General features: G+C 44.3%; 2 protein-coding genes across 4 annotated transcripts; both read left to right on the top strand.

The window, feature by feature from the left end:
* Positions 1-30300: 30300 nt before the first annotated feature.
* Positions 30301-59349, top strand: SLC49A3 (solute carrier family 49 member 3). 3 transcript variants are annotated; one of them, XM_074855089.1, is made up of 10 exons: positions 30301-30434; positions 40233-40391; positions 41263-41482; positions 47465-47541; positions 47659-47796; positions 48364-48480; positions 50079-50231; positions 52031-52188; positions 53258-53370; positions 54825-59349. In XM_074855089.1, exons 1-10 carry the CDS (start codon positions 30306-30308, stop codon positions 54977-54979), a joined length of 1419 nt encoding a protein of 472 aa, XP_074711190.1. In that variant the 5' UTR covers positions 30301-30305; the 3' UTR covers positions 54980-59349. The 3 variants fall into 3 exon arrangements, with proteins under 3 accessions (XP_074711190.1, XP_074711191.1, XP_074711192.1); XM_074855090.1 differs by lacking the exon at positions 50079-50231; XM_074855091.1 differs by lacking the exon at positions 53258-53370 and having other exon boundaries at positions 54825-55036.
* A 5267-nt stretch (positions 59350-64616) lies between these two features.
* On the top strand, positions 64617-119469 carry LOC141937449 (neuronal acetylcholine receptor subunit alpha-7-like). Its single transcript, XM_074855092.1, has 10 exons — positions 64617-65049; positions 66056-66213; positions 66613-66716; positions 66809-69084; positions 98828-98995; positions 101021-101206; positions 101693-101749; positions 102478-102559; positions 116974-117077; positions 119374-119469. Exons 4-9 carry the CDS (start codon positions 68868-68870, stop codon positions 116987-116989), a joined length of 726 nt encoding a protein of 241 aa, XP_074711193.1. The 5' UTR covers positions 64617-65049; positions 66056-66213; positions 66613-66716; positions 66809-68867; the 3' UTR covers positions 116990-117077; positions 119374-119469.
* Positions 119470-144179: the final 24710 nt, after the last annotated feature.

Here is a 144179-nt window from a genome sequence, read left to right on the forward strand (position 1 = left end):
CATTAGCAGCACAAAATGATCACTTCAGAACACATGCTATACATACATTTATATACATATAGATATATATGTAAAATCCTATGTTTTGACATCTCCTTTTTTACACTTTTTCCTTTTACACTACCAGTTTTCTTTTCTGGATATCCACACACACATGTGTACCACATTCCCTTAATATGCATGTATGTTACAGGCCTGCATTGTATTACATTAGTCTGCACTTGAACCTTTGCATCAAGAGTATAAAACAGTCCTCATCACCAACTTCTGCAAAGTTAGCACACATTTAATTTAAAGTTTCAGTTCCTGAAGATGCAAGATGCAAGTTCTTGTTCATTCAAGAATATTCAGATTTATTTTACAAACTTGTAGATCATGTAGATTTACAGAAATGCTTAGACAATGTAACTATGCTTCAAGTTTTTAATAACAACAGAATTAGATACAAGTGATGTTCTAGCATTAAGTCAGTCATAATATTTTGGAAATAGAATAGGTTTTAAAGTCTTGGGGAGACACCACTGACATTTCTGGCTGAGTTTGTGGTTTTTCCAGCCCCATAAGCCTCCATTCTCCTGCTAATGACCAGAGAAGACTCTTAACGATTGAGAGATGGTGCACAGCACTTTATGAGAGTATTGTAGAATAGATGACGTTGGAAGGGACCTTTAGAGATTGCCCACGACAGTCTCCCTGCTCAAAGGAGGGTCAGGTAGAGCAGTCTGTCTTGCTTCTGCTATTTATCACAAGATCAAACACTGCCATTCTTACAATGTAGATTCTGTGTGAACATCCTGATGACTGAATCATAACTTCATTCTTGTTCAGGAACTACTGGGAGCCAATCTTCTGAATGTCACTTTTACCACAAGTAAATTCTGACTTCAGAGGTGTAGTCTGTTAATCCTCCTATACAGGAAAAGATATGATTTAGCATCCCCTGTGGACACAGCTGCATAGACAACAGGCCAATCAACTGGAGAAACTGACTAAAGAACATCTGTTGCTTCAGCAATGAAACAGCTGAAGCAGATGAAAGGTGTGTTTTGTGTAGCCAGTGCATGCTGTATCATGCAGCTCCAGATGGCTCAGTGTGAAGAACTGTTTGCGAAGTGGTCCTACCATTAAGTCCCCTTCATGTGCTTTGCCAGTAATGCTAGCCTTAGAAGCTCACTTCCTCCCCCTTTCCCCAGCCGTTTGCTAGGAAGATGAGGTAGGGTCGTGAAAGGTTATTTGATCTACCAAGGGATACGATCAGTGGTATCTCTACTGTGTAAGCTTCTGATAGGTGAGTCATGAAGAATTACAGTGTCCATTCTCTGAGTCTTTCAAATAGATTTGACAACCTAGCCTTGCTTTGTTGGTCTGATTGTTAGAAAGTATTTCCCAGTTTCTAACCTTGCTCTTCCTGCTATGATTTTAGTAGACAAAGCAGTTCATACCCTTTGTCTTTGCAAAGGCTTGTGACATATCTGACATAACCTCCAGTCAGTCCTCTCTTGACTAAGTAACTACTTTTTCCCTCATTTTGCATCCTAGGTTTTGGGCTTGCAAAGTTTGTGTTTCTTTGTCACAATTTTCCCAGTTAGCTGCCCCAATAGACCTTTCTTCCTCTTCACAAGACTAGCTATTTCTTTTCAAGACACACAGATACCTTGCCTTCCCTCAGGAAAGCAACTTTAAGAAGATCTGCTTTCACCATCCAGATGCTTTGCTCTAATATGTAGAAACCCAGAGATGCAGTTTGTTGACACAAACCAGACTTGGAATCCACACTCTCCCAGAAACACTATGACAAATGGAGAAGTATGGTCTGTCATACAAATCTTATGCTGGGGAGTTGTAAATCAGAGGCAGCTTGGAGGTTCACTGCCCCACAAATTCAGGAACATTCTGAAGTATTTATCAATGTTTTGTTATAGATTTACTTTAGTTTAAGTGTAATCCATAACAGTTTTTAGCTCTGTAGCTGTTATGCAACTTCCTTCACCTGTAAAGCAGTAAGATACTTCTATTTCTTTCAATAATCTTTAATCTTTAGGTTTTGGGGAGTTGATATCTTTCTCCTTGTTGTCCCTGCTATAGAATTGACAAGGCATGCTGTCTTGGCCTCTAGCTAAACAGTTTTATCCCTATTCTGATCTGCAGCATTTTTTTATGACTGAAGGATACCATAAAACCCGAAGAGATTTAAACCCAAGAGGCAAGTATTTAACTATATCCTCAGTCATTCCAACCCACCTAAGCTCTTCAATCCTCACTGTTACTTGGCTTTCAAATTCCTCCATTTCCCATATCAAAAAAATCCCTGGTTTTCTCTCTAGTGTCAAACTCAAATAAATCAGGTTCATTAAGCCGTCTAGCCAAATCCTCTCACTGTACAAGACAAGCTGATTCAGCAGTCATTTGGAAAAGATGAAATACACTATTTTAGCAAATACTAACCACTTAATGTAACTCTAGGCTTACAAATATTCCCACTGGTAAGTGAAAGATTAAGGCTTTTCGCAGAGCATGTCAGCAACTGTTAACTAGCAATTAGAAACTTCTGGTTACATATTCTTCCTCACCAGAGACCTCTTCACGCTTCAAAGATGAGCATTAGATAGAAAAGTGGAAATAGGCAGGTGACTCAAGAAATAAGTACGTTTGTTACCACTAACTACTTACATAAACACATCTTAGATCCATTCAGGGATTGGTTTTATAAACACAAAAAGCCTCAGCCATATCCTTACTGTTAAATGATGAGATTTACACTGGGAGCAGGGGGCATCAGGGAGAAGCAAAACCAAAACCCACACTCAGTTCCCAGGAATTCTGCATCTGGGATGTTCCATTCTCAGAACTTGGAGCTTGCTCTAGTAAGAGGAAACCTACTGCATTGTGCAAGTCAGTGTGTTGACCCTTTGACTCTGGGCTGTAGTTACTGCATTAAACCTGAGGAGGAAGTTACCTTCCTGACTGGTGCAGTTCTTATGACCATAAGTTATCATTTGGCTGCTAACATACCAGATTACATGTATACAGAACATTGGTGAGATTTTTGATTGCCTACATATGTAGAAACCACTAACATCACCACTTAAATTTCAGCAATTCAGTTTCAGATACACTCCCAGACAACATGTACAAAATCAAAAGAGGAGCAGGCTACAGGAGGAAGTGATGGCCACTTGGAAGAAGAACTCAAAAAATTTGTTCTTGAATTACCAGCATGTGCTACTAAATTGCAGAGGTAGGGTTTTTTTAAGCAAATAGGCTTCCGGCTATTGCTATTAGAATGCAGTACATGATGTCCTTTCCCTTGGGGATTTTTTCCTTTTAATCTGAGTTGATATGAAACTGAGGTGCAAGATGCAATCATACTACAATGAAACCTGGTAGAATGCTACCTATTCATTGTGATGAGCCAAAGCACACTTTGTATAAGCTGTGCTTGGCTCACATCTCTTCAGGTTCATGACTTCTTTTTCCAGCAGGTAGCTGCAAGACCAGTGCATGAACCTGACAGCTTTAGAAACCATGTTAACCAAGTGGATGCAGCTGTATGTATCCAACCTGCTCACATTTATCTGCTGCTGGGTTGTCCCATACATACCTTCAACCCTCAATGTTTTGCAAGTCACAATACTGGTTATAGGACAGTGTGTAATTCATGGTCCACTTGCTACTCCAAGTAGTTTTCTGTATATGATCAGCTCTGGCTCTGGTTCCTCCAAGCAGGGAGAAAGTAGCCACTCTGACTTGGATATTGACCATCCACTGCTGACCAAAACCAAACTAGAGCCTTGCTGATTTCCAGTATTGTCGTTTTTCTCTCTCTTTTTTTGGGGGGGGGGAGGGTGGGAGTGCGGTGGGGGGGTGTAATATCAGCAGACAGACTTTATTTCTTAAGATTATCCAGGAAAATAAGGAGGTTCATTTGTCTTCCAACTCAAGCACATCACCTTCATATATATTTAAGATTTGGATTTTTTTCTACCATATACATATTGTGATAGACAAATACTCCTCTACACAAACTGTGCCGTGTACACTATATATGTATACAGCATGATACAGTTACCAGTCACTTCTCATTTACTGATCACTAACATTTCTATGGATCCTGACTGAAATTTCAGGTGTTGGTTGTTAGGGTTGCATTATCTAAGAAGGGTATGAGTTAAGAGATAAGAACTCTCAACAGAGGCTTATTCAAATACTTAGTTCTCCCCTTTAAAACAATTGTTTCACAGAACAAAATACCAGGAATCCTGATCAGATCTCCCTTGAGAGAGCAGGTGGAGTGCAAAACAGTCATACAGTGTATAGTATGTTTCACCAGGGTCATGTAGACAAGAGGACACCTCACACAGCACTTCTGAGCTGGAATGAACAGTTACAAATGAAGGAGCAGGCAGATCATCAACCGTAATGTCATCTGGGAATCTCCTGATTGACTGAATATGTATCTTTTTTGGTCAACAAAGTTCCTTCTATTACATCAGACAACAAAAGAGGGAGGGAGGGAAGGAAGGAGGAACAACAGGTCCACACAAGTGACTAAAATGGGAGTGTTGATCCTGCCTGTTTGCATTTCAGGCTAGGCCTCCTCTCAGGAACTGTCTGTAAAGCAAATGAATGTCTTGACTGCATGCAGTGAAGGAAGTGAGTACCAGTGAAGTACCTCAGTCAGTGAGAAGAGCCCATAGTCCTGAAAGTGGAACTGATGCAGTGGAGTCAACAGCAGGGTCTTATGGGGCCCAGGAAAGACACACTCAGAGACTACAGCTACAGATAAGCATTTTATCTTGGGATTGGAGATACCATATTATGCTGATGCAAAAAAAAAAAAAAAAGTAAGCCTAACTTCACAGTGTGTAAATAGTGTATGACTTGTATGTCAGTGATCCAGGTTTTCTGTATTGTTGGTACTACTCGTCAGGTATCATACTCAAAGAAATAAATTAGAGAAGGGGCATAAGGATAAACACATATAGAAAATGTGGCCTAAGAGGAAAGACTAGTGGAGCATGTGTTTAGTCTAAATGCATTTGAGGGAAACACATCAAAGATAGCTGAAAGTTTTGAGGTATTTTGGGGAAAATTTTTCTAGCATCCAACTGTGAAGATGCAGGGAAGGTGTGTAGTTTCTATCCTAGGAAGCTAAACAAGCATCTGCCAGGCTGACAACAAACATGCCTGTAAATCTAGTTGATCTTACCTTGGGGTGGGGGGCTTATTTTTTACTTCTGGGAATCTAGCTTCCAGCATATCCTCCAGGAAACTGTCCTGTTGCAAAACGTTCTGCATCAGGATTTCACCTTGAGTGAAGTTAGCATAATCACCAGTTGCTTCTATGTAGGTTTCCAAGACAGGAATGGTTTAGCAATCATATGGAACTGTATTTTGTAGGGTGACAATAGCCCTCACTTCTAGGATTAAAGTAATTTCAGTGAACAATTCAAACTTGTTAGCCCACAGAGATAGTCTCTGAGAGTTCCAAATCAAGTTTTCCCTCTCTTTCTGCATATACAGAAGCTAGATTTGATTCTTGCATCCTTATTTGCTTTTGCAGACATCTAATTTTAGCTTCATATTTACTGTGATCAGGTCTTACTGGAATTTCCTTTGCTGTAGGGTGAATCACTGCACTGTAGAGGGATTAATGTGTACAGTGCACCTCTACTTTTCTTCTACATCTATTGTTTCTTTCTTTCTGAATTCCCCTGATTATATAATTCCAGATATATCTTCTCAGTACATTTTTTACCTGCTAGGTAGTTCTCCATTTCTAAAGACAAATTTGCTGCAGGTGCTTAATAGTGTCTTTTAAAACACAACTTTAAAATCAAAACAGCCAATTTTCTTTTGTTACACTTGCTCAACCAGCACAAATTATTTTTGCTGCTTACTGTAATAGTCTCACTGATACAGGAGCTTTATCCCCAAGTTTCAATTAATATTCTCTACAATAACTAGAGATCTATATCACCTATTGTCTTGTGGGCTGAAGTGGCACATCCTTCCTTTCATGGAAAGACACATAGCCCATGCTGTGATCTCCAGCATGGCTGGGGATTCCTGTGGCCTTTGATAGACTCCTTTTTAGTCTTTTTCTGATCGTCCTTGGACATTCATGCCTAAGCTTTCCATTTCTCTGCAAGGTTCCCCTATAGCATTTTGCACAATGGTATTACAAGAGATTTATAAATTGTCGTGGATGTATCTGGATGATGTCCAGTATACTATCAAAAAGCATTCTCCCTGGTAAATATACCCACCCAGTAACTCATCCACGTGGATTTGGTCAGTCAAGACCACCATAAGATTTATAAATTTAGGATCAGCTTTCTTGTGGCAGAAAAAAATATGGGGGCATCCTGATGATATGCTAAAGCTTGTCAGATCAGTGTCAATAGCAGAGGAGTTTCTGCCTCATGTACTAGAAGGTAAATGTTTCCAGATGCTGCTGCAGCCCTTGAGGTGAAGCATTCCGTTGATCTAGGAATCAGGAGAGAGACAGAGGGAGAAAAGAAAGCTCAAGAAGACTAATTTACTACCATCAAGACCTCAGGAATTCATATGCTTAACTTGTAATCATACCTATTTGTGAGACTAGCATATTCCTGCTGCACCAGGCACAACAGCCACCTCACTCTGAAGAAATAGTCCATTATGGAAAGAGCTATGTTATGATAAGCTGCATCGGGTGGCTGGACTTGAGTGTAGCAAGAATAGGCTGCACCTGCAGGCATGGGGAACCGTGTCCTGAAATGGAGCAGCTCTAGATGGCTGTGACTTCCCTTTGTGACCATGTCCAAAGGGGTACAGGGATTCAATGTGAGACCTTCTGTGCTAAGTGACACAGAGGATACACTCTGAGCCATCCCATGCAATAGCTGGGTCTGCATCACATAAGTGATTCTCACAGCCTTCCTCAAAGCAGGAACTTACTTAGACCACCACCTAATTATCACAAATCTCCCCAGAAGCATGTAAGACATTCAACTTTAAGTGGAGGGTCTCAGGACTGGAAAGGATTCAGATGTTTATACGGGAAGGGGAAACAGGGTGTCTTAAAGCAGTTTGATAGTGACCTGGATTTATCAAGAGCTGCACCCAGACCTAGGAAGCACATTTTATAATTTAGATAAATTTATATTATTATATTATTATATTATAATAATATACATAAAAGTATATATTAGATATTATCTTGTTTAAATTTAATTTATACAATTTAAATTATAGATTTTTATAATTGAAATTATTATTATGTTAACATCCAGTTAAATAGTGTGGATCACTGAAAAATAACTCCACCTTCCCCCAATGAAGACAAGGCACTTCAGTTTATTACAATAAACTGAATTCAATTTTTTTTCTGGTTGATCTTTGTGATCCTGTCTCACAGGGGAACCAAAGTGCCCTGCTTTTATGGTGTTTACTTGGAATAGTTCATGCTTACTACTTCCTCCAGGGAGGAGGAAGAGATGTAGCCTGGAGACAAAGAGAAATGTTTAATGGTGGATATAAGTCCCCAAAGTAGCTATTTCTTTGGGATGAGATATTGATGTCTTGAAGCCAAAACTTTTGTGGGATAATTGTCTAAAGGCGGTCTTAGACATCTCAAGTCAAGGCAAATCTCCTGTAGATAGTAACACTGGAAGTGTTTGGACTGTACTACTCTTTATTACCAGAGAACCTAGTCATAAAACTTTGTATCTGGTTCCTCCACCTCCCCATCATCTACCACTGTGTAGTATTTCTCCTTTTTCTTTAGAGAAGTATCTGAAAACACGGGGAGAAGTGAGAGATAATTAAGGACAAAATCCAGTTGTCCCATGAACATATTTGCAACATAAGGTCCTGCAGAGTTTGAGCCTTCCCTGAACCCCTGTGGGCTCCGGGGACTTGGCAGGGAAATCTTTGCCCCCAGTACAAGCAGGGACTGCACTGTTTTTTTTCAGAGATGACACAGCTGTCATGCTTGGGAGCTTGCATTTAAGGTTCTCTGATTGCCAAGTCAAGTAGAGCTCTGCTGCCATGTACTCAACAGGGAAAGTCCCAAAGAAAGAAGTAGATCAGCAACTGAGGCACACCCAAATCAAAATCTCAGTGTTTCCACAGCTCTCCTTTATCATTCTGGCTCTACTACTTCTTCTGTGCCTCCACCTCTCAGCTAGATGAGGAGGAAGAGTGACTGATCTTTCATTCAGCCTGTCTGAAGAGACCATATTGTTCTGATCAAAGGTTTCCAAAGGTTTCTGAGGTTCTACTAAGCCAGCATGAGGGAGAAGGTTGCAGTCTGTTGGGACAGAATATTACTCTGAAATGGTTTGCATACTACAACTGGGACATATAACATAATTTGGGAAGCCCTGAACTACAGAAAGAGGGAGATAGAGGAGTTCTGGATTCTTACATCTAGCAATTTAATGGAAAAATATGCTGCCTCCACCTTGAACCCTACCAGTCAAATCAGCATCACTCTCGAGCATGTTATTCTTGACTTAGGCGACATTTTGAAACAACTTCAATTTTTAGAACTCAGCAAGATTAAAAAAATATGGGCCACAGAGTCAGACCGTCCTTGGAATTTTGCAGGGTTGGTGGGCAGGTAAGCAGGAGTTGGGATTGTGCCTTTAAAACATTGCAATGAATAATTGTCCCTTCTAAGAGGAAGAATGGTTGTCCAGATCATCAGAATTTATTTTTTTTTCTGAGCTCAGGCAAGAGGTAGATATCACACCAGCTTAACATTTCACAGACAAGAAAGTGGCTCCCGATTTTTTTTGTAAGTCAGAAAATGCTTCATTCTGTGAAGAATGAGGGGAAAACAGAAAACAGCTGACTACTGGAAGGGAACAGTATATTTTGACCATCCCATCTACCACTAAATCCACCAAATAAACTAAACAAAAGTGAAGAATGAAAAGAGAATAAAAGTTGCTTTTGGAAGTATTAAATACAGTTTAATTACGTTAGTCTGGTTTTCAAGCTGGTACCATTTTACCTCCTTTTTATATCTGCCCCACTCTTTATTTAACAGTATTACTTCAGACATTTAAATACATAACAAAAAAAGAACAGTTCTGTCTGTATCTAGGAGACATGGCTAGCTGAAAGTTATGCATAACCATATAAAAGTTTTAAAAAATCATTGTTCTCCTAACAAAGGGCTTTAATTGTACTAAAACTTGATACCTACTCACAACCTATGGAAACAGTACACACAGCCCACATTCTGAACAGCTTTCTAGTTTAGGTCAGTGCAGTTAGTAACTGGAGACCAGAAGCAAATGGGCATGTCAATCGCCCATCCCTGGTAAGGGGGGAGTCACCTATGATGCAGAATCAGTACAGACCGCTGCACCTATGGTGCAGAAGCAATGCAGACCAGTCTAGCAGACCGCTAGAAGGCAGGGGTGGCCACCATTTCATCTGCATACACCCACAGCCAGAGTCTCCATATTTGCCACCCCTTGCAGAATCTTGCCCTAGGCAGAACCATGTGTACTGTCTGCTTGTTCATGTCAGCCCTGCATGGAGATATATTACTCAAAGCAACAAAAATAATTGTGGGTTTTATATTTAAATTATTAAGTAATTGTACATTTTCTGTTTGCACCACTGGATAAATGAGGTCCCACACCCAAGTCATGAACAGGTTTCCTACAATCCACTCCCTGAACTCAAATAGACAATATTATAAAACCAGGCCAAGCACACTGTTAAGTAATGCACACCTCAAAACCAATGCCACACTTAGTCTTCCTCAAGAAGCTTATTTCAAGCATTTCTCTTCCCCTTTCTTCCTGGGTCTTCCCTATTTTCCTCATGCTTAAATTCTTCTTTGGAGGAAGTTTGCACACCACTCTGTGTTTTCATCAGGACATATACAATGACTTGAAACCAAGGAAAATTTACATTTATTTAATACTTCTGTTGCAGCCAGAGCTTCGGTAAGTTCTACTTGCCTCTTCACCAACATGTAGTATATCCAGCAGTTCCTCAAGGATGCTTCAGCCTCAAAAGCAGTTGTGCAGAGTTGGCACTTGCTGGTCTTTTTGAATGGGAGCACAATTGTTAGTGGACATGTTAGGTCACAGGTCAGATGCTAGATAAGTTATCTGCTTCAATATAAAATACTTTTGAAATATTCTTGGCCAGAAAACAAGCTGAAGTTTTTCAGCCACATTGTGTTTTAAGGACAGCTCTGTTTCAATTAATACATTTCAGGTTGAAAGAACAGGTCTGCTTTCGTAAGTTTATGTGCTCCAAGACCCCAAATCAGGCTTTGTAGTTCTGCAAATAAAAAGGGGTTTCAGGCCAAAGTATTATCTTTGAAGGCTGTAGGTGGGATTTCCTGAGTTCCCTAGGGTTTATTACCCTTAGAACAAGGAAACAAAATAATTTTTAAGGCCTCAATTCTGAATGAGATTTTAGATAATGTACGAGAACAAAAATGATTCCCCAAATGGTACAGAGACCTAGGGCTTATCAGCAAGAGATGTACCTGCTAATGCATGTCTCCCCAGACCTTCAAACTACTGAAATTTAGCCAGAACCATCTACTTCACACCACAGACAACCTGGACAAGATGCCACAACCACGTCTTCCTGACAATTTATTACTGACTATGGAGACAAGCATCAGTGTTTCCCTTGACAGCTGTGAGGCCTTCTCTGGGAAAATAATGAACCGATAAGACCACAAAGAGACAGACCTAGCTAGAAACCATGGGGAAAGGTTGAAGTCCAACAGCACCAGCTGCTAAACCACGCAGAAGTTCAGGAAGGAATAGAAACCATGTCCTAAAATGAGTTCTGAGCCACTGGCAGGCTCCACTGACAAGCCCTTGTCTCCAATGACAGATCTGAAAACTGGAGTTCTGGAAGCTTACATGGAAACTGCAGCCTAAGAACAGACATTCAATCTGCTTAATAAGGTGGAAGATAGTCATACGGCCAAGAGAAATGGAAAAGGTTCACAGGCTGTTACATATCAAGGGCTTGGCAACTGCCAAATAAAATACAGAGTATTGTAGCAGAAACTTTTCATTGCCTATGGGCTAAGAGAGATCTCAAGTGATGTCTTCTCCAAACAAGATACAATTTCCCAATTCCTCTCCACTCCTCCAAAATAAGAGACTCAGTTGCCACTTCTTCTGGTGTCAACATCATTTCTCCTGGAAAGATGCTATGAGGAGTCCTTCCTCCTCCCAGCAGGGCAAGTTAGATTATGCACTGTTTCATTCCAGCATAGATCAGTCATAGATCAGCACTGACCTATTTATGTCCTGCATTGGCCTGAAAGGACTAGCCAAGCTTTGTGTTTGCAGTGGTCACTAAACAGGAGTTCAAAGCAGCAAGCTCATTTTCAGGGATGAGCAAACCAAGTTTCTCTTTGTCTAGGAGAATTAATGACCTTATTTCTAATGTGGATCTGCTGTTTGCCCAGAAGGCTGAGATGAAGCTAGGTCTTCTGCCTCACTGATACTAAAGAACTCCTGAATATATGTATGTGGTTTGGGAAAGACAGAACTTTCATCTATTTCCCTAAGGTAATCCAGTCCAGTCATGACCAGAATGAGATTGTCTTCACAGAGTGATATCAGCTTGCCCATAATTACTTTCTCCAGACAGACCAGTCAGCATCAAGTAGGATTGCCCATAGATGTGACCTCCTGTGGCCAGGAGAAGCTGCTGTAATGCCTTTTCCTCTGTGCTTGGCTTTTAGTGTCTAAGGTCACAATAGGCAGCCCCTACCCAGTAGGGCAGGAGGAAGCTAAGCAATAGGTGTGAGCCTGGGATTATAGTGAGTGGGCATAGTGTAGGGGAAGTTTGTTATGTCAAAGAAGGGAGATGCCAAGGTGAGGTTCAAAACAGATTTCAGAAGGCAGCTGAGTCCTGGATGTGCTAGGGCAGAGAAGTAACAGTGAGAGAGAGGCTGAGCATGGACATACCCATGTGGTTAGAGTTGCATTGCCATGTCAGAATGGGACAGTAATGGGGTCCTCCAGCCAACAGGCAAATCAGCAAGCAAGCAGTGAAGTACCAGGAAGTGCTGGGGACAAAGGAGAGAAGAGTGTTGAGGAAAGTGTGGGGGTCTACTGGGGTGAAGAAAAAAACCCACGAATGTAGAGGGCTGACAGTCCAGTTAAAGAAACTGGGCAAGGGAAAATGCTCAGTGAAGATGTGCAGGTTTGACCTCAACTGGCTACCAGACTCCCACCCAGCTGCTCTCTTACTCCCCCTCACCAACAGGGCAGGATGAGAATATAAGATGGAAAAGCTTGTGGGTCAAGATAAAGGCAGTTGCTACAACAGACAAAGCAGACTCAGCTTGGTGAAAATTATATTAATTTATTGCCAATTAGAAACAAAGTAGGATGGTGAGAAACAAAGAGAAGCGTAAAACACTTTCCCCTCACCCTACCCCTTCTTCTCAGGCTCAACTTCACTTCTTCACTCCCAACTCCTCTACCTCTTCTCACCCCAGACACACAGAGGAATGAGAGTTGTGGTCAGTCCATAGGTTCCTCTCTGCCTTTCCTTCCTCCACACACTGTTCCCCTGCTCCAGCATGGGGTTGCTCACATGGGATCAAGTCTCACGAACTGCTCCAGTGTGGGTCCTCTCCACAGGGTTGCAGTCTTTAAGGAACAGACTGCACTAGTATGGGTCCCTCATGGGTCGCAGCTTCTGCTAGAAAACCTGCTCCTGCATGGGGTCCTCTCCAAGGGCCACAGCTCCTGCCAGCTGCCTGCTCTGGTGCAGGCTCTCCACAGGTTGCAGCAGCTTCCTTCAGGGCATCTCCACCTGCTGTGATGTGGGGTCCTCCACAGGCTACGGCGTGGATATCTGCTCCACTATAGTCCTCCTTAGGTTGCTAGGGGACTACCTGCTCCACCATGGCCTTCTCCACAGGCTGCAGGCGAATCTCTGCTCCAGCATCTGGAGCACCTCCTCTGCCTTGGAGTCTGCAGGGCTGTTTCCCACACCTTTTTTTTTCCTTTCCTTCTTTGCCTTCATGGTATTTTTGCCCTTTCTTAAGTACTTCCTCCCATCTTGGCTGAGGGGCCTCAGCTGTGCCCTGGGGTGGGTCTGGCACAGATCAGCCCTGGCTTCTCCTCACAAAGGCCCCCCTGCAGCCCCTCTGCTACTGAAACCTTGTCACATAAACCCAATACAAGTGAAAAACTCTATAGGTTTGGTCTGGGTTTCTCCATGGGGAGATACATGGGGAGCACTTGCTAACTAGAAAGAAGGGAGGAAAGCTGGAGAGAGATCAGGAGTGCATGGGAGCCTCAGCCACTGATGGGGCACAAGACAGAAGGAAAGAAGTGGGCAAAACCATGGAAGACTAAAGAGGAAGGGGGGGAGGAGCAAACAATAAGGACTGCAAGGAGGCAGATACATGGAGGAGTGGCAAGTTAATGGCCCCATGGCTTCAGGGAGTGAGGAGGAATGGCCATGAGCAAAGCAATGGGCTGTGCAGGAGGAGCAAAGGGAAGCTGGGAGATGCACACCTTGAGATCTACTAGGCAAGCTAAGCAGGAAAAAATTAAGCACAAATTAATACCAAGGGAGAGAAGAATATTGCAGGGAAGAGGGGGAAGAGTTAATACAAACTATTATGAAAGTCTGTAGGAGGGGGGGAAGGAGAGGAAGAGAGAAAGTGGAGGAGACAGCATATGAGGTTTGGATTTGTTTTTTTCTTAAGTTTTACAAAAAATGTTGTACCTATACATGAAAGCCAATTCCTCATTTATCATTTTCAAGTATCCATACTGCAAACATTCTCTTTTGTTTCATGCCGCTTGAAAGCTTTGGTAGGCAAAATGAAATGGATGGTCCCCTTTCTGTTTGGCGTGTGACCTGTGACTGAGCCCTGAAGGTTATTTGGCAGTGGCACAAGGTTATGTGCCATGACCTAAACCCAGAAGGCTTGTTGGATTTGGATTGTGTTTCCAAACTGGCACTAGTGCATTGCTTTCTCTTTTACTTTCCAACCAAAGTACACTGCACTAAGGTACAGTTGAAGCTGTGAATTCACATCCAATTTTGAAAGGACATTTCAGCATGTGGGGTGCCTTCTAAAAGCCAGCTACTATAAAGCCCAGGGATTTCTAGGCTGAGCTTTTCAAGATTTTTTTAAACAGCTTTAGTTAAGAAATTGTTGGGGTACTCCGCTACCCTTCACCCAGCGCTGTGTACAAAGCCTTGCAATATTTTCAGTCTTATGACTAAGATAACAGTAGTTTATACTGGAGAATCCTAAGACTTGGAAAAAGTCTACTAACTGCCTCCTCTTAGTCCCCTTCACACCTGCAATATCTGCCCTGTCTGTAACTGCACATTGGGATGTAGAAGAACTATTTACATCAAAACCAAAAAGAAATAAATCAACTTTCTAAGTGGAAAAAATGCAAGTAATTCCTCTGGAGATATATAATTGCATATCTAAAACCTCTTCTGTAGTGGCCACAAAGGTGCACAGGAGGAGAACCTGCCTCCCACTGTCTATGCACTCATTGGGTGTAACGGGGAAGTGAAGCCCTAGCTCCCCTACCCCTTCTTCACCCAGGCTTAGTAAGGACTGCAACTCTTTCTGTCAAGAGGCTACAATAATGTGGTGTCTCTTGACCCAGACACCTGCTATGACAAACCTTGTGGCAACTAAAGACAGAGGTCACTACTTTATTGATTAATTTTTTGGAGATTGGCAAAGGAAAGCAAAGATTTTGGGAAGGCAGAGAAAAGACAGGGAGTGTTTACACAAGCCACATTTCTTAGGAAAACAAGGATCGAAGTGAGAAGACTACTTAATATAAGACATGCAATTTATTTCAACCAGGCATTCCCATAAAGGAGCAAATCTGAATCATGGCTTTGTGGCACATATATCAGTCATACACTGATTAACAATCTTCCTCCAGGGTTAATGAGTCAGCCGAATCACTCACACATTATGAAAACTACAGATAAAATTTAGAAGCACTATCATTTTCTTTGAGGAAAAGGCAGTGCTGATTAATGAATCCTAGTCTGCTGAGGTCCTCAGTCATGGACAGGAATATATTTATCCCTTCTGTGAACTCTGAAGATGATGTTATTCACCAGTCACTAATGATTTGGGGTGTTTTGAAGAGGTGCAGTATAGGAGGTATTGCATGCTCACTCTGAAAGTCAGGCATCTGGTTTTGGTTTCTTATATTGATACCTTTAATCCCTTTTGAAATATTTTGTTCTTTAACATTTATTTTTTGTGAGAAGCAAAATTAAGTTAACAACCTACTTCCATTCTCAAACCCCATTGTAGGTTCCCAGATGTTTTTGGCTTAAATGAGTGTCATTTTTCTCTGAGAACAAAGAAGATTGCTTAGGCCACAAGCAGATCTGAAGTACCAACTGTTGTGCTAGCCTGCTTTGAAACCCTGGATTTTTACCTAATATTTTTCTGCCTTCTTTGTACCTCAAATTGTAGCTTATTAGCACTGTTTTGATCTTTTTGAAAAGTTTGTCCTCACTATTAATCTGGGGGAAAAATAGGCTGAAGGTAAAGGACTTTGGGGAAGGCAAGCAGTTAACAGGACTAACACTAATTATATGACTCTTTTAGCCAGCACTCTGTGAAACCACCAGTGTCAACAGGTTTGTGAATACAAAGTTTTGCACTTAAATCTGTCCTTAAGACATTTAAATGAAATTTCCATTATATGTAAAGAGAGAGTCAAATCTTCACATTTACCTCCAGTCTACTGAAGTGGGCAGTCTGTTCAACGGGCTGTTGCATGGACTGAGGACAGTGTTGGGACCATCCAAGCACAGGACCACATCTGTTCTAGCCTCCTTATTTACAGATGGGCCCCCAAACAGACTCCTACACTTCTTTCACTTTGGTGGGGTATGGGTGAGGGTGGGAATGGGTCCCACAGTGGAGTCCAAATCTCTGGCAAAGAGGATTCTGTTAAGTGCTGCAGGTTAGAATTGAATTGATTACTGAAGATAAATCTCTAATGGTTAGTCTACACCTATTTATTTAAACATTCAGCTTGGGTAATTCAAAGTTTTGTTGCATAGTACGTTATACAGTTCCTATATGGGTGCTTTTCTCTTTCCAAAATTCAGTGTCATTATAGCATTTGCATACTGAGCAGCCACCCAGCACTTTGTTAAAATAGCCTGTTTGGCCAATAATACCAGCTCAATTAACTTCATTTATCTGAAATACATATAATGCTCAACTACAGTTAAAAAAGCATAGCAATAAAAAAGTTCTGCAAGAGCTAAAAGACCTGCACCTGAGTAAATGGCCTCAAAATTAATTCCTCCTCATTAGCCCCGTATCTTAACACCAGATGGACACTAAAAACTTTTCTGAAACTCTCCTGAATACAAAACAGTGCATGATTCTCCTTGAGGAGGAGAAATTTTCTCAAAAGACTTTCAGCACACCCTGATTTGATAGCATGTGTAGCCTTCAAGTGGTGCAGCATGCAGGAGTTACTGTGCCCTGAAAATAGGAGCTGTGAAGGAACAGCTCTGCAGGGAAGAGTAGGGAAAGACAGAAGTTACTTCCATTTGATGTGATCTGATCCTTTTAGGTCCCTGGGTTGTAACTTGCACTCTGCATGCAGAAAACGTACATGCTTTGACTTCTTTTCCTGTCTTTCCCTCACTAAAAATCTACTTTTCAGCCCTACTTATGGCCTTCCTAGAGGCGCTAAGAAATCCATTTCCACTGTGTGTTTCCAGAGGTACTCCTCTGTCCATGGTCAGAAGACAGACTCTCAAGTTGTGCTTCCCTGTCTGGGACAGGACCCACCCAAGAGCTGAGGTGTCACAGCTCATCCCCATGTTCTGTTTCTCCCCATGAGCCTCCAGTGAGTGGGTTTGAACACTGACAGGGTTCTTGTACATAGCCACTCTCTCCCTTTATGTAATCTCCACTGACAGCACAGCTCCATCTGTGCCACATTTCCAAGCACGTGGAGGAGGATCTGCAGGCTGCAGAATTATTTCAGTGGCATAAGACTTCCAGAAGCTTTTGCAGCCTTGAGTGCACAAGAGTTTGAGGGCAGGGAAGGTGCTGTCCCACCTTTCTCTCTTCCCTCCTTCCAGGTTAGCCTCAGTATCAAGGACCAAACTGCAAACAGGATAAACTGAGATGCCGGACTCCTACAAAGCAACGACAGTGATTAAGAGTGTGATCATGCCAAGACATTTGTGGGTTAGCTTACTGCAGTTCAGATTTAAAAAAGAAAATTGAGAAATGTTTTTGCATGATGCATGAAAGACTCACAGTGACAGGATATTTCTATGGTCACCAGTGCAGCATCATATTTAGACTATAGTGATAAGAGACATTAATGACAGAGTCCTGGCTCCCGAAGTAGCCAGATCTTTCGGGAATCTGAGTACACTTTAAAAGGAGCAAGAAAATGTTTCAAACGGAAAACAAAACAAAAATATGGACAGAAAGACTGTTCCAGCCATGTAGAAATTTGGAGCTGAGGTATGGGGGCTCCCAAGTGGTGGGTTCCCAAGTACAGCTCTGCTACTACAACACTGTTTTTTCAGTATTTCTAGTGCAACAGGCAGAAAACAAGCAGAAACAATGGGCACATATGTGAAGCTGTGTACCAGAGGAATACAAAGGCTGTATTTTCAGCTTCTCATTAGAAAAACACCACAACTCATTTTCTTCAGCATTCACACTGAGGTTTTGTTACTAAGGAAGCCAAGACAAATCATGGGACACAAGGCTCAGACCCAGGAAATAGAAAGTAATTCCAAAGCCCATATCTAGATGTAAACCACACAGTATTTCTTAGAATAGCGATCTGTAAAGGGAAACACATTATCCCTTAGCTCTGTGCTGATTTCTTCTGAAGAGCCTTCATGTTCTGAGCAATCAAAGCTGATAGTAGTTCCCTCTTTTACAGACTGAAAGCATATACCCATGTTAGATTTCAGCTCTCCCTTTCCTTGTTAAGCAGTTTTTTTCTCAAGTAACACCTTTATAAACATCTTCTTGCACTACTTTTCTCTCTGGAGTAGACCATTAACCCTTTCTACCTGCTCATACCTGGTGCTGCTACTACAGTTTCTGCCTCAACTTTTCTTACCCCTCTCCAGTAGCCAAGGCATCATTTAGGTTTACTTACAGAGGCCCCAGACTCCCTTTCCTCCTGTAAGCTTTATACCCGAATGAATTCCACCTGGATGCAACATGACACATTAAAAGTCTCTTTTTTTAAAAAAAAACACTACTAACTTCTGAAATCAGGATAAATTTGGGGATCATAGTTTGATGAAGAACAGGCAGTAGAAATATATTTGGTGACCTGAGGGCAGAGCAGTTGTCACCAGTACTAGAACTTCAGGGCAAAGAAGCCTCACAACAAATTAGCTCCTCCTGCCTATATTTGTCCTCCAAGGTGAGGATTCAGCCAGCACAACAAATACTACCCCTGTTAGTTCTGGAATGCTAACACATTGCAGAGGGTATTTCAGGAAAATGAGCACAGCTGAAGCAATGTTCAGGAAGCTGTGAGATATTGTAGAATAATTTTGTTCACAAGGGACCTCTGGAGTTCTCTGATCCACCACTTGCTCCATCACCACCCATGAAGTTTAAAGCAGTGCCAGCTGAATCAGACGGCCACAGGCCTTGTCCAGTAGACCTGGGAAGATCCACAGAAGTGGAGATCCCATGGCTTCTCTGGGTCTCTTTTCCTGGGTCGAGCATCTTCCTGGGGAAGAAGGGGCTTCTTTGGTCTCTGGCAGGTGTCTTTGGTACTGTCCCTCTGCACCTCTGAGAAGAGTCTGGCTCCTTCCTTTCTGTTCTCCCACCCCAAGGAAGACATCCAAAAGAGTCCTCCTTTTCCTTCTGTTCTCTGGACTGAACAAAGGCCTTTCTCTCCACCTCTTTCCAGATGTGCTGTGCTCCAGCACCCTCCTCATCTCTGTGGCATCTGCTGAACTTTTTCCATGGAGTCAGTGGTTCACCTGCTCTGGGAAGGCCAAACTGGACACAGGTCTCCAGATGCTGTCAGGCTTAGTGGTGCTGATGTAAGGGGAAAGATCCCTAGGATTGGGATGAGGTGGCACAGAAGCAGGTTTTGGTAGCTGAGTCTATTGGGGCTATCAATTAACAGTGGCCTTCATTCTCCCCTGGGTTTGAGAGGGGAGTTCTTGGGTCAGAAATTGGTGCACACAAGATACTGTTTTTTCCAGAAGGAAACAGCAAATTGTGAATGATACAGAATACAGTGTATAGAATAGTTCCTTAACACTGTGCCAGCCCTGCAGGGGAACACCATTTAAAACTGTCCTCATGGAATGCTGAAGTACATGTGTTCCTTTCTACTGTCTCATACCTAAAGTTCAGTCTGATTTTCTTTGGCCTCATAAGAGGGAAAAATGTGACATATTTAAGCTTGTCATCTATTTTGTGCCATGAGACCCCCTATATAATTGCACTTACTCATTGTGGGTTTAATTACTCGCAGATGCTGATGTGTGAAACTGTGATCCAGAGACTTTCATAATAAAATGAATGCTGTTCCACTGCCTGTCTGCCCAGGAAAGAGGGTTTTCTTGTCCAACAGAAAACAACTGAAAGGCTGCCTAACATTGCTACCTTGGGACATCGGCACATACCATACTAATTCTTAAATGTCACTAGAAGTCTTTTGGTTCAAATTTTTATAAGTACCTTTCAGAAACTACACAGAGACTTGTCTCCATACAACAATCTAAGAGATATCCATTTCCAAACAAATTATTTTCAGAACTAAAAAATCTATCTAAAACTGTCTTTCAAACTTCCCTCTCATGTCTAGAAATTAATTTATATTCTTTAAATAAGCTATTGGATTTGGAGCTTGACTTTAAAGATGATCAGTTATAATTTTATTCTAAGTAGCTTAAGTGAGATCTAAATTTGAAAAAGTAAAATGAACCCCATGGTTCAAACTCAGCCCTACTGTAATCATTTGAGATAGGAGGTACCTGCAAACAACCATAGAGAAGGAGAAAACAAGACCAGTTCTTTCCTTCAGTGGCAAGAACTTATTGTTCGCAAACCAACAGTGTCAGTTCCCGTAAGATGGGGAAGAGAGAAACCGCATATAATTACTGTCTGCAAGGTGTTTAAAACTGGTCTGGGAGTCACTTACTGCCTTTAATTGCAGAGTTTGCAGATCCTGCCTTCTTTGCCTCAGTCTTTAATAACAAGACTAGTTGTACTGAGGGAATCCAGCCTCCTCAGCCAGAAGACAGAGACTGGGAGAACGATCCCCCCGCAATCTAGGAGGAGACAGTCAGTGACCTACTGCATCACACAGACACACACAAGTCTATGGGACCAGATGGGATACACCCGAGGGTGCTGAAGGAGCTGGCTGGGGTGCTCGCCAAGCCGCTTTCCATCATTTACCAGCAGTCCTGGCTGACCGGGGAGGTCCTGACAGATTGGAAACTGGCCAATGTGACACCTATCTATAAGAAGGGTTGGAAGGATGATCTGGGAAATTACAGGCCTGTCAGCTTGACTTCGGTGCCCGAGAAGCTGACGGAGCAGCTCATCCTGAGTACCATCGCACAACAGATGTGGGACAACCAGATGATCAGGCCCAGTCAGCATGGGTTTATGAAAGGCAGGTCCTGCTTGACAAACCTGATCTCATTCTACGAGAGGGCGACCTGCGTATTGGATGAGGGAAAGGCTGTGGATGTAGTGTACCTTGACATTAGGAAGGCCTTTGACACCATTTCCCACAACATTCTCCTGGTGAAACTGGCTGCTCGTGGCTTGGATGGGCACACGCTTTGCTGGGTAAAAAACTGGCTGGATGGCCGGGCCCAGAGTTGTGGTGAATGGAGTTAAAGCCAGTTGGCGGCCGGTCACGAGTGGTGTCTCCCAGGGCTCGATTTAGGGGCCACTCCTGTTTAACATCTTTATTGATGACCTAGACGAGGGGATCGAGTGCACCCTCAGTAAGTTTGCAGATGACACCAAGTTGGGTGGGAGTGTTGATCTGCTCGAGGGTAGGGAGGCTCTGCAGAGAGACCTGGACAGGCTGGAGCGATGGGCTCAGGCCAACTGTAGGAGTTTCAATAAGGCCAAATGCCAGGTGCTGCACTTCAGCCACAACAACCCCCAGCAGCGCTACAGGCTTGGGGAGGAGTGGCTGGAGAGCTGCCAGTCAGAGAGGGACCTGGGGGTGTTGATTGACAGCCGGCTGGACATGAGCCAGCAGTGTGCCCAGGTGGCCAAGAAGGCCAATGGCATCCTGGCTTGCATCAGAAATAGCGTGGCCAGCAGGGACAGGGAAGTGATCTTACCCCTGTACTCGGCACTGGTGAGGCCACACCTTGATTACTATGCTCAGTTTTGGGCCCCTCACTACAAAAAGGACATTGAATTACTCGAGCGTGTCCAGAGAAGGGCAACAAAGCTGGTGAAGGGTCTGGAGCACATGTCGTACGAGGAGTGGCTGAGGGAACTGGGGTTGTTTAGTCTGGAGAAGAGGAGGCTGAGGGGAGACCTCATCGCCCTCTACAACTACCTGACAGGAGGTTTAATTATAATCATATGGCCCTTGCACAGTGTCTCTGCAAAGCAGATTTAACAAAGTCACTTGTGTGCTCACTTCCAGCACTGAGCATCTCTTATCATCTTGGCTGCAGTGCACCTGCAGACTTAGAGCAGTTGCTTTCTGGGACCATCAAGCATCCAATCTTGTTTACAATATGTGGATCCTTACTCTATTCTTTAGCTCCCACATAACACATTTCTTTGTGTGGAGAACAAAGGATAAATCAGGGTATGTTTCTGAGAAAAAAAGACTGTCTTGTCTCATTAGCACTGTGCCTGCAATACAGCAGCAGCTGCTTGTGTGTTGAGGACACCCCTGATAACTTTGGAATGGGACACCACCATTGTACTGGGTATCGAGCGAAAATGTTGTACTGGTTAGATGTTGCTGTGCCCCCGCCTAACAAGTAAGAATGACAAAACTGTGAAAATACGGTAATACTAGAACCCTGATTGCTAATGTTTAAAAGGAAAATGTTTTAAAAAACTTACAATAGAAAAAACAATCGGGAAGAAGGAAGCCAGAAAAGCTTTGTGGTTCGCATGACCTAGCAAAGCCGACTGAGTGGCAGGGGAGAAGCGTGCTGCACCAGTGCCTGTTGCTATTTATGTCATACCAGTCCCATGCGTTCTTGCTAGCCAACACCCCTCTGTAGGTTGCCACTGCTCTAGCAGGCGGGTAGCGGGCGGGGACACGGTGCAAACACCGCACGAATGCTGCGATAAAACGGAGGTAAAACTGGCCCTGCTGCCCAGGGCTCCGCTCTGCCGGGCACTGGTTGGCGAGCCCCGCCGCCCTCCGCAGCGGGAGGTGTCCGCCTCCTCCCGCAGGCTCCGCGCCGGCGGCTGCCGCAGGCCGGGCGGTGCGGGGGGTACCCCGGACTCCCCGGGACAGATCTGCACTCGGGGGGACAAGGACCAGCCACACAACACGCAGGTGACGCTGCTGACCAGGTGAGCCACGCTTGTGCTGAAGAAGAAATATTTAAAAAGAACAAAGACAGTGCTGTATGAGGAAAGCTAATTGTTAGAATTTCCTTTTGCTTCGAAATGTAGATCGGACACTTTGAATTTTCCACTCATTTATTTTACATGGAGCATGAAATATGGTCAGATGTAATGATTCTAAAACAGCTTCAGCTACTCATGTTGGCAAAGCCATGAAATTGATTATGTTTTCCATGGTTAAAATAAAAAAATAAAATAAAATAATATGATTTCCAGTTCTCTCCTTGAAAATTCATACTACAAGGCACTAATGGAGCTATCAGTGCAGAAATGATTGATTTTTATGTAGACATATTGATAATTCCACCCACTTGTCTTATGTGAGTGGGTAAGTTTGGTATAGACATAAATGTAAAAAAACCTGACTCAAGGACGACTAAATACCAAAATAAGAAAACACTTTAAAATATAAGGTAATGTTTTAAGTCTTTCATTGAGTTATCTTGGGCTTCAGAAAAGATTGGCAACACAGATAGAGCAATCAGGAGTGTGTTTCACTTCATGTTTGTAGAGTCCACAAGCAGAACTTTCTAAGGCACATGTAATTTATTTTAGCCAGAAAAGTCCTATTGTTGGATTGGGTCCACCCATTTGCAGGAATGGTTACAGCTGTGATGACAAATCTGTAATTTGCCTTGGGAAAAGGAACATCCTCACAAGGAGGAGTGAGCCAAAATGTCGACAAGCCTTTAAAATTGTGTTCTGTAGAAAAACATTCAGAGGTAAGACTGCATAATGGACTAGTTTTTTACTGCTGTTCAGAGTGGCAGAGGTGACTGTTAGTTTCCTGCACTTATGTCAGATGCTTACAGTTCTCTTAGGGAACATGTAGGTTTTCCAGACTCACAACTGCCAGAGATGTGAACGAGAGGAACTGTTCCCAGGACCTGCCTTGCTGTGAAGAGATTCAGCCCCAGGACAACTGGTTTCTACCCAGAGTGTTGGACACGCATTTTGCTGTCTCCTAAGATATTTTTCTGATTTGACTGGCCTGTTTTTCTCTGTTTGGCAAAGCAAGCCACTGATCTTTATGTCTGGAGGAAAGTGTCTTGTTCATCAGTCTGCAAACATGCCAGTTCAATGACTTCTGCATTCCTGTTTCCTCTCCATACCTGCCAGTAATGTGGAACTTGCATATGCAATAGTTTCTTGCAGTCTGGGAGATCCTTTGCACTGGTTTGCTCTGTGCACTTAACAATTGCTCTCCTTTTCTTTTCTTTTTTTTTTTTTTTTTTTTTTTTTTTTAAAATGTATGATCTCTGCTCCATGAAGGGTCTTAGACTTGCATCATGACAGTCTTAGAAATTAAGACTTTACTGGTTTCTTCCAGTATGCTCTGTGGAAACAAACAGTATGCTGGCCTCCAGGCGTGCAGAATGAGTCTTTGGAGCCCTCTCTGCTACAAACCATACAAATACACACTTTAATTAGCATTAAAAGTTCCAGGTTACCCAAAAGCCAGGATTCCCTGGGGAAGTCTCCTCACACTTCTAATACCAGGCCAAGACACAGAACAGCAGTGGATGGTGGATCCATTTATGTAACAACACACTTCTGACTTTATTTTTGTGGAATTAAAATTAATCAAGGCTTGATATTTTAAATATTAAAACATCAAGAAATACCAGAATAAAAATTGTTTGAGCAATCCTAATTCCACCTCCACCCTCATACAAAATCTCTGCACCTAATGAGCCAGCATGGTCTTTAATTACACTTTCGGGTACCATTTTAACCTGGGCTCCTTAGATAGTAAGGAATGAAGAAAACTAGTACATCCACCTATTTCCTTCCCTCTCCTTTTTTTTTTTTTTTTTTTTTTTTTTTTATAATGTTAGAGAGTTTTAATGGAACTTGACAGAGGGATAGCCTTCTCAAAAACAGTGAAGTTCCTACATTTTCAGGAAAATCTGTGGCTGAAGAGAGAGAAGAGCCTATTAGCATCCCAGCATAGAAAACCTGCAGTGTCAGCAGCAAGCAGGTAATCCATACAGCACGGTGATACTATTAATGTGCCAACCATGATGAAAGGTTGCAATTTACTCAGTGCTAGTCAACACAGTGGTGCATCCCTAAGGTATCTGGTTTCTTAGTTCTGCAGTTCAGGACATCTTGTGCCCTGCCTCTTTCAGTGCACAGCAAGGAAGAAGCAGCCTTTTGCTCTGTTACTGTCTCCAGCAGTGACGAGGTCTCTGAAGCTTCAACTAAGTGCAAGAACAGGCCATCTCAGTATTCAGGAAAAAAGGATACATATCAGCAGACTAACTTGGTAAGCCAGGAATCATGGCAGACCTCCAATGCAAAAGGAGAGCATACAGGAGGTGGCAGCAGTGATCCGCTACAAAGGAGGAATTTAGAAACATTGCACAGGCATGTAGGGATGGTATCAAGAAAGCCAAAGCTCAGTTGGAGTTTCAACTTGCATGTCAAGGGTAACATGAAGAGCTTCAACTCCTAAATTGGTAAAAGGCTGAACAAGGAAAATTGCAGACAGTTACTGGATAGGCTGGGTGATTTACTGAGAGTGGACACAGACAAACCTGAGGAACTCAATGCTTTCTTCATCTTCACCAGCAAGGTCTGCCAGGCCTTGAGGCCATTATTGGATGAGTCAGGGATTGCTGGAGAAAACCTGACTCATACAAGTCCATGGAACCAGAAGGGCTATGTCCAAGGATGCTGAGAGAGCTGGATGATGCCACAGCAAGGCCACTTTCAACCATCTTTGAGAGGTCATGGATACCCCTGCCAACTGGAGAAATGTTGCATCTATATTCAAAAAGCACTCAAAGGACAGCCCAGGCAACTGCAGGTTGTCCAGTCACACTTCAGTCCCTGGAAAAAACATGAACTAAATTCTCCTGGATTATATTTCTGGACACATAAAGGAGAAGTAGGCAATTGGAAATAATCAGTTTGGGTTCACCAAGGATAAATTGTGCTTGTTGAACCTTCCTGACTGCCTTTTTTTTTGATAAAAGGATTTGTGGATGTCATATACCATGAGATTAGCAACACTTTCAACACTGTCTCTCGCAGTGTTCTTGTATCTAAGTTGGGACATTATGGTCTGGACAGGTAGACAACTGGATGGGTAAAGTACTGGTTGGATTGGGTCAGAGTGTTGTCGTTAATGAGTTCTACTCTATCCGAAGGCTCTACTGTGGCATCTATCCTAGGATCAGTCCAGTGATAGAATGGGTTGCCCAGAGAGGTTGTGCAGTCTTCATCTCTGGAGGTTTTCAAGACCAGGTTGAACCCTAAACAAACTGGTCTAATTTCATTGCTGACCCTGCTTTGGAGGTTGGACTAGAGACGTCCTGAGGTCTCTTCCAACCTGAATGATCCTGTAATTCCTACCATGAGTGCTCAATACTGGAAAGCTGCTTTGGATGCAGAATCATCTCCCAACACTAAGTTGTTCCACACCCATTTTACAACCAAGGCACAAGCCTCAACTACCCCATTGCTGGAAAGCTTCTTTCACATACCTACTGTCTCAGCATTTCATTTCATGATAGAAAACAAACATGTTGTCTGGGGCTTTTTTTGTGGTTTTGTTTCTTTCTCTGTTTTGGTTTGGTTGGTTTTTTGGTTTTGCTTTATTGTTTTGCTTTGTTTTGTTTTGGTGTGTTTTTTGTGTTTTGTTTTTGGTTTTGTTTTTTACGTACTGTTTAGGGACTGTTCAGTGTACAAGTTGTGTAGCTGGGTCTGTTCAGTGTATATCACATATGCTCACACATCAGAGACCACAGGTATCTCAGTACCAGTACCTAGAAAACAAGAAACTGCTTAACTGAGAAGCACCTGTGACATCTGGCTTAAGCTGTCAGTTCCTGAAAACAAAACCCACGCTGAAAACAGAGTATAGGATGTCCTGAGGTATGGGGAAGAGAGGGCGACACTGGGGAGAAAGGGACTGGTGGAGATGTATAGGGCAGAATTGGAGCATCAGGAAAGAATGGGGAGGTACAGCACAGATGGGGCTGTTCTCCTTCAATATTAATTCTACTTCTGTCCTTGATGTGCTGCCAGTGGTGCTCCTGTTTGTGTGAGACATGGTATAGAGCAGATGAAAAGTTGCACAGAGCTGCTCTGTAATTTCCTCCCAGATGTGACTTACACAGACTCCTCTGATTATTCTGGTCCAAACAGCAAAGCAGTTCTCTCCTGTTGCAGCTGTCTTTTTCCCTTTCTGTGGCCCTGCTTCACACATACTTTCTGATGTCTGCATGCAAGGTGACAGAGCTCTCAGACAGCATCTCCTTCACTGTCTGGCTACAACTCACTCCTGGACCCTATTTCAAGAGGAGAACAGCACACCATGTTATGGTTAACACGCCACGTTACAGGCTGGAGCGTTGGGCTAAGGCCAACTGTAGGAGTTTCAATAAGGCCAAATGCCAGGTGCTGCACTTCAGCCACAACAACCCCCAGCAGCGCTACAGGCTTGGGGAGGAGTGGCTGGAGAGCTGCCAGTCAGAGAGGGACCTGGGGGTGTTGATTGACAGCCGGCTGAACATGAGCCAGCAGTGTGCCCAGGTGGCCAAGAAGGCCAATGGTATCCTGGCTTGTATCAGAAATAGCATGGCCAGCAGGGACAAGGAAGTGATCTTGCCCCTGTACTCAGCACTGGTGAGGCTGCACCTCGATGACTGTGTTCAGTTTTGGGCCCCTCACTACAAAAAGGACATTGAATTGCCCGAGCGTGTCCAAAGAAGGGCAACGAAGCTGGTGAAGGGTCTGGAGCACATGTCGTACGAGGAGCGGGTGAGGGAACTGGGGTTGTTTAGTGTGGAGAAGAGGAGGCTGAGGGGAGACCTCATCACCCTCTACAGCTACCTGACAGGAGGTTGCAGAGAGGTGGGGATGAGTCTCTTCAACCAAGTAGTAAGTGATAGGACAAGAGGTAATGGCCTCAAGTTGCACCAGGGAAGGTTTAGACTGGACATTAGGAAGTATTTCTTTACAGAAGGGATTGTTAGGCATTGGAATGGGCTGCCCAGGGAAGTGGTGGAGTCCCCATCCCTGGAGGTGTTCAAGAGGCAGGTTGACATGGCACTTGGGGATATGGTGTAGTTGGTATCTGTCAGTGCTAGGTTAACGGTTGGATTGGATGATCTTCAAGGTCCTTTCCAACCTAGATGATTGTGTGATTCTGTTATCTCAACATAAATAATAATGCAGAAAGGGGCTAAACAGGGCAGTCTTGATTCTGGTCTGTGCTACAAATATGTGCAATTTGAGCTTTTCATGTTATGTTACTAACAAAATGGACAGCAGAGAACAGAAGCAGTAAAGGTATTTCACATGGGACCCTGGTTTCTGCCAGCATTATTCAGACTTCTTTGATGATAACACAGATTTTTGAGATGAAAAGGAATGGACACAGTGGACAGAACATGCGGACAGAGCCTCAGAGAAGTTAATTTTCATACAGGGCTTGCCTAACAACAGGAGAGACTGGGGTGAGGAGGGAATGATGGTTCTCCTGGTAAGCACTGACCGCTGGGTCTTTCTGCGGTCCCATTGTCGTTGTTCAAGCTCAGAGGGCAACTGAGCACCACACAGCTGCTCACTCCCTCCTTCCCCCCTAGGGCTGAGAAGGGGAAAATAAGCAAAGACACCACTGACTCCCTGCTTCTCCCCCCAGCACTGAGAAGGAGGGAAGAAAAAGGCCCAGGAACCTGAGATAAGGACAAGGAGGGATGATCTCATGCTTTAAGGCACAGGCAAAAATCAGACTCATTGCCTCATCAGGGGAAGAAAAAAAGAACATAAAATTTAATACAGACACTAACAACAACACCACCACTTAACAGACAGAGTAGGACCATGAGAAGCATTACCATGTCTTGAAAACACCTTCCCCCATCCCTCCCTTCTTTTGAGGCTCAGCTTTTCTCCCAATATCTCTACCTCCCCCACCCAGCAGCGCAGGGGTCAGGGAATGGGGGGTGCAGTCAGTCCTGCTGCTTCTTCCACCCAGGGGCGGGGGAAACTTCTCCCCGCATTCCTCCCCTGTTCCAGCATGGTCCCCCTCTCACAGGAGACAGTCCTCCACAAACTAACTCTGAGCCAGTCCCACGGGTGTCTGGGTCACCCCCGCGTTTTGCAATCCTCACAGCACCGAACAGCAACAGTGGTCTTCTTCCCATGCAGTCCTGGCCTTCTTCAGCTGTAATCACCTGGCTTGCCATGGGACCCCACACAGGCTACAGATACCAAGGAGTTTCTGCTCCATTGTACCTCACCCCCTTCTCCTCCTGTCTTCCACTGACCTCAGTGTTCACACAGATGTTCTCCTCACAACTTCTCCTCACAACTCCTACAACTCCGCCCAGGTTTCCCTTCCTAAATACGTTATTGCAGAGGCACAGCTAATTGGCCTGGCCTTGGTGCAAAGACGGCTCCGACTTGGAGCTAGGGAAGCTTTGAGAAGCTTCTCTCCCCTGCTACCAAAAAACCCGTGCCACTCACTCAAACCAGGACACCCATATACCTAGGACTCTTTCTAGTGTGCTGATGAACAAGTTTCTCTCCATGTGTCAGCACTGATGGGTCACGAGGGCAGTTAACTCATGCACACAATCCAGGTCACAGCACATCTCTTCAGGACAGAAGATGCTGTGCATCAGCCTACAGAATACAAACATCAGTGTTCTTTCGTCAGCAGCTCATAAGCCAAGGAAACCTGGTCAAGCATTTGTAGACATAGGAACAGGTCCATCTTTAATATTACCCACTTGCTATTATGAAATGTCAACCCCCAGTTCCAGCTGAAGGAGACTGGAAGACACTATCAGTCAGTAAAACTTGCTCACTAGCACAAAAAACCTCCATGCTTCTCTCTACCGTGTAACAACAGGCTGGACTTGGGATTGAAATGTTTTCTTCTCCCTCCTTCTTCTCTCTCTCTCTCTCTCCCCTTCCCCCAGTTTTCTACCACCCCCCACCCCCCCACCCCCCCTCTGCCCATGGAAAAGGAGGTTTTTTGCCTTGGTGTTTTTTTGAGAAGGTAACAGCTAGTGTGGGTGTCTCTGCATTGGAGGGAGAAGATACTGCTGTCTGCAGCATAATCAGTCATATAAAACCATAACCATCATCCCGTGGCTGAGAGACCCCTGTGGGTCTTAAGATCCTCCCTTTATTATTCTCTAGTCCTTTTTCTACTCCAGTAAGCCATCACCCTTGATAGAGATGCTCCCACAAGGCTTCTCCCTCCTACTGACACTAGCATCCCCAACCACTGAAGCTCTCTGGCGCTGCCCCGAGGCAAGAGCTATCGGTGGCTCTTAAGATAGCGCAGAGCATTAGTGATGTTGCTGTTGCTTTAAACGACATGCGGGGCAAGAGGGGTTTTCTCTCCAAGAGCTTTAGCAGGACACTTGCCGAGCACCTTAGAAATCCCGTTTCGAAGCACCGGGCTTTTCCACTCTGCCAAGCGCAACAGGGCAAACCCGGCTTCGCGGACACCGGCAGCCAGCTCCGAGCCTCGCCTAGCACCCGCGGGGAACGGCTGTCCCTCGGGTTAGCGCAGCTCCGCCGGGCGCACCCGCACTGCCGCCCCACGCTACGGGCCGGGCCGTGCCGTGCCAGGCGGCAGGCGGTGGCATGGCCGGGGCCGCCCCGGGGAGGCCGGCGAGCGGGGCGGGGCGGGGCGGGGCGGTGCAGTGCAGTGCCGTGCCGTGCCGTGATGGAGGGTGCTGAAGCAGCGAGCCTACTGGGCGAGCGCGGCCTGGGGCGGCTGGCCCAGTTCAAGACCTACCGGCGGCGGTGGATCCTGCTGGCCGCCGTGTGCCTGCTGAACTGTTCCAACGCCATGGTGAGTGCGGCGCGGGGCGGCACCGGCCTGGCTGAGACCCGCCGCTCGCCTGGCTTACCCCGCCGCGGGGAGCCGCTCCCGCTGCGCGGCTGGCGGAGCCCCCGCAGCCGGGGAGATGCGCGGGCCGCGGCCGCGCAGGGCATCGGGGACTCTCCTTCGGAGGGGCAAGGGCGGCCCCGCGCCGGGGGGAGCGGAAAGGAGCGGCTGCCGGCAGCCCTAGGGTAGGTCAGTAGGAGTTAGTTCGTTAGTTAGCAGCCCCCTCTCCTGCCTACTTGTGCTGGCGCTCTGGAGAGCAACTCTGGCTGCTGCTGCCGAGGGAGGATGGCGTGACAAGGCTCGCCACAGCCAAAACCACCTCCTGTCTCTTCCTAGAAGCAGCCAGCCAATCTTCAGGGCTCTGCCCCAGTGCCCTGTCTCACATCCACCGCCTCATCCTTGGAGCACCGGGACTCAGCGGTAGTCTCACAGCGCAGAGAAGCCTCAGCCTGGCCGTGCCATAGGGACCGAATAAGCGGCTTTTCTTTCAGAATTTTGTTTCTTGGTTACGCCTTCGGCCTGCACACCTCCCTTTCTGACCGGTGGGATCCGGGACATAGGGTGGTGAGGAGGGAAGGGCAGGATGGGGCGGAGGATGTGTGTGATCTAGAAGAGCACAGCAGGAAGTACCGCAGCGTCAAGCAAAATGTATCCTGGAGCACAGCTGAAATTGCTGCCGTGTCCACCTTGTAGGCCGTGGGGAGGAATAGAAAGTATTCAGCGTCTGTGAGGGTCACATGTTTCAAACCAAAGAATAGGAAAACAGTGTTGAAACCCCTTGGGTAGAGAAGCAGAAGTTAGCTCTGCCTTATTGCTGGCCTATGACAGCAGATTTATCTGGTCACAAAAAGCATCAAGTAGGTTTCCTTTTGGGGTCTGTTGCACATACAGAACAGCATATCAGTGATTCTGCATACATACTGGTATGTGAACTTCCTATTGCTTACAGGTACTTTATTCTGAAAGACCTGAAAAAAGGGAATACCATATCACACCCCACCTGTTGAACAGTTTTACTAAGTTCAGTGATTATAAAGATAACACATAAAGTTTTGCCTTACCAAGTATACAAGATGGAAACCCAAATCTTTGCTTACCAAGTCACTGAGGTCATTTTTGAGACTGTTGAGACTGATGAAGACTTATTCATGTGCTTGAGGATTACCATGCTGTGAATGCAGGCTGTCTGGCAGCCAAGATCAGGCACTGCAACCTGCAAACATTTTAATGCTGGAAGGAAGAGTAGGTATTCCATGATGCAAGATTGCTGGAGTAGAGAAATGGAAAAACATAGTGAGAATTTGGCTGTATATGGGAAACCAAAAAATGAATGTGCCTTCTCAAGTGAAAGTCAGTGTATCCTTTAAGAGTGTAAAAAAGTGGTCTGCAGAAAAGCAATGTGAAGCCCTGCTGCTTGCTTGCAGTTAAATTGACACAGCACAAGAACATTATGTAGCAAGAAAAAAAAAGCCCCACCCTGCTAGAAATGGACAGTGACAGCATGGGTGAAGGAAGCTGTACAAAACCTTTCCAGGGTGTCTTGTCACACTTTGCCTTTGCTAAAACCTTAGCAGTGAAACTGGAGGGTTACTTAAAAAGGTCATTTCAATGCATCTGCAAGTATAACTGTGTCCTGAGTCATGTTGCTGAAAACTTTGTAGCCCTGAAAGATTGTAGTGTTGTCTGTCTACTTGGTCTCTTGCCAACTTCCTGACTGTCCACAATATTATTTTCCCACAGTATGAATTTAAGCTAGAACTTCACCACTTCAAAACTGATGCTTCATAAATATCCTAGGGCAGAAATACTGTTTCTAAGGCACTGCAAAGGTCTGGAATGGCAAGTATGCTGATGTATAAAGTTGTAACCAAACATTTCCTGATGCTAAAGTTTCTCCTAAAATGTTCCTGATAAAAAGCACATTAAAATGGAGGGACTGGTTAAAGGCCATGAAATCAAAGTGGTTGGTTGCTGTTTGAAAGTTCCAGATGGAAAGATTAATTTACCAGTTCTGTGGTGTGAAAATTGGCAGGTTGTGTCCTCAATTCCTGTGCAGATGTTGCTGCCACTTTGTTCTATGTATTCCTGTGTCAGGCTGTCTGCATGCAGCGAGGACACATGACTTGAATTGTCTGACTGGGAAAGAACACATGTGCTGGACCAAGCTTCCAGGACAATTTCTTGTATTCCCCACTCTTACTCATTCACACATGCAGTTTTCTATTGTATTTCTAGTCTTCAGTGTCACAAAAAGTGGCAGACGGGAGACAATCCTGAGAGGGAGAGACTGTCAGTGTCAGAAAGACAAGGTAGAAACAACTTAATTTCAGGAAAGCACACTTGGTCATGCAGCAAGAGCAGGCTGAGAAAGTAGTATTTCTTAGTTCAGTCTGTTTTAGGATTAAAATTGAGCAAAGCCACACCAGATCATGTGGTGATGAAAGGGGCACTCTTCCCTACTTCCTCCTGGCCCACATCATCATGTGAAATCCCTCTTTTAACCACAGCATAGTGGGGTAAATATGATATAAGAGAGACTTTTACACCAACAATAAGTTGTTGAATTTATTCTTGAATCTTGATCTGAGTTTAAAAGCCTCTGTCTCTCCCTGCTGTACAAAGTGAGTACTATCGTACCAGGGATTGGTTCTCATTTCCTAAATACAGCTATTCTGGAAATTCCTAGCTGAAAATGTCGTGTATGAAACCCTTGCATTATCTTAAGAAGGCCATAAGTAGGCATCACTGTAATTCACTTGCTGCCTGAAGTCCTGGGCAGAGAGGTTGTTCTGACCACAGCTAAGCTTAGGTGATTGTTTCCCAGCTGTCTCTTGCAGCAGTCCTGGTGAGCGGTTACATAGCTATGCCTGCAGTTGCTCCTCAGATTTGTTTTGTCAAATTAATGTTGTGGTTTTGAGAGTGTGGGTTTTTTAAGCTGAAGACTTAATGTTTAAGAGTATTCACAGTGTGTTGACAGCTGCTGTAGCAGTAAACTGCGGAGGCAAATACCTCCTTCCTTGTTGCCTCCTTCCTGTGAAGCTGAACAGATGGGAACTTTGTGTTTCACAGGAGAAACTTTCTAGCCTTAGCACTGGGGACAGAGAAATGCACAGAAGAATGAAACTGAGAGTGTTTCCTGCCCTGTTCTGTGCTTGTCAGCATGAGCAAGCTGGGAAAGAGAAGGAGAGCAGAAGGTTGGAGCTGGCTCAAATTTGGCCAGGTGGTTCCTGACTCACCAGCCTGGAGGACTTCCACCACTGCTAAATGTACTGGGGAGAGGAAGGAGAGCTGCAGAAGTGGAGACTGGCATGCTCCAGGGCAGGGTGTGCAGGCTTCTCGCCCACACCTGTCTGTTCCAGCAGTGCCCCTGTAGATACGCATGCACACACAGCTGCTGCTGCCTGGCTGTTGTGTCCTGCTAGTCCTCCTGAGAGCTAAAAGTGACATCTCGGCAGGGATCTGACCTTTCTGAAGATCACACCTCTATCCTAGGCTGCTTTGTCAGCACGGGCACATTCAGTTGAGGCCAGGAGCTGTTTACTTCCAGACTATGTGTCCCTTTTAACCTTGAAGATGAGGAATCAGGTGTAAGGGCTTCATAGCCTGGTCACAGGGGAAGAAAAGGCAGCCTGTGTGTCTCAAAAAGACATCCTACATCATGTTCAGAGCAGTGTCTGGGGGCATTGGAAAGAGCATGCTGCAGGCAGTGCCTGCCTGGGAATCGGCAAGCTCTGCCTGTTACAAAGCAGAAGGTCCCATTTCATGTAAGTCATCCCCCTTGGCTCCTCCTTCTTAAGCTATACATAAAAGGTATTACAGGGGGCATTGCTACACTGTGTGCAGCTATACAGTATGCCAGACAGTGAAGAGCACTCCATATGGCAGCCTTTGCTAGCTGATACTACCATTGATGGCACAATGGCTTAATTTCCACTCTGATTGCATGTGCTTGCCATTCTGCAAACTATTTTGCTTTTCACTTTTAGAATCTTAATTTGTAGATGAGGAGGGTACACATTGGTTAATAGCCTGTCTTTCATGAAAAATAATATTTTTGGTACTGCTTCTGTCAGGGCTGCACCTGGTTATATGTGTGATGCATCAATATATCATTACTGCTCTTCGAGCTCCAAAAATCCTGAAGCTGTGTTTATTTATGCTGCTTTCTGCAGCTCACACCTATTGCTTACCAAAGTGTAGAGTCTGTGTGGAGTCCTGTCTTCAGCCATCACCTTGCTACCATTGTAGACAGAGTGGCTCACAGCCCACCAGTAACCTCCCAGGGAAGTGGGAGGGAGGTCAAATGTTGGGCTGCCATGAAGTGGGTGGAAGGAAACTGGGTCTTGCAGCTGAAGCAGGTCCTGGAGAGTCTGTGCAGGACTGAAAACATTAAAGGCAATAGGCTAAAGGAACTGAACCTTGAGAAGATGGAGATAGAAGGGTAATGAAAGCAGGAAGAAAACTAGAGGGTTTGGGCTGATGATGGAAAGAAGAGGGCTGGATCCATGTCTGAGAATCAGTTAAGGGTTTATAAGGGTATCAGAGCAACAAAGAAACTTAGAAATGGGGGCAGGATGAGAACAGCTGTAGCCTGTTCTTGGTAACAGGAATGCCCAAGCAGGCCTGCAATTAAAGGGGAAGGGAGCAGGCAGTCTCTCAGAGGTGCAGAAGAGAAAACAAAATGTCAGCTAGAAGAAAGCTAAAGCAAATGGAGGGAGAGCTGAAAGTGGAGCTGGTACCCCTCCAACATCAGTACCAGTCAGATGGTTTGAGTTTCAGTGCACTTGCTTCCCTGGTGGTTGCACATGCTTCACTGTTAAAGGAGATGTGGAGGGGACTCTCCTGTAACTGAAGATATAAATAGACTGAGTGAAAACATTTTCTTGTCACCATTGCAAGTCAGGATGAAACATTGACAAGGGGCTGGACTCTCTCAGTTCTTCTGTTGTAACATCCATTGAGCTGCCTTCAGAGGAGCACATATGGACATGGACGTAGCAGTGCAGTGTGTAACACAGACTCCCCTTGACGCCTTCTAGGGATGGGGCATGGCTATCCAATCAGCCAGCTGTATGCTGAAAGCAGGGAAAGCTGCTGCTGTAGTTCAGTGCAAGCCAGAACAGGTTCACAAGGTCTTCAAGGGACCTGCTGTCCTCTTCATCAGTTGCTGTGCCCACTGTGTAGAGCACAAGTTTTTGTAGTGAAGAGTTTGTGCTGAGGTATGACTTCCTGCCCAGACTAGCATGCACTGGAGCTTTTGCTGCCTCTAAACTCAGAAATCACAGTGAGATGAACATGCTTCCAAGGCTTAAGCTTAGGAGAGGAGAAGAATGTGGGAACTACAGTTCTTGCATTTGGAGAACAAATGGTGTATGTTATTACAGCAGCTATTTCGACATCCTGCTAGATGCATATCTGAAGGGTGGGAGGAGTCCATCCCAAATGCTGAACGATCAAATACTATGGTCTAAAACATGAGTGATGATGGCCAATGATACTGGAATATGCTACAGCAGGAGCTGTCATTTGAGAACAAATAATGCAATACCTGTGAGGTAATGCTGGAAAGTGATTTTGCCACGGGGCAAAACTCACTTCCCAGCATTGAGGATTGGGCTAACAAACCCATTGTGGTTGTTTGGTGTTCAAAGGCAAGAGTCCCTGTGCTTGAGTGGCTCTACATGGTCTTCTGTGTAGACGACTTGACCTAACTATGCTGTGGCCCAGAGAGTGGACTCCTGCTGACCTCCAACATCATCCACTCCCAACTTGTTAAACAGCCCAGTTGTGTTCTGCTATGGGGACTGCACAAGGTAGTTGTTGAGCAGTCAGGGTGTGGGACCCTAAGCTGGGTGCATCTGAAGCCTCAGAGACAAAGCATGCCTGATCTGTGGGGTGCCAAGCTGGGAATTTTGTCCAAGTTTGCTAAAAGGTTTTGGTTAATTGTAGCCCTGCAAGTCTCAGAAGGGACCTAAGGCATAGTGGGTGAATAGAATTTGCTTGTCACCATTGCAAGTTAGGAAGAAACATTGACAAGGGGCTGGACTGTCTCAGTTCTGCTGTTGTAACATCCATTGAGCTGCCTTCAGAGGAGCACATATGAACATGGACGTAGCCATGCGGTGCATAACACAGACTCCCCTTGATGCCTGCTGCACCTCTAGGTCTGTGTGACTACACAGGCAATGGAGTGCAGCTTGACCAGATGACAGGGCATATTTCCACAAAGTGAGGCTTGTGCAGGGACTGAAAAAGTGTGCAGACAACCCTGCAAAGACAGAGGTGTCTGTCTGTTTCTCCTTCCTTTATCTGTCCCAGGAGCAACCAGCTTTTGGGGGCTGGCATCCTGCAACCCCACACATTATCTCTTCTCCTGAATCTGTCTCCATGATCTACAGCGAGGAGCTTTGGTACTGGTTTTGTTGTGCCGAAGCTGAGTTAAGACAATGACCCTTGGGGAGTGGAGGAGAGAGGAACCTCTCTGTCTCTGTTCTACATTTTCAGAGGTTACAGGGCTTAGACCTCACCAGGAAAGAACTGCATCATCCTCACCCTGTTCTACCTGAGGGAGACATTTATCAGGGCAGTCCCTGACTAAGTACCAGCCATGGCAGTGCAGAATTTCACAAACATGTAGGATAAGGGCTCTAGCTCCCAGTGGAAGGGCTTGCTAACTACTGTGGATGAAGTCATCGTAGCTGGGAAAACCAAAAGCATACTTGCTTAGTATAGCAATTTCCCTAGCAAAATTCCACAGTGACATCTCTTTGTGGCAGGGGCAGCCACTTTGACCACATCTACACCTCAAGCTCCATTGCCCAGTTCTTAATTTCTCTGTTAGAGCAACATATTCCCTGCCTGAATGGAGGCAGAAACATACTTTTTCTCTCCAGACACATAAAAAGAAACCCACTTCCTATTTTGAAGAACGAACTCAGGCTTGGACAGGCTGCAACTTCCCACCTTCTGTGCTCTCACACACATACACCAGACCTGGAGCTTTTGCTTGGGATAGAGATACAGGGCAGCCCAAATGCTTGCTTTTCAGCAAGGAATGGTTTTACTAGGTCTAATGGAAACATGGCAGAGTGCTTGATACCAGCTTGCCTAAGTATATACTGGCGCTGAATACAAAATGCTGTGCTCTGGCTTGTGGCATCACTTTCCTAATGATGTCATGCATGGGTGAGCGTGGTATGTGGAGAAACAGGAGGGGCAAAAATGTACTCCAAGACAGTTTACAAAATGTATCATCTCTTTAATTACACTGTTTCCTGGTAGAGTGTTTCATCACCACCACTCCCACTTGGAAGGCATCAAAGAACTGAGAATTGCTGCTGCTAGAAATACACAGCTGGGTTTTGTTCAGCAGCAGTTTAGCATCCTATAATCAAACTAATGCTTATGCCTTAGTGATGCTTGTAACATTTAAACAGATAGATTAGCATTAAGCATTTAAATTCCCATTCCAATCTGATGGGGATCAGTTCTGGAAAAGCAAAGCTGGGTGAAATTTCTTCCTGAGACAAGACGGTAACACCATTCCACTATATTATTTCAAGGAATTTTTTAAAAGCTCATTTTATTAGAAGTCTGATGCAAGTCTCCCAGTGACCTTGAATAACCTCCTTGTTGTCTAAAGTACAATTCCCTTCAGCACCCATCATCTTCACTCACTTAATTGTAGAAGCTGAGTAAACACCAAATCCACCCCCTGCCGGACCTTTGACTGATCCCACATGGGTGTGTCTGAGCCTAGCATGACAGTGTGAGCTTCGTGTTGAAGGCAGGAGATTTTGCATGTCAGCTCCTTTCAGAGAAGAGGAAAGGGCTGATGTTAGCGGTCCTTGCTAGGACACTGATAATACATTCATAACTTCTATGTTACTGCCACGTACTCATTGAATCCCTGCTAGGAGAAAAGCCTATCTAAACAATGATTTGTGTGTGGCTATTCTCACACAGTGACACTAAGAAAGAAAAAAATCCCATCTCCCCTTCTGTCTCCCCTTAATGTGGAGTTTTTATGGTCTCTAGCATTTAGAAAGTGAATAAGAATACTGGAAATAACAAGTAGCAAAGTGTAGGGACACACCTTCCTCTGAGGTTACCCAAGCCCTTTTTTAGTTACACATTAATGCAGCAGTTGATGCTGTCTGCAGGAGGAAGGCTGTGAAAACTAGTGGTGGCAGAGAAGGGTACCTGGAAAGACACAGTGGCTAGAGTTCTTTTGTGGCAAGCTATAGCTGAAGGTTTTGTTCATGTTTCTGTGAAGTTTATCATCCTGACTATTCAGCAGCTGTGTCATAAATACAGAGGCAGAACTGGAATATAGTTTTATAAATTTATTGAAATAAGAACAAGCAAAAAAAAAAAGGGCTTGGTACGACGAGGAGCAGGGGGGACTTTCTGCTCCACACCGACGCACCCTAGGTGGAGCTATGCCACTTCTTTTATATCTATCCTAATACATATTCACAAAATGGGCGTATTTCTCCCAAAAAGTTTCCACCTCCTGGCTGCGCAGGCGCAATAGTTTCTCGAACCTTCTCCCAGTCTGCACATGCGTAGTAGAGCTTCTCAAACTTTCCCGGGTCTTCTGGTGTTGCTAGGGACTTCTGATAGGGGTCCCTGCAGTACTTTTCCACTTGCACAGTAACAGTCCATAGGAGTCTGTGTTTACAGGAAAAAACCCCCTCCAAACCATTTTAACAATAAAACCACGGTAAATCCCCTTTAACTTATATACATTGTGAAATACCTGCAGCACACCTGCTCCTCACATTAAAGTCACTATATTTTACAACACGAATCACCATCATATTCTTCACAGCTGCAAGATCATATTCTAACAATGGAGTAGCTTACATCCATGTAATTGAAACCTGTTCTCAGGTTAGGCCAGTCTTTTCAAGAAGCACCAGAGAGGGCATCTTCACAAAGAATCCACAGAAACATCCTTAAATTTGCAGTAGTACCCTCATTTCTTTCTTGTGGCCATGATCTCAGGACCTGATTTGAGGATCAAAGCAGGCCTTGTCATTCCCCAAAGAAACCAGAAGCAGAGAGCAACCTTATTAAACCAGTACCTTAAACAAGGTTTAGGAAAATATTTTCAGATATGGCACTGGAAGAAAAAGATAGATAGTTATTAAAGTACTTCTTGTGTTTCCATGTATGTGTTTTGATATATTGAATAATGCAAATTTCTAGGCCCCTCCTAACTGTTGAGTGTGTGTAGGACAGCATGGAATAATGTCTCTCTTGGCTGACGTATAGCAAAGTTGTTCTTACAAGGCCACAACCAATGCAACCATAAACACCAGGCTGAGTTTAAGAGACTTTTAGTTGCAGAGAGGAGATGGCAGCCTCTGTTTTGTTTATGCTAACACAGAAGGATCACTTATGGTTAACATCAGGTAAATAAGTGCATCAGGGGCCAACGTGTTCAACCTGGGGACACAAAAAGGTACTGACCTCTGCTTCTGCCAGCTCCCAGCAGCAGGACTAGGGGACTGAGGATGAGGTAGTGAAATGGATGGGGTGTTCAGGGCCAAGATAATGATGATATCAGTGGTAAAATAGTCCTAGCCTGTGTAACTGCAGACACTGGGTGCTTGAATGTTTCTTATCAGCCTTAACATCCTAAGTTCAAGAAGAGACTAAGATAGTGAGCCCTTTCACAACTCAGACAGTTTGAGGGGATGCTGAATTTCTGGTAGAGGTGTTCATGCTTACCCATCTTTGCTCTCTACTCTGCAGCTGTGGCTGACGTTTGCTCCTGTGGCTGATAAGACAGCTGCCTACTTCCACATTTCCCTGGAGATGGTCAACTGGCTCTCAATAGTGTATCTCCTCATCTCAATCCCATTTGGTCTGGTGTCAACATGGGTTCTCGACAGCGTGGGGCTCAGATGTGCTGTGAGTTGAACTGTTCTGTTTCACTGAGGGCATTTCACCTAGAGACAACAGTAGCTGCACAAAGCACTAACATGCATATTGTAAATGGGAATCTTCAGTAATAGCTGTCACATCACCTCTGAGGTGGGGAGCAGTGGGAAAAGTCAGAATAATATTGCATCCCTACTTGCCTTTTCCTGCTTCAGTTTTTCTTGTGTTAGCCAACTGACAGGAACAGATGCTGTGATCTGACTCTGTGAAGAACTTGCTGTATTTGGGTATGGTTTGCTATGGAAAAGCATTAGCACAGCTGTTTTGTTTGTAGGGCCAGTTTAAGGAGCAGCAGGGAAGGGTGCAAGCAAGGGACCCCTGTCCGCTCAGACTTTGTTAAGCCAGCTTGGGATCTTTACACAGTCTTCCCAGAAGCATGGGTGTTGTGGAATGTGGCACTGAAACACTAGCATGCTAGTGGTATAGCAGAGCATTTGAAGGACCCATATGCTGGATGACTCATTGCCATGATCTTTGTATTGTCACAGCAAAATATGGGTGATGGCGCAAACTTCCAGTGTAGTTAGTGAACTTTGGATTTCTCATCAATTCCATGACAGTGTCTGAAGTCTTCCATAAGACACATTGTGGTGTAGTTCTCATGTGGGGCCAGGACAGCCACCTTATTCCCTAAGGAGACAGGTAACTCACTGTTGGATCAAGAGCATCCTGCAGTGGCCCAAAGGGGTGGGGGTGGTCTGCAGGCAGCTATCCATGCAGTGATTACTAACACCCAGCGCCTCTTATAGGCATCTGAGACCCTGCTCATGTTACTCTGTTGCATTAAGTTCTGCCCTTCAGGCTTTAGCATGCAACCCCTGGCTGTTTCTGCTTGCTGCAGGTGATCCTGAGCGCATGGCTGAACATGATGGGTAGCATCATCCGGATGTTCGGCATCCTGAAGTTCCTGAGCTTGGGTTCCCAGAGTTACTGGTACCTGTTTATTGGGCAGTGCCTCTGTGCACTGGCACAGCCCCTTATCATCTTTTCACCGACAAAACTGGCAGCACTATGGTTCCCAGACCACCAGAGAGCAAAAGCAAATATGATTGCATCAATGTGTAAGTGATAGCTGCAAGTAATATTGCTGCCTCCCAGAACTTGCTAGGATTTGTTGCCAGGAACACCTCTGTAGTATAGCCATTTGCCCCTGCAAATACATCTCCACCCAAGAGTCTCATAGCCATGTGCAATAAACCAGTGCCTTTAAGGCCCCACAAGACAGGCAGGCATTTCCATGCTGGGGAGCAAGAAGTGGACCTTACCCACATCCAGGTGCAAAGTTCAAAGTAAGCCACCCAGGCTCCCAACCTTCTTCCTCTCTGCCATGATGAGGTGATCATCTTTGCCTAAATACTGTAGAGACTGGGGACAGCCCTCAGCGTTACTAAGTCTAAAGTCTTTAGTGGCCTTAATTCTGCATCTTGTTAAGAAGGTGTCCAACTTGCATGTGATACCAGTGGTCACGGTTGCTAAATTCTGTAACTGGATAGAGGTGAGGCTGCTGCAGCAGTTTTGTCCACCAGTTTGTCCAGTAGCAAGGCTGAGCATGTATTCCTAATTGGTATGTATGCAACCACAGATAAAATATACTCAGTTGGCCACATAAACATGTTGGGGATGCTCAATGCAGCAGACTACCCATGCAGAAACCACATCTGCCTTACAAAGTGCTTGGAAGCTGGGAAGCTGGAGGGGAGGCACCAGATATGCTTGCTCTACTCTCATTCCTCTCTTGGCTCCTTTGGGCCCTCCTAGAGACAGGATACTGCACTTGACAGACCTGTTTCCTCCCCCCACGTGACATTTTCCCCAGCAGACAGAAGAGATCTTTTCCTCCTTTCTCCAAGAACTCAAAAGGTGCCCTAGAAACTGGGCTGGCTCACTGGCTTCAGCTGGGAAATCTCGCAGTACCTACATGTGTGGGGGATCCCCACCTGCCCTTCCCTCAAAATAGCCAAAAATCACCTTCCCTCCCCACTGTGGGAAAGGGAAGGCATGAGGAAAGGGCAGTATAGGAGCACCCCTATACATCTTTCCCAATGCTGTTGCAAACCCAGAGCATGCTAAACTGTTGTTTAGCAAGAATGGATTTATGGTGTCAGAACAAATAAATTCTTCTTGCACTACCTTCCCTAGAATAGGGGTGGATCTGATGGCTCACCATGTTTCCCATGACTGAGACAGACTTTCACCTTCCCAGCTGGAGAAGAAGCTCTGTTATCAGTGTGGTGCAGTACAAGTACTACCAGGGACCACTAGGCACTTAGTCCTTCACTGCCCTGAAGGACCCCATCCTGCAGACAGCTTCTGCTTTTTTAAGTGAGACAGCAGTCAGAGCAGCCAAAGAGCATTTCTTTCACATAGTGTCCTCAGTCCTTACAGGACTGAATTGATCTAACTATGGGAATGAATAAAACTGAAGAGCAAGGAACACTGGAAACCCAAGAACTGAAGCTGTTGAATCTGTGGCATGTTGAGATATCAGTGTGAGGACTGAATGGGCTGTGATGATTATCTGCTGCAACACCTGCATATTGCGGTCTAAAGGACTTCCATTAGTAATGTCTGGTTACACTCACTACTGTCTGCTGTACAAAAGCAGGATTTCATTTCAAGAAAGTTTAAATATTGCTTAGAAGAAGCATCTGTCACAGCCCCCGTCATTTACTCTAGTGGTTAATTACCTCACTGGCAAATGTCTACATGTTACTTCTTGTCTTGATGCTCCTTATCCCCCAGCTATTCAGTCTTGTGGCACCTGTTTGTCAGGTAGTTATGGTCAGTCACCTCTTCTCTCCTTTGTCTAGAAAGCCTGAACAGGTCCAACCCAGTCACTTTACAGGCGCATTTCCTTTTGCCTCTCCCCATGTCTCCATGTCTGCCTGTTGCTCACATGAGCTTTTTCTCTCAGCTTGCTCCAGTTTTTCAATATCCATTTCCTGTGTTAATGCCAGAACAGCCCTCAGCTTTGTAATACTGTTGGTATCAGTGCTGCACACAGAAATTGGCCCTACAACCTCCTGTCAGTATCCCCACAGCTCCTATTAATGCCTCTGGGTAGGCTTCCCTGTGCTTGTGTGCAGGCAAAAGTAGACCCTGCACCCATGATCCTGCTGAGCAGCTGAAATCACTATGTCTCAGCTGTGCTTTTGAGTATTTATTGTATCTTGGTCCTCCCCATCACTTGTAGAGACATACTCACAGAGAAGCAGTGCAGGGCCAAGAACTGATCCCCCATGAAAACTGATAAATTCTCCTGTGTCAGAAGAAAGACTTGCCTGAGTCCACTGAAGTGGCCTCTGCTTCATCCGTGGGATTCTTCATTTGCTGTGCTCTATCAGCATGTCAGCATTCTTCACCCTGCAGAGTTTTAGTGCATCAGCATCACTGTCCACAAAATACACAGCCCCATTGCAGAGTACTGCAAGCTAGGACCCCTGGACCATAATGTACAGTTGATTAACTCCAGTGATCTCCTTTCCATTCTTAGTCTTGGCTCATATAATTTTTCTTCCCAGGAAGAGAAGGTGGCTGAAACCCTAAAATTACTCAGAAATTCTCACTTAGTCTTTTCAAATTTAGCCAATGCTTGCATTTCCACCCCTCATCCATACCTCCTGGAATTGCTTCAGCATGCTGATAGTTCATGGAAACACCTGACAGTAGTTTTCAGGCAGTCCCCTACAATGCCCAGGTGCATTTTACTCCAAAGGAGAAGCTTTAATCCATTTCCTTGGAAACTGTTGTTCAATTGTGTTCATGTACTTAGAAGCAGGTAACATTTCATCAGGAGCATAAGCTAGTACTTTCCCAAGTACAGAGCAGAAACACTCAGTTGTGTGCTATAGCACTATTAATGATGCCTCAGCAGAATCACAGAACAGACAAGGTTTGAAGGCACCTCTTGGGATCATCTCATCCAACACCCTGCTCAAGCAGGGTTGGCTAGAACCGGTTGCCCAGGGTCATGTCTAGTCAGGTTTTGACTATCTCCAAGGATAACTCTATGTTGCAACTTATCTGAGCAACTTGTTTCAGTGTTCAACCACCATCACAGTAAAAAAGTTTATATTCAGACAGAGTTTCCTGCGTTACAGTTTGTGCCCACTGCCTCTTATCCTGACACTGGGCACCACTGAGAAAAAGTCTGGTTCCCTCATTGCAATCTCTCATCAAGGTTCTTTTCTCCAGGCTGAACAGTCCCAGCTGTCCCAGCATCTTTATACATGAGAGATGCTCTGGTCCCTTAATCATGTCTTTGGCCCTTGACTGGGCTTACTCCATTAAGTGTGTATCTTTCTTGTATTGAGGAGCCCAGCGCTGGGGTCAGCACTCCAGGTGCTTCTCACCAGGGCTGAGTAGAAGGGGAATGATCACACCTTCCATCTGCTAGCAGTGCTCTTCCTAATGTAGCCCAGGATGCTGTTGCACACCTTTCTGCAAGGGTGCATCACTGGCTCACGGTCAACTTGGATACCATGTCCTTCTCTGCAAAACTGCTTTCCAGCAGCTTCTCCAGGCTGATCAGTCCAAGCTCTCTCAGTCTCTCCTCACATGACAGAAGCTCCAGTCCCTTAATCACCTCTTTGATGATAAGTCTGTGTCTCCCTCATACTGGGGAGCCCAGAACTGAACATGATACTCCAGATGTGGCCACACTAGTCCTGAGTAGAGGGGAAGGATCACCTGACAACACTCTGTGTAATGCAGCCCAGGATGCTGGTGGCCTTCATCATGAGGTTGTGTTGCTAGCTCATGGTCAGGTTGGTGTCCACCAGGACGCCTACCCCCAACACCAGGTCCTACTCCACAGAGCTACTTTCCAGTTGGTCAGCCCCAGTGTGTACTGGTGGATGGGGTTATTCCTCCTCAGATGCAGGACTTTACATTTCCTCTTGTTGAACTTCACAGTGTTCCCCTCTGCCCATTTCTCCATCCTGTTGAGGTTCCTCTGAATGGCAGCATAGCCATCTCTTCTATCAGTCACTTCTCCCAGTGTCATCATCTGCAAACCTGCTGTGGGTGTACTCTGCCCTATCATCCAGGTTTTTCGTTAAGGTTAAACTGTATTGGCCCCTGTATCAACCCCTAAGGTCCACCACTAGTGACTGGCCTCCAGCTGGACTTCATGCCAGTGATGATAGTCCTCTAGACCCAGCTGTTTAGTTGACTTTCAGTTAATCTCACTGTCTATTTATCTAGCCAGTACTTTGTCAGTTTGTCTGCAAGGATGTTATAGGAGAGAGTGTCAACAGCCTTAGTAAAGCTGAGGTGAAAAAACATCCACTGCTCTCCCCTCATCCACCCATCCAGTCACATTACTGTACAAAGCTATTAGGTTGGTTAAGCATTTCTCCTTTGCTGACTACTCCTGTGCACCTTGTTGTCCTTCATGTGACTGGAAATGGTGTTCAGAATTAGTTGTTCCATGACCTTCCCAGGGATCAAAGTGAGACTGAAAGGCCTAGAGTTCCTTGGATTCTCCTCCTTGCCCTTCTTGAAAATAGGAGTGACATTTCCTGTCTTCCAAGCCTCTTGGAACTGCCATGGCCTTTTAAAGATAACCAAGAATGGCCTTGCAGTGAAAACACTGCACACTTCCTCACTTGCTCACTTGCAGCGAAAATAGCCTCACCTTGCAGTGAAAACCCTCAGCACTCATTGGTGCATACCATGAGTCCTATGGACTGGTGTATGTCTGGTCTATTTAATGTTCCCTAACCTAGTCCTCCACTGAGGGCGAATCTTTCTTGCTCCAGACTTTACCTCTGGTCTCAGGGCTGAAGGCGGTCTTACCAGTAAAGACTGAGGTGAAGAAGGCATTGAATACTTTGGTCTCTTCCATGTCCTTTGTCAGCAAATCTCCTGCCCCACCCAGCAGCAGGCCCACTTTTTCCTTAACCTTCCTTTTGCTGCTAATGTACTTGTAGAAGCCATTCTTGTTGCCCTTCACATATCTCACAGACTAAATTCCAGGTTGGCTTTGGCTTTCCTAACCTCATCCCTGCTCACTAGTAGAAAATCAACTTCACTTGTTTGACCATTTGCAGAACATTGCCTTAAAGTTAAAAAATTGTCTCTGCAATTTTGGATGTTCCCAAGCTGAGTCCCAGAAGTGCTGCTTCACACACTGCTCAGCTGCAGCTCCACAACAATGCAACCCCCTACTCGAGTACAGACAAGTGTCCAAGATTCTCTTCTGCCATGTAATTTTTGTAGTTGGTAGCAGATATCAACTTGATGCCAGCTTGGGCTTTACTGAGGAAATGCATTGGCTTGAAAGGTGTCAGGAATGACCTAGTGTCACTTTAGAGAGCTGTCATAGGGCTTTCCTGCTTTTCATGCCCTCTTGGCAAAGATGACCAATTGCATCCTGGTGACCATTGGGAAGAGCATTGCCAGCAGCTTGAGGGAGGTGCCCTGTCCACATCTGAAGACCTGTGTCCAGTTCTAGGCTCCTCAATACAAGAAGGACATGGACATATTAGTATAAGTCCAGTTAAGAGCCACTAAGAAAATTGAGGGAATGAGCATCTGTCATGCCAGCCGAGGCTGAGAGAGCTGGGACTTAAGAAGGCTCAGGGGGATCTTATCCACATGTATACATGCCTAATGGCATAGGGGGAGTAAAGAATGAATGGAAAGCACCTCTATTTGTTACTGTTGCCATATAACATCAGGACAGATGATATGGATTCATCCATCTTCATTCTATCCCTTCAGCTTAGCATTTACTGAGTTGGCCTTGTGAGGGTGAGGACACTGTAATTCATAGATGAAAATCAGTTTAGAGGAGTTAGGGGTTGTAGGGAAATGGGTTTATAGAATGGCGGTGAGAGAACAAATGTGGCAACAGTAAGACCACACAGTCAACTTCTCCAAATGTTCCCCTCCTGGTTTCTCCCTGTATATGCCTTGTTCTGTCCTTACTCATTGCTCTGCTGCACACTGCAGCTCTGGTGCTGACTGGCAGTAGAGGTGGACACATGATTCAGACTGCTTGCATGAAAAAAGTGTCTCTCTGTTTTATTTCCTTCCAGCCAATCCCTTGGGTGTTCTTATAGCAAACGTGCTGTCACCTGCACTAGTTCCTGAAGGAAAGCACATCCCATTGATGGTAAATGAAAACTGCATTAATCAGCCAGATGGGCTGATTGGGGTCCAGCTGATTTATTGATTTGGAGGCAGTGGACCTGGAAAGACTGGTAACATGTCTGTACTTTGTGTTGTGTAGCTGGGTGTTTATGCTGTCCCAGCAGTAACAGCCTGCGCTCTAGCTACTGTGGGGATTCACGAGAAGGTTCCTCCAACGCCTCCTTCGGCCAGTGCCACTACCTCCACCTCCCAGCCATTCCTCATGAGCCTTAAAATGGTAAGTGCTGTAGCACAGAGACCAGTGCTGGATTGAGGGATGCAGCCCCGTCAGACAGGGATATGCTGGGGAATCTGCTGATAATGCAGACTCTGAACTCCACTCCACCAAACCCACCATGGAAAGCCCCCTGAAGGAAACCAGGATCCTTTCCTTCCTCAGCAAGTGGAAGCTGCTCACAGCAAAGCTACGAGAGATGCTATCTGACCATTCAGCTGTGGGCTGATTGCTGTTCGGCTAGCTCAAACAGGCACACCTGGGCTCATCCAAGAGGATGACACAACCTGAGCCTTCTGAGCAGATATGATAAGAGGTAGGAGAGCATATGGCAAAGTGAAGGAAGAATTTGGGCACTGAATAGATCCTTCCTTCCTATGTGGTCCCCATCTTAACTTGTCCTCTGGCTGAACTGACAGGAGAGAGCCAAACTCTTCTAACGATCACAGGGTTGCCCCGTCAACATTTCCAACTGAGGGGTTAGAGCCACTGACCCTCAAGTCTACTGTCACATCCAGGCCTTTTTTCTCCCTCCACTTGTATAAATGATATGTTAACTTCTTTCTCTAGCTCCTGAGAAACAAGCCATACATCATCCTGGCAGTGTGCTTTGGAGGAGGAATTGGGACGTTCACCTGCTTTTCAGCTCTGCTAGAACAGATCCTTTGTGAAAAAGGATATTCAAATGTGAGTCTTCCTCCTTTCCTCCCCATTGTCCACATCATCTGTGATACAATCAAAATTATTTTCCCTGATAGGGGACTCAAAGCAAAATGAAGACTGTTGAATATGCTGCACTATTTCATATTTCTTATTTGCTCACATTATCTAATATGGATTAAGCAGTACATTAATACAGAGCACAGTCAATCTCTCAGTATAATGGGTGATCTGCATTTTATCACTGCCTATGGCCAGGCTCCCTTTTGCAAATCAAAAACATTTACTCCTCAAACACTTTTTAGGAAAAAAGAGTATTGTGTTTTTTCTAAGCCACTCCAGAGCACTGATATCTATGCAGCCTTCTGACACCTTTCCCAGAGTAGGATGGGGCCCAGGCAGGCCCTAGATTGAAGCTGAAGGCAGGCTGAGGCCATTTTCTCTTTGCACAGTCTTATATGAAGCCAGGACAGCAGAGAACTCACAGGTACTGTGACAGCTGTTTCCCCATCCTTCCCATGACATGGGCCAGGTGCTTCTTTTACAATTGAGCACAGTGTGCACACAGCTGGTTCTTCCTGCTCTGTCCCTGCAATAGCAAGAGGCTTGCTCCAGTTCCTGCATTTCCCCTCAGGCAGGCAGCACTTCAGTCCTGCTCCTTGTATCTCCATTGAGGTCCTCTTAAAACACCTCTCCAGGTGTTACGTATGCACATCTACATGTCTGGTCTCTGTCCACTCCCTCTCAACTCCCAGGTCAGATACCTGGCTCAATGCTCCATAGCCAGGTCACATTTGCACACTCCACTGGCTTTAAACTGGAAGGCTTTTAAACTTCGCAGCCTTGCTTTCTGTGCATCATGATACTTTTGTCTGTGTGTGACTGGCTTGCCCTGGACCTTTAGTCCACAGAAACTATTTCAGATACCCTTTCCTTCCAGTCTGCCCCCAAGGCTCCCAAATTTGTGAAAGCTTCCCCACTTTTAGGACTGGTGTCTACATTTGAATTCTTACAGAGCTGAAGGAGTGGACAAGCAAAGATAGTCACTGCATGCAACAAAGCATGTACCCTACCCTAACTACTGCTCACTGCCTCTCTAATTAGACCTCCTTGCTACAGCCAGGAAATTCTGTGCCTTATCTAACATGCTTTGGGGCTGCCAGCCTTGTGGAAGGCATTCCACCAGTGCAGGTCCCTGGTAAGAAAAGGGCCACAAGCATGATTATAAACAAGAGCAGATCCCAAGGCAGTTGGACCTGTTGCCACCAGTGTGGACAAGACACCTGATTGGCCCCTGGAGAAGACAGGAACAGACTTATGCCTGGGCTGGAGCACTTAATGCCAGAGAACTGCTGCTGCTCTGCACCCAACCTCCCTTGCCAGGTGTGCAAAGACTTGTCATTCATTGAGACTGTGGGAGTGCTGTGACCCTGCTGTCCCCACATTTTTGTAGCAGCACCTGGGCCCTGTTATTTGCCACTCAGAACCCTGTGGAGGCCTCAGCTATTGCAACAGGCAGGGAAGCTTTTCCCAGTAAGTGACCCACTAGCAGGATGCAGATGGGTCAGTGACATTAAAACCTTCCTAACTGCTTTAGGTGCTCAGTTACTTGTTCTGCCCTCCAGGAATTTGCTGGCCTGAATGGTGCACTGTTCACAGTGTGTGGTTTGTTGGGTGCTTTCCTGCTAAGCCTGTATGTCGACCGGACAAGGAAGTTCATAGAGTCCACCAAGATTTGTTTCTGTCTGAGTGCACTTGCCAGCATTGTGTTCGCAGTGGTGAGTTCTCCCTTGCATTGCACCATATCTGTGGGCTTAGTTCTGTTGCCATCTGATAAATCATCAACTCAAACCAAGGTCATTTGGTTGTCATAGTATTTATTAAGCCATGTGTTTTGCCTTAGGATTATCCCTCTGTGCGAGGAATGTTTTAAAAAAAGTCTCTTTACTGAGGATTTCACAATCACTGTGGAGCCCGAGACAGTCTGATTCAGGATATAAATAAATTGGCATAATTTTACTTCCTTACATTAGATCACCATGTTTGCTTACTGTCCCTGAGACCATTTTTTCCAGAAATAAATGGAATTGCTAAATATCCGTCTTACAAAAATGAACAAGAATGCCATAGTTTTCCCAAAACCTGCCTTTAATGGTGGTGGCTGCCAGGAGTGTAGGACCTAGTTATGTGCTGCAGTGGTTCCTCAAGGAGGACAAGACAAGGGATATGCAGAAAAGGGGGACACTTTAATTCAGCCAGGAGAGGAATGCAGAACCTGGAGACTTTACACCCATGGGGCTGGAGTGCAAGAACTGCATTCAAGCAGAGTCATTGCCAATGGGAGCCATCACCCAGCAGGAAACTGAGCATGGACACAGCAGGACTCCTAGCCTCTGCTTTCCCAACAGGCTTGTGCTGGGCATTTCTCCTGTGTGTTGAAAAATCCAGATTTCCCAATAGTGTGATTACACCTCCCCCTGGGCCAAGGTCCCCGTGGTGTTAGCTCCACTTTGAAGGGACAGACAAATGCAATGTCTTTCTCAGTGTAGGACAAGGTGCCTAAAGCAGACCTAGCATTTCTCCCTTTAGTACTCTGGCATTTATTGCGGGGATGCTCTGCATACAAGTCATCATGCCGGGGCCCAGGCAAAGTACAGAGCAGGCAAGAGGCTGTGTCAGGAGCAACAAGCAAACCTCTCCCTCCTCCCCTTCCCTCTGTCCCCTTCATCCCATACAGATGAACTACTAGTTCAAAGTAGGAACACTATATACCCATTCAAATCTACTTGATGCCTTGATCCTTTGAACTCAGATTCCAGACACACAGAGTTTTCCTTGACTTTACCAGTTCAGCTGGGCCAGGACTGCTGCAGCCATGCCAGGACAGACACCTTGTGTTCCTCTGTGGGAATTTATTACATGGTTAAGGAAGGAGGTACCAGCACTGCAGCTGCAGGATTTATGCCTTTGACTTTACTAGCATTGGCTGGACAAGGCCATGCTTTTTCCTCCAGTTAGGGACAAGGCTCTTCTAGGCACTAAACTAATCTCCAGGGACTGTGAATGTTTCAGGTTGTGTTGTTTGTTTTATGGAGTTGTTTTTGTGGTAAAACCACAATGTTACAATCTGATGTCTGACATGATAAGGAGTAATCTTATCAGTGAGCTACAGCAACCCACTAAATTCTCCTATGTAACCCAATGCAGACACCACTTCTGAAATGTTAGCTTGCACTGGGAGGAAGGTGTGTGTTTCACTTGGTACTGGAGATATGCTGAGCACACTCCTGGTAAGTTACTGACCAGGAAGTCAAGTCACTGTAATATAACCACACCAGTGCTTTTCAGGTAATTCTGCTGATCCTCTTCCCCCTTGATTAAATTCAACAGATAAGTCTCCGTCGTGTAGCCATTTGTTGACTCTAGAGGGCTGGAGGTAAAAGAGAGATTTCAGGAACAGATAGGGAAGGTACTGGTGAGAACAATGAGCCCTTGAGACTTCCTGCAGGTTATGGGTAGAGACCTTCTGTGCAACAGTGCAGACACTGAGACTTTGGTGTTGCTTTTCTGCCTGCAGAGTTCTCGGTTCAGACATCAGGCCATCACGCTGGCTATCACCAGCTCACTCTTTGGTTTTTTTGGTTTTGCCATCTACCCCATTGCCATGGAGCTGGCTGTGGAGTGCTCGTACCCTGTGGGAGAGGGCACATCTACAGGACTGATTTTTGTTGCCAGGTAAGCAGGCAGTTTAAATCCAGTTGACAGATAAGCTTGGGTTCAAACACACACACACACAAAGGGGTGTGGGTGCAGATAGAGAAGAGCATGGACATCAGTGCTAGCTATCTTGCACCCTTCTCCTAGCACAATTCTCTCTGGTGTCTCTGCACATGACCATGGCAAGGGGCGAGCTAGCTGGCTGAGCCTCAGAGCTGAAGAGCTGAAGGTTTTGAAGCATGGAGGAGTATGTGGAATCGGTGTGAGAAAAGCAAGAAGGAAGATGAAGGTCTCCCTTGCTTGGCACAAAGTGAGATTTAACCATGCCCAGCATCACCTACTTTTGATGCAGATGGGGACTGTATCCCTGAGAAGGCCACCCATTCCCATGGCAGTACAGGTTGTTGTCAGGTCTCAGTGCTCTACTGAGGGACATGGGGCTCATCACTCACAGGGCAGCTGGCCACAACAGATGGGGCAGTGACAGTCCTTCCTGTGATCAATTTACATGCCTAGGATGGCACTAGACTGCAGCAGGAATGACTTGTAGCCTTAAGCAGCGATATACATAGCCTGCTGCCATATGTATGCATCAGGTGGAGCTGCAACAGCAAGAAACATTAGCGGAAAAGGGGCATTAGACTGCCTTTGAAGGCTGTTGTCTGCCACTGGTGGTGGAATTTGTTGCTGCTGCCAGCCAGCTATGAATGAGGAGGAGGCTGAAGTCAGTCTGACTTTTTCTCATCCTCAGCTCTGCAGAGAGAGGTATTTCCAAGTCTCTGCCTAGTGACTAAGCCTCATCTCCTTGACAGCTATAGTTCAACACCTACCTGCCTTCAGAGGGAGTATATAGTGATCCTGATATGCTGGCACCATGCTTGGGGGTTTGCTGAAAAGTAGACCTGGACACCCTGTGAGCCAGGGCCAATTTATCAAGCACCTGGGTCAGAGGAAGCCATCAGTACCTTTCTCTGCTACAAGGACCCAGAATCAGGCCTCATTTTCTTCCTGCTGAGGAAGCTGGACTTGTCTGCAGCAGTGATGAATTGGGCCAGCACCATGACTGCCTGTTGGGTTCTCCCCACAGCCAGATTGAAGGTGTGATTTTAATGATTCTGCTACAAGCCTTCACTGTGCGTGTTTCTGAGGATCCATCCTCCACCTGTGCCCTTGACCAGGATGGAGCCCTGGACTGGACAAGTAAGTATGTTCTTGAGAAATGATGCTGGACACTCAGTTGCACCCCACATAACCCCCACTCTCCTGCAGGTCTCACTGTGAGGGAGCCTGCAAGACTGATTCCTATTGTAGCATATCTCTTAGCCACCTTTCCCAACTTGATGGTGCACTCCTTGCTGCTCCTGCTAAATCAGGCCTGCAAGATTGAAATGAGAAGATGTCTAAGTTGCCATGAATGCTGCTGCTGGCTCTGTGTTAAAATTTCTCTCACAGCCACCCTGCAGAGACCTGAGCTTCACCGAGCTAGAAGGCAGCTGTTCTGGGGGGAAGACACTGTCCATGTAGCACAGCCTGCGCTGCTTTGCAGTGTGGGAGGCCAAGACTAGACTACAAATGCATTGACTGAAAGAGACTTCCCTTGCTTCTGCACACACAGCTGCCTGGGTTTGTAACATGCCAGTACAGCTTTGTTCTGATTTGTTCCACATTTCCCTTCCTTTCCTAGCTGGTCAGGAGAACAGACAGCAACTGAGCTGAACAGGAGCACAGATGTGTTTTCACTGCAGGCTAAACCCTGGTCTCGAACTCTCAGCTGGTTCATATTTACGTAATATTGACACCAAGTCCTGGGGACACACCGTAAGACAAAGGCTGGCAAACATCTTTTAAATATAACCATCTTGGCTGAGCAGAAATTCCCCAGAACAAGCTCCACTAGCTGACAGGGAACCAGGCTTCACAATAACTACTTTCAAAAAGCAAGTTGACTGCTTCATGTCCAAAAGTCCACAATTCTCCATCTTATCAGATCAGAGCTGGATCTCATGGTTAGGTACCCATTCCTACTCATTTTGTGGTCTGATACATGCAGGGACATCAGTGGAGAAAGGCATGGAGATATTTATTTGAGACACTGCTGGAATAAGAATGTAACTACTTCTAGGCCTTGTGCATAGCCTTTTAGATTTAGTTTTTTTGTTTTCAGAAAAGGTTCTTTCAACACAAATTTTTCTTTGATTAAAGTGAACCTTTCCTACATTTTGATCTCAGACAATATAACAAGAAGCACTACCTGTGTTGACCTGTTCTCTTAAGAAGCTCAAGTCTTTTGATTCAATCTTTCTTGTAACTTTCTTTACCACCCCTGACACACAAATGTGCACACATACACAGAAACACATGCTCCCACAAACACACTGCGCCAGTGTAAGACCTCCAGCCTGTGGGGTCATGCAGGACAAGAGTCCTGGAAACCTTCCACATTTCACCCAAATCCTCTTCCTATGTCACTGTTACGTGAGATAATGTTTGGCTGTTACTAAACTGGCATTGCCCCACCGTGAGCTGCATGCTGTCCTCAGGGGTAGCCCTCGGGAGACCACCCAGGCTGTGCAGTTCCTGGGGAGCTGATCTCTAGACTTCTGCACCTGTGGAGAGTTGTGAATTCACTGTCTAAAAGTTTATCTTCCTTTCAGCTCCGGTACTGGTGCTGGCTGGCCTCTGCAGTGCTATGGCTTGTTTCTATGTCATCTTCTTCCACACCGACTACAAGCGGCTCCATGCTGAGACAAACAGTGGTGATTTGGTCAAGGCAGAAGATACAGCAACAGCAGATGTTCCTGAAGCCTAACCAGGCCAAAAAGGGATGCCAAGGGCCCAGTAAGGGAAGGACTCAGGACTGTGGGCAGGGACTATGACTGCAAATGCTCAGCTGGCACACTGGGATAGGTGTGTCCTGTTGCAGAATAAGCAAGAGCTAGAGCAGAGTCACTGGGACACCTTTGCTGTGCTTCCCTCAATATTGTATTTATTTGTGAGTCTGGGCTGTAAGAAAGGCTGTGCTGCCAGAAAGGTCAAAGTGGGACTGGACAACTATGCAGGTAACAGGGATTTTTAGCTGACTTGATTTAAGCTAAAGAAATGTTGCAGAAGAGAGGATCATCATATTTTAGCCATTTTTTCATTTTCGTGTACTTGGATCAGGGATGAAGCTTTCAGACAGGTGGAAGCCATGCTTATCACAAACCTAGTGGAAAACTTCTAAGGACTGTGGTTCTTGTATAGCATAACAACTCTTCCACTTTAAGACTAGAGCTAACTGCCTCTTAGCTAAAGGGTAGTAGGAGCTAGAGCTAGAGGAGCAGCAGGGAAGCATAGGTATGTGATCTGTAAAACAAGTCTGTTACAATCAGCCACTTTGTCCTCTCTTACAAACAGGAAAAGAAAAGCCCTGCCTGCAGTGCTGCCTGTAAAAGAAAATACCCGTAAGCAGCAGAAGTTAAACATGGCAGTATTCTTCACCCTTCTGGTCCCCTGCCAGATGCTGAGACATTTAGGATAAGCTTGTTTAACTTGGGCTACTGTTGTTTCTCTACCTTTCCTGCAATTCCAGTGGTTAAGTTTTCCACAAGAAGATGTACCTGATGGTGTAAGATTAGGGTAGTGTACCCTCCCCAGGCCAAGTCGTGCTCTCCTATAGGGGAAAACTAGAGGGCAGCTCACTTTTTGAGCAATGACACAGCAGTGCCTGGTGTGGTGGAAGCTGACAGAACTGGCAAAGGTAACCACTATTGCAGGGACCTGTGCTAAGTTTCTGAAGATGATAGGGGCTTTCTGGGGAAGACCGAATAGGAAACAACATCAACAAGCACCTTCCAGTTCTCTCTGCAACTGTTCTTTGGTGTTAGAAGAGATGGGTAGTGACACAAAAAATCCCATCTGAGGTTCAGTTACAGAATCACAGAATCATCTAGGATGGAAAGGACCTTGAAGATCATCCAGTCTAACCATTGACCTAACACTGACAGTTCTCAACTACAACATATCCCTAAAGCACTATGTCGACCCGATTCTTAAACACCTCCAGGGATGGGGACTCCACCGCTTCCCTGGGCAGCCCATTCCAACGCCCAACAACCTGTTCTGTAAAGAAATACTTCCTAATATCTAGTCTAAACCTTCCCTGGCACAACTTGAGGCCATTACTTCTTGTTCTATCGCTTATTACTTGGTTGAAGAGACTCATCCCCATCTCTCTGCAACCTCCTGTCAGGTAGTTGTAGAGGGTGATGAGGTCTCCCTTCAGCCTCCTCTTCTCCACACTAAACAACCCCAGTTCCCTCAGCCACTCCTCGTAAGACATGTGCTCCAGACCCTGCACCAGCTTTGTTGCCCTTCTCTGGACACGCTCGAGTAATTCAATGTCCTTTTTGTAGTGAGGGGCCCAAAATTGAACACAGTAATCGAGGTGTGGCCTCACCAGTGCTGAGTACAGGGGTAAGATCACTTCCCTATCCCTGCTGGCCATGCTATGTCTGGTACAAGCCAGGATGCCATTGGCCTTCTTGGCCACCTGGGCACACTGCTGGCTCATGTTCAGCTGGCTGTCAATCAACAACACCCCCAGGTCCCTCTCTGACTGGCAGCTCTCCAGCCACTCCTCCACAAGCCTGTAGTGCTGCTGGGGGTTATTGTGGCCGAAGTGCAGCACCTGGCATTTGGCCTTATTGAAACTCCTACAGTTGGCCTTAGCCCATCGCTCCAGCCTGTCCAGATCTCTCTGCAGAGCCTCCCTACCCTCGAGCAGATCAACACTCCCACCCAACTTGGTATCATCTGCAAACTTACTGAGGGTGCACTCTATCCCCTCGTCTAGATCATCACTAAAGATGTTAAACAGGAGTGGCCCAAAACCGAGCCCTGGGGGACACCACTCATGACCGGCCGCCAACTGGATTTAACTCCATTCACCACAACTCTTTGGGCCCGGCCATCCAGCCAGTTTTTTACCCATCAAAGCGTGTGCCCATCCAAGCCACGAGCAGCCAGTTTCACCAGGAGAATGCTGTGGGAAACGGTGTCAAAGGCCTTCCTAAAGTCAAGGTAAACAACATCCACAGCCTTTCCTTCATCCAATAAGCAGGTCACCCTGTTGTTGAAGGAGATCAGATCAGTTCCCCTAACAATTGCAATGGGTACAACTGGATTTTTCATTTCACAGTACTTCCACAGCAGTCCAGTGTCCTGCTTTGGTGTTCAGGTCTAGATGTACAATCTGAGAACTTTTTATCCTATACCATTTCACTGGTAAAAAAATTAAGATAGATGGGACTTGGTGATGCTTCACACCATGTATCTTGTAAGGGTATCTGAGTACTTGATGATTAAGGGAACCTGATGCAAATTGTACCTGTGACCAGCTTTGTCCAGTCCAGCTAGAGGATGATCCCAAAGCAAAGGATGCACTTTCCCTGAGGAACACTGTACAGAGGAGTTCTCAGTGCCTGAATTCTCTTCCCCATTAGCAACTGGAAATCTCTCCCTTTGCAAAACACCTAGCTGCATCTTTCTAGGGATCCTGCTAGTTCCTACAGCTCCAGCCTTGCTCGCAACAGTAAACACCAACGTTTGTCAAAAGGAGCAGGAAGGAAGTCTGAAACTGAGGTGAAACAACATCAGTTTGGACCTGCCAGAGGAATGAGATTAGTTGTCTTTTGCAAAACTTGCTGGTCAGTTCTGCAGCCCTGGACCTAATACACAGAACAGATTAACACCAAATTTACCTGCCACTCCTGAGTCCTACTGTACCAGGAAGAAAGAAGCACTTGCTACTTTATAATTTTATATATTTACAAATGCTTATATTTTTTAATAAGGGGTGGTTTAAGAAAAGATTAATCTTGTCTCACTATATTAAACTTTAAAAAGTATTTTATAGATGCAAGGGTGCATCAGATCTGCTATGTAGCACAAACCAAAGGTTTGTATTTGACAGATGTGCATTAAATTGTGTTCAGAATGATGATGTAAACTGGTATCCAGATCCTTAAAATCACAGTGTGATATTAGCTGTAGGTTAAACTATGGCTAGCTCTGTTTTGAAGGACAGGTTAAAGGAGTGAGGAATACTTCTAGCAAACGTCTTCAAAATCTGCCATTGCCCTGGTCAGAGAGTCTGCCTTGCACCAGCTGAGACACTCTTATCTTTATCCAAGCATATAAAAGAGATTTACAAGGGGAGATTTTTCTCTCTACTAATGTATCAGACATATAGGTGCGTGAGGCTAATTCTGAATTCCTAATGTGTAATTGCTCACTACACTATACATAACAGGGTTTGTCATACCCTGGCAGCATGCCATAGAGGTGTGGCACTGCTAACAGTGAGGCCAGGTAGCTCACACAAATACCTACCTTGCATCATCAGCTGTTTCCGCTGGCTCAACTAGCTTCACATTTTGTCTTTAGAACAAAAGAGGCTCAAATTTCCACGCTAGTCGATAATCACCACCGTAGCTGAAGACAGCTTACTGCTGTAGGCTCTTCTCAAGGCTGTGTAACTCATCTGCCTCTCACAGCTCACTTTTACATGTGCCTTCCCCTGGAAAATCTATGGAAAGCATGAAGCTGAAATCTTAGCAAGACAGAGGGATTTTGACGTTAAGGGATGGGCCTGGTATGCTGGGCGTGGACCCATGTCCTCTTCCTACCAAAGGAGTGGTCTGGCTGCCTTAACAAGCCTTCTGTGACACCAGTAACCCCAGCAGAAGCCTCTACAATAGATCTGTAGGGGTCACTAGAAAACTGATAGTGCAGAAAGCCTCCTGCAAAGTAGCAAAACTAAAACCAAGCTAAACAGTGTGAGGAACAGAGAAGCCCTCCACCTCATTTTGGGAGAGAGGCAATAAGATAAAAACATCAGGCACAATGGAGGAAAATCAGAAGCGATAAGGCAAGCTCATTTAAATCCTGACCTGTCTCCTCAAAGAGCTTTTGTACTTTGTAACCTTCCCCTCTGTGACTAGAAGTCACTCAGGACTGTATCCAATCATGCTGAAGAGATGGCATCAGCTCCATGGTACTCACAAGTTATTGAGCACAGAGCTACAGAGCCACAGGGTGGGAAATGAAGAGAGGATGATGAATATCGTGTAAGAATGAATCATTAACAGGAACTGTATCCCCAACTGATAGATAAATACACATGTATTCAGGCATCAATCCTGGCTTGGGTTGTTTCATTGGCTCCAAACCTTCCTTCACAGATCTCCACGCCTCTTCCCTTTGGAAGTCGCTACAGGACACGTTCTCAGAAAAAATCTGGGAAACCTGACAGCCTTCACTGCGTTTCCTCTAGCACTGAGGAAACACAAAGGAAAAGAAGCCGTGAGAGATGCCGCTGTGCCTGTCACACAGCCTCACCTTAGCTGCTTTCCCCTTGCCAAGCAAGTTGTGAGGCAAAAAGGAGAGGTCCCACTCCAGGCCGCTGTCTCTGGGAGCATGTGGTATGCAAGGGGGAGACGTGAATGGTTGCCAATGGGCAGTGTCTGGTGTCAGCACTGACAAGCCAAAGGCACTCAGGCTGGGGCTGTTTAAGTCAGCTGGACCCCATAAGAGAGGCAGGCCTCGACCTCTCAGTGTCACCCAGGCAGGGGTGGCCTGTCCACCTATATAGCAAGGCAGAGTTCCCAGCTGGTGCTGGGGAGAAAGGGGCTCTTCTCCCCAAACAGACCTTACTCCCTGATGTGGTGGCCTTGCAGGCATGCAGAAGCTTACAGGCCAGTATCCTGAAGGTCTTCAGGGACTTTGGCTCCCTGGCCACTCCCACCAGGAAGCCTGCAAAGGAGCTGGGGAGGCAATCAAAAGCTGTTCCTCTGTTGACAGCCTTCAGGCTTTCCTGGGCTCCCTTGTGTTGTCATGGTGCAGGCAGCTCCTGTAGCCAAGCAGCAGACTCTCCGTTTTGATGAGTAGCCCCTGCATGACAACTGCTTCTCCTCCCCTTCCCTGTCCTGCCCAGCACTCTTCATCCCCATTGCCCTTGCTTGTCCACAAGCAGGCAGCACTTCCTACTTGTTTTAAATTGATGCCTTCCATTTGCATCAAGAACACAGATTGTGTAACCCCTGTGCAATCCCATTGATCCTCTGGATGTGGCAGGGATGGGCGATGCTACACAACTTGGGGAGCTCATCCCCCATCCTCCCCCAAAATGAGTGCCATGACACCTTGCTTGGAAGAGGAAGACTTAAATAAAATTGAGCAAGTTACACATCCAAAAATCAAACAGTTATAGCATAAGCATGCTTGCCTAAGTCTCACTCCACAGTAATTTCAAGATTCTGTAGTAGCTGCACTTCCTGTGGGTCAGAGCTTCCCAAAGGCTTTTAAGTCAAGGGCATTGCCATCCCCCTCCAGAAAGCAGATGGACAGCCACCTCCAGCGGCTGGAGGTGAGTACAGCTACCTGAACTGCAGTAGCTGTGCCCACTGGTGAATGCCTTCATTTTTAAAAAAATTAAAAAAACCCTCGAAACCTAAAAGAAAAAAACGTGGCCAAAACTATGGTCCATGTACTACTGTGGGGAGGTGAGGGGAGCAGAGGAGGAGGAAAAGAGAAGGAGGTTTTGGTACAGCTGCTCCCCAGCCAGCACAACCAGCTGCAGGAACAGGCATCCCTGCTGTGACCCAGTGGGCTCAGCCCAAGTGGCCTCCCCTGCAGGGATGCGTGATCACATATCAAATTTATGGAAAAGTTCCACAGAACCTGCCAGGTAATTGTAAAACTTTATGGCCACTGTGACCCCCTTTTGTGGAAAAGCAGCACACCTCAGTGTTGAAAGCAGTCCTCTCAGACAATCTCCCTTGAAGTCTAGGGAAGGCAGGTATTGCACAAACTCTTTTAGCAGAAAGACCACATTAAAATGATGAAATCGTCAATGGGATGGAGGGACTTAAGCAGAGTTACATGTGGCACAAAACCACTCCTTCAGACTCTGCTGCTCTTTGCTCTTAAAGACTGAACTTCTACCCTACTGCCCGCCCCTTTGCTGCCTCCACAGGAACCGTGCAGTGACTGCTCTAGTGCAGGGGATCGTGGTGGAAAGTTTCCCTGTCTCTGCAAGAAACCACAGCTTTTAATCACTGCTTGCAATCTGCCTCCATGTACACGCAAAGCTTTGTCAGGCTACTCTCAGCAATTCCCATGTGTTGCACACTACTAAGAGAAGACTGAGACCTCATCTGCAAAAGCCAAAGCCTCCAGTTACTTAGAATTAGCTAATACAAAATGAAAAGGCGGCCAACTCTTTTGGGTTTTGGCAGGAACGCTCAACTCTCAAATACATTGCTTTTCCAGGCTGCAAAGCCTGGCAAGAAGACAGATGATGCTGGATGTCCACATCGGGGCAGTTTGTCAAGCCATGCACTGCTCAAAGGACTAGTGTTGCAGCCAGGAAGCTCTGGAGTGCTCGTGCTGTTTCAAGCCTTAAAGCAGCATTTGCTCTGCTTAGCACCAGGGCTCACCTCAGACTATGCTGCAGCACATGGCAGTGGTCACTTCAGGGGGAGGCACAGCCAAGAGGTCCAGGGCAGCCAGAGAGGCTGGGGGCAGTGTCTGCAGTAGTCCCCTCCTGTCTCTATGTGCCCACATAGACCTTGCCCTCCTAGAAGGAGCTTTTCCCTTCCTTCCAAACCCCCAGTTCATTGCATGCTATCCTCCACAAAGAGGAGTCCCAAAAGCCATAGAACCAGAGCTTCTTGGTGCTGGGAGACCCCCTAAAGACTCCTCAGGCTAAGAGCCTAGCAGCAGACCAAACCTGGCCGAGACCATATGGTCATGAGCCCTGCAAGGCAGCAAGGTGCTTCTGCAGTAGAGTCTATTGCTGCTAGATGTTCCTAGGGCATGTCTGCAAGGAGACATAGGTATGGGATGTCAGGTAGGTGTGAGCAGCCTAGGGGGGCAGGAAACCAGCTGAGCACCCCACTGCTGAGTTCAGAGGAAGGTGTTTGAGGACCCCGAGGCAGAGTTCTGGGTGATGTAGGGACCCTGGGACAGGTTTTGGCAACCAGTGGCAGGGTTGGGCATCTCTAGAGACACTTGGTCACTGTTTGGGATCTTTGCAGGGCCTGGGATATGGTTTGGACAGGTTTGGAGGAAGCATCTAGTTGCAGTGAAGCAGGGTTGGGAGTTCTGGGGTTTGGGGGTAGGTTTAGGAGTGTTTGGTGTCTTTCAGGAAGGGTTTGCCAGTGTTGGGGGACCCGGGGCAGAGTTTGGTAGTAGGGGCCACTTAGGCTAGATTAGGGGATGTTTGGGGAGCTCTGGGGCAGAATTTGAAGCTCATTAGTGACAGCTGGGCAGAGTTTAGGGATGGATGACTTTGAAAGTACTGAAGCAAGTTATCAGAGTGTTTCAGGACCGTGATGCCAGATTGGAAGAGGTTGTGGGTACTTGGGCAGCGTTTAGGGGGGTCTTTGGGAGCCATGGGTTAGGGTGTGGGTTAGGTTGCAGGAAGGCTTTAGAGGACCTGAAGTAGGGTCTGAAGGTATCTGGGGGCACTTGGGCCAGGTTTGGGGGGGGGTTGTGGCTCTGGGGTAGAGTCTGGGAGTCTTTGGGGTAGCTGTTGTGTTGTGGCCTGTAGGTTTTTGGGGATTGGGTGGACACGCAGTCAGGGTTTGGGGGTGTCCATGGTCTGACAACACCTCTGAGATAGGGTTTCGGGTCTTTAATGGTCCTGAAGCAGGTTTTTGTAGTGGTTTGCAGCCCTTGCGCAGGACTGTGGGACACTGGGAATACTTGGGCACTCTGTGGAGCAAACGGGGTACCTGAAGCACAGTTTGCTAGAGCTTTGGGGAAGTCTTACAGTGACCTGAAGCAGGATGCAGGGGTCTTGGGAAGAACTTGCATAGAGTTTTCAGGCACTGGGAATGCTGGGACAGAGTTCAGGGGTGTTTGGGAGAGATCTTAGTAGCCTGTGAAACTGTTTGGTTGGGCTTTTTTTTCCAGCACTGGGCCAAGTTTCAGGGTCCTTGGGACATTTTGGCAGGCTTTGGGGGAACATGGAAAAGGATTTGGGGGCTGAAAGTCCACTGGAGGACCTGAAGCATGCTTTTTGGTGCTTGTGGGCCCTAGGGCAGGTAGGAAGATCTTTGAGGACTATTGGCCAGGGTTTGAAAGTCTTCAGTAGACCTGGTCATGGGTCTGGGTGGGGGTCAACTGAAGGTATTTTTGGGTTCCTGGGGCACACTTTGGGGATTTTGGAGCACAAGGCAGGTTTGAAGTCTAGGGTCACTGGGAAGGGTGTGAAGCTTTCAGCATTGCTAGATTTTGTGACAGCATTTGGGGTCCAGTGGTAGGGTTTTGTGGAGGTCCTGAAGTGTCTTGAAGTAGGACAAGCTCTGCTTGGGGGCCTGGGGCAAATTTTGGGTTCTTTGAGGAAAACTAGGCAGGGTACAGGGTCTCTTGGAGACAGCAAGAACTATGGCACATTTGGGGGTGTAATAAAACATATATGGTATTTGTTATTCAAATCTCAAGGGGAAAAAGAAGTTGTAGTCAGGATGTTGTGGCCGAACATTTTTGTAATTCTCTTATGTAAATAAGAAATATGTATATAGTTTCTATTGTTAAAATCAGTTGTTAGAAGGGAGCTAAAATGGCCCCCATCTTCAAGCCACTACAAAAACACCTGTGCTGAGTCATCCCCCCTTCTGTGATGGAAACCGGAGAAAAGCCTGAGAAACTTGTTTACAACTTTACAGACCCCTCAGGGTACGCCCGTCATGAATATGGATGAAGCCTACACTATAAAGGGACTCAGTTCTGTCGAGTAAGGTGTGTGTCCTGGTAGAGCAGAGACTCCTGGCACACCCAGCGCTGTTTTGCTCACTCGCCGCTTGCTAATAAAATTTTATTGATCACTAAAAATTGAGAAGTGGTTATTTCCCACTAAATTACAATTAATCAATAACAGGGGTATCCGGAGTTTGGTGGGAGCCTTGGGAGAGTGTTTGGACCCTCTGGCATGGCCTGGGAGAGGTCTGTGAAGCTTGGAAGCAGGGTTTAGGGTGTCTGGGGCTGCTTAGGCCATTTTAGGTGGGTATTTGGGGGCACCTGGATTTGCTTTGAGATGTTTTGCTGGCCCAAAAGCCAGGTTTCAGGCTGTTTGGGGGAAGTCTTTAGGGACCTGGAGGCAGGGTTTGGGGATTTTGGGGGCACTAGGACAAGTTTGGGGTTGTTTGGTGGCTCCTGGGAAGGACCTATGGACATCTTGTGGTCTAGAAGAAAAGTTCACTGTGGTGTGCGTTCAGGGACTGCTCTGTACCCTGAGGCAGGCGTGGGAGTCTTTTAAAATTAAGAGCTCAGTGCTGCTGGGACATGTTCTTGGGCTGGCTCTGCCACTTCCCCGGCTCCCGGCGGCGACTGTCCCTGCAGCTAAAACACACGCCGACGCCGGCGGCCGCCCAATGGGCGGCGGCCGCCTCACCAGCGCCTCGCTTCTTGGCGCCCGCCTGCTCGCGCCTCATGCCGCTCCCGGGCGTGGACCCGGCGGCCTACCTCCTCCCGTATCGCGCCTGCGCGGGCTGTAGGGGCGCGCGGGAAACAGGTCACGGCTCCCGAAGCGGCGCACTTCCGCCGGCCGAAGGTGCAGGGGACGATAGCCTGGTCTGTGCTTGGGAGGCTGGTGGCCGCAGAGGGGCAGTCGTGGTGCGCGGGCACTGCGGAGCAGCTCCGGGCCGCACTCACTCCCCGGTGACACCAATCCTCGGAAATGCCGTGCTGCCTGCCAGCGAGGGGTGGCGGCGAGGACGGCGGCCTCGGCCGGTCACTTTTTTTTGTTACCGAGGCGCGGAGAAGTAGTAAACTCGCCCAGTCACAGCGGGCGAACGGGAGGCGCTGGCTGTTGTGCTGCGGGATAGCCCCGGGGTAGGGCGGCGAACGGCCAGATCACCCGGAACGGGGAAGCGGGCTGGGTAGAATATCCCATCCGCGCACGTCATGGCCATGGCCACGGAGCTGCCGGGGGAATAGTGCGCATGCGCATTGATGGGCGCGCGGGCTGCGCGGGGCCTGGCGCGCATGCGCATGGATCGGTCTGCAGTGCTACAGGGACGATGAGGGCATGCGCATGGCGCTGCCAGCCGGCCCGTGGGCTGAGGGCAAGAGGGACAGTGCGCATGCCCAGGCTGGCGTACCCGTGTGCATGTGGGAGGCGAGGGGCAGGCGGCAGCCTCAGCTTGGGGGAGGGAGAGGCCGGAGTGGGCCGTGGAGTGAGTGAGAGAGAAACACTGTGCGGGGCAGGACTGCCCGACGGGAAGCAGGCCACAGTGAGAGGGCGAGAGCAGCGGAGTGGGGAAGAGAGGGATCAGGGGAGGGACAGAGGGGTGGGAAGTACGGGTGGAGTGAGGATACTGGGACCAAGGGTGGGAGAGACCAGGAGAGGAAGAGGGATGGTCAGACAAAAAATGAGATAGAATGAAATAGGGACAAGGAATGGAGGAGGGGGTGGGGGGAGTGAAATGGTGATGGGGATAGAGAAAGATGGGTGGGGAATCAGGAAGAGGAGCCGAACAAAAGGATAAACAAAAAGTCTGAGGGCCTGGCAGAGAAAGAGAAAAAAAAATGGGTTGCAACCAGAACAGAGGGGCTAAGTGAGAAAACCAGAGAGTGGGATAAAGGGAAGAAAAGGGAGAGCAGGGAACACCAAAATTGGGAAAGAAGTGTAGAGATGGGGAACTGGACAGATACGAAGAGATCCCCCGTCCTGGGGTCCCTCAGGGGCACATGGTCCAAGGCCATGTCCTGGGGTTTGAAAGAGGAGCTGCTGAAGTGTACTTGAAATGACAAGACCAGTACACCTCACAAGAGCCCCTGATTTTTATTTTTGAATTTTACTGCAATGTATATCACTTCATTTATATTCTTTTCCTAGCTACGCCCTGTAGTCTTACCCATTTGTAAAATGTCTTGAAACCTGCCCTAGTGGAGATAAAACAGACCTTGAACAGTATGGTAAACTGCCTGAGTGCATCCTTGATAACAGGAACCTAAAAATGCAAGACAAGTGCCTGAGAAGATGCCAGTGTCAAGGTAAGTGACTGGAAGCCTGTTTAAACTAACCAGCTTGAAGTAAACAGGAGCCGAAGGACAGATGAGCTAACTCCATGACCATATGTGGACATGGGAAGCCTGAAATGCAACTAGGGAACAGTGTGAGGAAGGCCACGTGGACCTCCGGGAGAGGGGAAGGCCCTCACTCTATTTTTGCTACGCATGCTTGGACTATGTAAATGAATTCTGAGAACTCATTAGCGTAGGACTGCCTTTTCCAGGGAATCTGATGAATATGTATGCTTTTTGTGTATATTAGAGTGTTAGTAGTCGGAGCACTCATGGAGTAAACCCCAGTGCTGCTCAGCGCTGCAGTAAAGAATACTTGCTGAACAGTTATATTGGATACTGACTATTGAGTTAACCTCTTTGTTTCAGGTTCACCACCCATTTCCCCTTCAACCCAGGGTAAGGACTCCCTTCCCTTCTCATCACCCCACACAGGCATCAGGGGAAGCTGTCTCTCCAGCTGCCCTTGGCAGGTGAGGCCAGGAGGAAGGGATGGAGCTTGGGGCTGGCATGGCTGCGGCACAAAGTGATGCTGCATCTTGGACAGTGTGTCCCTCTCCCACAGGTCAATGGAAAGCAGGAATGCTTTGTGGGCCCTGCCACCTATCCGGGACAGCCAGGGCTGACACCAGCACAGGCCCCCTGCCTCTGAACTGCACAGGAGCACAGCACCCATCTTGACTGGACACTGCCCAGACCCTCACCAGCTGTGCTTCCACCATCCCCAGCAGTGCAGGCCCCAGCACCTCTGTCCTGTGCTCTGTCTGCTGCTTGCTGCGGTCCACGGGGCTTGGTTGGATGTGTACCTCCATCACCAGGGGGTCTCCTCACTGCCACATGCACTCCCCAGCCTCATGTAGCACAGCCGCCCTGGCTACCCATTCTGAGCAAGGGGTCCCCAGTCCCCACTACACTGGGCACTTTCCAACTCCTCTACCTCCGCTCACAGGTGGGCTAGGGTGAGAGAAGGATCCAAGTCCATGTGGCCACTGCAGCCTTCCACCAAAGCCTCCGTGCCCCCATTCTGGCCCACAGGGAGCAGGAAGCCCAGGAAGAGCCAGAAGAGGCTGTGTCAGGGCCCTGCACATGCAGCCTGGGCAGTCAACACTCACCCGGGTGGCCCCGTGAGCCCCAAAGAGGAGTGCTGACAGCTCCAAGGATCCTTTCCAGCCCCCCAGGAAGCCACCCCATAATCAGTGACACTGGGAGGGTGCCTCAGGGGCCTGCTAAACCAGGGCCAGTACGCAGCTGGGGCACACACCAACCCTTTGTGGTCCTGGGCCCCAAATCTATTTAACACTTAATAAAGGAAAATGAAAGCATTTAAACTGCAGAAAGTTTCTGTATTACTATCAATCCCACTGGTGTTGCTATCCCCACCTGTGCTGCCTTCTCCCCCTTTTCCTGGTGTGATGGCCACTGTTTCCTCATGTGTCTGCTGGGTCCTATGGGCTCTGGGGTCAGCCTGGTGGGAGAGACGGTGCAGTGATGCAGCCCCTGTCCAGGGGAAGTAGAATGTTGATGCTGATGGATCCTTCTACATGTACAGGTACTATTGTTCTCCCAAAAGCATGTGCTGCCCAGCTCCAGGTCTGCATCTCTGCAACTGGTCCCAGGGCTGATGTTTGCAGCCGAGGAGTCTCCAGTGCCAGCCCGTGCCCCACCACTCATCATCCCAGGCCCTCCTTCTCACCATGCCCTCTGCCCCCACGTCCCAGGGCTCTGCTCTCCTACCAGCCCGCACTGCCCAGTACAGCCTTGCTATGGCAGTGTCCAGATCCCTCATGCAGAGAGTCACAAGTTGGTGCTGCTCTCTGTGTCAGTCTAGGGTCGTACCCTGCCAAGGCAGGAGTCCCAGGAAGTTCAACAAGGGGAAGTGTGAAGTCATGCACCTGTCTTCAGTGAAAGAGAAGTGGGTGGGTGTGGAGAACAGGCAAAAGAGTAAAAAAAGGCCCAAATGATGAATATCATGGAATGTATTTAAGCCTCTCCCTTGCCTTGCCTTTGCCTGGCTGGTAAGATGGAGTGGGGAGGTAGGGGAGCGGTCCCAGGAGAGTCAGGGTGTATGCAAAATTCCACAGTGAGGAGCTGGCAGTAGTGGGCAGCTGGGGAAGAGGGCACTCAGAGCAGTTCCCTGCCTGTGGTGGAACGATTGCAGGAAGGATTGCATCAAAAAGGACAGGAGACTGGCTTGTTTCACCTTCTCCGGCTTCTGCCCTGTTGAGTCTCCACAGCCACCTCTGCTAGGAGAAAGGGCAGGTGCATGGCAGAGGAACCGTGCCACAGGTGCTCGCTGCAAGTTGCACTGGCAGCTGAGAGAGAGCAGAGAGAACGCAAACTCATTTTGCTGGGAAATGGCGCTAGAGGCACCCGAGCGCCAGCGTTGGAAGTACTGCAGACGTGCTGTCTCGGGTTAGGTGCAATCTGTGGGGATGTGGAAGCATCTCCCAGGCAGCACACTCCCTCTCCTTGCAGTACACACACAGCTGTGTGCGGGGATCGCTAGCATTTGCTTCTGACCAAGCAAAGGCCCAGAGTGCCTGGGAATGTGAGTCCCAAGCAAAGTAACCAGCCCCTTTGGATTTACTGACCCAGTACTGAGCTGGTTTGGCTCCTGGAGAAGCATGCAGGCAAATGCACTCTCTCTCCTGGTGGGAAGCTGTTTTGATGCCTTATTATTGTATCTGCCAAATCCATCAGTCATTGCAGGCTTCATCCACTTTCACCCTCTGCTAAGGAAGATTAGGCAGCCTATTTTGACAATGCTAACAGAAGAGTGTTTGGGATTTGTTTGTTCTGGACTATATCTCTGGGCATCCTTGTTCCTGTCTTTCTTTAAAGGTAAGCTCACCTGTGGTTGTCCAGTTTAGGGGATTTTTGTTTCTCTTTATTTTTCTCTAAACTCTAGTCACATCATACCCCAACTTTACATTCAGAAGGACTTGTATCTGCTTGTAGTTTAAACTTAGTCAGAGTCCAGTGCTGGTCCCACCAAGTTTTGTAACCAGTTTTAATAAGTTTGTGGATCTTACAGTGCTGGACACCTTATTTTAAGAAAGAAAAAGGTGTAGGGTGTTTTTTTTTTTTTTCCAATGAAAAGTAATTTTCACTTTCAGAAATGAATTGAAATGATTGTGTTTCAAAAGGAATATATTCTTGCTTTCCTTTAAAAATTTTACCTATGTGTGCTTTTCTGGGAGTGGGAAATTATAACTCCAGGCTGCCCAGGATGGCTCTGAGAACTCTGTAGGTGTGCTGGTGAAATGGTATTGTTATAAAAAGAAAAATGACCAGAAGAAAATCCTGAACTGTTTACTTTCTATGCATCATTTGGAGAGATTTATAGCTGCATAAATACATACATTTACCATTTCTGGTCTCTTTTTCTCTTCTAACTTTTAGTATATTTAATAAAAAATCCTTCTAGGCAATGATGGGTATAATCTGGAAACATCTAATAAAAATAATAATGGACTTCTGTAGTCTAAAGTAGCACCTCTGACCAAGCTATCTTCTGAAATTTCAGCACATTACAAAGAGAAGAAGGAACTGTGTGATACTTCCAAAACATGGAGGATTGCAAGGCTAACAATAAAGAATTTTTAAGTGGGAAAGGAGTTGAAATAGCCCCAGTCCTGAAAGATGTTCAGGATTCTACACAAAATGTGCTTTTATTGCTCCCTAACAGCTGAAACATACATGCCTGCAGCAACTATGAATTCTAAAACTGAGTATTCCAGGTATGAGGAACCATGTCATGTTATACACAATTTATGCATAGAGAAAGGAAGATTGTCTTTTTAAAGCAGAGAAAGTGGTCCACATATTTCAGAAGTGCAGGGGCACGGGAAACTTACATATGTGTGATGTTGCACTGGACTATTCATGGCATGCAGATTAGTTTATTAGTTTATCTGAATCTGCAAAACCCATACATTTAATTATTACAGCTCCACATTTCAGCTGCGTAATGTAGCAATGGTATTGCAGAAAAATGTTTCCACACCTTACTAAATTAAGAACGTTGTTATCTTTGTAAGATCTTTCTGTGCTACTTCAGGAGCTGAACTAATAGGCAGGTGATGGCAGCCAGTTATGATATAACTCACTTTGTGTGCAGTCACATTTTGAGCAGTTGTGTATCATGTAAATACTGCCTTTTAAATACTGAGTAGTCATTAATTCATCAGCAGGGATGCTTAGTTTCTCTGAGCAGCACATGAAGACACAAACTGCTTTTATAAATAATTCAGAGGACTTTGTTAGGTGCTTTTGCCAGCAGTTTACAAGTGTGCACTTTTACATACAACTGCTAAAGCAGAATAAAATGTACCTCTGGTTAAGATGGTCTGTATTTGACCTCTGCTTTGTGGATAGCTTTTTTTCTTTTTAAAGAAAAGGCAAAAAAATAAAAAAGAAAAACCCTGAGAATTTTGCAGTTGGTGCAGAAAAGAAAAAAGACAAGATAATCTTAGCATGTTATCAGTAGCAGAGTCTTTTAACAGTAAGGTCCAAATGAACTACCCCAGGATTCCTCAGTATACTCACGTAGAAATCACAGCAAGTCCATCATAACTAACATCACATAGTGCTGAGTTGTTTCAAAAGAATTCATAACAATTTCTCAACTACTGAAAACTCCTGCAGGACTGTTTGACAGAAAATTTGTGACAAAGACTAGGTAAAAATCAAAACAAAATATGAGGAACTTGGTCATTTTTTCCAGTCCTTTCCACAGATTTTTGCTTCAGCTTGAACTCTGCTTGCACTACTGCTAGGAGTCCTGCTATGTCATTCATGTTAGGTCATTGCATCACTCCTTCCTGAAGATCCTGGAGTCAGTGACGCTTTCTTGGGGCATGGGCCCTAGGGAAAATCGGGAAACAGGTTCTCAGCCTCCCTGGATCCCAGATGAAATCTGCCACAAGTGCAATCCTTGAAGGAGCACTCAGAGGATGCAAGGACCCTGTGAGTCTCAGCAGCTACATAACAACCTCAGATGGAGGGGCTTGAAAACCCTGCTCCAGGGAGAGATTGGAAGGGAAAGGATCAGAGCCACTCCTGCTCCTTTCTCTGAGCGTGGTGCAGTCTGGGAGCCAGGGTGCAGACAACCTTGCAAGGGAGGTCTCCTCCTGAGAAACATGTCCCAGTGACCACATGAGCACCTAGCCTCTCTGAGGAGTGTTACCTTCAGCTCAGTGCACAGGCCATTGCTGGGTGTGAACATCCAGAGAAGTTAAACATGCACTTTACTAGTGTCCAGTCAACCCATGCATTCTAATTACTGTGCTTTATGTCCTTTTTTTAAAGTGATGCCACTAAAGTGGACACATGCCACACAGAGCAGAGTCAGACCTCTTAGCTGCTTTGCTCTGTTCAGCCTGACATCAGAGTCATACTCTGGCCATGTGGCTTTGAAAAGCCCAACAAAAGCAAAGGCAGGCTGAGGACAGAACCCCCTCTCTGCAGTCTGTTGGGAACGTAAGTGCTCAGCAGTATGGGACAAATCCTATGGCAGGGGATGCTGGAAGTGAGCTAACAGCTAAAAGGTGTAAATTATGAAGTAACTCAGCCTGACTTGGTGTACCCAGCTGGTGAAAAGCAGCTTTTCTTTGACTCACTCAGAATACAGAGTTGAATTCTCACACTACGCTCAGTTCATGCTTTCTCACAGTTTTGCTGATTTAGATGAGCTCTAGTGATCACATCAGAACACAACTGGTGATCTCTAGGAGCAAATCCTCACAAAGATACTGTTCTTGGTTCACTTCCATGCAAACAGGTGCTGTTTCTACAGCAGCAGTAGCATTGGCAAGATAGTCTCAAAAGGTCAGATTCTGCTGCTAAGCTACAATTTCTCTAATGTAAGCTAGTTAGACTGAGGTAACATGAGTTGAGAGATCTGTGTAGCTGGAAGAACCAAGGCTGGTACTTAAATACCTATATATGGAGTCTAAACTTCAGGCCTCAGCTGGGTGGGACTGATGGAGCTGCAGTGAGCTGTGTTAATCAAACTGGTTAAGTCCAAAGAGACATTGTTGAATAGATGTGAGAAGTCCTGTGCCTTAACAGAGTACAATGTAATGTCATTGGTAATTTAGGTGGTTGGTGAATGAGCTCCACCTTTATATCTCATAAATGTTACCAGAATAGAATGAGGAGTTAAAGTCAGATCATTTAGAATCCTTCATACTCTTAATTTGAGGTCTGAAGGTCATATACACCTCACTTCCCCACATTCTCTATGTTGATGCACTGAGTTGTGTCACCCCACTGAGTGATACACAGTTTCAAAGATAACAATGCAGCTGATGCAAGTTCAAAATAGAGAAGATATGAGGAGGACCTTTGCTTGTACAAGTAGGTCTTTTCTTCCATATTAGCTAAAAAGATGCCACACATGCACCTTGCAGAGGTGTGAAATTACTGCCAGATCCCTGCCATTACTATAATGTCTGGGAGTACAGACACCAGAGTCTGGTCACTCTGGATGCTGAGAGCATGTCAAGGCATCACAAACACATGAAGTCAGCGATCATGAAATAATAGAGTTCTCTATTCTTAGAGAACTCTTAGCCAGGAGAGGGCTAAGCAGAACTGACATCCTGGACTTCAAAAGGGCTGACTTTGTCTTGTTTAGGCACCTCCTTGACAGGATCCCTTGGGAGACAATCCTGAAGGGTGTAGGGGTCCAGGAAGGCTGGGCACTCTTTAAGAAGGAAGTGTTATTGGCTCAGGAACAGGCGGTCCCCAGGTGCTGTAAGAGAAGCCGGCAACAGAGAAGACCACCCTGGCTGAACGGGGAGCTTTGGCTGGAAGTCAGGGAGAAAAGGAAAGTTTACAGCCTTTGGAAGAAGGGGCTAGCCACTCACAGTGATTACAAAGAGGCTGTGAGGCTATGCAGGGTAGAAATCAGGAGGTCTAAAGCCCAGCTGGAAAATACCCTGGCTTCAGCCATCAAGGATAACAAGAAATGTTTCTATAAGTATGTCAGTAGCAAAAGAAAGACCAGGGAGAGTCTCCATCCCCTGCTGGATGCGGGAGGAAACATGGTAACAAGTGATGAGGAGAAGGCTGAGGTCCTTAATGCCTTCTTTGCCGCAGTCTTTAATAACAAGACTAGTTGTATTGAGGGAATCCAGCCTCCTCGGCCAGAGGACAAAGACTGGGAGAACGACCGTCCCACATTCCAGGAGGAGACAGTCAGTGACCTACTGCATCACATAGACACACACAAGTCTATGGGACCTGATGGGATACACCCGAGGGTGCTGAAGGAGCTGGCTGGGGTGCTCGCCAAGCCACTTTCCATCATTTACCAGCAGTCCTGGCTGAACGGGGAGGTCACGACAGATTGGAAACTGGCCAATGTGACGCCCTTCTATAAGAAGGGTCGGAGGGATGATCCAGGAAATTACAGGCCTGTCAGCTTGATGTCGGTGACCAGGAAGTTGATGGAGCAGCTCATCCTGAGTACCATCACACAACACATGTGGGACAACCAGATGATCAGGCCCAGTCAGCATGGGTTTATGAAAGGCAGGTCCTGCTTGACAAACCTGATCTCCTTCTACGACAGGGTGACCTGCTTATTGGATGAGGGAAAGGCTGTGGATGTTGTTTATCTTGACATTAGGAAGGCCTTTGACACTATTTCCCACAACATTCTCCTGGTGAAACTGGCTGCTCGAGGCTTGGATGAGCACATGCTTTTCTGGTTAAAAAACTGGCTGGATGGCCGGGCCCAAAGAGTTGTGGTGAACGGAGTTAAATCCAGTTGGTGGCCGGTCACGAGTGGTGTCCCCCAGGGCTCGGTTTTGGGGCCACTCCTGTGTAACATCTTTATTGATGATCTAGATGAGGGGATCGAGTGCACCCTCAGTAAGTTGCAGATGACACCAAGTTGGGTGGGAGTGTTGATCTGCTCGAGGGTAGGGAGGCTCTGCAGAGAGATCTGGACAGGCTGGAGTGTTGGGCTAAGGCCAACTGTATGAGCTTTAATAAGGCCAAATGCCGGGTGCTGCACTTCAGCCACAACAACCCCCAGCAGCACTACAGGCTTGGGGAGGAGTGGCTGGAGAGCTGCCAGTCAGAGAGGGACCTGGGGGTGTTGTTGATTGACAGCCGGCTGAACATGAGCCAGCAGTGTGCCCAGGTGGCCAAGAAGGCCAATGACATCTTGTATCAGAAATAGCATGGCCAGCAGGAACAGGGAAGAGATTTTGCCCCTGTACTCGGCACTGGTAAGGCCGCACCTCGATTACTGTGTTCAGTTTTGGGCCCCTCACTACAAAAAGGACATTGAATTACTCGAGCGTGTCCAGAGAAGGGCAACGAAGCTGGTGAAGGGTCTGGAGCACATGTCGTACGAGGAGCGGCTGAGGGAACTGGGGTTGTTTAGTGTGGAGAAGAGGAGGCTGAGGGGAGACCTCATCGCCCTGTACAACTACCTGAAAGGAGGTTGCAGAGAACTGGGGATGAGTCTCTTTAACCAAGTAATGAGCGATAAGGTAACGGCCTCAAGTTGCGTCAGGGAAGGTTTAGACGAGATATTAGGAAGTATTTCTTTACAGAATGGGTTGTTAGGCATTGGAATGGGCTGCCCAGGGAGGTGGTGGAGTCCCCATCCCTGGAGGTGTTTAAGAGTCGGGTCAACATAGCGCTTAGGGATATGTTGTTGTTGGAAACTGTCAGTGCTAGGTTAATGGTTGGACTAGATGATCTTCAAGGTCCTTTCCAACCTAGATGATTCTGTGATTCTGTGATTCTGGGATTGAATGTACTTGTCATAGCACATGTCTGTTTATAGGTGTCACTCTGCTCTGTGATCAAGAACACTAGAGGTGAAACATGTGTCAACACATTTTAAGACAGGCAAGCAGAGTCCTAGGTAAATCTCTTATTTCCTGTGAGTTAATGTCTGCTGCAGTAACTTGCTGTACATGCTTTCGTCTTGAGATTGACTTTCCAGTTCAATGAACCAGACTTCCTGTTCAGTCACTAATCTTCTGTGTGCCTTCACTGGCACAGACCTAAGGTTGCTCTGTATTATGTTAGGCACAGTTGCAACTGTGGAGCTGGCCCAAGCTGCTGAGAAGTCACCAGGCTCCAGGAAATCGAGGTATTTTCATGCACATTTGCTGATAGTGATCTGGGCTAAATCTTCTTGTGTTAACTCTCCTCAAATCTCAGTGGAAAAAGTGGGAAGGTCCAGAAAAAGCACCTGGGCCCTGACATCACCGGCACCTATTGTTAGATGCACCTGTTGGTATAGCACTCTACGTGTAGATAGGGACCCAGAAGCAGATACAGTGCATGAGAAAGTAGCATCCATCTGGTATTTAGGATGATGCCACATGGTGCCTTGGGAGCTTTTATCCTTGCTCCAGTGCAGGGGCTCTTCTGATGGTCTCAGAGCAGAAGTTCCTATTCCAGGCATAGGATTCATGTCCTAAAGACAGCTCCAGACCTTCTTTTTCCCTCTGGTTTATTCTCCTAAGACATGTGAAGGACAACATGAGTTAGTGATGTTGGTAACATATTGGATGATTTTGTCAGCAACTGTAAACTTTTCCAAGCAGTGAAAGAGGTATTTTATGTCTCTGTGGTGGAGAGAGAACAGTGAACAGCAGCATCCCTTCTCACACCTGGATGGTGAAGTAACTCTTTCCAGAGTCTAAAAATGGGTTAAATCAGTCACAAAAGAGGAAATATTTCCATCTGAACGTGATCGTTGTGATTGTCCTGGTTTAGCCAGGATAGGGTTAAGTTTCCCCAGCAGTGGGGGGGAAGCTCTAGCCAGGTTATTCATATACCATGCTGACGTCACATCCTAGCGGGAGCGTGGGAAGAATCGAATTGTGTGCGATGGCTCAGCCGGTTCTCTCACTGCTGTATCGGTACATATATATATATACTTTGCTCTGTTCATTGTTATCACTGTTATTGTTATTGTTTGTTGTGTTGCTGTTGCTCTGTTGTATTAAACCTTTCCTTATCTAAGTCTCGGGGCTTTGTATTTTACTCCCTTTGTGGGGGAGGGGCAGCGGCCGCGTGGTCTCAGACCCTGGCAGGGGCTAAACCACCAGAGTGATTTTCAAGGAAAGGCACGTACCCAAATTTTATCAATTTCTCTGTACATCCTGAACAAAGAGTTAGTGTGAAATTTCATATGTATGTCACATAATCACAGAATCATCAAGATTGGAAAAGACCTTGAAGATCATCTGGTCCAACCATTGACCTAGTACTGACAGTTTCCAACTACAACATATCCATAAGCGCTATGTCAACCCAACTCTTAAACACCTCCAGGGATGGGGACTCCACCACCTCCCTGGGCAGCCCATTCCAACGCCTAACAACCCATTCTGTAAAGAAATACTTCCTAATATCCAGTCTAAACCTTCCCTGGCGCAACTTGAGGCCGTTACCTCTTGTCCTATCACTTATTACTTGGTTGAAGAGACTCATCCCCATCTCTCTGCAACCTCCTTTGAGGTAGTTGTAGAGGGTAATGAGGTGTCCCCTCAGCCTCCTCTTCTCCAGACTAAATAACCCCAGTTCCCTCACCAGCTCCTTGTACCAATACAGCAGTAAGAGAACTGGCTCTGTTCATTGCTATTACTGTTACTGTTATTGTTGTTTGTTGTGTTGCTGTTGCACTGTTGTATTAAACCTCTCTTTATCTCAGCCCTGGGGCTTTGTATTTCACTTGCTTTGTGGGGGAGGAGCAGCGGCCACGTGGTCTCAGACCCTGGCAAGGCCTAAACCACCACAACTTTTGGTGCCCAACGTGGGGCACGAGAGGGCTGAGATAAGGACAAGAGGAGAAGGTGTGTTAGAGCAATCTGTTAGGTGTAATTTTTCTGTTTTTATTTATATTTGTTTGATAAGAAACGTTTGCAATGCTGGCCAATTTGCTTGCGTGGTGGGGCTGGATTAATCCTTATATCCATTGTGCATTCCCAGTGCTGATGTTTGTTCTTGGTGGAAAATGTGTCAAGGGTCTTGTTTTGTTTTATTGGCTGCAAACTGCTTATAATATGGCTGTATCACTGCTTGTGGGGGTGAACCGGTACCTGTTTGCTGCCTGGGCTTTTGTTAGGGGTCTCATCCCCTCTATGGGTGAGCCAGGGGAAGAGATCCTCTCGGTTTTTGAGAGTTTCAGCTATCCCTGGAGCATCCTGGGCAGTGTGCTTGTAGCACTGTGCTTTCTAAATGACTGCCAGATCTTGTTTTGGGCCATGCGGTATTCCTCCAATAATGGCACCACCCAGAAACCTGCCCTGAGGGCAGAGAGTTATAAATGGCAAGGTGTGTGGGAAAAGATGGGCAAGTGCCTGAGTCAGTGGTCACCCCCAATGCTTTGGGATTTCACTCCCAAACAAGTGCAGAGTCCTGATAAACTGGTGGAGTGTTTGGAAAAGGTGTGCTGCCAATCTGACAAATGCCGGGAGACACAAATCCTTGCGATGTGCTGGGGATTTGCCCATGCTTACCACATCGCCCTTAACACTGATCACTGCCCTCAAGGGGGAGAAAGGGCTGCATGGTCTGAAAGTGAACCTACTGGTACAGCAGCTGGGCCAGAGGGACAGGCAGTGCCAGTACCAGTCACCTCCACCAGCACAGCAGCTGAGCCAGAGGCACAAGCAGTACCAATATCAGTCACCCCGATACGAAAAACCAAATATACCAAAAAATCCCCCAGACAGAATAGAATGGCCAACATTATGCTTGACCCTCTTGAAGGGACCAGGAAGTCATTCTTGCAGGAGTCACTCTTAGATCAAGTGAGTGATGGTGAGCAGGATTAGAGAGGCCCTGCCTCCAGCCAGGTGGAGGAAAGGGATAATCGGATTTAGATGGCCTGGCACATCAGACCCACAAGAATATAAGGCCTTGGTCGACACTGGTGCACAGTGCACCCTGATGCCATCAAGCCACAGTGGGGGCGAATCCATCTGCATCTCTGGAGTGACAGGGGGATCCCAACAGCTGACCCTATTAGAAGCTGAAGTAAGCTTAACTGGGAAGGACTGGCATAAGCACCCCATTGTGACTGGCCCAGATGCCCCGTGAATCCTAGGTATAGATTACCTTAGGAGAGGGTACTTTAAAGACCCAAGAGGGTACCGGTGGGACTTTGGTATAGCTGCCCTGGAGGAGGTTGAGCAATTGTCCACCTTACCCGGCCTCTCAGAGGATCCCTCAGTGGTGGGGTTGCTTAAGGTTGAAGAGCAGCGAGTGCCAATTGCCACCAAGATGGTGCACCGGTGGCAGTAACGCACTAACCGAGATTCCCTGGTCCCCATCCATCAGCTGATCCATTGACTAGAAAGCCAGAAGGTGATCAGCAAGACTCATTCACCTTTCAACAGCCCAGTATGGCCAGTGAGAAAACCTAATGGCGAATGGAGACTGACTGTGGACTACCGTGGCCTGAATGAAGTTACGCCAGCGATGAGTGCTGCAGTGCTGGACATGTTAGAGCTCCAGTATGAGCTGGAGTTGAAGGCAACCAAGTGGTACGCCACAACTGACATCACTAACGCGTTCTTCTCCATCCCAATAGCACCAGAGTGCAGGCCACAGTTTGCGTTCACTTGGAGGGGTATCCAGTACACCTGGAATCGATTGCCCCAGGGGTGGAAACACAGCTCCACCATTTGCCATAGACTGGTCCATACTGCACTGGAGAAAGGTGGGGCTCCAGAACACCTGTAGTTCATTGATGATATCATTGTATGGGGGGACACAGCTGAGGAAGTCTTTGAGAAAGGAAAGAAGATAATTGAAATCCTCCTTAAGGCTGGTTTTGCCATCAAGTGACAGAAAGTTAAGGGGCCTGGAAAGGAGATTCAGTTCCTAGGAATAAAATGGCAAGATGGGCATCGCCACATCCCAATGGAGGTGATAAACAAGATAACAGCTGTGGCCCCACCAACCACTAAAAAGGAGACTCAGTCTTTCCTGGGCGCTGTGGGATTCTGGAGGATGCATATCCCAAACTACAGCCTGATTGTGAGCCCTCTCTACCACATCCCCTACCATGCACCAGCCTCTGGGAAGATCGAGAGCTACAGTAGACTGTTAAAAACTACACTGAGAGCAATAGGGGGTGGAAACTTCAAACACTGGGACACACATCTGACAAAGGCCACCTGGTTAGTCAACACAAGAGGATCTGCCAATCGAGCTGGCCCAGCTCAGTCAAAACTTCCACGTGTTGTAGACGGGGATAAAGTCCCTGTGGTGCGCATGAGGGATCTGCTGGGAAAAATGGTCTGGGTTAGTCCTGCGCCGGGCAAAGGCAAACCCATCCACAGGGTTGTTTTTGCTCAAGGACCTGGTTGCACCTGGTGGGTGATGCAGAAGGATGGAGAGGTTTGATGCGTACCACAAGAGGACTTGATTGTGGGTGAAAACACACCATGAGTTATACTGTGCTTTTATTAATTTTTCTTTGTTAATGCTAATTGCTAAATGGCAGCTGGATGTGATGCACATGGTATAGAATAAAGGGGTGGATTATGTCCTGGTTTAGCTAGGATAGGGTTAAGTTTCCCCAGCAGTGGGGGGAAGCTCTAGCCGGGTTATTCATATACCATGCTGACGTCACATCCGGGCGCCAGAGCGCGAGAAGAATCCGTGATCGCGTGGGTTGGCGCAGCCAGTTCTCTCACTGCTGTATTGGTAGATATCTTGCTCTGTTCATTGTTAGTACTGTTATTCTTATTGTTATTGTTGTTGTTTGTTTTGTTGCTGTTGCACTGTTGTATTAAACCTCTCCTTATCTCAGCCCCGGGGCTTTGTATTTCACTCCCTTTGTGGGGGAGGGGCAGCGGCCGCGTAGTCTCAGATCCCGGCAGGGACTAAACCACCACAACCTGTCACAAGCAAGGAGGGAGATACAAAGTCTTTTCAGCTCTAGGATGTGATTAAAGTAGATCTGACCCCTTTGCATCACTCCTGACATGGTTGTTCAAGGATACCTAATGTCTAGAGATCCTGCATGATCTAATTCAGGAAGAGAACAAATCTGCCTTAGACAGGTAGGGTTAGCACTTGCAATCATTAGCATCCATGGGAATGAAAATGTTAGACAGGAGTTCATTGCTGTTTTGGGACACACTCCTGAGGAAATATGGTTGAAGTGTTTTGCTTATCAAGTACTTTCTGCATTGACCAAAGCAGCTCATAACAAGGCTGAGACCAGAATCAGATGATAAGTTTGGAAATAACAGTCTTTCCACCTGGAGCTTGCAATTAAGTCAGCATATTGAAATGGAAAGAGAACTTGTAGTTAGCATGATACTTGTGCATGTCAACAGTGAGATGCAGATGACTCTGCCCTGTTTTGCTATCAACTGGCTTTGTTCAGTTAAAGAAGCTGTGGTTACCAGAGTGCTGAAAAGGATGTCTGCTATCCTTATCACCTTCCAGAAATGGATGTCTTCAGTACAGATTGCATTCCAGAATGTTGCAGAGAAAGCCATAGTCCTCATTTCTGACCTTAATGCAACATAGATCTGGACAGAAAAAGGACTTAGAGGGAAAAGGAAGGCTTGGGTAGATCTCATTTCACATTGAGGACAAACAGCCTAAAGCCAGTTTGCAGGTTGGGCTGACAAGACTGTACACAGTGTTTCCCTGAAGCTCAGCTGTGGCTACGTGGAGAAGAATGTCTGGTCACTTAGATCTCCATTATGTCAAGAGAGAAAATTAAGTTGTAACTTGGAAAAGATATGTCTGTGGCAGCTGAGGTGAAATAGGATCTGATCTATACAGATTCATAGACTGGTAGAGTAATTTGGCTGGAAGGGACCTCCAGAGGTTGCCCAGTCCAACCCCTCTTCTCAGAGCAGGGACAGCTCTATTAGGTTGCTTCTTGGGCAGTCAAGCTGGGAAGATCTCCGAGGACAGTGGTCTCCCCTGTGGTGAGTATCCTTCAGAGGAAAAAAGTCTCTCCTGATACCCTGGCAATGCCCATGTTGCTATTTCTGTCTGAGTAGTGCTGAGCCTGTGCACCTCCCAGAAGAGTCTGGCTCCTTCATCATAGAGCCCTTCCTCATGGCAGCTGAAGGAAACCAAAACAACTCCCCCTTGCTTCCTCATCCCCAAGTTGATCAAAAGCATGTCTCTCCACCTCTCATCAAACATGCTGTGACCCAGCAGTCTGTCTCAGTGGCCTCCACTTGACTCACTCTACAGGGTCAGTGTATGTATGTGTTGTGCTGCTCTGGAGAGGCGCAGAGCTAACTGTGTGTCATGCAGTGACTGATGTTCAATATAGGCTGGCTGTAGGGGATGCTGCTGCTTGGTGTTTTCATCAGCTCTGAGTCAGTAGGTTTTGGAAAAAAACAAAAGTAGGAGGTCATATAATGATGCAGAAAATAAATTCTGTAATTCTTAGCCATCTTGTGCTCTTTCTGGAGAACTTCATCTTGAGTCTGCAAAGTGACAGAGCAGGTCATGACAAATGATGTAGTACATTCCCTTGAATACTGTGTCATTTTAGAAAAATAATCAGCAAACTGAAATCTTGCTTAAGCAACTATAACAATAGGAAGAGGAGATTAAAAAAAATAAATTGTTAGATGCTTTGCAGTTGTCAACGTTTCAAGTGGCAAATGTGCAACAACTTTGAATTGGACATATTCTTGTTCAGGCTTCACACACAATTCATAGAAGGCAATTGGAGAACTTCAAGACCTCTAAGCAAAAGACTTGCCTTTCTAATATAGCCAAACAGTTATCCTGCACCTTATTCTCTGCATCAGTGTTTCCTTCATGGTCTAAGCCTTCTAATGTAGTCTCTAAAGATATTAAGTCCCTAGTGTCCATTTACTTCATAATTTGAATTTGTTGGATTGGTATCTCAGCCCAAGGACTTCTGCAGTCCTGCCATCATCAGATATACTTAAGCATTGCAGACAATGACAACAAGAGTGCAGGATGATAGAGAAATGATAGGTTGAATGGGAACAAGTCTATGGGTAAGGAGAGGAGACATCCTTCTCCAGAGGAGGCCTCTTCCCAAGTGGGCAAATAATTTCCACTTTGGGTCAAAATACTCTAGCAGACTCAGGAACTCTGTATGCTGGGGAATATAAGAGGGCAGGCCAGATAGCACAGGGTCACTTTCTGATTTTCAAGGCTAGTTTTGGTCTCTCTCAGACCAAGCATCCTGCATCTGCAGGTATTGGTACTGTAGCACAAGATGGCAGTCATACTCCACCTGGACACGTGGGGCACTAAATTAGTTTTGTTTTGTTTGCACGGACATAATTCAGGAACATTAGATTGAAGTTGTCCAAGCTTTAAATCAACAGAGTAAAGTTAAGACAAAATCAGTCTCCCCAGATCGTCATTGTCTGGAAGTACCTTATTTTCACTGTAGTTCATTTCTGCTGTTAGTCATGGTCAGTGACTCAGTCAGTGCAGGCTTGGCTGGCAGCGTGCAGCAAGGAGATCCACATATTTCATATCCCCACTGATCCCAGCAAAAACAGGTTTCGAGGCCTGTGCCTGAGGAAAAGTCAGTAGCATCTAGCATTCTGAAAACAGACAGATCAAGTCTAATCAATGCTTACTGAGACCTTGTGACATTCAAAGTCTGGGGAAAAAAAACCAAACAGCTGTAAACTTCATGCTACAGACCATGCTCAGCCACTTTATATGCACATAAGCAAATCTGGGCTGAATCAGCCAAAACAAAGCACTTGTTACAATTTCAAGTGTCCTAGGTCATCTCCACAGACCTTGTTTGTTTGGTCACAAGTCTAATTTTCTCGGAGTCAGTCATTACCTCATCAAGACAGTATTAGAAGCAGCTTTTGTCCTCAGTGTGAAATAATTTCAGATGCTGCTGAGAATTTTCATGCCTCTATTTACAGCTCCCTTTGTCTTTGAAGACCCGGACCACCAAAGCCTCAGACTTTTTTCCTGTGTAAAAAATCCCTTGGTAGCAGCCACTTCTGCTGCCAAAACCTCCCAACTATCACCAGCCAGCTAGTAGCACAACATCTTTTACATAGACAGGCAGCAAGTTTATCCTGGTTTAGTGAAAGCTCATCAGTGCTGCTTAAAACAAGGCTGAGTCTCATCTATAGATATTTTATGTAAGTTTTGCTTCTCAAGTGGGAAACTATTTCAGATTTGGGAAAATGTATCTTCATATTTCCCAGTTCAGGTACTAAGCACTGAAAAGGAGGACAAATAAGCAGCCATTCAAGATGCAGTCAAAATTTTCATCAGGGTAGCCCACATCCCTTTCACAGGACTCTAACACCATATTTCACATCATCCAGCATTTGAGTTTCTGCTATTGGAAAGACAAGCTTGCAGCTTTCTCTGCACTCCCAGATCCACATGCACTTTGGACATTTGTGCCTTGCCTGTGTCTTGCAGTCAGGGCAGCTCTCATTTTGCTCACAGGCAACAGCTGAGGCTTGAGCAATATGGGAAGAAGGCAGGAGGAGCCCTCACGAGCCTATTGCATCCTCATTCCGTTTGCTGCTTAGCATTGCTATGCAAGTACGGCTGGCATAGCAAAAGTCCGTTTTCAGGAAATGAGCCATCTCTGGTATCATAACCATTGTCACTGACCAGCACTGCAGAAGGAAAAGGGGAAAGAATCACTGCAACATCTTCGGGCACACTGGGTGGTTCATTTCCACAATATTACTGTCTGTAACATTTCTACTCCAACCTGTCCTCTGCATTGCCTAGAGAAGTTAAACAATATCACTACTGCTTTGGTAACAACACACTGAGCCAATGGTTTTGAAGCACCCTGAACTACGAAAAAAAAAGGAACAAGCTTTCTCTGCCTAGTAAAGGCATGTCTGTGACTAAAGAATAGTGCTTGGGAGATGAGTTTGTTTTTTATCTTTGCTCTCTTCAGTGTTGGGGACAAAATTACATTTTTCTCTTCCTGGGAGGTTATCTTATCTTCCTCCTTTTCCAGGGTCCTGCTGACCCTGGTGTGGGCTTCTTTCTAATTGTATTTTGACATTTTCAGCATGAGAAGTAGACCCTGAAGAACTGTGTTGCACAGTAAACTGAAGATTTCATTGCAGCCTCTATCACTGTTATTATCTGCACTGGGTTTAGGAAAAAAACCCTCTTCCTACCTATCGTCTTCTCAGCCCTAACCAGACTTGCCTATCTGTTTCCACTGAAATCATTATTACACCTGTCTGTTCACATATGTCTTTCCCAGATCTGAGCTCTCCACATGTGCCTGGCATGGTGCTGAATGGGCTTTTGATGGGGAGGTGTGGATTCTCTGTGAAAATCTTCAGAGCCATCTATGAATGCTGTGCAGATTGCCATGGTTAGTGAAGTTCACAGTTCATAGCTTTCCCAAGAAGGGCTCTCCCTTGGTTTACTGGTTTGGGTGCTGGAACATGTAGAGGTGAAGGAATGTGACAAGCTGCTCTGCAAGCCAGTAGGAGCAGGGAGTACAGAAGCCCACTTCAGTACACCGATGACCATATCATCGGTATCTCGCTTCTGTCATATGACTTTGTTTCTTTCCATGGGCTTCCATTATTGCTCCTCCCCACAAATCCCAGGATGCCTGGCAAGAGCCACCTTCAGACAGCTCTCTGTAACAAGGAGTGTCCCCCTCTTCACCACTGTTCCAGCTCCCTCCTCCTGTGCTCCTTCCACATCTAGTATTGTAGTAATTACAGTTATATTGCATGAAGTTAATGTAAACTAACATTACACTAAAAATTCAGGTTTTTTCCATTTCTGCCTGTAGCCAGTTATGTTTCTTACCTGGAGCAATGAGGCGGTTTAGATAACTATCATATATTTGAGAGGTATCCCACTGTTCATATCCTAATGTTTATCTCTTCACTTTACACACATATCTCAGCCTTTAAAACATCTGCACCAAGCTAGCAGGACCAAAAATATCATCCCATCCTTTCATTATGTAATGGCCTATATTCTCTTTTTAGCACGTTGTCATGTGCCTAAAGTATTTGAGATGAAACCTTTCCTAGAATAGCCTTTAATACCCATCTCTGCTGGGAGCTCTTTATCTGCTATGAAAGAACAGAAATGACCAGTATCAGGAAGATTAGGTCCTTTTTGCCTAGGAAAGCATGGCATTTCTCATATTCCTCTGCGTATTGAATGAGGTTTGTGTGTAAAATGCAGAAACAGTCTGCATAGCAAGAGCCAAAGATTAGAGTCAAAGATTACCCAGAAGGGAAGTAGACTAAAAAGAGGTTTTAAATGAGAGAGGTATTCAAATACGCAACATGCAAACACACAGACACAGACAAACACAGAGTTGAGGCAGCTGATGTGATTCCATTGTTTCTTATGTGAGTACCCTTCCCTGAAGGTGTGATGGCATATATTTTAAATCAAAGGACATTGAAAGTAATAATGCATTTGCAGCCACAGATAAAAGCAACAATGCTGCATATAAGAACAAAAACATATGGGACACATCCGGGCCTCTGGGGTTTAAGTGACGTATAGCAGTGACATGCTTTACATTCTCAGAAATCCAGAAAATATACAAAATAAGGTGGGTGGGTTTTTATAGCTACCAAAGCATTAGAGCATTCCACATTTTTGTAAATGTTGTTGCCTTGCCAGTTCTTTATGCCGATGAAGTTACCTGTGAAACAACCTGCCTTTCTTCTGATACTACTCCTGTTACTTCCCCCATAATTCATAGTTGCATATAGTGTGTGTGTGTGTGTGTGTGTCTTCCTGTGATCATTCTATTTGCATTCCCAAAGAAATAGCTGAAACTCCCTGTAAGACTACAGTGATAAACTAAAAAGAAAATAATAATAGGAACTATGGCAGAAGACTCTGCAGGTTGTTAGGAAAATACTTGAAAGTTCTAGGATTTAGCTCCGATACCCACAGGTTTTCCTAATGGCTTTTTGCTCTGCAAATGATCCAATTATAACAAGATTGTATACAATCTTTACACAACAAAATATAACAATATGTCTCAGTATAATGTTATTGTTTTTCAAAAAAGGCCAGAACTCCACTCAGTTTCTTTTAGGAATCAGTAAAACAAACAAACAAACAAACCAAAACAGAGGGAAAGTGGCAAAGTAACAATACAAAAATGACATAGATGTGGTGAAATACCTGCAGAAGGTACAAGAAGAGTGAATAAATACCACAGCCACAGTATTGCTGCAGTTTAGGGCCTTTTATGAAGTAGCAGGGGACAAAATATTTAAAAAGCAACAATGTGATGGACCAGGAATATGCTGTTGATTTTAACTTACTGTGCTCTGCAAAGTGGTTGCAAATGCAAATGATTCTAGGAACTGTTTTTGAGAAGGGAAGGAAAAAAAGTCATGTTTTGTTACTCAGAGACATGTTAACATGAACATGTGTGAATATAAAGTGACATGGGAAAAATATGATATTTGGTCTGAAAACCGTTGGTCCTTTAAGTACCAATAACTCCCATAATCCTATATGAATAAAATAATACCTTGTGTGTAAGGCTCAGGCCTCTGCCAAAAGAAATAAGCATCAGCTAGAAAACATTCAGCTAGCAGCTGGCCTGAGAAAAAGTTCAAAGATGGTGAAAATAAATCCAGGGAACACTATGAGCCAGAGGTGGAATGGTCAATAAGTACAGGTACCATGGCTGAAAACCTCATGGAAATCCATGTCCTTCCACTTACCCTTTTGTTAATATTTCATTATTTATTCTTTACCATGCACAGCAAGCTAGAATGTGGCCCACACCAGGGATGCTCAGCCAAGGAGCTGACCACTTTTGGAGCAAACCTGGGGAACTCACAAGGGCTGGGCTCTTGCCTTGTAGCTCAGGGAGCTCTACATGCAAAGCAGAACAGGAGGATTGACCAGCTGAGACTAGACATGACAGCACAGCTCCTAGAAAAGAAGGGAGCATCTGGCCTTCCTGGGGATGGCATACAGAGAGTCTGGCCAGAGCTAACTGCAATTTTGACAGCCATTGCTCCCAGACAATGCTGAACAGCCTCCAGCCCCAACAAACACTTCTCTGGATCTGAACCCAAACCCACAGAAGAAACAAGGAGTATTATGGTGACAGAGTGGGGAGGACAGGATGACGCTCAAGCATGGAAGAGGCAATCCATGCCCAGAGTATCCCACCTGAACAGAGAAGGTGGAAGAGGTTTGTTGTCAGCCTGCAGCCATATGCCTAGAGCCTTGTGTATCCTCAGCAGACAAAGCAAAATTGTAAACAAACAAATCAGTGCAACCAGTGAAACCACACGCAGCACACAAAGAAGGAGGAAGGACTTTGCTAGTTTTAGTCAGGTCTCTTTCTCTTTCTCTTTCTCTTTCTCTTTCTCTTTCTCTTTCTCTTTCTCTTTCTCTTTCTCTTTCTCTTTCTCTTTCTCTTTCTCTTTCTCTTTCTCTTTCTCTTTCTCTTTCCCTTTCTCTTTCTCTTTCTCTTTCCCTTTCTCTTTCCCTTTCTTTCTCTCTTATTTTTTCCTTCTCCTTCTCCTTCTCCTTCTCCTTCTCCTTCTCCTTCTCCTTCTCCTTCTCCTTCTCCTTCTCCTTCTCCTTCTCCTTCTCCTTCTCCTTCTCCTTCTCCTTCTCTCTTCTTCTCTTTCTCTTTTGCATTCTTGTTCTTTTTCTCTTTCTCTCTCTTTTTCTCCTTCTCTTTCATGTTATTTTTATTTTTATGCTATTTATTTATTCAATTATCTCTTTCTTTTTCTCTTTCCTTTTTTTTTTCCTATCCAGAGGTTTGGGAAATTTATTTTATTTCTAGCTTTGCAGCCAAAACAGACACCAGAGTTACACCAAGATCAGCACGCCTTAGGTCATCATAAAACACGCAGGCCAATTGAGGCAGCTCTCCTTGCCACCACTGGCAACAGGACATGAGGAGTTCAATCTAAGCTTGAGCATGGTCATACACAGCTGCTGACTTGGAGCTGACATCAGCCAGTACCAGCTTGATCTAATTTAATTGCAGTGTCCCACTCCTTTATAGATACCATGAAGGCTCACAGTCAGTGTGAGACACCATCCGTGCAAACTTCATCAGAGGTGCGTCTCTCCCTCCAGCTATGAGTCCACACTTTGTCCAAATACATGGACGCAGTTTCTAGACTTGCACATGGACTTGCTTCTAGGCTTGCTTTGAGGAGGTTTTTGCAATTTTTAAAAAAATATACAGTTATCCCATGTTTTAGTCCTAGTCTCTTGGCCTAACCTGTCTGGGACATTGCAACACACCTGCATTTAATAAAGAGTGTGAAATCTCACAGGCAGACCATGCGTGTGGAAGGAAAGGCAGAGCTCAGACTGAAAGCTAACAGCAAGGTGATTTGCTTTATTTGTGCTGAAATAATTCAAGGCAAGCATGTTGTAGGGGAACAAAGGAGATGGCCAGCTTTTCAGATACGTTTCAAAAATAACCCCATAGGGAAGGTGCTATCTTCTGTTTTCTTGCTATATGTTCTTCCTTCACATCATAGGACTCCCTGATCCAGCACAGAGGATGTCACACAGTACCACCCTACCTGGGGAGTTTCCTCATCTCACAGCAATGCATTTGGAGGACCCACATTTTCTTGTTTATCCTGTTAAAGGACGTGGTAGCATTCTGCAATAGAGAAATAGCTTCTAGGCAGGTTACCTTGCTGTGTAATTCTCAGCAATTCCATCAGAGAAAGAAAGATGAAATTAAACGACAGCATGTATGCCCAAGACATTCATAGCCATTTATAGGTCATGTTGATCAATCAGAGGGCTTGTTGTAGGCTTCTTTGCACATGCAGAAGCATGGGAGGAAGTTTAGAGAGGTATTTAAGAGTTGAATGTAGTTCATGAATACTTCTGTTGTCCATTGAGCTCTTCACAAACCCACCAGGGGACTGGTTGCCTTGTGCATCTCACTTGCCTGCAAACTTCAGAAGCAGTTTAGGGAACCATTTCAGATTATTCAGAGTAAAGCTTGAGAGACAATCTAGTCCTTGATATAGTAACTTCATGTCTCCTTTGTACTGAGGAGCCCAGAACTGGACCCAGCGCTCCAGGTGTGTCTCACCAGTGCTGAGTAGAAAGGAAGAATCACCTCTTTTGACCTACTGGTGAGGCTCTGCCTGATGCAGCTCAGGATGCTGGTGTCCTTTACTGCAAGAATGCATTGCTGGTTTATGGTCAACTTCACATCTGTAAGGACCTCCAAGGCTTTTCTGCCAATCTGCTCCCCAGCCTATTCTGGTGCTTGGGGTTACTCCTCCTCAGGTGTAGGACTTTGCACTTCCTTTCACTGAACTTAATCAGGTTCCTGTCAGACATTTCTCCAGTTTTTCAAGGTCCCTCTGAATGGCAGCAAAACCATGTGCTTTGTCAGCCACTCCTCCCAGTTTTGTACCATCTGAAAACTTGCTGAGGGTGCACTCTTCCTCATCATTCATAACAATGTTAAACAGCATTGGCCCCAGTATTCAACCCTGGAGTACTCCACCACTGGCTGGCCTTCAGCTGCATTTTTTGCTGCTGATTACAACCCTCTGAGCCTCACAGTTCAGCCACTTTTCAATCCACCTCACTGTTCACTTATCTAGCCTGTAAGGCACAGACAAGTATCTATGACAGTGTTCTCAGAGATGGTGTCAAAAGTCTTGCTAAACTTGAGATAAACATCATACACAGATCTTCCATCAAATTTTAATGAGATTGTATGTTTTCCTACTGCTTCAAAGGTAATTCAGAAACAAGGGACACACTGTCTGAGGCAGTGGGACATAAGAGGCTTTCCTGATCAAAGATCCTTTATCTAGAAAGCATCATGCCCTTTGCCAGTTATTTGTACTTTCCTGTAACATACATAGGCAAGTAAGTCTAGCATTGCTTTTGGGATACTGACCTTGCAACCTTAAATATTGATGTCCAGCTTCCAGCCTAGTTTAAAAGATGAAACAGTGCCACTGCTTTAGATTTCTGTGACTGAGGGGTAGGCAGTGGTAAAGCATATTCTACTACTACTCTTGAGAGATTCAGGCTGCCCCATCACCAGCAAACACTTCATTTACCACACAAAAATGTAGTGTCACAATGCATTAGCACAAACATTAGAAGGGAAAAAAGCAGAAATCTCTCTGGACTATGAAACATTAAGTATTTGAAGATTACAATTTAAAAAAAAAGGTCTATGAAAATACAAGTCTGACTTGTCACCCACCTCAGTTCCTTCTCCAAAGCAGTTGTAGCAGAGATGGCAGTGTCATTAGACAAGCCAAGTCTTTGTGGTACCAACAGCTGCTGTGGCTATTTGCCAGGACATCCCAAAGGTTCCACTGCTTCTGAATCTGTGTAATTTTGTAAGAAAAACGATGCTACACACAAACATGTGGTCATCAATGTCAGCTCGGCAGGCTGAGAATATATCAGCTAAGGTTATGTTAACAATTTCAGATACAAGAGATCACAACGTAATAGGATCACATTACGGAGGGGAGAGTTGAAGAAAGGATGGAAAACCAGGTGCAAACCATCCAAAAAATGCCTCTTGGCCAAGAACATGGTTTTCTCAGAGAGTGGCTGCATTGGTCAGGCCTGCTCACAGCTATAACATCAAAACCAAGTTTCAGGATGCACCTGTCAAAACTGGAGTGCTGTCTGGAGAGGCAAGGGTCACCTTCCCATGACGTGGAGACAGCTGGGCATACAGTGAGACAGCCCCACTGAATACCCCAGCCTCAGCTCCTGGGAAGTGCAGGGCATGCTTGTGGTGGTATTTGGAGCTGTGCCAGGCAGGGGTGTGGGTCTGGGTATCTGCACCACAGTAACTCTGCAGCCCTGCTTCTCTATCCCCACTGTGCCAGTAACACCACAGGGTCCTGCACCTGATGGCTAAGTGCAGCAAGCTGCGCACCCTGTGGTTCCCCAAAGCACTTGGAGACCAATAGAGTGAGGGGTTTCTTTGTTTCTGAGTCAGAGCTGCTTTCCAGTGGGCTCTGCATGCAGGCATCTGAACATACAGACTCCTGATCTGTGCAGGCGCTGCTTGAGCTCCCTCTCCGGCAGCATTTGTGTTCTTTTGCCATGTGCTAGCTTTTGCCCAAGGCCAGCCCTTCCTTCCCTTTCAGCCTGAGCTAAGCCACATAATGCCAACACTTCAGAGGAACAGCGCTTCCAGGACTGCTTCACTTGTTTTGCAGTGGCAGCAAAATGCAACATAAAATCTCTCCAACTACTGTATGTTGTGTGGTGCTGGAAATCATGTTGTTTTGACCAAGTAGCTAGAAGGAAAAACTTGTTCTTTTGGTAAGTGGTCTGATTGTCCCCTGCAAAGTAAGAGTGATTATCCTTTATTTTCATTTCTGTTGTTGATCAGTTATGATGAATGCAGGTCTGTAGGTTTAAAAGATAGAGAAGAGCTATTCTTTTCTGGACCATATAATGCCGTTCAGTGGTTTCGCACTGAGCTCACAATCTACTCTGTAAAGTTTGTGTTTATTTTCACTGAGTATGAGTTTTCTAAAAGAAACAGAAACTCTTCCACCTGTAATCAAACTGTACTTTGAGTCCCATCCCTTTTACTCTTCCGTTTCCTTCCCCCTTCTGTTCAGAGGATGAGAAGAATCAAGTGTTGATCACAGATGGGTGGGTGCAGATGGTGAGTAACCTGTGTCAATAAAGAAAAAGCCCGTTTCAAATAGCAAACTACTGAATGTGATTTCTTAGCTGAAAAGCAAGATTGCTGTCTTTTAATTTGTAATGTGTAACAAGGAGACATTCTGAGTCCTTGAAATTTCTCTATTGCTCCTTTTAGCATTGAAAATGAAATGTAGGAGACTACATTAATCCTTTGGGCAGACCTGTTGATGTTTGGAGAGTGAAACCAACTGCATTGTTCAGCCAGTGGATGTAAGGCTCTAGTAACAAAGAGCCCAAAATTAGGGTCCCACCATAGCTGAAGGAGAGATTCTTCAAGGGGCTCAAGGCCCTCTCCTAGGCCAGTGGCAGGGATTTGTTATGAAGGAGCCAGACATCCAGTAAAACCCAAGTACCATGCACTCATAGTTTCTGGGAAAATCCCCACCTCTGTCTGAAATGGGGAGCCAGGGCTGCCTCTGTGAGGAGCAGGGCACAAAGATACCCAGCACTTGCCCACAAACACAGAAGTGATGCAGCCACGCTTGAACCACGTGGAGACTGCTTGGGCTGTGTGGTGGAGTGGCCAGGGACTGCAAGAAGCCCCATGCTGCATTGCTACTGGCAGTGCCCAGACACGTCAGTGGTAACACTGCCTTCCCTCACACTTTACAAACCTCATCCATAAACATTCCTCCTCCCTCTTCTGCAACCTGCTCCAGCTGGGTCATGCAGGATAAACAAAACTGAAGGCTTTGGGGGAGGGAGTTTCCCGTCAGGTCTGCTGCTGGCTGCGTATGGTGAGATATAGTCTTTTCTTATGGTGCGTAAATCAATTTCCTTAATGGCTTGCACAGTAAAGATGCAGCTCTGGAAGGAAAAATCCGTGGGAGACTTGAATTATTGAACTAATTCTGATTTGACTTTAGCAGCCAAACACTATCTCATGTTAATGGATGACACTGAACAGGCTGTTTCTTCCTCAGCTACCTGCTGGGATTTGCAGTAGAAATGAGTTGTTTTCTATTGCAAAAACTAACCCAGACCAACCTATAGGACTACAGGACTGTTAGGACAGAGCCTGTGGGTATCCTGGCCCTTGCAGAGGTGTTCTTCAATTATAGCACAGATAACTGTTTCCCTTGCAGCCCTCCCACAGAGCTTTGCTGTAAGTCATAATGTTCAGCACAAAAGCTGTGCCTGCACCTTTCTTGAATTAAGTGTTTATGTTAAGGTGAAGGAGAGTGAATCAGAAACAACCGCTTGGGATATAAAGTTCACTTACCTATCTCTCATAGCAAGGTGTTTATTAAAAGAATCACCCAATCTTTGTAACAGATTAAATTATTTCCACTAAAGAGGGACTCTCAGATATGCCACTGATGATACCCAAGTCATTCAAACCACTTCAGCTCAGAACCAGCATGTCTCATGGACGTGCCTAGTGCCAGTGTTTCTGCCAGCCCACTAGAAAAAGTTTGGGATGCCTGGCTTCAGGCCACAAGGTGGAGAGGTTAGACACTAAATTAAAACACCATTCACAGCATTCAGTCATCACACTGTGGATTCCTCTGTATATGTGCCAACATTTCTTAATAATTAAAAGTTGAGCATTAAACTCATGTACCATACTACTGCTATCGCTATGGGCAAAATCCATGCTGTTCCCATAATATTCCAGACAATTTAGAAGACTTTTACCAGATCATATAATCTGGTGTATGTATTTGCCAACAACAGTGGGTTGATGTTTACTTGACTTGGGACCAGTATGAATACCCAGGGGTGCAGAACTTGCGATTTCCAGCTGACCAGATTTGAGTACCAGACATTCTTCTGTATAACAGGTAAGCAAGATGCGCAACAGCTGGTGGGAGCCTAGAACTAGAACATTAGGTTCTGGAAAGCAGTCATGCTTCATTGATATTCTGGGGCTTTTGCCATCTGGGGATTTGTCTCTTACTCTTGAAACATTAACAATAAAAGCAAACAAGCGCCAGCTCTAAGATTTTTCTAGTAGTCAGTCTAAGTCTTCCTTTCTGTAGTTCTGCAGATGTCTTCTTTACCTTTTCCCAGTGAATTCAGAGAGGAAACAATTCATATTCTCCTTGTTATTACCATGGCACTTATGGAAAATTATTACCATGTCTCTGCCATAGTGTTCCTGCCTGAATTAAACAAATGAGTTTTCTTCTCACTTTCCTCATCACTCATATTTTATAAACCTCTCCATCATTCTTCTTCCCCTCTGAACACTCTCTAATCTGTTTTTCTTCCTCCAGAGCTGAATTCAGCTCTCTAGCCAGCACTTCTGCAGTGTTGAATAGAGTAGAAGCTCTCTAGACAGATGTTTCCTTAATGCTTTCCAGGAGGAAGGGATTTTGGTTTTGCTCTGACTAACATCTTAGTTTTGGACTTATTTTTTGATCTATCACAAACTCAAGATGTTGTACTTCAGCCTTGCTTTCTTACTAGATTTTCACTGATCTGTCTTTCTCTGACAGTTTTAAGGGTAATACTTTTCTAATCATCCAGACTGAATTTCATTCTTTTGGTTTCCCCAGCTCACCAGGATCCATTTTCCATTCCAAGCCCTCACTATGAGATATCCGAAGGAGTATTGGAGTGACCTGGATTGTTCAAGTGTTCTTTATTTCAGTTTTACTCCTCACAGACTCCTTATTCCTCTTCAGTCTCTAAAAAGGAGGCATATAGCCTCGTCCATATTACTGTGGTTTGTTTTTAAGTAACATGATGTGACAAAGGCTTTCTGAAGTTCAGATATATCACCTGCCTCCTCATACTCAGTAAGAAAATTAGATCGATTTGATGGAGTCAGCCCTTGACAAATCTGTGCCAGCTCTTTTTAGCTCGTTATCTTTGAAGTTAGGCTGATGTGTCTGTAATTTCACCTCTTAAAAAATATCAGAATCATCTTTGATCTTCCCTAATTCACCAAACCCTTCCCTGTTCTCCAGGAGCTCTCACAGATAATTGTTAATGCTTCAGAGGGTATTTCGGCCAGGCTCTTCAGTTCTCAAGAGTAAATTTCATCAGCCCTGCTAACAGGAATAATTTTTAGTTACACTTCTTTAACCTGTTCCTCCCCTATTCTTCCCTGGACTCCTACCACCATGTGAGAATTAATTGTGGTGAGCCACAGTTTGTGAAGAGTGAAGCACAGAGGGTGCAGGATGCTGCAGCTCTCTGCATCCTGTTGTTTCCTTTCCTTTTCTTCAACAGCAAGTAATGGATCTGTCTAGTCCTTTGTCTTTTCCTTGATTCCTTGCATTTATAAAAAACTTTCTTACTGCCTTTTATGTCTTTTGATAGTTATCACTCATTCTGCACTTAGTCTTTTCAATTTTGTCCCTTTGTTTTGTGCTGGGCACAATACTGAGGACTGAGGACTCAGAGATAAATAAAGATCAGGTCACAAAAGGAATGGAGGGTCTGAATTTTCCATCTGGTTGTGAGACAGGGTGTGTTAGATGGTGTAGTCATTCAACACAGACCTGCACATAGCCATGACAGGCAAGGCTCTACAGCATCAGCCAGGGGAACCCTCTGTAGTTAATATCTTCCCAAGAGACTCCCTGGAGCAACCCACCAGGCCTGCTACTTTGAAGAATTCTTGTCCTTGCCTGGCTCATTGCTCCCTTATTTTTCTCAGAATTGCTGGAATCCTAAAGAAATGATCTTTTCTTAGTCCCTTTCACCTGGTTTCTGCTCTTAGAGTCTCAGCAAATATCCTCCTACAAGCCCCAAATCTAAAACAACTTCCCCCCAGTGCCTTCCTCCATTGCCTGAAGCAAACCCTTGGCCCCTCTGAATCCTAAGACACTGCAGAATTGTTACCTCAGGCCACCACTACTGTTACAACAAATATCTGGGTAACACATACCTTGATTTACACTGTGAGCTGCCTGATTCTGACAGCAGCCCCAGAAAAGCCTCATTGTTCCAACTGTCCCATTTTTGGATACAGCTGCTGTGACAATTTTGTTCCTTTCACTTCTGCCTTTGCTCTGAGACATTGAACAGCTCTGCCTCTCACTTCTTTGAGAACATTGCAGCATGCAACCAGCATGCCTGGATGCAGGCCAACAGTGTCTATGAGAAGCCAAGATACTGATCGAGGGCGAACTCTTCATCCAGGCATAGGACCTTAATCCAGATATTCTGTGAATTAAATTAATCCAGAAGATTATTTTTATGTTGACAGTTACTCCATTTTAACTCAAATGTCAGCTTGCTTTTTCTTTGTTTTGTTTTGTTTATACTATGTTATAGTGCAGATTAAAGATTCAGTGTGACATTTCACACAAATGTGCTGGTGAATTACTCTGGATCTTGCCAATATATTCCACCAGGTAGGGCACATAGAACATTTGTTTGCTTTAAGTCAAATAAGTACAAGCCGTTTTCCTTCATGAATGAAACCAAGGTGTTTAGAAGCAGTCTGTGAAGATCTTGAAAGTTGTGTAATTATGGGACAGACCCACTGAAATCATTTAGGCCTGTTATTAGTGGTACATTTCCACTTCACAAATCAATAAACCACTTTCCTGAGCAGTTTGCTTAGGACATTCAGAGGACCAACTGAGGTGTCATCTAGAGAATGGTGGTGTGCACCCTCACATCATGTTTCATGTGCAATCCAATTAGGTCTTTCTTGAGAGTAGAGAGGCATGTGACCACAGGAGACCCTGAGAGCAGCACTTCCTCTGCAGTGAAGTTCTCCCTGTCAGGCTGAGGCTACAACTCTAGGTGAAAAGACAAACTGAGACTGGTCTCAGACAGCCAAACTTGAGTCTCAGCCTGCTTTCTCTCTGTATTGCTGATTCAGTGCCTGTAGGGCCCAGCAATCAGGACCTACCAGCAAACACACAGGCTATCCCCACAGTCACTCACTGTGGTGGACAAGAAATGTCCAAACTTTGTGTCATAGCTGCTGGCAGACTGGCGCCAAGTGTGTCCACAGGGCCCACCAGGGAACAAGTGGGTCTTCCCTAGTGGCTGGTTCTCTGTTGATCACTACCCCTGAGACCCCTTAAAGCATCACTGTGGTTTCACTGGGACAGACCCAGTAAGGTTGCTCTCCAGGGAGCAACAAGAGACAGGAATAAAATTGGCATGTACCAGAGCAGAGCCTTCTCCTCCCCTCCAGGTAAGGAGGTGATGCAGAGGGTGACTATATGGGCAGATCTGGTGTCCTGCTTATCTCTTGGTGAGCTATGAACTCCATGGTGGAGAACTGGTTACTTAAGAACCCAAGGAAAGAGTAAAGAGAGAAAAAGTAGTAACAGAAATCTGTTGTGTAAAGTACAGGAATTCCTTTGTTACAGAGATTTAACTGCTGTCAAAATACTTTGCAAAATTTTAGAAAGAAAGTTGATAATCAGCCTACTGACTGGCAACAAGGGCTCACAGAAGCAGCTAGATTAATAAAGACATTGAAAAACATGGATGAGTGGTAAAGATGGTGTTTCCAATGCTTCATGAATGTTTTATTTCCCATGATTCTGAGAGCAGGCTGTACTCACTGCTGCTCTCCATTAGAGAAAACAGATAGGTAGAGGAGGAGAGAAAAAGGATAAGAAGGGGACAGTTGTCTTCTGTTAAGGAAAGGAACAGAGCCAAGATTCAGGAGAAACAGGAAGAAAACCCTCCATGTAGCCCATCCAAAAATGGCCATGACAATGGGAGTCAGACCTTCCCAAATGTAAAGGGACAAATGAAGGGAACCCAGCCACCCCAGAGCAGCAGTGTTTGTGCAGGTACATGGTCTTGCACACATGGTTTTGCCACAAGGTGCTCAGCCTTTGCAGCAGCAGGCAAGGACAGTAATCAAGGATCTCTGTTTTGGGGATTTTATCTTCAAAACGTGTGGCTCAAAACTTACTGCAAAACACCAAACTCCACTCACTTAGGTGACTCAGAGCTGGGGTTCACATTAGTTGGTGTTTTAGGGAGCATACAGAAACAATTACAGCAAACAAGTAGGATAAGTGCAGCATGGGAGATAATTTTCCAGTTAAGGAGGAGCTCCCTCTCCTTCACACAGTGCCTCTAAATGGCCAGCACGCAGTGAGCTGGTGAGATAAGGTGAAGGCTGCAAAGCTGCAGGCCCACAGGGGGGAGAGTGTGCAGGGGTGACTTCTGTCCTTTGCCACCAGCTGCCAGTGACACAGGCTGTGCAGATCATCTTCCTCACTCCCTTAGCCCTCCATGCTGCTAGATTGCTGGGGAAGGCCTCCAGAGACACCTGTGGCCCCAAGAAGAAAGTTTGGAGCATCCATTATTTTTTTTTTCTTCTCTCATCTGAATAACAAAAAAAAGAGGAATAATTAGTTTGAATTAATATACAAGTATTATTAATTTAACTAATTTAATTTAATTAAGTAAACTGCTTAAAATGTCACATGAAAAAATGATAGTGGACTGGACACATCCAAAGTAAAACTCAAGGCCCAGGTTAACATACAGAAGACAAAGGCCTGCACCAAGCAAGTTTTAGCATAACAATGTATTTTCAAGGGACTGTGGGTCTAACGCAGGGCCTGACAAGGAACACCTTTCAAAAGGTTTGTCACAGTTCTTCCAGCCACAGTGCATGGATGCCTATGTACTCTACATTCCTGTCAGGCCCTTCAGCACTGCCTGTGATCTACTGGGGCCAGCCAGCACTAAGAGACAGGCTGAGCTGCTCCTCAGTGACCAGAGTGTTCTGGGCAACCTACCTCAAAGATCCAGTGAAAAATAGAAGGGGATCTTCACTGGTGCCCCAGAAAGGGAGATTATTCCACTCATGACAGCATCTTCCACATGTGCTACTTGTTTGGTTACCCCATGACTACATCACACAGGCTTTTGGAGAAGAAAATTGCTCAGTCAATTGGGCAGATAAGAGTAGAGATGAACTGCACCCTGTTCATGCTTGATTCTGACTGATTTCTATCCACAGGCATTTTGAAAAGCACACGTTACATTGATGTCTGCTGGTTCCCCTTTAGTGTACAGAAGTGTGATTTGAAGTTTGGCTCCTGGACTCACAGTGGCTGGTTGATTGACCTACAAATGCTCGAGGCTGATATTTCCAACTACATCTCAAATGGAGAACGGGATTTAATGGGTAAATCAGCTGGCCTAATAATTTTCAGTACTGTAATTCTCAAAGGCAAACCCCAAATTTTTAGAAATTATCAATCCCATTGGGTCATGAAATACGGGTATTAAAAGTTTCTATGTAAGAGGCAGGAAAAAAAAGGAAAAAATCACAGATCAGAGACAATCTTTCAGCTGCATTCATTGAACTGTATCTGAAAACACTGTGTTCTGAAGCAATTGCCTGCAACTGCATCTGAGCAGTTTCTCCGTATGAAACTTGGATGTGTCTCATGTAGGTGCATGGAACACTACTGTCACATCTACTCTAACATATCAGCCAAAAATTGATTGGTATAATAAAAAACCACTATTTCAGCAAAACTGGAATGAGCTTTTACAGAGATAATCTCTCTCACCCAGAAAACCATCAAAGTGTCTACCCATTCATAATAACTGAAAATAACTGCAGTTCAGTATGACTCTCTTCCCTTCTGTGCTTTGGAAGATACCTGTATTTTTAAAAGAGGAGTCCATGCCCAGAACTAGTTATTCGGAGTAAGCTCCTAGTGAGTTATTTTGAACTTATTTATGTAGCTGTATGTCAGAAGCAATGTTAGGGAAATTGATAGAATATAGACCACCCTAAGGAGAGCTTGCAAAAGGAACTTTTCATTTTCTAGTCTGGATATGTAGACAAGGAAATAACTCTCAATGACCAACTGCATGCAGTAGTTTTACCATTCAGGGCATCTGAGAAATAATACAATAAGAGACATAATCAGTATTCAGTTTCATGAGAAGCTGAAGGACTCTGTAAGGAAATCCTCCTAAAGTCCATCCATTTCAGAGCACTCCTGACTTTACAGTGCACCTTTATAGTGGTTATTTCTGTCCAGTAACTTTGCATATCTGATTAAGAGACAGTCCTTTAACCGTGACCAGGGGTAGACAGAACAGACCCTTATCTAGCTCATACAGCAAAAGTATTAACACCTCAGGCAAGCCATGGCCATATCCTTTATGGAGACTTTGCCATGCTCCTGTACAAAACATACACATTGTCACATCTTCTGTCATGCTCACAGAAACAAAAAAGAGGTGAGAAATGATGTCATGAAAGATACAAGGTGATGAGTTCTTCCAGCTCCCCGACTTTTCCTTTGCTGCTGCAGTCCCTGATGTGCAGCATCTCAGACAGTCTACTGCAGCTGGGTCACCATGGCCAACCCTGCAGTACAGCTATATTGGACAACTATGTCTCTTAACCTTCAGATATGACAGACTTTAAGCTTAACTTGACATCCCTTTTGAAAATTAAGCCATATCCTGTTTGGTTTTCCTGACAAAACAAAGCAAATGTGTGTGAGAGAATACAGAAAAATAAGAACTGGTGGCATCTGTCACACAGAAAATCTGCTGCATGGGCTACTGAGCATGACATCAGCTGTTTGTCACCATTCCCTGGATGTAAGAAGGCAGAATGCACATTTTACTGAGTTAATCTTTGGCACTGCAAATTGTTCCTTGTTGAGGTTTGGATGCTCAGCACAGTTTTGATATGACCCAGATGAGCTTTCTTGGCTAAGCCAGGTTCTAATGACTCACAAGGCATGAAAATAAACCCTACAAAACGCAGAAGGTAGACTAGGAAGAGCAGACATCTTGCAATGTTGCCTCAGACATTGCTGAAGACAATGAAACATTAAGAGTTGCCTTGGTTGATTTAACCTTGTAGTGATGTATTTCAGCTTTCAAACAACATTGAACTGAGGCATGCTGTCCTTTGTCCCCTTTAATCTATTCATCCATGTGTGTATCACTGGCCACAACTGTTAGAAAATTACTTTTGCGTGGTAACTGATTTGGTGGTGTCTTTTCTCCCTTATAAATTGCCACAGGACACTTTGAAGCACTCTTCAACACACAATGTGTGGCAGAGGTGCCACACATTGGCTCATAAACCATCAGTTCTTGGCCCATTCCAAGAGGATAACTGTGGGTCCTGCACCTCTCCCCACTGCTCTGATCTCCCTCTCTGTATGTGTCCCAGGAAAGAGGAATGAGATGTACTATGAATGCTGTAAAGAACCATATCCAGATGTGATGTACACCATCACCATGTGTCAACACACCCTCTACTATGTCTTGAACCTACTCATTCCCTGCCTTATCATATCTGGCTTGGCACTGCTTGATTTCCTTTTGCCAGCTGATTCAGGGGAGAAGATTTCTTTAGGTAAGTGCTAAAGAATCCATTTATTTCATAAGCATTTCCCATAAAATGGAAAATAAATACCTCATGGTGCTTGATGAATAAAGATTTCCCTGGAGGAGTAATAGAAGCACTTGTTTGGTTGCAGAAACCATGGTAACAGCTTTCTGTATGGCATTCACACATCCTGTGCTAAACACTTCTAAAATCTTTAGGATTTTACCATTGGATGAGGCAGAACTTGTTATTGGCACAGGCAGCACTCTGCCATCCCTGTTCTGTTCTTTTGTACGTCTCAATGCGTTTCATAGCTGATTAACTCTGTTTTTCAGATAGGACATACCAAGACACAGAGTGAAGAGTTGTAAGCAGCAGCTGCTGGGCATTGGATTTTCACCTTCCAGGTTCAGCTCCCAAACCATCAAGCCATGAGTCCCCCATGAATGAAAAGCAGTGACACCCTAGGAGGGGCTAAATGAGATTTACTATTGTGTGTTTTGATAAACACAGGAGGGGTGCTTCCAAGAGAAAACAGGGGAGAGCTGGAAATACATAAGACTGGCCCAGGTGAGACCTTAAGAATTAATTATGCACAATTCCAATCAGGACAGAGAGCTTTTAAATCATGTGAAGTGCCTTCAGTGTTAGTAGAACAATCAGGGATCTGAGCAGCCTGTCTTACAACAAGTAAAATGCAGGCTAGGAGGGACTCAATTGCTGTCTGTGGAAGATAGGATGGAGACAAGAAAAGAGTTATCTGATGTTGACACAAAAATGGGAGACAATGTGCATGCAGTGATATTATGATTTCTCAGTACCAGGGCAGTTAGGTTTAGCAACAGTCTTTGCAGAGAGAACAAAGAGCTTCTTTTAAAACAGACTCCAGCTCTTTGGAGGGTGTTATATAATATGCAATAACGAGAAACTAGGCTTATGTCTGTGCAAGTCTCTCCTAGCACTTAATAACCATCTGGGCTTTGTTTGTGTTATGTTTTGGAAAAGCATTGCAGTTTTCTGATTCTGTAAGCTTCATTTCACTCTGCAGGAAAGATTTCTCCATTACTTTAAAAGGAGCAAGGGTTTGGGTGTAAGTGAGAAAAGTGAAAATACAGCAGATAAAGGTGCATCCCGAAATGCTCTCACTTTGTGGAAGTTCTCATCTGACAGACATAAAGTCATGAGTTTGGCTTAGCCATAGATCAGGACAGGGTTATATTTAACAGCAAAGACATCAGAAGAGCAGCTGCAGAGTTCATGTTCCTCATGTTCTTCCCCTCCATGTTCACTCCCTGCAGGTATCCCTGTCCTGCTTTCCCTGACTGTATTCATGCTGCCTGTGGCTGACATCATGCCTGCAACTTCTCAGTCCCACTACAGGTAAGTTGACTTTCTCTGCTCTGTGCACAATGTATGATGCTTCTCAAGAGCTCTTCAAAGCCTATTTGAGGACTGACTCTTTTTGTTACTATAGTTTTGCATTTCAGCAATGTCAGAAGTAAATCTCTGCCTGGGCTTTACTGTTTTCATGTATGAAAAGAGCCTACATGAGGGATTCAAAAAGGCTCTGGAAATATCAGATAAACTGGTAACTGCAAGGATTGAGAAAACACAGAATGTGGAGATTTGGGTAGGCAAAGAACAAAGTCAACACCACCAGTACAGGCACAAGTGGTACTGGAATACTACTCAGTATTACTCAGAACACTACTCAGCCCTGGCTCTGGATTCATTGCGACTGTCTATAAAGTCCCTTCAACAGCACTTTGGATGAAGCTGTGTGCACAGAAAGCTTTTGAAGATCTCAGTGCTGTGGTCTAGAGAAAATTAATCTTTCTTCTTCTGCATTACACACCCTCCCTGCTGTTATACATCTCTTCCCCACCTGCTCCCTTCTCCTTCTCTTTTCTCTCTACTCCAAGAGCAATTCAGGACACTGCAGTCAAAAATTCAAATGTATCACTAGAGTATTTTTAACTTGCTGAAAACTATGAGACATTATAATCTTGGGAACATGAGCCAGACAGGCATTGTTAAATCCTCTGTTTTCATAGGACCATCCCTTTACCTTGATCTCATGGAGCCTCAGTTTCTCAACTATGAACTGGAGAAAATGTTATTCTCTGATGTCATAGCAGGGTAGAGAAAATAAATCTGTTCTGGTTTAGAAAATAAAGAAGTATGAACACCACAGGAAAACTCAGAATCTGTTTAATTATCATCTCCTGAGCTAAGGCCTATCTTTGCTTACAAATCATTACTAAAGTACACATTCCAGACAGTAGAAATAAACAAAATATTCAACAATATATCTAGGTGGTGATGGAAAGTACACCCCACCATTGTATAATTAAAGCCTCACACAAGTTATATCATGAATAGGACAAAAGACCATTTACCTAGACAACTTCTTTATCTCACTTCAACAATTAAAACCTCAGACCTAACTCTGGGGAAGGAGGGTGACTGTGCAACAATAAGGGCAACAATGCCCATAGGCAAGAGTTTCTGAAAGCCTCCAGATAATTTGGGCATCTTATTGAAAGTCAGCAGGACTCTTGCCTCTGAGTCACACAGGAGCTTCCAAAAAACTAACAAAACCCCTCTCTGAACATATACCTAGGACTCCACAGAGGCAGATACAATTTTAAGAGAAACTTTGTGTGTAGGAAGGAGACACAAGACATCTTGGACCAGTCTTCACATAATTTTGCTTTGTATAATACATAAAAAAAGCCATTTGGAATTAGTAAAAGAATGCACTTACTTATGCCCAGTCCACTAGCTTTAACCAGACCAGTTTCTACTGATACACTCCCCTATCATAGAAGGTAAGATTTGTACCAAGAAAAGTTACAAATAGTTATGTATTATTACAGATTTTCATGCTGTAATAACAGATTAATTTCTACTTATCACAGAATAGCTATGTGAACATCACATATCAGGAGAGGGTGAAGGGCAGTGGTGTTGGGGAACCCTGTTGCATCAAGTCCCCCTTCTCCAAGTGAATATTGACTCAACTTTTAGGACCTCTCACATCTTTTCCCTCTTTTTGAATCACAAATTCAAGGAGATGATAAGGGAGTCTTTTCTCACAAGTATGCCTTGTTGACAGTATGTATTGTTGCAAGGTTTTTTTGAATGCCTAAATAATTAGAGCATATCGAATGTATTAGAAATGCACCTCTTGAAGTTATCATGTAGGTCAAACACAATCTGTTTCTTTCATCTGTTCATTAAACAAATTTTATACTGTGAAGCTCTCTAAAAGAATAATCTTTGCACATGGATGCTCTGTAACACCCTGGAGACTGACTTCAGACATCCAGACGAGGGATGTCTAAGGCAATCCTGGGGCTACTGTCATCTGATACTTCCCTGTTACAGCCCAAAAACAAACTGAACCTTGATGCTCTGGGGTGCACTCAGGCTGCATGCTCTGAAACTAGACCATTCCCGTGCAATGGAATCTCTTGTTTCCTAGGATCACAAGATAGTTCAGGTTGGAAAGGACCTCAGGAATTGGAAGACTGTGTCAAAAGCCTTGCTAAAGTTGATGTTCTCCTCATCTGAAAATACTGTAATTTTATTATAGAAGGCAATCATGTTTGTCAGACACGATTTATCCCTAATAAAAGCAGGCTGGCTGTTCCCAGTCCCCACCTTCTCCCTCAAGTGGCCAGAGATGTTCCCCAAGGACTTGCTCCCCAGTTTACCCAGGGACCAAAATCAAAATGACAGGGCTGTAGTTCTCTGGATTGTCCTTTTGGAGTTCCTCAAAGATAGGTGCAATGTCTATCTTTCTCCAGTTGTCAGGGTTCTTACCCCACCTCTGTGGCCTTGCAACAATACACTTAGGACTCTTGGTGAAACCTAGCTGGTACCACAGAATTGGGCAGCTTCAGATCTCACAATCAATCCCCTCATCCACTGCAGGTTGTTTTCATTGTCCTTGAACCATGTCTATAAGCACAGAGACGTAGGAGACCTTGATGGTGAAAACTGAGGCAACGTACACACTGTCTTGGCCTTATCTCTGTCCACTGTCACCAAATCATCCTCTCCATTCAGCAGCAAGCCCATGTTTTCCTTGTTCAGCTTTTTACTGATTGTGTAGTGGTAGAAACTCTTCTGTTACCTTGATTCCCCTGGCAGTCTCAACTCCTGAGCTTTAACATTCCCAACACCAACTCTAATGACCAGGCAATGCTTTCAAATTTTCCTTTTGCAGCCTGTCTCTGCTTCCCACATCCCCTCCTCTTCTGCACTGGGGCTCCACCATGAGTTCCCAGCTTAGCCACACTTATCTCCCTATGTGTTTGCTTATTTCTCTTAGTAATAGAAGGGATTACTATAAGCCCTCAGAGTTTTCTTGTGCTGCTTTATCTTTCAGAGGTTCCTCCAGTAGGATCCCAGCTACTAGATTCCCAAAAAATTGGAAGTCTGTTCCCCTGAAATCCAAGGTCTATACTCTGCTGTTCTCATTCCTCACTCCCTTCATGGTCTTGAACTCCACTATTTCATAATAACTACAGCCTAGGCTGCCATTGATTATCATATTCCCAGCCAGTTCTTCCTTGCTAGTGAAGAGCAGAGCCAACAGTGCACAACCTCTGGTTGGCCTGTCCTGTACTTTTATTAAGAAGTTATCGCTGACATCCGTCAGAAATCCTCTTGACTGCTTGCATTACACTGTGTTGCCTTTTCAGCATATGTCAGGGAGGTCCAAGTGCCCTGTCACAACAAGGATCTGTGATACAAAGGCTTCCCTGTGTTCCTTTAAGAAGGTCCCATTCCCATATCCACTGTGTTTGGATGGTCTATAATGTACTTCTACCACAGCATCACTCTTGTTGGCTTCTTCACTGAATCTGACTCACAAGATCTCCAGCAGCTCTCATCCATCCCACAGAGGAGCTCTTAACATCCAAGTGGCTCCTTCACATAGAGGGCAACCCATGTTGTCTTCTGTGCCTGTTTCCCCCGAAGAGCTTGTACCTATGCATCAGAGCATTCCGGTAGCGAGTTGTCCCTCCACATCTCAGTTGTCCCAGCAACATTATTGTTTCATGACCACATACAGAGTTCCAGATGCTCCTGCATATTTACCAGACTTCATGAATTTGCTCACCCTGGAGGTGAGCACCTCCACCTTGTTTCACCATTCCTGAGGTCTTTCTTGCTTTGACCACCCAGCACCATTTTCTTTCCACTCTTGTCCACTGTTTCTCCATTTAAATTTGGACTGTAATGTCCCTTTCACAGTATTCCTAGTTTAAAGCCCTGCTCCTAACTCCTTGCTCCACTCCAAATAGGCAGGGAAAGACTGCTCACCCATTTAGCTTCTGCACCCAAAAAGCCCTTGATTAGCAAGTGCTCAAAGCTCAGCTGTGTTGTTTTACATGATCTTGACCTGTGAAAACTTTATCCTTACTCTAACAAGGTATCACAACATAATCTTTTCATGATTTTACAGGTGATCCCAAATGGGATATTTTAGCTGCTGCACTAGATATACCAGGTCATGATTACAGCTCTTCAGTGTGATCTCTGGTCCAGTTGAAAATCCTCAGGAATGAGCGTGAGGAAAAAGAGGACACTTGGACAACTTGTTCAAGTTTTGGAGAATCAGCACAGTTGGCACCAGGTTACAGGAATAAACAAACCTTGTAAAGCATGTGGTTTGAGAAGGATGCAAGTAATCTCATTTTGAAGTCAAAAGACCCATTGCTGGTCTGTAGAAAAGCCACTGTCACTGGTCTTCGTGTATGTGGGAGCACAGATGCTGTGAAAACATGACCTCATGCACTTTAAAAATCTGCATTATATTCTTAGGGTTGGGATTTTTGAAAACAAAAATGCATCCACACCTACCTAGACCTGAAAGAACACTCCTAGCATTTGCTAGTACAAAAACAATAGAGCCTAACATGCTATACCTTTTACATTTCTCTGCCTTCTGACCTCAGCTTTAACTAGTGAACTGTAGTAACATGAGGAATTCTCACAGCTGCTGTTTGGCGTGTCTTTGTTGAGGGAGCAAAGGAAAGCTGGTCCAATATGACATCAAGAAAAGATCTAGCTTCTGAGGTCTAGTATATTTGCAAAGAAATACGGAAATCATATCCTGATTCTTCTTAGTTGAGGCTACTCTCCCTTGACCTTGATTTACATTTACAACAAATGAAGCACCTCTCAGCCTAAATAATAACAAGGAAGCAGGTGGGCAAGACACATGCTTTTTTCTACCTCTCTGCAAAGTGACTTCCACCTTCCTTGGTATGTCCTCTGCATTCTCTGTCTGTTCATAAAGATGTCCAGAGCAGACACTCTCTTATTCCACATGTGCAACTTCTCCACACAATGGGACTCCCATTTCTATGTAGCCTACTGACTGCTGTGTTAATACATGTTAAAAACAAGCCAACTTCTTTTCTGTAAAGAGCAAGTGATAAAGCTTGGCCTAGAAATCAGCAGCAGACTGCTTAACACATTTGAGCACCAGGATCTTGCTGCTTCTCTATACTGCAGGGTGATGGGTAGAGCTTTCCTTTCCACAGTGAGGCAGCCCTTTTCCATGTCAAGAAATGTTCCAGTTGGACAGGCTGGGTCACTACATTTGCCCCTGCTTCCACTCAGCTATCATGGGACTTGCATTCACATCAGCAACTAACTACTCCTTGCCCAGCAGCATGTCTGCTCCTATCCTTCTCCAGGAGAGCCTCCCTTTTTGGGGGAACAACGTATTTCCAAAGCCCAGTTTTCAGCAATGTGCAAAGCAAGGCACCGCAATCTTTCAGAAGTTGAATCCTGCCCTTCTGCAAACTCATCTGTGATGCCAGTGAAAGGAGAAGTCTGGAAACCAGAGCACAATGCCTCTGTTTTTGTTTAAAACGTTAACCACCCACTTCAACAGAAACCAGCTCAGCCATTTGGATCAAAAGCATTAAAGTCCCATAGCATCTACAAACACCACAGTTTGGCCAGAATCCAACACAAGTCTATATATGAACAAGGCTTGTTTCACTACAGGGTCCTGGAAGTCCCTCCTGGCACTTAAAATCTCCTAAAAGCTCCTAAAAGACTTTCAGACCATGACTATACAGCAGCAGCTGTGTCCTAAACTTACCCTTGCTAGTAAAACTTAATCATGCCTCACAAGAAGTGTGTCTGCCTGCACTCGTGATTTGACTTACTTTTAATTTCTCTCTTTAAAAATACTTTCATCAAGAGTCTATGTAAATAGACAGCTGGAGTTCATTATTTGAGGAAAGGATATACGGAAATGTAGAGAAATCTGGATGTGTTACACACCTGAAATTACTGGTCTGAGTGCACTAATCACTGGGTATAATCATAAAACCTGTGTGATACAGCTCAGGTATATGACAACAATTGTTCTTTCTACTTTTAAAAACCTATGCAATTGTGCACAGATTTGTCTCACACTACAAATGCCAGTAATTTCATGGGGATTTCATGCACCTTCCTTCCCCTACCACATAACACCATTGCACCCAGTCTAGTGCATTATGTAAGAAGGGATATCCATGTCCCACTGTGTTGATTTCCTGGTTCAGTGACCAAATCGAAATTAAACAAATACTGTTATTTCAATTAGAGTTTTTGTACAAGCTCAGGTCCTGCCCATTGAAATTAAAGTCTTGGGTAATTCATCTGAGAAGTATGTTTGAGGCATTTGGATTTCAATTGAAAGAGCTTTTTTTATTTCTATAAAGACAGTGTGATCCATGTAAATAGCACTGGATAACCAGGTCTGGTTTTGTAATGGTTTTATGACCATCGCTGAAGAAAGGATGAGTTCCTTCCTTATGGAATAAACATAAATCTGAATTCCTCTTTTTAAAGAGCACTGTGCCTTCCTGTTTACAGTCTCCATAACACTGACCTGTTTCATTAAACTGTGTTTTCCATTTGAAAGCAACCTTGTAATTAAGGCTAGGAAATCATGCATTAAGAAGTCACTAAGGAACAAGCTCCCCTAAATTAAGACAGATTCCTAACTGTAACTCTTCCCATTCATGACTATCCTTTGACTAGAGCTTCCTTAAGATTACACAGTAGGTGGTCATGCTTACCCACATCCAGCAGTATCTAATAAAGCAGTGACCAGAATCTCATTCATCTTGCACTGCTGTAGGAATGTCTTCATAAATCCATACCTCAGTACAAGCTCATACACATAAAAAAATTCAGCTCCTAATGTAATGTTTAGTTACTACCAAAACCAGCCAGTTTTTCAGAAAGACAGATCAATCCACAGCCCATGTTAAAGGTAGACATGGCCAAAAGCCATTGCTCTGGAAAATTGAGAGCAACACAGTTATGAGCATAACCAGCACAACTTCCTGACTCTTTTTTCTCCCCATCTGCAATATCACTTCCGGAGGGGAAAATATTCGGAGCCATATGGCACTGCTCTCTCTCTGTGATCCTGGCTGCTTCCAGGACCAGATGTTTTGTTTTTAAGAAAACACCGTTAAGAACCCAGCCCTACTAAGCAACAAGTTCACCTCTTGTTCCACTCTGCAGTGAGACACAGGCTGTGGGGTCCCTCCATCACCCACCCATATCCACCATACACTCACCTCTGGTTTACTGTGCTGCAGTCCCACTGCTGTGAGAACAGGGTGACACCATGCAGAGACAGACCCTAAAATGCTTACTTTGAAAACTCCACACAGCTCTTTACTCTTGTATTGATCCAGAGTTACTGCAGTCTTTGAGTTCAGGCCCCAGATGGCACAGAAAATACGGTCACACAGACAAACAGCTAGGAGCACCCACAGCAGAATCCTTTCAGCTTGAGACCAAAGCTGCGATAAGCTCTGAGTTGGCTGCTCTCCCTCCAACCCAGCCAGCTCTCTGAGAACGTAGTACTTTCAAAGTACTTTGTCAAAGCAGATAAGACATGCTTCTGCCCAAAAGCCAAATCTTAAAATGAAATATTCAGACCTCTCAGGCCACTCAGATGATTTTTACATTTGGTAATTCAAGGCATCCCCTTGCACAGAAGTGATTAATAATTTCTGTTTTTTTTTCTATGCCCAAATAACTCCAAAGAACTGCAAATCATTATTTCCTTCCATGTCCCTCCAAAATAACACCACTGGTTTTGAATCAAGAATTTGTATTTTGCTCTAAAAGGAGGTTTATAGCAGAAAGTGTGGAACGCCTGAAAGCTGGCGTGTGCAGAGAATGTTTGAAAGGGGAGCACAGGGTTCATGAATATGAGGAACTGTCACTTCCTATGATTAACATCCACATGATGCTTGACACCTTGGCTGGACGTATCAAATACCACATAATAAAAATTATCTTCACCTCCAGATAACAAAAATGCATTTCTCTCTGTCGTCTTTTGCTGAGCTCCTCTGCTTGCTTCTTTAAAAACCACAACACTTACTTGCGGCTTAGGGCTCTACTATCACAACTTATTTTCAGCTGTGTCCTCTCCTTGCCATTCTTTATCATGCCTACATTATTTCAGTAAGAATGAAGGTTTTGTACTATGAATAAGTACATTTGCAGCAGACCCTTGGGGTGATTTCTTGCAGTTAGTCATACAGCAAACAAGGCTGCAAGTTACTAAGACAAGGAAGCAATGGGGTGCTTTGCCACCTGCAGGAGTTATAGATTGTTTTAAGTTATAAGGCATTAACAGTTCTGACTAGAGAAAGAAAATGAGATTAATTTCCCGTAACACTTTCTGTCATCTGCCTGTATGTTTTCAGCTGCTGCCTCTTCACTTTATTTTGTCTCTTTTTGATTTTGTGGAGTGCTTTTTCCCCCTCCCTTTCATGGCACTGCTTGGTATCTTGCTGGTGCCATGATCCTGATGAGCCTGTTCTGTGAACCAGAAATTGTCATTCACAGCAGTCCTTACAGTTTCATGCTCTGTGATCAGTGGTGCTTTTCCTAAAGCCATGAGTCTTGGACACTTTCTTTATTAAAAAAAAGTGAACAGTTTTACTTTTCAAACACCCAGTTTTATTCTTCAAAAGGACATGGGAGGAGAAGAGATTGAAAACACTGCAAAAACACTGCCCCTGCACCCTCTATAAGCACCATAATCAAAAGGTAGACACAGTGTCCAATCCTGAAGTCTCTCACTCTTTAAAGACATTTCATGTTTATGAGGGACCAGTTGGACTGGGATGATGCTCTTTGCTTTCTACTGTCACTGAGAGTGACACTAATCCACTAATGGATTGCACAAGGTGGCACAGCAACAGTAAATCTCAACAATGGTGGAAATTACTTTCCTGCCTATGTCCTCTCCTGTGTTTCTTTGCTGTCTACGTACAATAGTAAATCAGCCAGCAAGGGAATGTGTCTACATTTTCGTTTCCTTGGTCTCTGAGAAACTGCCATCACTTGCTGTAGACTGCAACAGCGCCTACCCAGCACCAGTCCTGGTCCTTGCCATAGGAGAAAAGAAGGGTGGTTGGAGGCCCCTCTGCTGGTGTCTGAGGTTTCCTGCATCCTCCACAGGCTTCAGTTCATTAACCTGGAATATTTGCACAAGGAGGAGCATTGGATACTTAATTTTGAGCATGCTCTGGGACATTTCTCCCATTTTCTGAGAGTTCATCAGAAGCACGAAGCACTCAGCACTGGCTAACTGAAATGACCGGACTTAGAGCAGCCACCATTTCATTCATCACCAGTCCATCATTTCACATGCAAAACCTGATGTTTCCTGCAAAGAAGGAATACAAACAGGAACACCGGTGGGAGGTATCCAACTTGATCATTGTGAATACCTGAGCATGACACATTCCTTCTTCCCCCACTATTTCACAGGAACCGCAAGACTGTATCTGGTCACAATGAAGAAGATGGATAATATATACTGCTTTCTTGGTCAGTGTTCGGTGATAAAATCAACAAGGCAAAGCATCCATCTGGAATCATCTTGCTCCTCTTAGGGTTTCTGTTTTATTTACCCTGCTCCTAATCAGTCCTTAAAGTCAATCCAGTTCTACTCAAGCAGCAGATCTTTCAAAACATCACTAAAATAATCCTAAAGTGCTTCTCAGATAATGTGACCAGCAGATAATGGCACGGAAGGTCCAAAAATGGTACTGGAAACCCCTCAAGTTATGAACTGCAAGTCATTGCCATCCTTTTGGTATAGGTAATTTCAGAGGATGCCTGCAAGAACAAATAGATGTTGTTGCTGATTTATAAAAAATATTTTCTAGCTATCTGTGGTTGTATCAGATCCATATTTGCTATGACAACAGCACCTGATCATCTTCTGACGGTGCTGAGACAGAGGCTGATAACTTCCAGATGTTAAAACAGTTGTCCAGGTAGTATGTGTTACATCATACCTCCTTTGGCTAAGAAAGGGAAGAAAATCAATTGTAGAAGCTCATAGACCTCATACTTGAAAGAGGTCAACCGAGCATCCAAAACAGCTTTTCCATTCACACATAACTGCTGAAGAAAGCAGCATGCGGGTTTGAAAACACATGAAGAACATCTAGCAGTGACCACTGCAGATCCCTTGGGGAATGTCGCTGTGTAAGTCAAGGTCCCTTTCCTGGCCTGTGGCAGCTGTCTAGGGCAGAGACTGCAAATGAGACACCCTCCAGATGGGGTAGTCACTTCTCAGCTGTGCCTCAGAGCTACTGACATACAGCAACCAGGCCCCTGCTCTTTCAAATGCACTCAGGTCTGGGATTGCTCTTCCTAACACTGCCTAACACTGTGAAGTAATTTGTTAAAGACTCCAAGCTGACTCATCCATACCAGGGACAATCTACCAGGAACTCTTAAGTAGGATACAGAGAGATGCTCATTGAGACTTGCTGAGCATTTCCCTTCTGCATTTTAAATTAAAGGGGCTGAACTTCTTTGTAAAATCAGATTTGCATTTATCCCTGCCAGCAGACACACGTCAGCATAGTATTTTGTAGGACCGGCAGCTTCAAAGCCCTAACTGCATAAGTGCTTGTAGGCTTTAGGATGGACCCTAAAATACTGTCAGAAAAAGTCTGGTGACTGGGCTGTAGCTGCTGCTTGGGAGACCAAAGCTCAGTTCTCACTCCACTGCTTATCTTCCGTGCTGCATCTCACAGGAGAGCATCCTATTTCTGTGCTCAGCAACATCAGTGAAGGCCCAAGAATAGAGTTCACTAATTTATGATTCTGTGGGCCTAGAGTAGGGTAAGTGAAGACTGCAGTCCCATAGCTCCAAGGAGTTATCTATGCACATTGTAGCCCAATCCTTTCAGCAGCTAGGCTCCTCTGCTCACAGGGTTGCTGAAGAAGGTCAAGTCATGGTCATATCAGAGCGCTGCTAGAGGTGAAAAGGGACAGCAGCGCTTGTAGCTTTCACCAGTGATGGGTTTGATCTGGGTGGTGTGAGGGCTAAAGACTGCCAGCAACAGAGATGCTAAGCCAACAGACTGGAGGAGGGTTAAGCCATGTTTTTAGGGAGGTGCATGGGAGACAGCACATGAGTCTTCCCCACCAGTTGTCCTGACTGCTGCAGGAGGACCATGGTTTTTTGGTGCCAGGAGAGAGAGGAAGTAGGATTAAACCCTGAAGGAAAGATCAGAAAATGTTGAGGGAGTATGGATACCGTTTCAGAACCAGCACCATTTTCCCTCGTACCCACTCAGTTCTGGGGTCTTTCCTTCCCTTACTAGTGAACCATCACTGAACTCAGGCCCAGCTAGGTCTACCCTACCTCTGGCTCTGCCTCAATGTAGAGTTGAATTGCAAGCACAAAGTCATGTTTCCAATCAGAGACCTACGGGCAGGAGACCTAGGAATTCCTTTGTGACCAAGGCTATCAAATCTACCTTGTCTTGCCACAGGAAAGGAAGCAACAGCCTTCATCACAGAGCCAACTAGAGATGTGAAAGGCTAATGCAACAGGTGTGCCAGCCATTGCTACTTCCTTCTTCCCCTTTCACTGCTGGTTCTTCAGGGCAAAGCAGGTCTGAGCTGCTCCAGGGCTTTGGGGTTTTTTTTCCCCTGAAATTAATTCAGCACCTGAACCTACCTGGACTGCATAATCTACCCACCAGTTTTCATTTCACAAATATCTTGTGACATTTGATTGCCTGATACTGATCATAGGACTGAAATACCATGCCTTTTTTCTTCCATCCTTACTTTCCAACTGAAAACATCACTGTACCTGGAACAGGAGAGTCCCCCTCAAAATGCAGATGGTGCACACTGAACCATCTTCCTTGCCTATTAACATGTTACCATAAAAGCCAGCAGAGAAACTCTCTAAGACTCGTTTTGGAGTTTTAGAAAGCAGGCATTCTTTATTGCAGTGCTAGGCACACATGTAAATAGTTTTGCAAAGGTGAGCACACCCCATATCTATAAGTGGCAGCTAATGTACTGTGAGATTATACCTATTAATAACTTTTCCAAGAAATGAGTTACATATGCATTAGATTTCCTGGAACTAATTACAGTATCTGCATCCTAATTACGCACTCACTTTCTTGCTGAGTGGTGGTCTCAAGGGGTCCCTGGTGGTCGTTGGTAGCCTTCCTCACCGTTTCTGCTGATTGACCTCAGTGTTCACACATGCTCACAAAGGTCTGTTTAGGAGGTGTTGTACAGCTGTATTGTATCTTGAGCTGGTTTGTTTTAATTTGTCCTGACCTTGTTCCTGTTATCTTCAAGAATAGGCCCCAGCTGTCTTATTTATTACTGTCTTATCTTCAAACTCATTTCTTCTTCACAAAAGCACTAACCTTCAGCTGTGTCTGCACATTCTAGAAGCCACATTGACACTGACCTAATTTATTCTCAGTAAAATAATGCTTAGCAAGATGAAAAGCAAGACAAAGAGGGAAAAAAAAAATTGTTAGCAAGACATTTTGGCTTACAAACAGTGAAAAACATAAAACATCTTTCTTTATGGGTCCACAGGCCCCCTACAGTTCCCAGTCTGTTGCTGAGAGAACTGTTTTCTCTGTTCACTAGCAGTTCTCTGGAGCTGTTTCCTGACCTCTGTTCCTGGGTCTACAGCACAAAAACCTGTGAATTCCTCTGCTAATTATCAGCTGGGATCTTGAGTCAGATAATACCAAGTCATTTCCAAGTTCAACCAGGTGACTAATTTTCCAAGCACCTGTGAAAAATCCTAGCCAAAGCCATTGTAGATTACTTCAGGCGTTTGAAGTATGATGGCATCAGAATGCATAGAATTTATGAAAGTTACTGACTTATGGCAGGAATTAAATCACCAATATCAACATTGCTGTTTTTCTGTTACATGGAGCATACTGGTATCAGATCAGTCAGCTTCCCTGAAACCTCAGTTCCTGGTTTGCTCTGCTTCTGCCTGGCTGTTGACTCTGTTCTTTCATGAGTAAGTGGAACAGAGGTTTTTCAGTTCACCTTACCCTCCTGACTATTCTTCTAATCCAGCTGCATAATTCATTTTGCAATGTGTCCTGGTTTAGCCAGGATAGGGTTAAGTTTCCCCAGCAGTTGAAGTTCTAGCCGGGTTATTCATATACCATGCTGACGTCAAGTCCGGGCGCCCAAGTGCGGGAAGAACTGGTGAGCGCGTGGGTTGGCGCAGCCGGTCCTCTCACTGCTGTATCGGTACATACCTTGCTCTGCTCATTGTTATTACTGTTATTGTTTGTTGTGTTGCTGTTGCACTGTTATATTAAACCTCTCCTTATCTCAGCCCCGGGGCTTTGTATTTCACTCCCTCTGTGGGGGAGGGGCAGCGACCGCGTGGTCTCAGACCCCAGCAGGGACTAAACCATCACACAATGGAAAGCCATGCCTGCCTCTTGAAGCAATTGCAAAATTGGTTTCAAGAAGGCCTGAGTACTTCATTAATATGAACAAGCTTTTAGCTGCTGAGGCAGTGGGAATCAGTATTAAGAAACAGAGCTGGAACAAAACTTACCTTGGAGCTTGTATAGAATTTTTGGCTTTCCTTGCAAGCTGCAGGAGAGAAGGCTGGGAGTGGGAGGGGGCTGCAGTCTGGGGTAGTGACATATGCTCTCCCACCTCACCCCATTGTATCAGCCAACAGTAATGCTCTCTGGTATTTTGCCACAGAAGTCTTCAAATGTCATTAGCCCAGTGGGTAATTCCGTTTCACACTCCAGTGCATCAACATCACTCCTGGCATGAGGAAGCTGTACTGCCACTTAGAGGATACAATTTCAAGTCTCAGTTCTGGCTGTCAGGATCTTTTCCCTGTATGGCAGGCTTGAATTTAGCACTCAGCAAGTGTGTAGTGTGCTTTCGTATGAACCAAAAGAAGTGGTCCTGAGGGCTGAGGAGGGTGCTGAAAAATATGTCTAAGCCCTTGTGAGCAGTGGTGGGGTGAGGGAGGGGGTCAGCTGACACTTTCTGAGGAGGTTCAGTGACACCATGAGGAGAGCATTTTCCTCCAGCACTTCTTCTGGTACCATGGGGTGGCCCAGGATTGGGGATGCTGGTGTTAAGTGGGTCTGGTCAGCTCAGCTTCTTGCTGTCCTGGGAGCAGGCAAGGAGCTGGTCCTTAGCGGGGGCCCCACATTCCTCTCTGAGAGTAAAAACCAAGCAGTTTATGCCTTTCTGGTTCTAGCCCTTCCCTTACTGGAGAAGAGGGAGCTGAAAACCTCAAAGGCCTCAAATGCTCTAGTGTGGAAAACCAGAGAAAATGATGTTTGCATGTGATACAGTGCTTCTCAAATGTAGATCTCAAGGCATGGCCAGGGAATATTATTTTCCTTTTGTTTGTTTTTCCCCTCCTAACCAAGTCCTTTTACTTGCAGCTCAGTATTTCGCTAGCATCATGGTCATCATTGGTCTGTCTGTGGTGGTAACAGTTCTGCGGTTTCACCATCATGGCCCACAAGCAGGAAACATGCCCAGATAGGTAAGCAGCTTTGGTGGTAAATATTCCACAAGCTACTGAAAGAAAAAAATTACCTAAAAGCTATAGTAAACTAGTTACAGAAGATGAACAGAAGTTGCTCTCCATTAATCTGAAGAGTCAGCAACAGACAGTATGTTTGAGACATTTGCTCTTGGAGGGCAACAATATACATACTAAACTTGGTTTTCTGTTCAAAACAATATCTATTATTTGGGTTTTCAATTAAACTTACAAACATATAAACTTATAAACATACATGTCATACGAGGAATGGCTGAGGGAACTGGGGTTGTTTAGTGTGGAGAAGAGGAGGCTGAAGGGAGACCTCATCACCCTCTACAACTACCTGACAGGAGGTTGCAGAGAGATGGGGATGAGTCTCTTCAACCAAGTAATAAGTGATAGGACAAGAGGTAATGGCCTCAAGTTGCACCAGGGAAGGTTTAGACTGGATATTAGGAAGCATTTCTTTACAGGGTGTTGTTATATGTTGGAATGGGCTGCCCAGGGAGGTGGTGGAGTCCCCATCCCTGGAGGTGTTTAAGAGTTGGGTCGACATAGTGCTTAGGGATATGGTGTAGCTGGAAACTGTCAATGTTAGGTTAATGGTTTGACTAGATGATCTTCAAGGTCTTTTCCAATCCAGATGATTCTGTGATTCTGTGAATGGAATGGTTGAGTCATGGCAGAGTAACCTTGCCCCATGGGCAACACCCTTGGTTTCTTATTCAGCAGACACCAGTATTGATAAAATGTGACATTTCAAAGCACTAAACACTTATTGGTCTCTGCTGAGCAGTTAGTCTGTTTTGTTCCCTTACAGAGGTTCTCACTGCAGCTCATGACAGCTGTAATCTCCCAAAACAAAGACAGGAGGTGAAGCTAATTTACTTCTGTCTTGGAACTGTTCCAGTTATGAGCTGGATCCCTGAGTTGCTGGAAGATCAAGAATCCCAATACCTCAGTGTAGTGATGGTGTGGAGTACTGAGCCCAGCTTGAAGCTTCTCAAACTTCCCAAAGCTTGAAGCTCACTCCTACTGTACCACCAGCAGAAACAGAAAGCCAATGCTGTTGGAATTCTGGACCCCTGGACTTCCCTGGCTTGTAAATCTGCCTTCTGCTGAAGCCAGATCCACTTATCTGTGTGGAAAAACAGTTTTGTCTCCTGCTATCTTGTTTTTCCAGGTTCTTTACCTGGTATGCAAAGAGCCAATTACATACAGAGTTGAGATATTTGTGGTTTTTATGTGGATGTGAATGCATGGGTGCCTGTCCCAAGACAGCATCTCATGGTCCCCAAAACTACAATTATTTATACACACAATTTATGCATACTCAATACACTGATACATATCTATTAAGTGATTAGTTATAATCTCTACACTTAGCATGTAAATTAGTATGCATGCATAGTTTGCCATCTCTGCCTACTTCTTTTGGGTTGCAGGTGTAATTAGAGTCAGTGGTCCATGGGTTGGTGATCATGATCTCTCCCTGCCGGAATTACATTCTACCTCGTTTCTTCATAAGTTGGCAGACATGGGCAGTTTATTGCAGTTCACTATCTCTACTTCCCATTAATCCTACCTAGGCTCCTGCTTTTTGACATGCATATACAATAGCGGATTGTTTCAGAGTTAATTATCTGTTTTGACTATTATTCTAACCGCTAATTGTTTGGTTACATAGTATGATCCTGATCTTCCTCAGAAGAAAACTTCTGAGCTGCAAATCACGTGAGAAATATTGGGTTTTGTCATTTGGTAAATTTTTGCTTTTTTATCCTTTTACAACAATCTGATCACTTCTCAGTGCATTAGCATGTGGACCCTCTTCACAGCAGCAGACTGCTAACCCAATGAGGTCTAGCACCAATGCCAGCTGGCTTTCAGGAGGAATGTGTTTCCTTTAGTTTCAGGTTAAAGGAAAGTATGCTTTTTTTGTTTTTCTTTCTCCTTTTCCTAAAAACAGATTTTAGAATAAGCAAGGTGTGCTTTGTACTTAGAAAAAGAAAAGGAATGAAAGTAAAAGCAGATACAAATAGTCACAGTCAACTATATACCCACCCTGGTTTCAGAGAAGCCTGTTGCACAGCATCCTCTGGTATCGCATTCATCACATTTGTCATGCTAGTCAATTATCCTGGCATGATGTTGAATGTCACATGGTTATCAATGTCAGCCTGAGTACAGAACAGCTTTCTAATTTAGCCTCTCTAAAATAAACTGCAGCATCAATGCAGATTAAAAAAAAAGTCCAGTAGCAATTAAGCTTACTAACAATTATTTATTAAAGTGCTTATAATTTAGAATCATCTTACTTTCAAGACAGCAGAGCATACAAATTCTGGATGAACCTGCATGTAAGCAAGACCTGAAGGTACAAATCTGGGTAAATATGCTTCACATGTCTACATGGACAGGGTATACAGTAGCGTAACAGCTCACATGGGGTTTTTATTGTTTCATCTGCTTTTTGAGGAGCCTAGACACAATAGCTCATGTTAAATCTGCTCGTAGGCCCTGCAAGTCAATTCTTGCTATCAGTCTCTTCCTCTCTTGTCTAGAAACACAGCATGCAATGAATTCTTACTGTTAAGGAACCTTGTTCAATGCCCTGACAGCTGAACCGGCATACATTAAAAAAATGCCATCAGGAAACAAAGACTGTGGAAAGCATTACTGAAAAGTGCAGAGATAGACTGTGAAAGCTGTAGACCAGGCAAGCTGACAGGGATCTCAAGAGAAAAAAGATGAATGCCATGTTTGTAGAGAAGAGGCTGACCCCACAAAAGTGGTCATTAGTCCTCTCCAAGGCACAGGCAAGGCTCAGGTTCATGGGAAAGCCTCCATTTTAATTTTTTTTTTATGTTCACCTGGCACCCTGAAAGATTTTTTGCTCAATATAAAAGAGGAATCTAAGCCATCTGCAGAAAGAAGGTAATTGCTTACCTGAAATTTGTTCTCTGCAATCCCAATCCCAGCAAATGTCCCTACCATCTACTTACTCCCCACACTCTTCTCATTCTGGCAGAGCCAGACATTAGTTTATTGCAAAGCTTTAACCCTGATTAATTGGATTACAGGATTGTTCTCACCTCCTGCTTAAATGGAATTAGTTGCTGGAGTAAATTGCAGAGGAAGGCAGTGGATTTATGTGGGAGCTGACTACATTGCCTGAACACCTGCTTTCCAAACTATTTAAAGTTGAGCAGCTTCTTTTCCCTGCCTGTCAAGGGCTCTATGCTTGGCCTTTGAACCAGAAGAAGGAGATGTGCATGTTAGTATGTAGCCTTTCTGTAGGTGCTCACTTCTTCCCTTATTCCACTGTTGAGAACTGTGCCTTCCTTTCTATTATCTTTGATGACTTACTAAAGACAATTTTTTCCAAGAGAGAAGTTTAAATCTGAGGTTTTCAGTCACAGTATTTGTTTGCTACTCAACTGAGAATTGAGAGCTGCTGGCTACTTGATACTTTTGATAATGCCTGCTGAGGTAGCTTGAAAAAGAGCACTAAAGAAGGTCCAGCTAAGGAGCAGTTTGGGAGTGGAAAACGTCAGGCATGGGTTACAGCTCCAATGGCCTACCTCTGCTGACAAACAAGACTGTTGCATAGGCGAGAGATATGGAGAGACCAAGCCCAGAGAGAAGAAAGGATTTTGTGGGAAAAGGCAGGAGCACTCAGGCTATTTTCTGTGCCTAAATCAGGTTCATTAGGTTTCAAGCTTTTCTTTTGATATGCTTTAAACCTGGACATGCAGATTTGCTCAGGTGCTGATTCCCCTTATCAGGAGAGCTTTAAATAGAAACTCTCCCTTCCAGAGTAGGCCAAGCAGGTGGCTGTGATGGGAGCTAGCAGTACAGCCGTATTATGGTTAAGGGAGGACCTTGGAGGAGAGGGTCACAGCAGGGTTAGGCTGTTGACCTCTGGGGGCTGCTGTACCTGTGTTCTTCCTCCACAGAAACCCAGATATGATAAGGCAGGTGAGAACATAGAATCATACTATTGTGCCCAGGCTCTTTTGCAGAAAGCCCTATGCTGCTGCTGTCTCCTGAATTAATTGGTATGACAAGAACAGACTGATGACTGAGTGTCTGTGGTTTTTAAGGAAACAGGGCATTTGGAAGTTAAAACAAATTAAAAGCTATGTTGCTTTCTTCCGTGTATTTATTTTTCTATGGGAAATGGGTTTGGCTGTATTTATAAATGTAATTTGCCTACAGAGTAAGCACTTTCTCTTGAAAGAAAAAGTAGCATTCCTGTAGAACAGAGCTTTTTCACCTCACATCTCCTTCTAGAGCTAAGGCAGATACATTATCATTTTCTAATAAGAAAGTTTGTCTGGCTTAGTATTTTGGAATGTCATGGCACTGGAGAATTAATTTCTCTCTTCCCTTTGCCACTAACACTGTTGACATACTGCTAGAAATTAAGACCTTTACTTTGTTCTGTAATGTCACATTTTGTGTCTGTAAGCAGTCAGAGAACATTGTAATTGAGAAAGTTCAATCAAATGCAGGATCAATATTTTATGCTGTTACATTATAGTTTTCTATTTATCTATTGTGACCATGGAGGAAATAATGAAATATATAAAGACTCCAATGAAAGCAGGATAGTATGAATCACAGGAAAAGTCTTTCAGGATGAAGAATAAAAGATCCATTAGTGGGAGACAGGCTCACAGAAAATGACACAGGGCTGTGACACAGAAAAGCTTGCACTGCAGAATTTAAAGATTTTCTGACCATCTTCCACTAATTATTGAGTTTGGCTTTTACAATTATTATTTCCACCTGTGGTAATTAATGCCTCTTTCTTTCTGAAATTATGCTTGTCATTACAGCAGCAGCTCAAAGTGCTAGCTGTAATTTCCCCATCCCTGCATCAGTACTGTGCAAACACAGGAGACAACTCATCCTGCATCTGAAACAACTTTAGAGGCAAACTGTGGTCCTGAGTCAAACATAGCCGAAGTGACTGGAGCAGGATCATACAGGGAGTCCTGGGCCAAGGTTTGGAGGTGAAACCAGAGATCATGTCTTCTCTCTCCTGGGCATCAGATTATTTGACTTGCAATCAGAATGATAAAGTTATCAAATAGGCCACATATCTTCCTGGAGGAACTCTCCACGAGCACATTGCAAATGTCTATTTTGTATACATAATACCTGAAGGACTTGATAATGACAAGATTTTACTGATTTAGTTTGCTGCCTTTCACAGATGTTACTGATTTCACAGACTTTCTACTGCCTTTCACAGCAAACAATGTTAACAATAGGAATCACAGCAGGCTCAGATTTCAGAGAAGACATCTGAAGACCAGTTCATTGGGAAAAAATGCTGGATGCACTCTCTGGAGTTAGCTCATCTGATGACCTCGACAAGAAACATATGGGGAACAATCTGCCACGTGCACCTTCACAGTGTGCCAGAGCAGTTGTACACCAGAGCACAGGGAAATGACAGCAGTTAATAGTAGCATCCAGATTTTGAACTGCCTAATTTAATTGATTTACTGTTATTCTTTTGAAAAAAGGTTTGCTCTATTATGTGGCTGAACTCTTCAGAGGAGTATTAAAATAGCTTTCAAATAAAAAAACCCCGAAAGGCTGTTTATTTAGGCTTAAACAATAGAGATGGGGGTGGGGAATGTGCTAAACCCAGCTGTTAGTTTGTTGTATAGGGGTTTTTTTCAACAGAATATAAATATTTCCCCCCCAAATATTTAAGTGTATGTCTTTCCATACTACCTGAGAAATGGTTGAAAACCATGCAGCAAACTTTGTGCCCTTTGCTCAATTACAGAGATCTGGGATTGTTTACTAAAGAGAGGACTTCAGGAATCATTTTGTAAAGTAAGATTTTACATCTCTTTTGCTTTATAAGCTAAGTGGGCATTGAACACCCCTATGTTAAAGACATATCTAAAAGAAGTTCATCCTTGGGAAGAAGCCAGACCCCCCAAAAAAACATTTGAAAGCAGATAGCTGGAGAACACAAAAAGCAGTCAGTCTTTCTAAAGGACCATACAGACTAACTATAATAGTCACAAAATATTTCACACACTCTTAAAATGCAGAAAAATTCCCTTTATTTCTCTTATGATCACTCTCTTTCAGATCTGTGTCATCCTGCTGAATTGGTGTGCTTGGCTTTTACGAATTAAAAAACTTGGGGAAAATATAAAGCCCCTCTCTTGCAAATATAGCTATCCCAAGAACCATCTGAGCGTAAACAGCATGGAGATGAACGTCCTACCCGGGCATCAGTCCAGCAATGACAACACGATCTATAACATGACGGATAATCTGTGCTGCCCCCAGAAGAATGTACTGGGTAGCAAGAGTGGAAAGATTACTTGCCCCTTACCAGAAGATACTGAGCTTGTTCAAAAGAAAGCTTTAATGGATACTATTCTGGTGATTGTGAAGATCCTGGAGGATGTTCAGTTCATAGCAATGCACTTCAGGAAACAAGATGAGGGTGAAGAGATCTGCAGTGAGTGGAAGTTCGCAGCTGCTGTCACAGACAGATTATGCCTGGTTGCTTTTACTCTTTTTTGCCATTGTTTGCACATTTACAATACTCATGTCTGCTCCAAATTTTATAGAAGGATTTTGTATAAGGATTTCAAAGATGAGCACGATAATTTAAAAGTGAATATTGCCAGTAATTTTGTGAGATAATTTAACTCAAATAGAGAAGTGTACTTATATGTGTTAACATACACAGAAGGGGATGAAAATAATTTCAGGAGGTAATTATACCTGATGTTAGTGATTGTAGTTACTGAATAGTAAACACATTAAGCTCTCTTAATTATTTCATAGACTAGTGCCAGGTGTAATCACATCATGATCTATGAGAAATGACAGACAAGAATCCAAATCTGAAATATATGTATTAAGGTTAACACTAGTATCAATGTGTTGCTGTGAATTTGTGAACTTTAAGGTATTGTTAATAATTTAAATGATCACTGATGGTTATAAGCTTTACAGCACTTTGTTGTTTTCAGTATATTTTTATAAGTTTGTTCAGTGTGGCTGTGACATTCAGTTCTCAGATTTGACAGACATATCTCCACAATCTTACAATGCTGTATATTGTTTTTATGAAAATAAACTATCATCATGTTAGCTCTTACTAGTGCAGTGACTGGAATTTTTCTCAGTAAATATGTTAACAGAATGTATTTTTCCCAAAATATTACTTTTTTCTTTTTTTTAACTGGGCAATGTTGGTTGTGAGTTTGGAAAAAAAATTCATTCTCCATTTGTCAATCATATATATCATTAAAGGTGCCTTCTTAGCTCTCCCACTGCTTAACTGTTGCTGTCAACTTGAAACTCTACTTAATTTGAAATATCTCTGATCTCTTGGGAAACGGTTACCAACCTAATACTGACTAATTGTAATTAGGACAAAAATCTTGGCTCTGCATAAATTGTAGGAAATTTGCCACTGATTTCATTGGTCTCAGATTTCGTATTTTGTCTACACCACTGAAGCAATATTTTTTCAGAATTCTATTAGTACAGTCCCCTTTCCAACTTGGTCAGTATGGCTTTGTTAAAAGGAGTGTGTAAAAGACTAATTTTGCTTTGCTAAATTGCAATGTAACAATGTTTGTTATCAATTTGCTGTCCATGAATACTCTGTCTATATGTAACAATGTTTATTATCCATTTGCTGTCCATAAGTACTCTAATATGACATGTATATATGTATTACTAAAAAATAATCCAATTATATCACTTCCCCAAAAGATAAGGGTAAAGAAACACTGTTCCCAATAGCAGCTTCTTTCCACTCACTACTGTGGGTGGGAATGACACCGCTGTTAGTGTGATTTTGTCTACTGATCACAGCAGAGCTACAAACGGTCCTTTCCTCTTTGGGCTAACACAGCACTTCTCTGAAAGTTCACTAAAAGAAAACAACAACCTATTATCTTCTCTGGCGGACTTTCAACTTCCTGTTCTTCCAGTGTTTGTGTACCAAAATTAATGTTTTCCATATCAGTGTGATGGGATCCTTCTCACCATCGCTGATGGAGAGAGAGAAGCAGATCATGACATTCTGATTACTCAAACAGAAAGTATTTCCATCTAAAATGTGATGGTGAAGCTGGTAGTTCTACAGACTGAAGGAATGTGGAACTATTTCTTTTAGGATAAGGTGCTCGTGCTCTTCCACTGTAGCTCTTCATTAGGTGGTGATGGCTCCCTTCAAGTAGAGACTTCACTGTAATGAATGTTACCTCTGTAGCTGTAAAATGAGATCAGCACACCAATTAATTTATCACACTACTTGGAGTTATGTTTGAAAAAGCACCTAAAAGCTATTGGAGTCTGGACTACAGTGACCTGTTTTTTTTTTCACTTAGCTTTTGCGCTTCTTGTGGTTACTTGTGCGAGCAGCTCAAAGGGATAGCAATAGTTTATAGTAAAAGCCTCTACTGAAAATTCAATCCATATTTCAGAGAGATCTTGTTTTTCTTCACAGGAGCATTAGTGCTCTAAGTAGCTCTTTCTGAGCCAGGAGAAAATTCACATGATCTCTGCTTCTTTCTCCTGCCCATTTTGCTGCTTCTGCTGGCAAAATTGGCCTTGCTGAGGTACAAAATACAGTTCAAGAGGGATGTGCCTAATAGAAACATCTAACTGACAGCAGAACTGGTCTAGGGGTTTGGGTTAGTGATATCAGACTCTAATCTTGGACAGCAGCTGAAAGGCTCATTGTAATTTACTGCTTTAGTTATGGGGATAACCAATACATAAAAAGTCTAAATATCCAATTACTTCGCAGCTTGTGATGCAGGATGCTTAATGAACTTTAGAACACTTGTTCAAGGACCACTAATATTTTTGCTTGAAAATCACCATTTTTGAAAGTAATCACCAGTGACAGGATAAAAAGATAAAGCTAATGTTAAAGCACACAGTCACAGTAATTTAGCATCCTAATGTAAAGCATGCTTCCTTACATGAAACACAGAATTGTTGTGTAAGAGTATTTTTAACTAGCTGCATACATCTTAGGATCAGGAGGAGGATGGAAACTATCTGAAAACAACAGCAGAAAATTAATTTCAAACACTTTTTTATTTTATAAAAGCCAGTGCAAGAAAAAGATAATCATTTATAGATTTTACTACCTTATACTGTGGCCAAGGTTGGGTTGTCTCTTACAGCAACGTCCTAAAACTCAAATTGTTTTTTACAAATCCTTACACTGGACTGAAACTGCTTACTGCTTACTTTTTCAGGTTACAAAGTAAAGCAGATCCTTTTGATATCCAGTTGTCACTTAGCCTTTTGGAAGGTAATAACATTGTTACCACAAAATTTGTAGAATGACCTAGTCTAAAATGGCACAGAAAAAGGGTTACTGTACATAGAAAGCATTGCAGAATAAAGTGTGAGTGCATTTAAGATTTTCCTGAGAACTACAGTACGCTTGGAAAGACTGATCCATCACCTCTATATACTGATTCACGGGTCTTCATGGCATCACTAGTTAGTGTCACAGAGATCTGTCAAGGTATTACATAATTTGAAAAGAAGGAAAAATTCGCTAATTGATTACAAAGGGTAAATGGCAACAAGAAACTAACCCATAATATCCTTTACAAAATCCAGGAGCTTAAATAAACAGTGACAGTCTTACCCTCCTTTGGTAACAAGGGAACATGATAGTGTTACTGATTTGTTATTAATTTGAGCTGATTTTAATGATTTTTTGTGATTTGGATTTAAATAAGGAATGATTTAGAGTAACCATACAACCAGTCATGCTGCTACAAAGTCCTTTGTAAAGTCCCAGGGTAAGGCCATGTAGGCTGGTAATAATCATTAACCAGATTTCTATTCAAAGAATAAGACTCATGATGAGGTATCATTGTTAAACTGGTAAGGACAATTTATTGCCCTGTAGACCAGGTGTTCTGAAAGTTACATTATGAAAGGGCCTCAAAGCATGTTAAAATCACAATGTGAGCCAAAGTCCTTGAGTCAAGGGCATTGGAGGGTCTTTCTTTTAGGTCAGTAGTCCATGGAGGTCGCAAAAGCAGCCTCTTGACTCATTTTAGGACTCAAGTGCGCATGACCGGAAGGGAGTGGGAATAAGAAAATGAGTTATGGGAATTATCATGTTTATGTATGAGAACTTGATTAACATGTATTACTATATCCTACATAATCAGCATGCTACACAAGTCAGGTGTGTGTTGTTGGTGAGATGATTCCCCTATGCATCAAGCCATTAATAAAGGAGTGTCTGTTTATCTACATCACATTGGTGTTGATAAATTCTTTTATCCCGTTTTGGTGACAGTTCGACATCCTAGCACAGGTTTAGATTTGAACTTTTGTGCATGCAAAATGTTCATTATACAGCCTCAAAAAACTGATTGTTTTGAACAGAAAAATGGAATTCCAAAAACATGCTTACCTGTCATTGACAGTGTACCTGCTCTGGCCCCAGTTATAAAGTGCTGAATGGTACAGTCGTGGACCAGCTTCATAGTTCATCTGAAGTTCAAAATAGATCAGTGGTAACAATGGATTCATTTGCCTAGGCAAGGCATCGCTTATAACCATTTCTTCATCATCCCAAGGTCTTACAGTCAAAACCATCCCATGAACCAATACACCATCTTCAGGACATGGCCACTGATGAGAACATCAACAAGTGAAAACAATGAGTAAAATGTCACAGACAAAAAACCCCATAAAAATCCACTCAGCATAAAATACTGAGGTTCATGACAGGAAGGAAAAGGACAAAGCCACAGAAACCCTAAAAACAGATTTAACAAAATTATACTAAATTTCATTTTAGTTAGAAAATATTCTGATGAAAAACTTTCCCTAGTTTTTATGAGCTCTAAAAAAGACATAAGATCTGGAGTTAAGAATTTATTTTTAATTGATTAGCACAGTCAATTTTATTTTATTAAGAAAAATTACTCCTTGATAACTCTGGTAACAAATATACTCCAGCACAAACAGATGTAACATCAGCAGAAAAGACTGCCAGAGTTTCAGGTTCTCAGCAGGGGATGTTTGAAAGGCAAGTAGTGTTTGTGGTAATGAGGAGGACAGCTAAAGAATTAGGTGTCTCTAGTTATCTTAAAGTGACATTAGCTTAACTGGAATGCTGCTGTGAGAAACCTGCTTGACCACATGCCTAAGAAAATGCCATTAAGCACATACTATTCAAAGAGGGAAAGGGAACAATAGCCCCAGACAGGTAAAACAGATGAAGGGAATGACCTGATCTCAGATGTTGGTGCAGTGCAACCTGGAAGGCTCAAGATGTGGAGATGCTTACTATCACATGTGCCACAAGAGCTGTGCTTCAGCACGTTCTTTCCACTGCCCAGAACTCTTTGCCTTGAAAATTAACAGCAGATTAAAACCGGGTGTCCAGGAGCATACTTGACTAATCACAGAATCACAGAATTGTCTAGGTTGGAAAAGACCTTGAAGATCATCCAGTCCAACTGTCAACCCAACATTAACAGTTCCCAACTACACCATATCCCTCAGTGCTAAGTCGACCCTACTCTTAAACACCTCCAGGGATGGGGACTCCACCACCTCCCTGGGCAGCCCATTCCAACGCCCAACAACCTGTTCTGTAAAGAAATGCTTCCTAATATCTAGTCTAAACCTTCCCTGGCACAACTTGAGGCCATTACCTCTTGTCCTATCGCTTATTACTCGGTTAAAGAGACTCATCCCCAGCTCTCTGCAACCTCCTTTCAGGTAGTTGTAGAGGGCGATGAGGTCTCCCCTCAGCCTCCTCTTCTCCACACTAAACAACCCCAGTTCCCTCAGCCGCTCCTCACACGACATGTGCTCCAGACCCTTCACCAACTTCGTTGCCCTTCTCTGGACACGCTCGAGTAATTCAATGTCCTTTTTGTAGTGAAGGTAATGTAATGGTAATAAAAAATAGCAGACTTTTCAGTGGGTGTGCTGTGTCAATTTTAGATTCTGGAGAAAGGACTACACAGCAAATTTGGGACAGCCTCTTCTTTCGTGTTTCTGGGCAGCTCCCATAGTTAAAAGTTGAGAAAGATCAAGTTCAGCATGAAATTCATGTACCACTTAGAAAAGTTACCCTTAGGACAGTATCTTGTACCCAGCTTCCTAAAGGCTTCAGAGGATATGCTGCATTGGCCCACAGAGCGTCACCCTGAACAAGAGCCCTTGTTCAGAGCTGCTCAAACTGTATGTACTTACTACCCATGGGAAAGAATGTATTGTTTACCAGGAGTTGTAGGCACAAAGTGCTTCTCATCGCATGTTGCAGGCCCCACAAATGCTTCTCATCACACCCAAGGCCACTTAGTATGTATTGTTATCCAGACAAGTGATTCTCATCAAACACAAGAACAAACTGGATGCACCAGATAGGTCAACCTGTTCCTCAAACTGTCAACAACAATTAGAAAGGAATTTCTAATCAGAAGCTACAGTCCTTGAAGAAGAGAAATATCCTGGGACCTGGAAGCTTGTTAAAATTGTCTTACGTAAGTAAGCTTAAGTCCCCTGCCCGGATACAGACCCTCACCCTTAGCGCCTGCGAAGAAAGTTGACAAACCTACTATATGCTACTAACCAATAAAGAATAGGAGTGATAAACAACTAGCCAATAATCATTATAGAAAATGTGTAATCACATAGTTCAGAGTGTATAAATACTTTATAATTCTTTGGTGTGGTGTGTTTGATTTGTGGATGCTTTCCACCTAGCACCCTGCACAGAATAAAGCAATATCTCCCCTCTAAACTAATCTTTAGTTCTGAGAGTCTTTATTTCAGGTAACAACAGCAGGAACCTGATAGTTTAGAAAACTAGTGTAGATGTTCTTCACCTCTTCTGACATAACCACATATAGTTTTTTTGAGGGTTTCCAAAGAACTCTAGAAACAAGATTTAAAACTGTTGTCACAGAATTGGAAGTGGACCACTTATCCCTTATTCATAGCTATGTTTTTGTAATGGTTGACTTTATAGTATAAGAATAATATACTTTTTATGCAAAAAACAGTCTCAGCTTTTGGTATTTGAGTATTTGTGGAGGATGTCAATAACATGAAACAGCCAGATTTACACCATGGGCAACTAAGATTGACAAGTGAAAATCTGGGGTTTTGGAAAACTAAGGATTAATGATAAGCATCTGCAAAGTGCTAAAGACTCCTGTGAACCTTCAGTAGTGAGAGAGAGGGAGACCTATTTGTAAGGAGAAATGCCTTTTCCACAATTCCTGGGCATGCATGTCAAAGCCAGTAGCCTGTCTGCACATAAAGAAAGACTAACTGATCTTTCAAAACTGTATGAGACAAAAAATCAACTGTACATCTGTCCCTGCTTTTCTTCCATGGTTGTTAAAAGATGGAAGTGATAGGCACTGTTGAATGACAACTTTGTCATTTTAGACAGGTTTTGATGTAAAAATACTATATAGTGGCTTTTGTTATTACTTTTATTATTGATGTTGGATATTACTTTCCTTCCTATGGACACATCAAAAGAGCCTGGCTTTTCCCTCATTAACCAACCATCACAAAATAGTTCTAGCTTTTTGCCTAGCTTTGCATGACCATAGGTTTCTACCACATATTAGTAGAATCTTCTTGGCAAGATGGCAAAGTGTGACCAAAATTGGGAATAAACTCCTTAACACTAATGCAGTGTTAAGAAGTAGGTATTCTTTATTAACAGCCAGGTGTGTAGGGGAGTTGTCTCACCAATAATGCACACCTAACTCATGTAGCATGCTCATTATATAGGATATAATGATGCATAGTAAACAGATTCTCATTCATAATCATATAAATTCTCGTAGTTCATTTCTTTAATCCCACCCCTTTCTGGGCATGCACACTTGAGTTCTGAAATGAGTCGTGGGGCTGCCTGTGTGACCATCACGGACCACCGACTCAAAAGACAGACCCTCCAGTGTCCTTGTCTCAAGGACTTTGGCTCACATTACAATTCTAACATGCTTCAAGGTCCCTTCACAATGTATCCTTTAGAACATCCTGGTCAACAGGGCAGTAAATTATCCTTACCAAACAGCTTAACAATAGTACCTGGTCATGAACCTTATTCTTTGAATATAAATCTGGTTAATGATTATTACCAGCCTACATGGCCTTAGCCTGGGACTTTACAAAGCTTTTAACAACAACAGTCTCATTTTTACGTTTGATCATTTTATCTGAAATATTTATCAAAATATTTTATCAAAATATCTTATCAAAAGGGTTTTGCTCTCAGACAGACTCTAGTTCCTCTCAGCTGAGATATGTTTTTCCAAATAAACAAGTGAGTTTTGCACAGTGAGAAACACTTAAGCTTACAATACTGGCCAGTTAATTCCTGTGCTTTTCTATTCTAAAAAATATTAATAGCACATCTTTTCTATGTTTCTTACCAATTGCATGGATGTAATGAAATCCTTCTGGTTTTGTTACTTACAAGAAACATTGCTAAAATAGCTTTGAGATCAAGGAGAACTAGCTATCAAAGTGATACCATAAATTTGGCCTCAAAAGCACCCTCTAAGACTTAATTTGAAGTTTTAGAAGGCAGGTATTCTTTATTGCAGCACTGGATGCATGGGGATCATTCCACCTAATGTGCATACTGAAAGACAAGGGCACGCTTATTATACACAACCAAAGAAATGAATATTCGTGTAATTTCTGAGCTGTACACACCCATTTCCAGAGAATGTAATGTGTATGTTAATACACTGCACAAGCTTACAAAAATCTGGGGAAGGGTCCCTGAGGGGCTTCCACAGGTGTCTTCTGGTTTATCTGCCCTGTCCAAGATGTACCCATCACAGTTGCAAAAATTATGTCCTTGGGCGCATTCTTGTCTGTGGCCCCTTACAGTAATTAGCACCAATTGCTTGCAGGCATCAGCTAGCAGGCATAACTCCCCCCTTTTCTTGGGACTTTGGACTCACATATCCAAGGTCTCAATATCTAATATCCATACCTTATTTTCATGCAGATTTGGCTACAACAACTACAACACTGAATCATAATGGAAGCTAAGATACAGATGCAGATCACTGCTATTATTATTACAAACAGATGGTCTCAGACCCTGGCAGGGATTAAACCACCACACTGCTATTATTATTACAAACAGATTTCTTAATCATACCCAATTCGGTAACCGGGAGGTAAGTTTGTGCCACAACTCTTCAAAGCCCCAGGTCATATCGTCTTTGATGGCCTGATGCACAACCTTTGTCTGTTCCCAAATTTCTGCCAAATCTGTGAAAATTCTACCATTCTGATCTACATATACTCAACTGCTTGTGTTAATCAAAGTGTGGACACCCCCTTGTGAAGTCAAGGGCCATCCATTGTAATCTGTCATAGCTCTGGCCTCGAGTAATGGTAATATTATTGTGTAAAGGGGTATTGTCAGGCATTGGAATCCCTATGTACTTTGGTGTTCCTAAAGAGTGTTCTGGTAAATGTGTACAGACCCAACAATCACTTCTATGTAGTATTTGAGTAATTTGTTGTGATAAAATTAAATGGAGATTCTGATTCCATTTTGGTTCTGGCCAGACTTGACCCATGGCTACAGCAATTGTCACAGACCAAACCATGACCTCCTCAAATTCAATTTAAGAGGAGACTGCTGCTCCACTACCCATGGGGTGGGAGCTTTCTTGATTCTTGAATAATGAATTCAATGGCCTTTGCCCCAAAACTTGACTGCCTTATAGGTAGTTAACAAGACTTGAACCCGTCCTTTTCACTCTTCTGTCAGAGGTTTAGTGTTCCATGACTTGACGTAGACCCAATCTCCAGGCTGGAAATGATGTGCTAGTGTGTCAGGTTCCAAAGGGCTATTAGTCGCAATGTATTTCTGGAGCTTCTGTAAGGTATTCCCTAAAGATGTCCAGTAAGTTTTAAAATTTAGTTCTCCCTTGATATGAGTGGCACATGGCACATGTGGAGCCTGGTATGGTCGTCCATATAATAGCTCATATGGACTAAAATTACCCTTTCCACAGGGCTGGATTCTAACTCTCAGCAACACTAAGGGTAGGGCCTGTACCGAAGTCACAGATGTTTCCTGACAAATTTTCCCAAGCTGCTGTTTTAGAGTGTAATTCTGGATAGTGGTCTGTAAGTAGTGTGGTAATTCCAAGTTATAGACAAAGCTATGCTCAACTGTTTTGAATCAGAGCTTCACTCAACAGTCAGAATTGAGTATAACAGTTCAGCAGGTATTCTTTATTCGCAGCGCTGGGCAGCACTGGGGATGGCTCCACCACAAGTGCCGCGCTTACTAACAAAACACTCTGACTAATATTCACAAAAAGCATACATATGCATTAGATTTCTTAGAAAAGGCAGTCTTATCCTAATTGGTTCTCAGAATTCATTTACATAGTCTGAGCATGCGTAGTAAAAATAGAGTGAGGGTCTTCTCCCCTCCTTAGGGGTCCACACAGCCTTCCTCACACTGTCCGTTAGTGAACTTCAGGTTTCTCATGTCCATATATGGTCATAGAGTTACCTCATCTGTCCTTCAGCTCCTGTTTGTTCCAAGGAGGTTAGTTTAGACCAGCTTTCAGCCGCTTATCTTGACACTGGCATCTTCTTAGACATTTGTTTTTTAGGTTCCAGCTATTAGGGATGTACTCAGGGAGTTTTTCAGACTGTCCAAGGTCTGTCTTATCTTTACTAGGCAAGGAGTTAAAGGTTTTAAAACATCTTACAACTGGGTAATGAGTACAGAGGGTAGTTAGGAAAAAGTGTAAATGAAATTACATACATTGCAGTAAAATACGGGAAAAATAAAAGCTAGTAAAACACAAGTGATGGTTAATGTTAAAACTAAATGTCCTACTTTACAGGTCTCTGTACATTAGCAGTTTCAAGTACACTTGTAGCAACTTTCCTTCAGTTTCACAATTCCAGCAATGAAATGAGGCCCATTATCTGATGACATCCCCAAAGGTGTGCCAAATCACAGGATAATTTCTTTTAGCATAGCTTTAACCACCTCTTCTGCTTTGTTGGTGTGAAAGGGAAAGCCTTGGACCACCCAATAAAGGTATCAACTAAAACCAGAACAGATCTATAACACCCTTTTCTAGGTCGTTCAGTAATATCTATTTGCCAATAATGTCCAGGAGAATTTCTTCCTTTCATAACCCGAAATACTAGTTTATTGCTAGTGTTCAGGTTATTTCTAAGACAAATTTCACACTTCTCTATAACGGACCAAACAATTTCTGTTGTAGTTCTGTTCATAATTGTTTTCTGGAGGTGTTTCACCAAATTCTCTGTTCCCCAATGTACCTTATTATGTTCTTCTACCAGTTTATCTCATCAGTGAGGGTGGAATATTACCTGTCCAATGGGCAAAAGAGCCCACCCATTCACCTTCTCCTTGGCCTGTACTTTAGTTATCAACTTACCATCCTTTTTATCATACTTGGGTGGTGTGTCTGGTAAAATTATTTCTTTTTCAGGTACCAGGGCTAGGATGCCTTTTTCTGCAGCCTTATTTGCAGCTTTATCTCATGGGTTTTATAATGCATAACTGATTGCCTTTGGTTTTTGAATGCTTTCCAGAAGTTCTTGAGCTGGGGGGCATGTTTAATCAGTTCTTGTGCTGATAACAACCCTCTTTCTTTTCAAATAGCCCTGTGGGTGTGGACTACCCCCCGAAGGCATACTTGGAATCTGTCCATATGTTGGCTCCTTTTCCTTCACTCAGGTCTAATGCTCTCTTGAGGGCTATAAGTTCGGCTTTCTGGACGGACACCTTTGAAGACAAAGCTTGTGATTCCACCTTGAACAAAGCTGCTTCTGTTGGTGTACAGGTCCCAGCCCAGGTTCTGTAATGGGGTGTCCTTGAGGTCTGGTCGACTGGAGTAGACTTCTTCGATAGTGTTCTGGCACTCCTTCTACTTGTCAGTCAAGAGAAACACAGCAGAGTTAACTTGAGGTGGTTTTAAGATGAACATTGTCCTGTTCTAGCAACACCACTTGGTATTTTAACATGCAGCTGGGAGCTGGTCAGTGCCCCCCTTTTTGTTCTAACACATTAACCACCATGTGTGGAACATATACAGTAATCTTTTGTCCCAGAGTAAACTTGTGGGCTTCCTGGATTAGTAACACTGTCACTGTTACTGTTTTAATTGCTTAAATGTAGTTCTGCCTTTATCAGTTCAATCAACTTACTCATTGCAGGAATCTTTTAACATCTCATATAGAGGTTTCATCAGTAATCCATAGTTAATGATCCATAGGCAGCACCATCCCACCATTCCCAAGAACACCTGTAATTCTCTCAAAGTTTTGGGCTCAGGGAGGCAACAAATAGCCACTTTGCCCTGGAACCTAGCTGTCTCTGGCCTTTCAGGATCTCAAATCCAAATATGTAACCAATTCTTGGGCAATCTGGGCCTTGCCCTTTGACACCCGGTATCCAGTGATTCCCAGGAAACTCAAAAAGCTTATGGTCAGGGCAAGATTTTGTTCCTCAGTCTTTGTTGCAATCAAAATGTCATCCACATACTGTAATATAGGTATTTGATGATTTTCTTTTCTCCAAATTTCTAACTCATTTGCCAACTGATTTCCAAAGATCGTTGGGCTATTCTTAAAGCCTTGAGATAAAACCATCCAGGTATATGTGTTTTTCTCTGTTTCTGGATTTTCTTGAAAGCAAAGGGCTCATGACTTTTAGTATCGAGGGGAATGCAGAAAAAGGCATCTTTCAAGTCTGAGATGGAACCAGTCCTGTTCCTCAGTGAGGGTTGTTAACAATGTATATAAGTTTGCCACTACAGGATGAATACCCTGGGTTATCTGATTTATTGCCCTCAGGTCCTGAACCAAGCAGTAATACTTACCATTGACCTTTTTAACTGGCAAAATGGTGTGGTGTACTGAAAGGCATGGACTTGCCTAGATGATGGAAAAGGGTAAGACTCTTTATTATTACAGAAGTACATATTTATCATCCATATAATGATAAATCAATGTTGCAGGGTATTCGTGACGAAGGGGGGCAATGCTTGTGCAACAAACCACTGACAAATAGTGGGACTGTTGCACATTCCCTGTGGTAAAATTGTCCAATGGTATTTTTGATGAGGTTCAGCCTCATTTATCAATGGAACAGAAAAGGCAAAGTGTGGAGCATCAGCAGGATTTAATGGTATGGTGAAAAAATAACCCTTTAGGTCGATCACAGTCAAATTCCAGCTTTGTGGAAGCACAGCCGGGGAAGGTAGCCCTGGCTGAAAGGCTCCCATGGGTTCAATGACAGCATTCACTTTTCTAAGATCTTGTAACAGCCTCCACTTTCCATTTTTCTTCTGAATAACAAAACCAGGAGTATTCCACAGGCTAGTAGAAGGAACGATGTGTCCAGCAGATAATTGTTCTGCTACCAAGTCCTGTAGATGGTGCAGCTTCTCCTTTTTCAGGGGCCACTGATCTACCCAGATGGAGTTATTAGTTTTCCATGTGAGGGCAGGAGTTTGCTGCACATCAGTAGCCCCTATGACAAATTTGATCCCATTTTCATTCCCACTGGCTTAAAACGTCTCTATCCCACAAAGAGGAGGGCAGTGGGAGCACAAAAGATTTTACAGTCACCTGTTCTCCCTTCTGGGCATTGAAAAACAAGTGGCTCATGGCTCTGCTGGGGGACAGTTGTGCCTCCTACACCAGCCAATGTGACCGTTGCTCGGACTAGGTGCCAAGATAATGGCCAGTCCCTGAAAGCAATAATGGTGACATCAGCACCACTGTCCATGAGTCCACAGATCTTACTTGTGGATCTGAGCTGGGAATGCTGAACGACGCATGTTAACATAGGCCATTGTTGTTGTAATTGTTGTGCCCCAAAAATCTGGGGTTGATCTGTTGAGCCAAACCCTCCAGTTCCTCAGGCTCGATGGATGGCTCCTGGTGGACTTGCTCTAAAATAAATCACCTGTGTTATTTTTGTTCCGCTGAGGATATGACAGAGGGAGCTAGGTGTCCACACCATTATTTTTATTTCCCCTGTGAAATCAGCATCAGTAAGTCCTGGCAATACAAGAAGTCCTTGCTGGGAAACAGATGATCTGCCAATTGACAATGCACTCATTCCCCTTCCCAATGGGCCATGCACGCTGGTGGGTGTTACTTGCACAGAGGTGTCACTTAGTTCTGTGTCGCCGGCACTGGCCAAGTCCACTCCAGCGCTACCTGTGGTGCTGGCAAGGATCTGGTCTGCATTGCCAGTGGGTGCTCAGGGCCCATTTGTGTCATCGCATGGTTCCCGTACACTCTGCGATTCTGGTTTCCTGAATCTCGCAAAAGCTGCCCATATATATCAAGATTTGACTGGCACCGGTGGGCGTAATGTAGCCTTTTCTTACACTGGGGACATAGGCCAGGAGCTTGATTGGCCTTTCACAGACAATCTTTCTTAAAATGCCCCTCTTTTCCACAGTTAAAACAGTGACCTAAGCCTGGGGAGATGTTTATGGCAGCAAATGCCTGTGCTAACAATGCTGTATTATGAGATTGCGAGCCGATATTCTGACATGCTTTTAACATTTCTGTTACTGTGGGATTTTTGTTTTGCATTTGCCTCAATACTTTCTGACAATCTGCGTTTGCATTCTCAGTGGCTAGTTGTTTAAATAAAACCTCTCTGGCCACAGGATTGTCCACCTGCTTATTTACCCCGTTTTGCAAGTGATCTAAAAAGTGCATAAAAGGTTCATTTGCTTCTTGTCGAATGTTTACAAAGGACTGAGTGTGCTGTCCTGCTTTAGGGACCTTACGGAATGCCTTTAGTACAATGTCCCAGAGCTGTACAAGACCTTCTATTGGCATAGTCGCCTGGACTACATCACCCTTCCCCTAGGAGGGCCTCCATGTCCACCCTCCTTAGTGTGGAACCTGGAGCCTGATGCATGTTATTTAATGCCTGCAAAGTGGCGCTTTCTCTCTATTCTGTGGAAAGGATAGTGAACTGCATAGGAGTTAATATCACATGCATGATTGTGGTGGTTTAGTCCCTGACGCTGTTTGAGACCACATGGCTGCTGCCCCTCCCCCACAAAGGGAGTGAAATACAAAGCCCCGGGGCTGAGATAAGGAGAGGTTTAATACAACAGTGCAACAGTAACAAAACAAACAACAACAATAACAATAACAGTGATAACAATGAACAGAGCAAGATACATACTGATACAGCAGTGAGAGCAGAGAGATGGCATAACAAACGTGTTCACCGATTCTCCCGCGCTCCCGAGCTTGGGCGCCAGGAGGTGACATCAGCATGGTATTGAATAACCTGGCTAGAGCTTCCCCCACACTGCTGGGGAAACTTAACCCTATCCTAGCTAAACCAGGCAATGATAAACTTCCATTCACTCGCAGTGAGATACGTTACCCTCCGCCATTCCCTCTAACAGTGATACTGTATAGGGGGCAGTTAAACCATAGCCTTTCACTGATTTACGAAGCTCCTTTATAATGTCATAACTCAATGGTTGTCACTGGGGGACACTCTGAGGGTGAAATATGACTGGAAAAGCACTTAGCATTTCTAAATCTTTTTCCTCTTGGGCTCGCCGGTGAATGTCGCTCCAGTGGTTATCAGGGGAGGACAAAAGCTGTGGTGCAGAGGTGAGTGGGGGCAGTGGAAATAAGCCCGGCTCTTTTTCGGAGTCTGTTTCTCCCGGATTGAACAGATCATCAGGGGGATCTGCATGTGCTATCTCTTGGGCAGCCGCAGGCAAGGATGTGGGTGGTGGTGTTTTTGGCCGTTTTTCAGACAGACTTTTAGAGCTGACACAAACCTTCAATGCTTCAAAGAGCATTCATCATGGACCTTACAAATTGGCTGCCTCTTTATTGTTTTTAGTAAGTTTATCCCATAGCCGGACCCTGATATGGTCCTATAAATCAGAATCATACACAGTATGAGTATTTAAGTTCGGCTCATTCTCCTGAGCCCAGAACAATAACCGCTTGAAATCAGTATCACTTAAAGTCCATCTCTCTTTGCTTAAAATATGCTTTAGCACATTAATCACATTTTTTTACTCTGCCGTGATGGAATTCTCCATCGCATTCTCGGCTGCTTACCTTCTGTCCAGCAGTCAGGTAACTTATTGGCACGCCTGGGTTTCCTTTCAACCCTTGTTCAACCGAGCTGCACCACTGGCTGCGTCTCCTTCTCTATGTCGCCTTTTACGGCCCCATGTTAGGCACAATTTGTGGTGTACTGAAAGGCATGGACTCACCCAGATGATGGAAAAGAAGAAGACACTTTATTGTTACAGCAGTACATATTTATGCTTTTTGTTAAAGCTCTTACTATATAGCTAGCAAATCAGCAATTAAGCAGTTATCTACTTTTTCTCCTATCATCATAAAGACTACTAACACGCACCATGCCAACTAATCACCTTCTTGCTCATGTGCTGTTCACGCGGTGATACTTTCCACAGTTCAGATCCCTCCCCTCCAACTGTTGTGGGGATTTTCCACAGTTCGGTGTTGTAGCTTTCCATTGTTTTCTTGACCGTGTTGGCACAGCTCAACAGTTTATTATCTTACTCTAAGCATAGCTGTCTTCCAAGTAGTTTCTTATCTCACTCCCAAGACCTGCTTTTTATCAAACCTTCGCTGCTTGCCCAGGGGCTGCACAGGGGTGGCAGGCAGATGTCGACTTGCTTCTTTCCCACAAAATGGGGGTGTTGTATTTTGACTCACATTTTACTAAGAATTTCTCAATTATTGGCACCAACCTGTTTCTAGCTTCCAGCTTTAGAGGATACAGTTTAATTCTTATCAGGGATGATCTTGTTTCCTTGGTTACCTAATGTGCATACTGAAAGACAAGGGCACGCTTATTATACACAACCAAAGAAATGAATATTCGTGTAATTTCTGAGCTGTACACACCCATTTCCAGAGAATGTAATGTGTATGTTAATACACTGCACAAGCTTACAAAAATCTGGGGAAGGGTCCCTGAGGGGCTTCCACAGGTGTCTTCTGGTTTATCTGCCCTGTCTGAGATGTACCCATCACAGTTGCAAAAATTATGTCCTTAGGCGCATTCTTGTCTGTGGCCCCTTACAGTAATTAGCACCAACTGCTTGCAGGCATCAGCTAGCAGGCATCAAAAGCACAACCATTTCTTGAGTGAAATGTGGGTCCTTGCTTTCCCTTCTCAAGGGCATCAGAAGGGTGATTTCAAATAGGAAGCTTCCAGTTAGGTGTCTATATTCACAACTCATTATCTAAATGTATATTGTCTTAATTTTGAACGATCTTCAGAACCTTTGTTTTCCACAGATCTGAACTAATGGTTCAAGTACTTGGACCTCCAAAAAATGTGCTAGATCTAATTTACAGTTTTGTACAGAAACACTCAACTTGAATTTGAAACTACTTATGGACTTAATGCAAGCTCAAATTAGTAAGTCATTGCAAAACACAAGTGAAAAGGTTTGTATTATATGCAATTAGTAGACTGAAATCTTGCTGTATTTGCTATGAAGACTGGATGAAAGAGCTTTTGGTATCTGTTGAACAGTGAAGTTGCTAAGACAATGAGGTCAAATGACTACCAGCTACAGATAGCTTTGTATAATAGCAGAGTAATACAAACGCATCATGCACTTTCCATTTGGCTTTTCTGCTCTTTTTTCTGCTCTTTCAGAACCATAGTAAGAGATATCCTAAATATTCAGTGACTTCCTGTTGTGGTTTGAACTCAGCTGGCAATCAATTGCCACAGGGCTAGCCATTCACCTCCCCGCTGCCCAGTGGAATAGGGGAGGAACAAAAAAAGAAGAAATTTGTAGGTTGAATAAAAAAAGAATTTACTAATAGTAACAAAAAACCAACAGTAACAATAGTGAGTCCAAAATGGGTAAAATGCAGGAGCGGTTTACCGAGAGCGGCGACAGGTATGCAGCCTGCCTGCCCCCAGCAACAATCTGACCGTGCCAGAAAATCCTGCCATGCTGACCTGGAAAAACCGAAAACGGCACGCGCAAAAGAGCACACATCTGCCTATATACACTGAGCGTGACGTCACAGGCTATGAAATACTCCAATGATTGATGGGGACCCGGCCCTCTAGCTGTTCTCCCTCTCAGCCCAAGGAAAGTTAACTCTATCCTGGATGAAACCAGGACACTTCCCTTAAGGAAAAAAAACATAAACTTGAAGGCAATTCACATTTTCATTATAGTATAGTAAAAATTTCTAACATAAGGATTTAATGAAAATTACTACCTCTGTGATGAAGGCCAGCTGGGAATAATGAAATCTAACAATCATTATTTTCAGTTCACAATCAGAATTTACAGACTTATTTCCAGAATATGACTCCTATACCAGCTGTCACCCAGTGCAAAATGGGCTACTTCAGTGCTGTACTTATAACAGTTCATGTAGACTGTTGAATCTACCCACCTCCTGCCCAAGCACAGTAGCTAGTAACTTGCAGGACCCTCCTTTCCATCATGCAAGGAGAATGGCTGATGGAATACCTCCATCTATCTACCTCCCAGCTTAACTTTGCCTCTGAATGTCTGCTCAGTATCTGTGTGCAGAATCCCTGCATGCATAAGGGACTTGTTTCCCATGCAGTTGACAAACGCCATGTTGCTGTAGGGAGGAACAATCTCTGCTGAGAGATACCCATCTCCCACATAGCATGGACAGTACAACAAAAAACCACCCAAACCAGATCTCTCATGCTGTGTCAGGCAACTAAACAGCAGCTCATGGTATCATAGCAATTTATTTCAGTGGTGGATCTGGCCACTCTTGAATTGCATTTAACACTTTACAAGTCACATAGTGTCCAGAGGACTGGCTTTAAAAAAAATTCTTCTCTAAACAAAAGATAAGCCTGAGGGAGGTTTCCTGAAGTTGTTCTAAAGTCAATGCTTTTCATCATGTTCTAAGCAGAAAACACTGAACTGTTAAAATTACATTCTTTCAAATGTATTACAAAGCAGAAACCAATTAAACACCTTCAGATTTATGGTAAAGCAAATAATAGTATTCCTATAGGCAAAGAGGGGCAAGTGTTCATGAGAAAAACATGAGAGTGACTGTATTTGACTTGCTTGTGTATTGACTGCATAATATTGACTGCAATGCCTGCTTGGGAAAAGAAAGCAGTATTTCTAAATGGATTTGGAATCTTAAGTGATTAGAAAAATCATCTCTACTGCTCAAATAAATTTTCATGATGAGGTATCAGAGCAACAATATACATCATTTGTTCCACTAGGGAAAATATTGTTCTTTTCTGGAGAACAGCTTTTATTACACATTCCCTTAGGTCTTACTTTATTTTCTAAAACAAAATGTTAACACTCACATCACCTAAAATGCATAAATTTCACAGCTGTTTACATGCTCACTTGGAAGCCAGAACTATGCTGGTGAAATGTTTCACCTGATTTGATTTAGGTTTATGTACTGAAGAAGCTGGTCTTTGACAGCATCCAGTCTCACTGAGTTTGGTGGGGATTTTTCTACTGGCTTGATTGAAGCTAGCACTGAGACATTTACTATTGTACTATATAATGCTCAGCACTTGCTCTGGTCCCGGGAGTCCGTTCCCCCTTCTCTCCACCAATACAGTCGGTGGGCCCATCAAAGAGTAGCTTCTGGAAAACAGAAGAAATGGGAAGAGCTCTGCTAGAGTTGAACCTAAGTTAATCATATCATTTATGCACTTCCCTTTTCTAACAACCATTTTCTCAAATGCAAGGAGGCTTTTCTGATTAAGAAAACTGAGGAAATCCCAGAAGTAGGTGTTTAACAAACTGAACTTACATGCATTGAAATTCTTTTCTGATGCTTTACTCAGTTGCGAGCTGTTGCTGACTGCATATTCCCCATTGTGCCTGCAAGAGCAGCAGGTCATCAAGAATCAACACACTGGTTTATCCCACCATCTATTTCGATGGTTCCATCTAGGCAGATACACTGTTTTCAGCATTGATCTGCACAGGGCACTTCAAAAGAGGCTGTCCACACTGTAATTTGTCCCAGTAGTATGCTTCTAGTCATCATTCTTAACACCAATTATTGCTTAGGTCTTACTTGTTGAAGCATTTTAATTGTTATTTCAAAATGTTTATGATGTGTAGCAGTTGTTTATGCTTAGCAAAAGAATACTTTGTTTTAAAGAAAATCTGTTTTGATTAATCTTATGTGTATTGTATTCACTAGTCAAAACTCCTTCATGAAGATGTTCAAAAGCACAAACTAGAACTTGTTGCTCGATGTTTTACACAACAACTTCCATGATTAACCATGAATTATGATCGTGGTCATCTTCCCTTTTTAGCATTCAAAGTACAGAAAAGTTTCTTAATTATTACAAGCTTTGACTTTTTATATGTATAATTACTATTTCATTAGGTAAGACTGCTGCCGCAAGTACTTTTTTGTTGGAAGTGAGTTTATTAAAGAGTGAACCAATTTTCACTCCTTTTAGCCAACAACAATCTTTACAATATAGAACAGCAGCACTAAGGATAGAAGTGACAATGTCATACAAAGAAGCTTGGGCAAGATGGTGCTAGCAAGCTCTTGAACAATTTCATCACTGCTTTTTCCCCAATCCTTGTGTTGTTTATGGCTGAAACTCAAAGATTATTATAATAAAAGTATTTATGTCTTTACACTGGATAGAGGGGGGACAATAGAAAATAAGAATCCTTCACTATGTTATGGAGGCTCTCAAATAAACAAATAACAATCAAAAAATAAAAATTTATTATCAACACAATTAACTAGCCCTCCACAACCATTCAACAGCAGGTTTGAATGCCCAGTGAAGAACAAAACACCACCTCCTAGGGTTTAATGACAACCCAAAAGTGCTCTATCACAGAACAAAGCATCACTCCCTAGGGTTTAAAAACAACCCAAAATGCTCTATCAGTCACCTAACAAGAGAAGGCTTTCAACCTTGAGGAATTTCTCAGGGCAGCATCCCAGCCCAAGTAACCTCAAGGAGTT

This window comes from Strix uralensis, chromosome Z, assembly GCF_047716275.1.
Source record: "Strix uralensis isolate ZFMK-TIS-50842 chromosome Z, bStrUra1, whole genome shotgun sequence".
Classification (NCBI taxonomy): domain Eukaryota; kingdom Metazoa; phylum Chordata; class Aves; order Strigiformes; family Strigidae; genus Strix; species Strix uralensis.

Excerpts from the sequence above, each read along its gene's own strand:
- LOC141937449 (XM_074855092.1), top strand. The coding sequence starts at position 68,868 with ATGCAGGCAAATGCACTCTCTCTCCTGGTGGGAAGCTGTTTTGATGCC. Across the intron at positions 69,085-98,827 it reads GTTCCTGTCTTTCTTTAAAG|GCATTTTGAAAAGCACACGT; the intron begins GTAAGCTCACCT and ends TTCTATCCACAG. Across the intron at positions 101,750-102,477 it reads AATACATAAGACTGGCCCAG|GTATCCCTGTCCTGCTTTCC; the intron begins GTGAGACCTTAA and ends CACTCCCTGCAG.
- SLC49A3 (XM_074855089.1), top strand. The coding sequence starts at position 30,306 with ATGGAGGGTGCTGAAGCAGCGAGCCTACTGGGCGAGCGCGGCCTGGGG. Across the intron at positions 47,542-47,658 it reads GAAAGCACATCCCATTGATG|CTGGGTGTTTATGCTGTCCC; the intron begins GTAAATGAAAAC and ends TGTGTTGTGTAG. Across the intron at positions 47,797-48,363 it reads TCCTCATGAGCCTTAAAATG|CTCCTGAGAAACAAGCCATA; the intron begins GTAAGTGCTGTA and ends TTCTTTCTCTAG.